Source organism: Rhineura floridana, chromosome 3 (genome assembly GCF_030035675.1).
Source record: "Rhineura floridana isolate rRhiFlo1 chromosome 3, rRhiFlo1.hap2, whole genome shotgun sequence".
NCBI classification, from domain to species: domain Eukaryota; kingdom Metazoa; phylum Chordata; class Lepidosauria; order Squamata; family Rhineuridae; genus Rhineura; species Rhineura floridana.
In genome coordinates this window covers 159300671-159424218 of record NC_084482.1, presented here as the reverse complement: position 1 = coordinate 159424218, position 123548 = coordinate 159300671, and the positions used below count along the sequence as shown (strand labels likewise).

The window sequence follows — 123548 nt, the reverse complement described above, 5'->3', positions numbered from 1 at the left end:
ACCTTGGTCCATCAGTGTTCATTTCCCTTTGGAAGGAGGGCTACCCATATGCTGATTGTGAGGCAGCTAGGGGATGTAGCCAGAACACATACTTGGTGTTTAATGGGCAAGGCTAGCCTGCTTGTGCATGAGACGCTATTCACACATTCATACGAAACTCTTGAAGAGGACTTCTGTGCAAAATAACATCATACAGGAATTGGTTCGTGTGTGTACATTCTTATCACTTGATGACTCGCAGCTAAAAAGCCCTGAGAGACCTCTGAACATAACAGGAGCTTCCATATCAAGGGGCAATGTACCTCTGAAAAACAGGTGCTAAGGACAAACAACAGGGGGAGGCCTGTTGCCTCCATACCCTTCATGGGGTGCTGGCCTGGATGGACCTTTGTCTAACCTATCAGGGTGTATGTACAAGCACACTCTGTGGAAATTTTTGGATTCGGACCAGAAATTGGTTTGTTAAGAGGAAAAATGTTACATTAAGGAAAACTAGAATAAATACTGTATCTATACTTCTTTAAGCATTTTTATGATTACCAATGGCTTATTTTGCACAGTATGTTCTGACATAGCAAGACAATTCTCCTTTGCAATACAAAGAACACTGTAGACTCAAGTTGCTGGCATAAGAAAATGCTATAGCCAGAATATAATTCATGTTTGGGCAAAACGTCTATTAAAAGCAGTAAGATTCATATTATTTATTCATTTCTTACGTGTATATCCAACCTGAGCTCAAGATACCATACAAGGTTCTAATCCCTACCTTGTATCTTCACGATGGTTCTGCAAAAGAGGATAGGCTGAGGGGTGGCTGGCCCAAGGTCACTGAAATGAGCTTCATGGATGAGGGGTTGGTGAACCTGGGTCTCCCTAGGCCTAGTCTGACACATTATATTGAATTGAAGTTTTGCTGTTTATCGTGGCAGGCAAAATTAGTCAGAGATGTGATTGCTCTAAATTTAAAATACATTTAGAACAGGTAAAATACTATACATATTGCTGGATTGCCTGGTTTGTAAATTTCTTAAGAACAGAATTCAGAATAAAATTAATCAGATTAATGCATGATTTTTCAGAAGTAAGTCCTACTGACATCAGTGGGATATATTCCCAGGTAAGCATTTACAGCCTAAATTGGCCAAAATCCTTAGTGGCTACAGAGACATATTTCAATCCTATGCATATTTAGGCACCCCTAATGGAACTTAAGCTCACCTAACTAAACACAGAATGGCAGCCATAAAAGAAAAACTGTAGATGCACAAAGTGAGGGGTAAGAAGCTGGAACAGAGAAACCCAAGCAGAGAAATAGAGTCAATGGACCCTGGCATAGGTGCCTGGAACCAGACATCCCGGACTGCTCTGATAGACTTAGTATTTCTGTTTTGTGTCATTGTGGCCTTTTGCTTCCCCAGCAAAACCACATTAATTACTTCCTAATGGTAGGAGTGTCAAAGGGAAGGGGGTATATGATAAAAATGTGGTGTATTGGTGGTTAGGTTTGTTGTTATTTTTGCTAGTAAGCTAATGTTATTGGTTCATAATAAAACTATTCACAACAATGTTTACTTTTTGGGGATAATAATGAAAATTTCTACTTGGAATATTTTGTAGCATATTTTATTTTTTATAAACAAAAAGCTTTTAAAACTCTGAACATAGCATATTTGCATTAATCATGCATTCTGCCCTTTTTGGCTTCAAGAATTTTGGATTGGGCAAAGGGAAAGTCTTACAGTGCAATCCTATACATTCATCTCATTAAGTTTAATTGGGCTTACTTCCAGGTAAATTTATATAAGCTTGCAGCCTGAATCATCGATGATAAAAACAATATGCAGCACTATAGCTTTCATTAACATGTTTTTTCTTTATGCTCCGTAATTCACCATTGTAATGTACACTGCACATTATTTGCTCCAATTGCCTAAGATTAACCATATATTTGAAATAAATTATTGAGAAAGGTTGTTCTGTGAATGTGATTCTTTTAATGGTCTAAGATGGTTGCTGTAGAAATTCTTCCTCTGCAATGATCAATGCAACATTTTATTTATTTCTTTATTATTTATTCATTTATTAAATTTATATCCTGCCCTTTCTCCCAGCAGGAGCCTAGGGCAGCAAACAAAAACACTAAAAACACCCTAAACATCTTAAAAACAGACTTTAAAATATACTAAAACAAAACATCTTGAAACCATGTTTTTAAAAAAGCTTTAAAAATACTTTAAAAGGAAATTGTGGTATATCTGTTTATTTGTTTTGGTTATACCCTGCTCTATCTTTCAAGACCCAAAGTGGTTTATAATATAGTGCCCAAAAAAATAAAATAACATTTATAAAACATAATCAGGAAAAAAACCCACCTTTATAACTCCACTCTGACAGCAATATAAGGCCCATAGCCTGAAGGAATAAAAATGCCTTAAGTCACCAAGGCCTAAGAGGACACAAACTTTTAGAGCAAGGAATTTCCATAGTTGGGGTACTGCTGTGGAGAAGGACATTGTATATTCATATTCTACACTAGATTTGGGGAACCTGTGACCCTCCAGATGCTGTAGCACTCCAGCTCCCATCATCCATGACTATTGACTGTGCTGCCTGGGGCTGATGGGAGTTGGAGTCCAACAGCATTCGGAGGGCCACAGGTTCTCCACCCCTGATCTACACAGTAGGCCCCTAGGTAGATGGTTTAGTTATCGGAGAGTTTCAGTGAAATTATGCTTTGGAGTGTAATAGTGGCTCACTCGCCACATAATAAAGACCCATTTAATGGCATGCAGATGTCTGGATGCTAGTAGCTTTTACAGTATGGAGAACAGAAGTAGCAGGATAGACTATTCTTCCTCTTTCTCCAGTTATGCTTTCAGTTAGCCAGAGAAATATGTCAAGAAAGAGTTGAGAACATGGAGCCCAATGTGTAAACTTTTAATTGGAGATTTCTGTAGCTTTTAAAAATAAGTAGTGCACTATGGTAGCTGAGAGACAACTATGATAGTGTGCAGTGCAATTCTATGCATATTTACTCAGAAGTAAAGTCCTACTCAATTCCACTGGACTTGTTTCTCATCGCAAATCAGCAAGGCCAGATTAAGGTGGATGGAGTCCTTGGTGCAGTTGCCCAAATAGGGGGCCCCTCCCCCTAAAAAGGAATGCATAAAATAAAATACCAGAAAATACATCTAGAAGTTTCTTGAAGATCAAACCCTTCCTTTTTCAACAAGCCATTTAAGATGCTTATCCCACTCTGCATTTGTATTGTAATTGTTTTTAAGATTTTTTCAAAGTTGTTTTAAATGTTTAAAAGACTTTAAAAAAAACATTTTAAAGATGTTTTGTTTTAAAGATTTTTAGTGTTTGTTGTTTCCTGCCTTGGGCTTCTTCTAGGAAGAAGGGTGGGATATAAAATAAGTAACAAATGTATTATTAGACAAGCTTTCATGGACTACAAAAAATACTCTGAGCATGTGCGCTTTCACAACTCATTTTGGCAACCTTACTAAACAAAAAGAAAATACTCTGAGCATGTGCAGTTTCATCTTCTAATCTCATTGTTTTCGCTCACTTCCTAACTTGGCTCAGTCAACAACTCTGTCAGCCTAACCTACTTCACATGCCTGTTGTGAAGATATAGAAGGAGGCATAAAATATCTGTAAAGGCATCAAATTCTGGTTCCTTTAACTAGAGCGATGTATCTTTGTACTAGAAAGGTCCATATTTTTCTGGGTACTCCACCCATGCATATTAGTACAGCTCCAAGGCTTCAACCGATCAATCCAGCATGATTATTGAATGTTTTATCAATACATTAAAAGGTAACAAAAACAGCAGCACTCAATAAAGATGTGGTGGATACAAGAACCTTCCAATCATAACACGTGTCATTAAAAGCATCAGTATTTAAAGAGCCGATTTAGAGAAAATGCTCATCAGCCAATTCAATGGCTGTTTGTACTAAAACCTAAAGGGAGGCAAATCACCTTCCACTGGTATCACTGATTCCCCAGGGTCAGCAGCCCTTGGCTCACCTACGGGGTGGGATGTGCCAGGGGATGGGGGAAGACTCAAACAGCCTGGAAGTAGGATACAAAGGCAGTAGTTGTTTTAAAAAGTTGAAAGTGCTCTGATCAAGTCATCTCATCTTCTGTCCAGTATCACCCATGATCAATTGTACAGCTTCTGATCTGTGTGTGTCTTACTGGCCATGAGGCGTTTCTCTTGCTGCCTTCAACGCTCTGAAATCTCTGGGTTAACTCCAAAGTAATCACATAGACTTTGACCATTTGTTGTTATATGCCCTCAAGTCGATTACGACTCTTATGGCGACCCTATGAATCAGTGACCTGCAATAGCATCTATTGTAAACCACCCTGTTCAGATCTTGTAAGTTCAGGTCTGTGGCTTCCTTTATGGAATCAATCCATCTCTTGTTTGGTCTTCCCCTTTTTCTACTCCCTTGTTTTTCCCAGTATTATTGTCTTTTCTAGTGAATCATGTCTCCTTATTAAGTGTCCAAAGTATGATAACCTCAGCTTCATCATTTTAGCTTCCAATTATAGTTCTGGTTTAATTTGTTCTAGACCCAATTATTTGTCTTTTTTGTAGCCCATGGTATGCACTAAGCTCTCCTCCAACATCACATTTCAAATGAGTTGATTTTTCTCTTTTTCACTGTCCAACTCTCACATCCATACGTAGAGACTGGGAATACCATGGTCTGAATGATCCTGTCTTTAGTGTTCAATGATGCATCTTTGCATTTGAGGACCTTTTCTAGTTCTCTCATACCTGCCCTCCCCAGCCTTCTTCTGATTACTTGACTTTGACCATACCACTCTGGAAAAAGTGGTTTGTAGCTTTTGTGGTTATCTGGAGATGAAACAAGTGCTCTTTGGGCATTATACTTAGATGCTCCCATATGAAGGCAGCCTTCCTCTCTGCCCAAGGAAAGATCAGACAAAGATAAAGCTCCCTTCCTTACGTTTGCACAGCACACGTGGGATGGGGGGGTGACTCAGCATGGCCTGCTGACATATAAGTAAATCACTTGTGGAACAACCAATAGAAACATCTAAAGGGATGAAGCTGGTGTACAGGTTTCCACGTGATCTTGAACCCCTTTAAAGGTGTAATTTATGCGGGGATGGCCTTATATGTGGTCTGGAAGCAGTAACAAGCACAGCTTACAGAAGCAGATTACTGGCAACATGTTACCCCACTGCTTAAAGAGCTGCACTGGTTGCCAATTTGCTACCAGGCTAGGTTCAAGTAGGGTTACCTTATTGCCTGGTTAGCTGAGTTTTACCTGAATTCTAGCCATGCTCCCCAGTACCCGTTTAGCCCATTAGGTGGCCCAGATGCCCATCTTTTATTTGGGGAAAAAAAAGTCTCTGGCTCTTGTGGATCCTGAGATACAAGGCAAAATATGAAGGCAGTTTTCTGCCCATTTTGTGAGAAATTTGTCTATTCCTGCCTCCATTGTTCTTAGCCAATGGGGGACACCACAGCTGTCCTGGGAAAATCAGGAATTTTAGTCTGCCTGCCTGATGCATATGCAACTTCTAGCAGTTTAGAAAACTGCACATGCTCGCTTGATCAACACATGCAGCTCCACACCTGATCCACAGACTTTCTGGTTGAGTCAGCAAGAAGAAGCAGCCTTCATCTCAATTGCCTCTGTGTCTCAGGGTGTCTTAAGTGGTGGATGCAATGGGAGTGTCTGCCTGCCAACATGGAGGATGGAATAAAGGGGTATGAATAACCAAACGCTCTCTCCCCTGAACAAATACAAGATATAAAAGCAAACCTCTCATACAATTTTCAGTGCAGGGGGGTATTATTTATTTATTTATTGTACATATACTGCCCCATAGCCAAAGCCCTCTGGGCGGTTTACAATAACTAAAAACATTAAAAACAAATATACAAATTTAAAAACACATCTTTTAAAAACAATTTAAAACACAATTTAAAACAGATGCTAAAATGCCTGGGAAAAGAGGAAAGTCTTGACCTGGCACCGAAAAGATAACAGTTATGTTATGTTACAGTTTATTTCTATGCCGCCTTTTGGCCAAAAAGACCTTCAAGGCGGCTAACAAAAAATAAACAAAAATAAAAAATACACATCAGAAAAGAACAATACAGTTTACAAAAATATTATTGTTAAAAAAGCAATAGCAACATCTTTCAATAACAATACAATAACAAATATCATATTGTCTCAGACGCAATGCTTCTTACTGGAGTTAGTTTGTATGTTCAGCTCCAAGGCATCCAGAGATGTACATGTATGTGTGAAACAGCCCCATGTGCCTTTGCTGGATCTCTTTGCAGGCGTGTAGCTCCTCTCCTTGAGTGGCAGTGCTTGCCCAAAGCAGCAAAAACAGAGAAAGCAAGAGAAGCGGCAGGCATCTCCGCCCGAGCTCAGCAGCACCAAGACACCACAAGCACCCAGAGACATGTTTGGAGTATGCCTTTTTAAAACGAGTCTCAAACCAGACAGTCATCTCATCTTCCTGCAGCTGATACAGTGTGGGCGCCAGGCACACCTTGTCAGAAAGATCATTCCATAATTTGGGGGCCACCACTCAGAAGGCTCTCTCCCTTGTTGCCAGACTCCCAGCTTCCCTCAGAGTAGGCACCCGGAGGAGGGCCTTGGCTGTTGAGCGTAGTGTATGGGTGGGTTCATATCGGGAGAGGCGTTCCATCAGGTATTGTGGTCCCAAGCAGTGTAAGGCTTTGTAGGTTAAAACCAGCACCTTGAATCGAGCTTGGAAACATACAGGCAGTCAATGCAAGCGGGCCAGAATCGGTTTTATACGTTTGGACCATCTGGTCCCTGTTACCAATCTGGCCGCTGCATTTTGCACAAGCTGCAGTTTCCGAACCATCTTCAAACGCAGCCCACGTAGAGTGCATTGCAGTAATCTAACTTGGAGGTTACCAGAGCATGGACAACTGAAGCTAGGTTACCTGAGCCTCAAGTGACAGAGATGGTTCTAGGAGAACCCCCAAGCTACGAACCTGCTCCTTCAGGGGGAGTGCAACCCCATCCAGGACAGGTTGGACATCCACCATCTGGTCAGAAGAACCACCCACTAACAGCATCTCAGTCTTGTCTGGATTAAGCCTCAGTTTATTAGCCCTCATCCAGTCCATTGTTGCAGCCAGGCACCGGTTCAGCACATTGACAGCCTCACCTGAAGATGAAAAGGAGAAATAGAGCTGCGTGTCATCAGCATACTGATGGCAACGTACTCCAAAGCTCCGGATGACTGCACCCAACGGTTTCATGTAGATGTTGAACAGCATGGGGGACAGAGTCCAGGATGCCGAGCAATGTTCCCCAAACACCACCTTCTGGAGACAACCTGCCAAGTAGGAGCGGAACCACCGCCATGCAGTACCTCCCACTCCCAACTCAGCCAGTCTTCCCAGGATACCATGGTCGATGGTATCGAAAGCTGCTGAAAGGTCAAGAAGAATCAACAGAGTCACACTCCCCGTCTCTCTTCCAACAAAGGTCGACCAAGGCTGTTTCCGTGCCAAAACCAGGCCTGAAACCCAACTGAAATGGATCCAGATAATCTGTCTCATCCAAGAGTGTCTGGAGCTGGCCCACAACCACTCGTTCAAGGACCTTGCCCAGGAATGGAACATTTGCCACCGGCCTATAGTTATTAAGATTTTCTGGGTCTAGGGAGGGTCTCTTCAGGAGTGGTCTCACTACCACCTTTCAGGCAGCCAGGGACCACCACCCCTCGCAGAGAGGCATTAATCTCTTCCCTGGCCCAGCCTGCTGTTCCATCCCTGCTAGCTTTTATTAGCCAAGAAGGGAAAGGATCCAGCACAGAAGTGGCTGCATGAACCTGTCCAAGCACCTTGTCAACGTCCTCAAGCTGTACCAACTGAAACCATTCCCCTCTTAAGGCCAATAGGAATGGCTTTTTCCCCATTAAGACCAATAGGAATGGAACAGCTGCCCTGTCTCACGCTGGCACAGCTTGCCAGATCTCTAGAATTCATTGCATTTTTTACTTTATTTTTTATAAAAGAGGTACCAGCACTCAAGTCTACAACAAGTTCTAGTCTTTATCATGGAATGCTGTGTTTCCCCTCTCCCTCATCTGGTATGTGAGAATCAGTGTACTAAATAAACTCATCACATCTTCAGACACTACATTCTTTAGATAAGGCCGACTCAACTGATAACATTGAAATCTTTATTTCTATCTGTGTTACAAGTTGTAGTGATTTGTTCATCTCACATTTCCTAATTGTTGGTACAGACCTCACAATGTTGCTTTTAATTTATGCTTTGCTGGCTTTTTATTTTATGTTGGATTTTTATACTGCTGCATTGACTTTGTTTTATGTTTGTTTCTTTTTTGTGTTTTATTGTTTTTATATTGATTATGTATTTTTATGGTTTTTATTATGTTTGTAAGCTGCCCTGAGCTTTGTTTTTAATAGTGGAAGGGCAGGATATAAATCCTCTTAATAAATAAATATTCCATAGTGTTAGAAAGTAGAGTCTTGGTATTTAAAGCTGAAACTTTAAGTGTTTTTTTTAAAGATACCTCACATTCTTCCTCAGTTTTTGGTGGTAATTACTAGGCACAAAACCAAAACTGGACAATGAAATCATTAATATGCTTAATTTGCATAATTTTCACAATATGTAAATTAGCCTGCCTGGACTTGTAGAACGGAAATATGGTAACCCTAGGTTCAAGGTACTTGTGTTAATTTACAAAGCCCTAAACAATTTTGGCCCAAGGTGTACCTTAAGGACCACCTGACTACCTATGTTCCATCCCAATCACTGAGATCTTCTGATGGGGCACTTCTTGGCCTCCACCAGGTAGGAGTGTTTAGCGTGGTAGGCCCTGCCTTGTGGAACTCCCTACCAATAGAAAGTCAATAGGAACCATCCCTCCTTTTTCTCAGGGGTCTTTTAAAAAACTGAACTTTTCTGATAGGCCTTTTAACATGATTCCCCCCTCCCATCAACGGTATTATTGATGCTTTTATAACTTTTTAAATTTTTTATTGTTTTTAACTTTTTTATGCCTTTGTATGTTGTCAGTTGTACTGATGTACTCCATGAAAAGTGCGCCCTATAAATACTTAAATAAATAAATAGTGGCTTCAGCCGAAGCCTCCTTCCTTATAATTGCGCTGCACAAGTAGAAGGGGGGGATACTAGTTGGCGCAGCCCACTCACGTATACATAAATCACCAGTGGAGACCCGATAGAAGCATTAGAAAGCAGGAGGCTAACGTACAATCTTATCTTGAACTTGTGTGGAAACCTGTACCCGGCGAGATCTTTCTCTGTGTGGTAGGAGGGGCTATTATTTGGGCCCGCCCCATCCTGTTATGCGAGACAAGAGGGTGCAATAGCATGTTTACTGGCTGATAAGAGGAGCCCCTGCTGGTGACTTGGAAGTCCTTCCTTAGGTTTACGCTCATTTTATCTGCCATTTGGCGTTTTTTGCAAATGTGTAATTTAATTGGTCTACAGTGATTTGATTGTTATAGGGCCTTTTAAGCCTTGCTTCGCCATAAAACTCCAGAAGAAGAAGCAGCAGCAATGGTGGGGTGCAGACAAGAAGCTCCTTGCAGACACAGGCCCTAGGCCTAGTGCATTTGCTCCATTTGTACAATTATGTTCCGGCCTTGTTAAAGCACAAGTCTCCAATTCAAACCTTGACTCTGCTATGAACTCCTTCAGCAAGACACTTACCAGTCAGCCACAATTCCCCATCTGCAAAAATACTGCTCTTCCTTGTGTGTATGTGAGCAAGAGAACCATCTTTCCGCACTTTGTTCTTTCTCACAGCCACCCAGGGAAACCCAGCTGTGGACCAGCGGCAGGATCTCAGCTTTTGACGGTACGCACAAATGTACACAATACCGCGGAATTGCGTGAGCGCCGCCCTTCCAGCCAACTTTTCCTTCCTGTTTTGGGCCTTTCTGTCACGTGGGTATCAGCCCGGTCCTTCTCTCTTTTTCTCACACAGGCACACACAATCCCCGCCCCGCGCCTCCTCCACCCAATCAGACAGCGACCCTTACTAGAGCCCCTCCACTTTTTCCCGGGGTTTGGGTGCCATCCCTAAAGCTTAGCGGAGATTACAGCGGCTGCGAGAGAGCCGGAGCGCGCGGCAGTGAGTAGCAAGAGGGGGCTATAACGGGCTACCAACTGCCATAGTTTGAAAAGCACTAGGAGGAAGCAGCGGGGGGCTGATGCTGGGGGGGGGTGCGCGCGGAGGAGTAGAGGAGGGTCTCATCTCTGAAGCAGCGTGGGATCAGCCAATGGCTGTCAGAGTTTGGCCATGAGGGAGGCCGCTTGTAGTTCCTGTGGGAGTTTTCTCCTCCTCTTCCTGGGCTCCCTGCCTCTCCTTCCTTTCCAGGAGTTAGGCGGGCTCTGAGTCCTGAAGGTGCCTTCCTGCCCCATCCCCTCTTCTTTCCACCCAAGGCAGGCTGGGAATTCTGGTCTTTTCTTCTCTGCGTGTTGTGGGTAATTTTTGCAAGAGGGAGGGAAAGAAGGAGGTTCTCTGAGGTGTGGCCAGGGAGTTGCTGGTGACATGGGTTGATCAGGTGCTTGCTCCCTTTGTATTTTTAGGTATATGCATAGGAATCTGACTTCTGTTGTACTAGCTTGTGTGCATGTGAGAAGCTGTGCGTGTGAAGCTTGGCTGTATGTTCTCCAGTCTTCTTTGTATAATATTTTTTAGCACATGCAAGATTAAAACATTGGTTTAATGTTTTAATACTGTTCTTCTACATTACAGAATGTGTTAAAACTCTGGCTTTCTCTCTTTTACTGTTCAGATAATCCAGCCTCAATGCAGCCAAACAGGAGACGTAAAATAGAGTGGGACAGCTCGTCTACTGGCTCACTTGCCAAATACTGCAAACTCACTAAAGAAGGGCTGCCACATCATTCCCATAACAGTAGTTTTGCTAGCAAGGCAGCTGCATTCGGAAAGGTTCAAACCTTGTACTCCCCAGTGTCGTCTTATAAAGAGTTTTCCAGAACATCGTTCACTGCAGAGGATTCTTCCTCTGATGAGTGTGAAACAGATGATGGAATCAACCGTGTGGTTAGAGAGAGCCCAGATCATTCCCTTTCAAGTAAAGTCTGCCTTGTAAAACATCCCACCTGTGATATGTCTAAAGAAAATGTGACATCTCAAGAATCCTTGAAACAAAAGGTATGTGATGATAAATATTGCAATATCAGGAAAAATTATTACAATAGTTGCAGACTGAAAGGGCTATAGTGTACTCAGATTTTTGTTTTATTATACTTTTTATTATTTATGGTAATAAAATTCTACCTTGGGAGTTTTTGTTGAAGGGAAGTATAGAAATAGTATAAATATAAATAGAAAACATTTAGGTTGCAATTTTATGGCCTCTAGGAGGATGTCCCAGAGACAATAGGTTTATTGGATCTTCCTCTTCATTGCCACAGAGAGAGATTTTCTGTCCAGTTGGACTGCCACAAAAACATTGTGGTCCTAGTCCTACCAATGTCACAGAGGCAAAAAGGAGATGTTGAGGTGATTTGGTGACATGTTAGGAGAGGACTGGGAAACATTCTGATTGCTTGGATTCAAAGTCTTCTCAGCAGCTTGACATGCTCCCAAACCAGGGAGAGAGTTATGCTAACTCAGGCTGGTGTAAATTGCTCTTATGAATTTTCCTCCCATTGTTTCCAATGAAAAATCTGGCCAAAGGGAATCAATGCCAGTGAGAATCCAACAGGGCTTTGGATATGGTGGTCAGAACCATACTTGATCTCCTACCACCACCACCCCAGGATTGCAGTCTTATGAGTATATATTTTGGTAGCTTTTCCTATTTTTTGAGAAAAGCTAAATTTTCAAAAATGTATTAATGTATGCTCAGTCACTTAAGGGTATTTTTTTTTGTTTTTTAGGTGAATTTCTCCATAACAAATACCATTTTTAAGAAGAAGGCATAATTGGGGAGTAACAGCAGAAGAGGGTTATTGCCCTCATGTACTGCTTTTGGGTTTCTCATGGACATCTGGTTGACCACAGTGGGAAACAGGATGTTGGATTAGATAGGCCTTTGGTCTAAACCAGTAGGTCTCTTTGTACCTGTGTCTGCACTGTAGCGTTAATGGGTATACGGGTCACTATTTCCATGTGGGCTTTTGTCTACATATGAGTGCTTTCAATTTTATGATTTGAAGTCTATCTCTATATTTCCTGTCCATGCTAGTGGGCAGTGCTTGATGGGATTTATTTGTGCTGTATGTTGTTCCTTCCCCTCAATTAATATTCTCCAACATATGTTCCAGAAACCTGAGGTCCTTTGTCAGCATATGCACAAGTATTTGTTTATAATTTTTTTAAAATATTATAAATTAAATAGATGTTTTGTGCAAATCTGGTAAATCAAAAGAGTATTCAGTTTTTTAAAAAGTGTTTTGCTTCAAGCCAGTCATGGATTTAGAGTCCCTGGCAGGAAAGGCTGTTTCTTCTTTGTTCTTATATGAGGATTTTGGCAAATTAATGGAGGATAAGCCTATCAGTGGCTACTAGCCATAATGGCTGTCCTCTGCCACCATAGTCAGTGGCAGCATGCTTCTGTAAAACAGTTGCCGGAAGCCACAGGAGGGGAGAGTGCTCTTGCACTCAGGTCCTGATTGTGGTCTTCCTGTGGGCATCTGGTTGGCCACTGTGAGAACAGGATACTGGACTAGATGGGCCTGATCCAACACCCTCTTGTTATGTTCTCCCTTTTTCCTTTCCCACCTCCTGTATTTATTAATTTATTTATTATTTGATTTATATCCCACCCTTCCTCCCAGCAGGATAAACAAAAGCACTAAAAACACTTTAAAACATCTTTAAAAACATTTTTTTTAAAAAAGCTTTCAAGACATCTTTTTTAAAAAAAGGTTAAAAACATATTTTTAAAAAAGGTTTAAAAACATATTAAAAAGCAATTCCAACACAGATGCAGACTGGGATAAGATCTCAACTTAAAAGGCTTGTTAAAAGAGGAAGGTCTTCAATAGGCACCGAAAAGATAACAGAGATGGTGCCTGTCTAATATGTAAGGGGAGGGAATTCCACAGGGTAGGTGCCGCCACACTAAAAGTCCATTTCCTATGTTGTGTGGAATGGACCTCCTGATAAGATGGTATCTGCAGGAGGCCCTCACCTGCAGAGCACAGTGATCCACTGGGTATATAAGGGAGAAGACCGTCTTTCAGGTATCCTGGTTCCAAGCTGTATTGTACACCAAAACTAGAACCTTGAACTTGGCCCAGCAGCAAATGGGCAGCCAGTACAACTTTCAGCAGCGGGATGACATGTTGGCAATACCCTGCCCCAGTGAGCAGTCTCGCCACCACATTTTGCACCAGCTGCAGCTTCCAGACCAACCTCAAGGGCACCCCTACATAGAGCGCATTACAGTAATCCAGCCTGGAGGCTACCAGTGCGTGGACAACAGTGGTCAGGCTATCCCGGTCCAGAAATGGCCATAGCTGTCTTACCAGCCGAAGCTGGTAAAAGGCACTCCTAGCCACTGAGGTCACCTGGCCCTCTAGCGACAAAGATGGATCCAGGAGCATCCCCAGACCACGGACCTGCTCTTTCAGAGGGAGTACGACCCCATCCAAAGCAGGCAACTGACCATAAGTCTCCGGGGGCTGACCATCTTAATCTGTCCACTGCCAGGGCAAATTTTATTTTTAATACAGGTGTTTTATGGAAGAGAAGTTATTTGCAAAAGAGCTGTTTCTTTAACTTGTAGAAACCAAAACATTGTTTTTGCAAACTATTGTACAGTTCTTTAGGTTGGCCTACTATTCCCTTTTTTGGTACATTTGTGGGTGAAAGGAATTGAGAGCTATCTAACTTACAATGTGTAGATATTATGTCTATGACTTGGATGCTAACTATGTTATATGCAGCTTACACTGTTGTTTGCTGTTTAGATTAAACAAGATGGCTGCAGTGATGCAGGCCCAAGCATCACAGCAAGTACAGAAGGAAAAGGTGCCTCAAAGGAAGCAAATGCTGAATGTGGCCAGAGGAGAGTGAAGGACCAGGACCAGGGATCTCGAGTAATATACCGCAAGGCTCTGCTCGGTATAATTGGGCAAGCATTACAAGCTAGAAGAGAGGTGGCATCTCCAAATGGAATTCATAAAGAAAGCCCTCATAGAAAAGAGGCATCTGGATCAGCTGGCAACCCGAGACATCTCTCGATAGAATCAAAACTTGGAGAACAGCAACGTGGAAAAGATTCAAATTGTCTGAAAACTATAGAAAAAGAGCAAATCAATATATCTATCAGGCAGGACAGAAAAGAATCTCATCAGTCATCTGGCAGCTCAAGATGTGTGTCTGTAGTTTCAAGGTCAGAAAGAGACAAAGTATTTAAACAGGAGTCCAACTTGCAGGAAGCTGCTACAAAAGAAGAAAATAAAAGCTCTAGACAAAGTGGAAAAGAAGCTTCCAGACCAGGGGGCAGTTCAAGGCATATTCATGCATTAAGCAGATTGGAAGATGAATCAGAAGTTAAACAGGAGTCCACCTTTCAGACAGCTCCTGCAAAAAATGAAAATAAAACCTCTGGGTGTAGTGGAAAAGAGGCTTCCAGACTAGTGGGCAGCTCAAGGCGTATTCATACATTAAGAAGATTGGAAGATGAATCAAAAGTTAAACAGGAGTCCACCTTTCAGAAAGCTCTTGCAAAAGATGAAAATAAAACCTCTGGGAGTAGTGGAAAAGAGGCTTCCAGACCAGTGGGCAACTCAAGGCATATGTCTGCATTATCACGATTTGAAAATGAACCAGAACTTACACAGGAGCCTAATGGCAAAACATTTACAGAGGACATCAATATTTCTGTTGGACAAAGTAAAAAAAAACTTTGCAGAGAGTCTTGCAGATCAGATGACAATTTTAAAAGCAAGTCTAACCTTTCACAAATTGGAGATGAAAAACATAAACAAGAGTTCACCAAACAGCCAAGTAAAAGCGATGAAGACAATGCTTGTGCCAGTCTATGTAAAAAGGAATCTGAGAGACCAGAAAACCAGTTGAGATGTGTCTCTGACATTTCAGGGTATAAAGATGAAGAATTGTTCAAGCAGGTTTGCAGTAGTCAGAAATCTACTACAAAAGAAGCAAGTACTTGCACAAAGCAGAAGACTGTGCCAAAAGAAAAATACATTGCCTCCAGTTCATGTGAGACACAGAGTGGTGCTAAAAAGGAGTTTGTGAATTTCGAGAGGACAGTTATTGTTGAATCTTCTCCAAAACTTGTGTTTGTAGATGAACCCAATTCAGCAGTGAATGAGAAGGTGAGGCATTCAGCTGTGGAATAAGGTTTTTAAAATGAAACCACAGCTAAACGTTCCTGTAGTGTCATTATTTTCACACAAATGAATAGCCAGTACCTAAACGCATCTAAAATTCAGTCTGGAAAATACCATTGTTTGAGAAATTTTTAAGATATCCTCAGGGATTTCCCATAACCCTTAAATTGGTAGAAAGAAAATTTAGCCCCAAGAGCTGTTTTAACACACAATCCTTTTGAATGGTCATAGAAATGTTTAGTACTGGCGCAATTGTGAGAGGTGAAGGCTGTAAGATGAAAGTTTCCCTAAGAGAAGTTACAAATGTGATCTTTGGTGTTGTGTGTGTTACTCATGATTAAGAGAAGTAACTTACTGAATTCTGTTAATTTAGAAATTGCCACGCAGAGATGCACAGAACTAATTTCCTCCTCTTTATGATGCCGTATAATCTTTTCTGGGTGACTTTCATAATAATAAATTTTGTCCCATATAGTAATGCTGATCATTACAGAAATCTTTAGTAATCTACAAATGTTTAAGTCAGAATGGACTAGCAAATTACCAAGAATAAGGTGATGTTAGTCTTGCAAGTTGTTATTCATAGAGGGCAAATAGGTGCTTGTTTAAATGTGTATTTTCTAGCAATTAGCTGAATGACTTGTTACATTTTTAATCATTATTTATTTATTGTTCCCTTAAATTGTACCAAAAAATTCTATATTTGTCTACTTCCTCCGTATTTTTTGCCTTCACTTCTTTATTCCCTTCTGATGGTGCAGAAATCTCCCTTTACTTTTGGTATAAACCAGTATTGGCATGACAAGCCTATCAGAGGTTAGCTAGAAATCCAGCTCTCTTTTTCTTTTTCAAACCTGCATATATTCTGTATGTCTTCTGTCCCTGTGCCTCGGCCATTTCCCCTTGCATATAATTTAAGCTGTGCAGTTAGCATTCCAATTAGGTGCAAGTTAACAGAGTTGAATTGTAATGTTCATTTTTTTCTTATTTTGCTTACTTCTTGATCTGCAGTTTATAGAGCAAAAAAGAGAGTTGTCAGTTGAAAGTGATTGGTCTGACATGGAGGATGAAGAACCCCTGGCTACTTTCTCCCAGGAGGATTCTGTCCCAAACCCTGATACATCAGAAAGAGCTGAGACTTCAGTGTTGGCAACAGAGTTGGTGATGTATCCGCCTCATCTGTACAGTCGCAGGATGAGTGAATACACAAAGTATTGGACTAGCAGCCCCAAGCCAACAGATTGTCCTCCTTTTTCATGTTCCTCTGAAGAGGCTTCATATGCCAACCATCTTTGTGATATTTCTTTAGATATCTCAGCTGGTTCCCCATCAAATATATCAAGGGATAAAGAACCTTGCATGCATCGTAGACCACAGTCACATGGTTCTCAGTTGGTCTGTGAGGAGAAAAACAGACGAAGGAGTATGGAAGTAGCATCCTGCGTTCCTATCTTCTCCACATCGCGCAAGTCGGACTCTTTTGTTAATCATTCTGTAAACCAGGATTTGCCTGGTGACCTACCTAAATATTTAGAAGAAGGGTTTATTGACACCCACTGCCATCTGGATATGTTATATTCAAAGATAGCTTTCAGGGGCACTTTTTCAAAGTTTAGAAAGACTTATGACAGTACCTTTCCTAAAGAATTTCAAGGCTGTATAGCTGACTTTTGTGACCCTTGTACCTTGAACAACAACTTATGGGAAGATTTATTAAAGGAAGACATGGTTTGGGGGGCATTTGGTTGTCATCCACACTTTGCACGTTACTACACGGACCTTCATGAAAGAAGTCTCTTAGAGGCAATGAGGCACCCCAAAGCTATTGCCTTTGGAGAAATGGGGCTGGATTATTCTTATAAATGTAGTACTGAAGTCCCGAAACAGCATAAGGTAAAGGAGACTGCTGATGGTTTTTGGGCTCATTGTCATTCACTTTGTAAGATATTTTTGGTCTGTAAAGTTGTGAAGCAGTTATACGATAAGCCCTAAATTGAGTTGAAAAATACTTGCCAGACTGCTACTCGGACTGTCCTGTAGCCAACAGGATAAGTGGATTGTTTGCTAAACAATTTTTATAGTACTGGTAAAAAAATACTCATGTGCAATGTTGACCTAGAACATTGGGGTGATATATAACTGAAATCGTTCAAGGTATGAATTTACACAGCACTTCTAGTATAGAATTACTCATAATAGCCTTTGATTTGGATACATTAGCAAAAGAGACAAATTCCAGTACTTGGATGTAAGCAGCGTATGATTTCTGCATCCAGAAGTATTGCAGTAGTAAACTAGATCAAATGACTTACTAGTAATAGCGTTTGCTCAATAGCTCAGGTAAGTGGTCAGAGCAAGAGAAACTCAAGAAACACATGTGCTGTCATATGTATCATCAATAGGTGAAAAAACCAATTCTCAATATTCTGCCTTGACTTCTCAAAACCTGTTTCTGTGAGCACAGGACTGTAGACTTAATAGATTGGATCCAGAGTTGCTGATTTTCCCCTGCAACCCCTAGTGTCACATTGTTCTGAATAGTTCTCCAGAACAGCATTTCAGGGGCCATGGTGCTGTCGGGAAAAGGAGGAACTGGTGAAAATTGCTTCCTGTTCTCCACTGGAGTGTCACATGAGTGGAACTCCATTGAGCATGTCAGGATCTATCTCAATTAGATCTGTTTATCCAGTGCTAAATTATTCAGTGTTAACTTTTTCTTATTTTCATTTCGTGTGTTGTGTTACCTAAATGCACAGGCAGCAGTGTCTGGGAAGTTCAGCCTGTGTGTGTGTGTCAAAAGAAAGCTGTGCTACTGAAGAGTTTCTCTTCCCCCCCCCCCGAAATGGACTGTGTGTTGATTAAAATTATGTGGTTATAAATGGTAGCAGTGGAAAATGATACTAGAACATTGTCCCTGTATCTTGCCTTTTGTTCTCAGGAAAGTTATAATTGCATTTGAAGATTTGCTGCTTTCTTCCTTGCTTCAGGTATTTGAAAGGCAACTGAATCTAGCTGTTTCCTTAAGGAAGCCATTGGTAATTCACTGCAGAGATGCTGATGATGACCTGTTGGAAATCATGAAAAAATGTGTACCAAAAGACTACAAAATACACAGGTAATGTCTACCCATCCTTAAAAACGTCTGAAGGTCAGAGGTCCTAAAATTCTGCATGAATGTGATTACAATTTGGAGTGTAGAATCCACAAATTCCAGAAGCTTAAAGGGAACCTCTCCTTCTCATAATCTTTGCTTCATTCATTGGTTTTAAAATCAGATTTCTGGTAATCTTGGTTGAAGAGAGAACTTTACTAAATATATTGAAGTCTTGGTGGGGAATTTTGTGGTCCTGGATGAACCATTGTATAACTGTAAGCCCCTGGATCTCAGATTATATTGCGTTGCCTTTATGAGTTATTTGCTGTCATCTGCCTTCTGCGTCTGGTGCCAACACTGTTATCTTTTCGGCGCCAGGTCAAGACTTTCCTCTTCTCCCAGGCATTTTAGCATGTGTTTAAAAACACATTGCTTTTTAAAAATGTGTTTTTAAATTTGTATATTTGTTTTTAATATTTTTAATTGTTGTAAACTGCCCAGAGAGCTTCGGCTATGGGGCGGTATACAAATGCAATCAATCAATCAGTCTCCCCTCTATTTCTAGTCCAAACAGTTGACCATCCAATTCTAAGTAAAATCCTAAATATTTCCAGTAAATGAGTTGTGTAACTATAGCATGTACATTTAATATTTGCTTACTTTTTCATTTTAATTATTTGTTACATTTTTCCTCCAAGCGGATGAACATAGTTTAATTGTTGTAAACCACCCAGAGAGCTTCTGCTATGGGGCGGTATACAAATGTAATAAATAATAATAATAATAATAGTTCTCTCTCCCCCAAAATGTTATTTTCACGACTCTAGTCTGAGGGTAATTGGCCTGCGGATACCCAGTGAGCTTCATGGCTAAATATAGATTTGAACCAATGTCTCCCTATTCTGATGCTAACTACTACTGGCTCTCAGCTTGAATTGCAAAGTTTGGGGACCCCTGGAAATAATTGGAATTACATTTCAGTAGCAGCAGCAGCATTAAAAAAATTCAGAGTAGTTAATGTGACTTACTACTTATTGGCTCTTGAACTATTGACTGCTTATTACACAGTTCTTCTGTATCTGTTTAGAGCTGTCTGTGTGCCCTGATCATAAGAAAAGTTTCTCAGATACCAGTGAAGCTTTATTTCCCCTCCACCCAATATACTCTGAAGTTTACTAGTTCAAGAATGTTATAATATTAGTATAATGTGGCACTAGGCAAATAAGGAAGTACAATTTTTTTTGCAGCATATCATTTTTGGAACTCATTGTCATTCCTATAGCATAGTTGGCTTTATGAATGAATTTGCTTAAAATTCTTTGAAGATGGGTTTCTCAGTGGATTTAGCCATGCCATTTAGAAATGAAACCTTTTTCTTCAAATTTGTTGTAGTTCTGATTACCAGATGCTGAGGACACACAGGTGGTTATTGTTACCGTGTTCTGCTTCTGAGGTTCCTGTTGGGCACAGAAGGCTGGGACTAGATAAGCATTTAGATAAAATGCAGTCTTTGTATTTTATTTATCCATAATTGTCATGGAAAATGGAAATGGATTATAAAAATACTTAAAAAATTATTTTTCCTAGCAGGTCTTGCAAGAAGCACTTTCCCTGAGGTCTATCAACTACTGCTATTACACATCCTTAGTGTTAGAGGATTTGACTTGCTATTGCCATGCATTTATTTATTTATTATTTATTTATTTATTGCACTTGTATACCACCCCATAGCTGAAGCTCTCTGGGCGGTTTACAGCAATCAAAAACATTAAAACAAATATACAATTTAAAACACATATTTACTGGTGGTGATACCATTCCTTCAAAGTTGTTGTTGCTGCTTTCATTGTATCCTATGCCTGCTGTTCTCAATGAGAAACATCAGTTTTCCTCTTTAAGAGTAAAGTAGCAGCACAGGGGATTGAATCCTATGCCATGCGAGCGGTCTTCCACATACTCAATATTATTTCCTCATCCTCTACTCCCTGCACTTCCTCAATTTGCTTTGGAGGATCCTCCAACTCTCTGGAGATTTTCAGGACACAGGGGGCTGCAGAGGGAGAAGACGATATCTCATTGTGTGAGTTCAACTCTGCTGTGCTCAAGCACTGACACAGTTGAAAACTACCTTCAGCTTTGAGGTACACTAAGCTGGGAGTTGACATCTTGCTGAGACACATATTCATTGGGTTTTATTCCATCATTCACTGGTTTCCATTCCATAAAAAATAAATTCCACAAATAATTGGCTTGAATTACTAGCCAGTTTCTATTTGTCATTGCCATAATCTCCTTCCCAACTGTCCTCTGTCACAAGAAGAGAGCTTGCAGGAGACATAGGAATTTCTCTTTTGTGATGGGGCATGCAGAAAGTTAGAAACAGTGGGGATGACTGTGTTCTACCTTTCCCAAACCACCTCTGTCTTGAGATGTGAGGATTTATCTCTTTTGCAGTGGTTTTGGGAAGGTATGAAACAGCAATACTTTCTCCAGGTGTTTTATCTCCTCCTTCAGGGGTCAGGATACTTGTCCTTGGTGAATGGATTTATGGACATCTGGGCAATGTCCTTATCTATATATTTAAAAAGTTCACACTTAATTTCATTGTTGGCAGATTTCTTTGAAACTAGATTCTGTAATTCCTTGTTTATAATGTCAAAATTGTGCTATGAAGCTCTCCAATCAATTTCAGCCAAAATCTTAACAATGTGGTTTTCAATGCAGAAAAAAATTAGCAATATAGCCGCTGCCATGTTATGTTCAACTTGCTGTGTGGTCTTTAGCATGGCTGCTGGTTGGCTGTCAGTATGTTGCAAAATGACCATTGCTTTGTCTCTTCTCTTAGGCATTGCTTTACTGGCAGATACAGTGCCATAGAACCATTACTGGACTATTTTCCAAATCTTACTGTTGGATTCACAGCATTGCTGACATATCCATCAGCCAATGAGGCTAGAGAGTCAGTTCGGAAAATCCCTTTAAGCAGAATAGTTGTAGAAACAGATGCACCATATTTCCTCCCTAGGCAGGTAAGGTGGTTTGGTTTTTTTGTAATCTGTTTTCCCTTGACTGCAGGGGTCACCAACTTTTTGAGCACACTTTAAATTTTGAAAAAGTGCTGTGGGCACTATTAAAAAAATGGCTGCCTTGAGACATGGCATAACACAAAATAGCTACTATGGGGGATGTGACATAAGACACCATGGCTGCCATGGAGGCATAGCATAATGCAAAACTAAAGTATAGTTGCTGCTCCCCCCATCCCTCTGGACAATCTCGGGCTTACCATGGGAACCTGCTGGGCCTGTTTGTGGAGATCCCACAATATTGATTTCTCACACTCACTCACTCACTGATAGCTGTTGCTATAACGGAGCATTTCCCAGTACCAGGGAAAATAATGCAGGATGGCCACACCACACTCGCTGTCTCATGCACACAGTCACTGCTCACATACAGATCAGACACACATGCATCTCTCACATATATACAGACACACATACACACACACATTTCATATACACATCTCTTTGCCAAAGTGCATCTTGCCCTCTCTTTCAGACTGCATAGTCATACATACATCTCTCTTTCTCACATATACACTACCTCTCCCCCCACACACTGACCACACTTGCATCTCTCCCCCAAGTGTATCTCTCTTTCACACCTATGGGCGGCTGTAGAATTTTTTCAGGGAGGAAAAGTAAAGGATAGAGCATACTAATTTCTCACAATAAGAATGGTGTTTGTGCATTTTGCCTTACATCTCAGGTTCCAAAAATGCTAGACACTTCTTTTTAAATAAAAGCTAGGAACCTGGGGGTTATGGTTCAGTCTGGAGACACCAAACAAGGACTTTGTGGGCGCTGGACTGGTGATCTCTGCTTTACTGTGTTTGTCTGGTTAATGCTGCATGAAAAGAATTTCCTTCAAAGGAAATGCATCTTTCCTTAAAATGCATTCATTTCCTTAAAATTTAAGTAGATACTATTTAATTCTGTATGAAAATTTGAGAATTGAAATACAGTACATGTAGTAATATAAAACAGAATGCATGTTTGTGAATTTTCATTTTTATGGCATGTTTTGAGCATTTGTATAATTGGGTCAAAAAAACTAAATGCTTGGAGAAGTCTCTAGACCAGGAGTGGGGAACTTGTGGCCCTGCAGATGTATTTGGACTCCAACTCACATCATCCCTGACTGTTGGCCTGCTGGCTGTGGCTGATGGAAGTTGTGGTCAGATGTCGTTGGACTCCAGGTTTCCCATCCTTACTCTAGACTAATACTATTTTCTGTGCAACTTCAGTGTTGTCAACTTCTACACACATTAGTGGGGAGTGCTGTTGCGCTCAGGTCCTGCTTGTGGGCTTCCCATAGGTTTGCTATTGTGAACAGGATGCTGGGCTAGAAGACCAATGCAGAACAGTATCAGAGCTCTAAATATTTACCCCAATTGACATGTTAACCCCTTAGAATTAAAATCATTTTTATTTATTATTATTTATTAAATTTATTAGTCGCCCGGCTGGTTGTCCAGCCACTCTGGGCGACATACAAAATAAAAAACATATAAATACATTAAAACATTAAAAATCTCAACAACAATAATAAAACCTAGCCCACCCCAAAAGCCTGCCTGAAGAGCCAGGTTTTCAAGGCCTGGCGGAAGCTCATCATAGAGGGGGCATGGCGGAGATCATTTGGGAGGGAATTCCACAAAGTGGGGGCCACAATTGAAAAAGCCCTCTCCCTACTAATGCCCATTCCCCACAAGTAAAGAAACCAGTAGCTGAGCACCAGCTATTGGAACATATTCTTCCAATGTGCCAGTAATGTTGATGGGCAATGAGGCACACTAGAGTGCTTTGGGGGAGGGGGCTTCTATGGGTATCAAAATGAAGAACAGCATTTCAGTTAGAATAAGGGGAACAGTCCCGGAGACTGTGGCGGATTCCTGTTTCCTGGGCTTGATGAGACTCTTTGGGCATATTTAATCTTGAGTGGAGGACATTGAGAGGTCAGGATGGCCATGAGGCTTTCTTGTTGGCAGAGAGATGTGGTTAACTCAGTGCTTTGGGTGAAATGAAACAGATCTGTTGAAGTGAGCCTAGTGTGAAAGAGCTACCAATTGTTTGGCAGTCTCTTGATAGCAGGCAGTGAAGAATATGGGATTTACATCCTTCCTCTCCCTATCCTAGCTGGGAAATGTGTTGGAGAGTGGGGTGGGGGAGACAATGAATAATCATCTTCCCTTGCAGACTCCCCACTTTATATCAAAGGCTTGGTGAAAATCTGCATCTGAATACAGTAGGGCCCCGTTCATGTGGCAGGTTCTGTTCTGGACCACTGCCGTAAAGCGAAATCCGCCGTAAAGTGGAACGCTTTCACTAACATTGTCTAAAATGGCACCCAACGCCCGAAAAATGCCGTAAAAGTGGGACAAGCACTGTAGGAGCGGGGCCTTTCTGCAATTGACAACCGCTGTATCGGTGGAACACTGCAAAGCGGAGTGCCGCAAAGCGGGGCCCTACTGTATATTCAGAGATGTTGCATTTGCTTATCGACAAATAATAAACAAGAGACAATGGGGGGAAATAGTTTTATCTAGTTGTCCTTAATCTTCTGAATGTCAAAAGCTGGGAGTAAATCAGGGGATTTGTAGGCCTGTCAGCAGTTGCCTCTTTTCTTACATATTGCCCCTAACATTCCCAGTATGGGATACCATGCTAGATGGATGGTCGGAAGTTATGTCTGTAGCACTGTCTCCTCAAAACTGCCAACAATATATCCAGTGCAAAGTATGACTATTCTTTATTACTTTAATTCTAAATCCTAGTTGTAGTTTACTGAGTAGAAATAGCATCTTCTCCTTAATCTCTACTTTTTTCCCAGGTTCCCAAAAGTGTATGCCAGTATTCACATCCAGGAGTAGCTCTGCACACAGTGAAAGAGATTGCCCGCCTCAAGGAAGTGCCATTGTCTGTCATGTTATCCATTCTGAGGCAAAACACCAACAGAATATATGAATTGTAGGGAGATGCAAAGGAGTGTGGGGAAACAGCTGATGAGGGAATCCTCCTGTATATAATTTTTAATGTAAATATAGATTTGGGGCTTGTACATTAATATTGACCAGCTTGGATATTGTGACATCTGGAAGCTTGGAAAATAGTAACAAGTGCTTAATTGAACCACAGTCCTTTAAAAGTTCACACCTTTTTCTGATTCCCCTCCCCCGTTGTTGCCTGCCATTTAAGGTGCCTTAGTGTTGATTTTATTCATAAGAGTGGCTTTCTTTTTTAATTGCTAATCCTCGTCTGCAGCAAAGAACAAATTGTTAACATTTTAATTTTTATTTGTATTTTATTGTGTCCCAATTGAGATATTACTGAGCATTTTTAGAAGGTCAGCTTCCACCATAAAGGAGAAACCCAGGTATCATTTAGTACAGGGGTAGTCAATGCTTTTGCTGGACTTCAACTTCCATGAGACCCAGCCAGCATGGCGAATGGCCAGGAATGATGGGAGTTGTGCCTCTTGGCTACCCCTGGTTTAATAAGTAGAGGCTTGGCCTAGAAAAATAAAGTGCTCTTAACTATCAATGCTATCTGATAATTTGTATTGGAGCATCAGTGTTCTTTATTAAAAATCTTTAATTTGGTGTAGAGTGAATGTATAGAAGTATCCTCAGAGAAGTAATGAAGTGCATTTCCTGTATATGATAGTACATTTTTTCAGTATGTATTGGCACAAAGGATCATCTAAAAAGGATGGCTGTAAAGTATAAACTATATGGCAAGTACTTGTTTTTAAACTGAGCTGAATTTGCATAATAATTTACAGATACTGTGAGGAGTTGGTAATGACATACTGTGAAACCTTCTCTAGTTCAACCTTCTCCAACCTGATGCACTCCAGATGTTGATGGACATCATCTGTGACTATGCTAGCTGGGGCCGATGGGGGTTGGAGTTCCAAATATCTGGAGGACACTTGGTTGGGAAAGATGATTCTAGCTGTACTGTGTTGTCATGAAAAAATCCAAACACATGCAGTGTAATTAAACAAAACAAGGGAGTTAAATTGGTTCTTAAGGTCATTTCATGGGAAACCATGACTTTTATTTTATTTTTTTCAATTAGACGACTTTTAACCTCTGCAATGATTTTCTTTTTAATAAGGAAAGGTGATTCCATGTTTCTATAATGTTCTGTTATGTATTTTTTGGACTTTAAATAGCTTATTTGTAAATAAATATTTTTATATAAATATTCATACATGTTGATTATATAATTGACTCTTATCATTGAGGCAAAAAAATAAAATTTTGTCGGTAACATTGAAAGCAAACATTGTAGTTCTCTATTCCTTTGCCTTTAAGTCAACAATGTGGCTTCATGTTGTATGCAAAGGTTCTTCTGTAGATACTTCTATTTGTGTTATTAAAAGTGTTCCCCAAAGTTTGTGAAAAAAGCCTCTTAAGTACCCTTATCTTCCACACACCTGTGAGATGTATGTATGTTTATATGCAGGAATAACAATAAAACCATGCGCTTCGCCTGAAGTCACAAAACAGCTGTAACTTCTTTATTTTTAAAACACCATCAGAACAAAAACATAGCTGTTTGACATCATGAAACTGTTAAGGGCTGGTTTGCACCTCACAGTAGGCTTATTGTGATCATGGGAATGTGCTTGGTCCCTGGCAAGGAGCAGAGTGGGTGCAAGCTTGCAAGAGCGGCTGGGGGGGGTCTGTGTTGCTTTCCCAACTTCCCAACACCATGTGTTGCCGTCCTGGGCACCTGCTGGGAGGAAGGGCGGGATATAAATCAAATAATAAATAAATGTGTTGCTGCTGGTTACTGAGGGGGAGGAGCATGGCAGTGGGAAGCTTTAGTGCAGGTGTTGAGCCAATCCCACACTCTCAACCCTGCACCCTTACCATGCTTCCTGCTCAGTAACCAGCTGGATAGACTAGAAAATTGGGCTGAAATTAATAAAATGACATTCAATAAAGTCAAATGCAGGATTCTGCATTTAGGCCACAAAAACAAAATGCACGGGTACAGGATGGGAAATACCCAGCTTAGCAGTAGTGCGTGTGAGAAGGACCTTGGAATTGTAGTGGATCGCAAGTTGAACATGACCCAGCAGTGTGATGCTGCGGCAAAAAAGGCAAACGCGATTTTGGGCTGCAAAAACAGAGCTATAGTTTCCAGGTCGAGGGAAGTAATAGTCCCACTATATTCTGCATTAGTCAGGCCTCATCTGGAATACTGCGTTCAGTTATGGGCGCCTCATTTTAAGAAAGATATAGACAAGTTAGAGCGGGTTCAGAAGAGGGTGACGAGGATGATAGCTGGTATGGAGAACAAGTCTTATGAGGAAAGGTTGAAGGAACTTGGCATGTTCAGTCTGGTGAAGAGAAGGCTGAGGGGTGACATGATTGCACTCTTTAAGTACCTGAAGGGCTGTCACATAGAGGAGGGTATAGATTTGTTCTCTGCTGCCCCAGAGGGTAGGACTAGGTCTAATGGTTTTAAGTTGCAGGAGCGTAGATTCAGATTGGACATTAGAAGGAACTTCTTGACAGTAAGGGCAGTTTGGCAATGGAACCGACTGCCTAGGGAGGTGGTGGGATCCCCTTCGCTGGATGTCTTCAAGCAGAGGCTGGACAGGTATCTGCGGGAGATGCTCTAGCTGTGGATTTCCTGCCGTGAGCAGGGGGTTGGACTCGATGGCCTACAAGGCCCCTTCCAACTCTATGATTCTATGTGTAGTGTTGGGAAGCTGGGAGAGCAGTGCAACCCAACCAGAGAGTACTGGGAGCTTGCACCCATTCTGCTCCTCCCCAGACTTTTTAGGTCAGAGCAGGATGCCAGCACTGTGTTGTCCAAACCCAGGATCATGGTTAAGGTGCCGCCTCCTGAATCATGATCTATACTAACCATAGGGCAAAGCTTGGCTACAGAGTGTGGTTAAGGAGGAAAGACCTTAACCACAATCCCAGGGTTGGACAACATGTTAAGCCAAACCTTGGTTTAGCTGCTGTGTTGTGCTGGCCTAAAAAGTCTAGGGAGAAGTAGAGTGGCTGTAATCTTTTCCTTGGAGCCAAGGAAGCCTTGTGGGGAGGAAGGGCGGGATATAAATCAAATAATAAATCAATGAATAAATAATGCTAACACAGTTTAATCGTCTTAAAGCAGAAGAGGCACTGAACTTTTATTTTTAGAAACGTACACAACCTATAAGCAAAATTCTGCCATTCTTCAGTTGCAGATTTATGCTTGTGATCTAGTCGATAGCTAATTAACAGGAAGCACTATATGTTTTTGTGGTAGCTATTGCACAGTGTCAACATAGTTCTTTGGTTGACAAAGATGCCTGTGTTTCTCACAACTTTATATACATACCTTGCATTTAATTCTGTTTTAGAAACTGATAAATGAACACAAGGTCATGTAACAAATGCAGGAGGCAGTTGATAGCATCCAGCTAACTTCATTCTAGACTTGCAGCTCTTTTTCCAGATGACAGTCCCCCCTGCCAAAATATTTGCATATCTTATTTTCTCTCTGTAAAAAGCTCTTTATCTTCTAATAAATTGCCAAACACAATTTTAATATTCTGGAATCAAAGCATTTATTAAGTATGTTCAACAGCATAAATCAAGATTTAAAGCAGTTTAATTCAAAGCATGAAATTTGTTATAAAGTAAGGTTGTTATGCTGACTCCAGCATCTTGATTGTCATCTGTTTTTTCACTGTGTTTCTGGGCTTTCTGAAAGGTCAACAGGGCAATAGTTAATATAAAAAAAAAAACTTCGTGCCTCTAGAGAAGTCTGTTAATGTAAACAACTTGCAAGGCTGTTTGTTAAAAATGCAAATAATATCTGAATGAGGGTAGACATGAGAAGCTATATATTTTTGTTAACATACATATAGTGCTTAACTTCATGGGATCTATAGCAATAATTGGGCTAGAGAACATACTTCAATAGAGAATTTTGTTCTGAAATCTGTTTTCTACTTGATTTTGTTTATTTTAAAATTTTCCTGGGCTAGGCAATGCCAGTCCAAAGTGACTTACAACAGTAAAAGCTATATTGTACAAATATTACAACAGAATAAGCCCCATCCAATTAAACGCAGTTGGAATATGAAGAAAAGCTTGATAAAGCACACTCTTGGCTACTGATGCCACCTGGGCTTCCCCAGTTAGCTCTGAGTCAAGGAGCACTCCCAAACTGCAGACATTGGGTTGTATCACTTGTGCTATAGAATTTCCTCTCCCTGCATAACCCATGTGCATCTCCCAGTCTGTTCTAGGGATTCTCTCAACCCTCTGGGGCAGATATTGGGAGGGGGCACACAGGGAAAGGAAGTCTTGTACATGTGGAAGTTCTTGTGCTAACAGGATGTCTTCATTGGACACAACCCTAGGTCTTTTAGAGGGAATGCTACCAGCTGGTATTAGATAGGTACTAGCTGGAGATCCGGCAACCCACAGCACCTCCGTCTTGCTTGGATTTAACATAAGTTTGTTTTTCCTTATCTGTATCAGAATTGATTCAAGGAATCAGTTTAGGGTTTCAATAGTCCCTTTGAGATCAGAAGATGAAAAAGGAAAATAAAACTGCATGTCATCAGCACACTCCAGCCCAAACTTTTGGATGACTTCTAGCAATTTCATGTAAATGTATTCATGAGGAATGTATTTTAGCAGGCTCCAAAATGTCTTAAGGCATAACCAGGAAACTTTAGGGAACAAAACAGTAGAAAGAAGCTTTGTTTTCCATGAATGTGGTGGATAACTCCATTTTACCACCCTGAGGTAAACCAAGATTACAAGTCCAAAACATAAACAATATGATAAAATCACAATACGGGTTTGAAAATCCATGATATTTACAAATACAGATGGTGCTCTTCTAATTATTCTGAACACACTATCCACAATCCTATCTAAGCAGATTTACTTGGAAGCACTGAATTCGGTGGGATGCTCTAGTATGTGTATTTAGACTTGGAGGTGTGCAACCAGATCCTAAGCATATTTATACAAATGCAAGTCCTGTTTGAGCTCTGATATGTACCAGAGTGCAACCTCAGTCTCTGATGATCTGGACTAGAAACAGCACTGAGATACTTATCAACTATATCGAAAGGAGCCTACAGCTTGTACAAAAGCAGGAAATATATGGAGTTGCCTATGCAGTTGATGTCATTGCTTTGTTGCTGCAATGATCTTTCACCTGCATGGACTGACGTGGTTAAGGGGAGGATGTTCAAAATGTATTAAATTATGCATATTAAAAAAAGTTTATCTCTATATACTTTGGATTGAATCTGGGTAAGTTCTTAGAACCCTGGTTCCTTGAAAGGCAGTATTACCTCGATTGTCTTCAACAAGTATGTCTTCCAGAAGTTTCTCCAATATTGGTCCATAGTCTTTGTACTGCTCTTCTGAGATTTTCATGCCAATTTCAAAGGGAACAGTAAACTAAGGAAAGTTACAGAGCATACAGGTAAGACTTCCTCTCCCCTCATTATTTATTGCATTAAGTAGGCTGTGTTTATTGTAAATGTTCAGTGTTTTGGGGAAATTAGAGCGGAGAATTACCAGAGTACTGGATTATATTGAGAACAGAGATTGAGGGGTGGTGGGGGTGGTGAGAGAGCTCCACTTGAGGGGGGGAAATGAGATGAAAGTGTGATCTCTGCTAAATTGTAGTGACAGTCAAAATATTAGCAGGTTTGCTATGGAGGAATACAAAGACAAAAGGTGTAATGATTAACAAGAAACACTATACTGTACGTTTGTTTGCTGATGATCTTATATTAATCTTGTCTAACCCATGGAAGTGACTTGCTTAGAGTAATGATTGGCGTTATTTCTGGCATAGAAGAATTTGCAGAGTTTGAAAAAAATAAGTAGGTCTAGAAATAAATTATGCTTCATCTAAAATTATGTGTCTTAAGCACTGTGCCTTGAAGAACAAAAACATTTTCAGAAGTTGTCAAATTTAATATCTCATCCAACTCCAACAAAGAAACTAATTACTTGGTAAAGCACCCAACAAGAATTACAGCCCTGGAAGTCTTTAAATTGCTTTTGCTTTGACAGCTATGAAGGTTATGATTCTTCCAAAATTTTATTTTCCAAACACTATCAAGTATTGGGTAGTATCCAATGGTGGCTTTCTGCTAGTGGAAGCGCAAGGCAAACCATTTTCAACAATCTCCCCTGCCAATTGCAGCCCTGTATGCCATATCCCATACAGTTCCAAAGGAGCCCTCAGAAGCTTTTATGGGGCACAGGAGGCTGCACTGGGTAGGAGGGGTTGGTAAAAATCAGGGGCTCAGCTTTGCGCAAGTGGGACAGTGTCCACTAGCCGAAAGCTGCCACTGGATACAAACCAATGTTCCCACCATATTACTTTCAGAAATGGCAGAAAATGCTAGAGGGTTTTTGAAGCAACAAAAGAGATGTAGCATTAGCAAAAGCACTCTATACAGGCAGACAAACGCAGGCGGGTTTTTACCTTCTGGGACTAGGATTCCTATACATTAAAGCAGTTGATCCATGTAATTTGAAAGGACCAGTTGATTCCATAGGTTTAATAGAATTCTCCTCTTGTGCTTTATACAAGAGCTGTGTAATTTTCACCTACCAAACTGTCTTCATTTGACAGAGGTCCACAATCAATTTCTGGGAATAACTTCATCTGGCGGAGACCCTGGGCCAAAAAACTGAAACCATTCACACCACATTTATTCTTCTGTTTCAACCACCTTCATTTTGCAAACTGAGATTGTTGTTAAGTGCCTTCAAGTCAATTACGACTTATGGCGACCCTATGAATCAATGACCTCCAATAGCATCTGTCATGGACCTCCCTGTTCAGATCTTGTAAGTTCAGGTCTGTGGCTTCTTTTATGGAATCAGTAACAATTCAACAACTGGGAAAATTCAGTATTTATAGAAGGGCGACCCACTATCTAAGGCTAAAATTGCCAGACAACTACACAGCTGCTTAGTTTATTTGGTTTTGGAAAAACCAGGTAAGAACATTCCCATGCAAATTACAAAACACTCCCCAGGCAGTTTGGTCATTAACACTTTTTGAGAATGAATGTGTACCACTGATTTCTAGACAGGGCTGGCCCAAGACATTGTGCTGCCCCAAATGTCTTTTAACATACTCTGCTGCACCTGAGGCAGGAGGTTAGTTTAAGGAGGCCAGTACAGTTCTCTGGCATACCCAGCTCTGTCTTCTAACAGAGGAAATGGTTTATGAGGAACAGCCAGGGGGCGGCTGCTGCCGTTGCCCTCCAATATCTGCAGCCTGTGTTGGTCACCTCATTTAGCCTAATGGTAGGGCTGGTCCTACTTCTAGAACAAAAAGCCTAGTTTCTATTACTTACAACTTGTTAAATTTGGAGTTTAGTGGTATAGGTTAGGGTTGAGAATTGTGTGGCTGACATAAAAGCCTAAATTTCAGAAGCTCGTTTGAAACAACTTCTAAGGATGACCTCAGCTGCACTGCATGAGTCCTACTCCTTCCTAAAGATTCTAGAGATGCTGCCTCACTCCTGCACAGCTTAATTGTGTTCCTTGTGCAGGAGAGAAAGAAAGAGGAAAGGAGAGGGGAAAAGGAGGTCCCTGCTTCACATGTGGTGGCCCTGCAATATTATCAGAACATTCTGGGAACAGATATTTGGGAATATCCAGGACATAGTATGAATTATGAACTGTACATATGGACCCCAATCTACCTCTTGTCTGTATTTACAGAGAGCTGCATAAACACCACAAGCACCCTTTTTATTTGCTTCAGCAGCAGCAGCAAGAGCAGGAAATGGCTAGGCAATTAAAAACCTCATCTGACTTCTCAATGCATACTTTGTTTTCAAGGATATTCCATTTAGCATTATCTGAAAAGTTGATATACCAAATTAAATGCAATGTATATTTTTATTTCATACATAAAACATAGTGGTTTCTGGGTCTCATCCCCCATTACTTCATTATTCTTTTTGGAAAGAAGGATCTTGATCAGGGCTATTCCTAGGTACTAAAAGGACTCCCGGCACAGACACATTACAAAATCTGCACAAATGTTTAGAGTGCCTCTCGGTAAATTAAGATAGGTGATAGCTGTGGCTTCATTGGCACTGTGCTGTAGCATACCAACTGCCCAGTAAGTAAAGTAAAATAATAACAGCAGTGATGATTATGATGGTAGGAAGGGGCAGGATATCTGAGGCCCAGCATAAAAGACCCACGGCTGAGGTCCTTTGGGTCATCCCTACCAATGTCCCTTATCCTGAGGGTATCCACATATATACATCGAACATAGGGAACAGAAGCTGCCTTATACAATGTCAGATCATTGGTCTTTCTATTGCCTGCACTGTTCATTATTGTCTACGCTGACTGGTAGTGGCTCTCCAGGATCTCAAGCCAGGGTCTCCCAACTCTAAATGGAAATGCCTTCGATCGTGGGCATGCAAGGGTGATCCTCTGCTGTGGTCCCTCCTCAATATGAGCTGATCTCTGGCCAGAATATTCTTTTAGGCGATGACTATTTGAAAATGTTCTATGGCTTATATTGTTTTGTTTCTTATGTTAACAGATTTTGTTTGTACCTGAACATCAGTAAACTGTTTTGGGAGGTGCAGAAAAGAAATTAAACTCTTAATTTGTATGGTATAAACTGACTGGAAGAAAAAGTTACCTTGATTTCTATTTTGTTGCTGTCTCTCTCAATCTCACTTCCATGGACATCCAAAAATGCTTCTGCATCTCGGCGATGGAACTTCGTGGTAGGTTTTGAAGGGACTTTTCGCTTTTAAAAAACAAGTTAGATGGAAGCTCAATAGGCAAATGATTAGGATAAAACACCCTTTAATAAAGTTCTAGTGTGGAGCAGTAGCCATACTTTTGGTATTTACCTGTGTTATTGGTTGTTCAGGACTTAAAAAGCTGGAGCCAGCTATAGTAGTCTCTATCCAGAGAGAACAGATAAGGAGCACTCCAACCATCATGGTTCTGGCAAACATAATTGTATTTAAAAGATGCCTACGATTCAGACTGTATCAACCTGTAAATAACACAGAGAAAGCTGGGACATTCTAAAGAAACTTATTTGTTTTAAATACCGAAAGATACAGCCAGTAAGCCAGTCATATAAGCCGTCCAAGTGTTAATTAGTTCTTAATTTTATAAAAATTGGCACATACAGCCAGGATCCCATACAGTAGGGCCCCACTCATACGGCGCGTTACATTCCAGACCCCCTCCTAGAAGCGAAACCTGCCAAAAAGCGGAACTCCGTCAATAAAATGGTGCCCGACGCCCGACAAATGTCGTAAAAGCAGAACAAGCGCTGTATGAGTGGGGCCTTACTCTAACTGAAAGCTGCCGTATTAGCGGAACGCCAAAAAGCGGGGCCTTACTGTATATTAATACACTCAGTATAATTTTTTAACTAGTATTCGTTTAAGTGGAAAAACAAAGCTAAGCAAGAGGTGGAAAAGTTTCTTACCTAATAGTTCCTGTATGTATGAACTAATGGAGGGGCAGTGTTGAAAGCTTTTATATAGTGATCTGTAATATTTGCTTTGTGTAAGTGGTACATGTGGCATCAGGCATCCCTTGGAAACATATTTCAATGACGTAAAAAATAAACAAAGGGAAATGTGTTTGATGCATTAGCTTCAAGAGGTGATTTTTGGGGGGAAATCTGCTAGAATTTTTCTAAGACGTTTTGTGTAGCAAGAGTAAAATAATATATCTTCAAAAATGGAAAGTTACATATAGAAATACAATGCAAATTAATATTGTGCTCCCAATGTCCTCCTACCTGAACTGGCAGCACTGACAGCTTTGAAAATCCAGGTAAACTGTTATATTTTAGAGGTCCCAATTAGTTGTTGGGCTAGAGAAAACTTTAGTCTGGATCCTTCTCACTTCCCCTTCCCCTGAGGCATCAAATGGAGGAAAGAGGAATAAAAATACACCAAGGCATTGACTGGTGGGTCTGGATCCACTACTGGTTCACAATATTTATTATTTATTTGTTTTATTTGTTACATGTATATACCGCCCCATAGCCGAAGCTCTCTGGGCAGTTTACAGCAATGTGATATAAGGTGGTTCACAACAGCAGCACTAACACTTTACAAATAAATGGGGGGAAATTAAGAAATGGGTTCCCAAATGCAAGTTTGGTGGGTCCTCCTAGGTCTGAAAAAGTTGAACACTACTTCACTAGAGTCATTTGTGGGGTGGGGAGGGGAGAAGGCTGTGCCATGTTGTCCTTGTGAGACCCATTTAGTCTAGTGCCAATCAAGTTCATTAAAGGATCTGTTGTATCCTTTCAAAGTGCTGCCTCTCATCTAGAAAACCTTAAATGGTGTGAGGCCAGGATAATTTAAAGCACTTCCATAAGATCTTGCCTGCCCATTGGGTTCAACATCAGAGGCCTGACTCTGCATCCAATCTCTTTCAGAGGTACAGCTGCTTGTGAAGTGACACAAGCGTCACATCCACACCATATGTTTAAAGCGCAACTCTGATACCCCTTTGTCATGGCTTGCTCCAAAGAATCCTGTGAACTGTAGTTTGTTAAGGAGGCTGGGAGTTATACATCTGTGAAGGGGTCTCCTAACAACTCTCAGCATCCTTAACAAATTACACTTTACAGGATTCTTTTGGGGATGCTGTGACTTTTCTGTTGCCATACCAAATTCCCTCCCTTTCAAGCCTTAGACACAGTTTTTAAAAAACAATCTAGCTTTTTCCTTGCTGATTGTGCTGTTGTTTTATTCTGTTATCATTTTTTATTGTATTTTTCTAGTGTTTTGGGGAGGAGTCTTTTTAGAGTCAAAAAGCAGCATATTAATAATACTGTGAATATATCTAAAATGTCTACAACATAATTAGCTGACAAATTTAAAGAAATAGATGTTTTTAGCTTGAGAGCACCTCTCTTGTTTTTATGAGAAACAGGGAAACTAAACTTCTACATAAATATTCCTCTTTCATTGTTGGTGTGATAGTTTCAGAGTGATTCAGTTGGTCCAAGCTTTATTAAAACTCAAGAAGTAGTTCTTGGCTTTTTCTATCTACTTCTTACAATTTGTATGTGATGCTAAGCTTACTTGTTGAAACTAAGTTCTTGTGAAGTAAATAAGGCTCAGTAAAAAAAAAAGACTGGATTGCAACTCTTGCTATCAATAGAAGGCGATAAATTATTTTTATGCGCCATAATGCTCAGGGAAAGTACCCTTAAACATTCATTCTATGTCACAGCACCCTGCTTTTTATTTATTTTCTATTATATTTCTAAACACAGTTTAATAATGGGGTACAACTGCAACATGCCCCTCCTTTCCACATTTGTGTGTTTTCCAGCAAGGTAGATTTCCCCTACTATTCTGTTTCTCAGACCTTAAAAAATACAGAGACATATGGCTAGGTAGACCAAATTCTGAGCTGATGATGGAAACTGTAGTCAAAAAGGTAACAAGTAAACATGACCTCTTGTGAAGGTTTTGCAATTAAACACAACATTCTCTTTGGACTGTGTTTCCTAGGGCAATGGGTAAAACTTATCAGCTGAAAGCATGTTCCTTTGCTATGGTATTGAAATAATGGCTTGATCTAGAAGTGTTCTAGGAAATACTGATATTGGATACCTTCATTCTTATATTTTTACCCCTGTTGAAACAGGAATGTTACACAGTTCTGTTAGTGTTTAACTTTAAGCCAACATCCAACTTTTTTTTCAACAGCTATAAAGATAGAAAACTGGTCAAATCTTTTGTTGTTATGTGCCTTCAAGTCGATTACAACTTATGGCAACCCTATGAATCAGTGACCTCCAAGAGCATCTGTCATGAACCACCCTGTTCAGATCTTGTAAGTTCAGGTCTGTGGCTTCCTTTATGGAATCAATCCATCTCTTGTTTGGCCTTCCTCTTTTTCTACTCCCTTCTGTTTTTCCCAGCATTATTGTCTTTTCTGGTGAATCGTGTCTTCTCATGATGTTTCCAAAGTATGATAAACTCAGTTTCATCATTTTAGCTTCTAGTGACAGTTCTGGTTTAATTTGTTCCAACACCCAATTTGCAGTCCAGAGTATGCACAAAGCTCTCCTCCAGCACATTTCAAACGAATTGATTTTTCTCTTATCCACCTTTTTCACTGTCCAACTTTCACATCCATACATAGAGACTGGGAATACCATGGTCTGAATGATCCTGGCTTTAGTGTTCAGTAATACATCTTTGCATTTGAGGACCTTTTCTAGTTCTCTCATAGCTGCCCTCCCCAGTCCTAGCCTTCTTCTGATTATTTTGCAGTGGCTATGCCTAGCCTGTTCTTTGATCTCCCATCAACCAGTGAAGGTCATCTGGTTTTAGGGAAGCCACCCTGCCACGGTGATTTTTCTGTTGCTGTTTTTATATTATTTTGCTTTTATTTGTTACTTATTGTGGTTTTATTTGCTTTTGTTATTGTTACTATTAGTATTGTTAGCGCAAAAAGAGGGATATAAAGGGTGTTCAAACATCTTTTTGTGCTAATGCTAGGGCTTGTTCTAGCACTACAGGGTTTCTACCCCTCCTCTCCCTAAGCCATCCCCAAATCTGTTCCAGAGAGTTGGGGAAACCTCCAGAAAAAAATTAAGGGGACTCACAAGGGGGAGATTGTTCCATCATGCAAGGAGAAATCTTTTTGCTGACAGAATGATTGCCTTAGCCCTCTGTTGAGTACATCCAAGACGAAAGTGGTCAAAACACATCATGCACATTCTATAAAAAACTCTTTACAGGAGCCCGTTATTAACATCATCATATTGAAGTTGCCTCAGAATGCAATCCTATGCTCACTTTCCTGGACGTCCCATTGCACATAATGGGACTTGCCCTTGTGTGAACGTGAATAGAATTGCATGTGTGTTCACAGCCAAGATAAGATTTGAACCAGTTCAAGCATGCAGCCGTGGGGGACCACTCCTCCAAAGACCTCAGTGATCAAGCAGGGATAAAATGAATCAGGCAGTCCTTGAGGAATCCTGAAGTTGTGAAGGGCCTTGTAAATTAATACAAGAAGCTTGAACCTCAGCTTGTAGCGTATGCACAGCCAGTGCAAGCTTTTGACCACCAGTTATGTACTGCCGAGAGTCTGTCCCCGTCAACTGTCTAACTGAAATGTTTTGCAATGGCTGGAACCTCCTCACTAGTTCAACCCTGTGCTGATACAGGAAATTCACTACTACTACATTCCTGATAGATGGCAATTCACCCTTTGCTTAAACCCATTGATTCAGGTCGTACCCTCTGGGGCATCTGAAAACAAATTTGCTCCATGTTCTATATGACAGACAATATATCATCTATACTGGAAGATGGTTATCACATCACATCTCTCTTCTCTAACTTGTTCAACCTTTCATTATAGGACTAGGTCACCATCTTTTGTTGCCCTTCTCTGTACACAATCCAGTTTTTGGTATCTTTCTTTAACTGCAATTACCCAGATCTGAACACTTTACTGCAGGTGACATCTGACCCTAAAAGAATAGAAAATTGAATAGAACTTCCTGATAACAGTCCTAACAAATTGTCAATGTCCTCAAATCTAGCTATTAACTTTTTTATTTACTGTGCCAGCATGTACTGCTTACTCCTTTCCTTCCTTGTCACAAGAACAGATTTTGCTCTTACTTCTTTAGTTACACAACACATTCTTACTGGTTCACTCTACTGATTTAGACATGAATGCAGTAACACTTTGGGCAAAAGGAAAAGCCAGCTTTGGACTACACACTTGAGGACACACATTTACAAGGGGAAACCCCCCCATAAAAGAACCACTGCAAAAAGTAGCCTTTCCCAACACTTGAGACAAGACTGTTTTAATTGGATTTTATTTAGTTTTCCTTTTAAACAAAAAGATGTACACACAAAGTGGGTTAAAGTTAATTAGTTTGATAGTACTTTGGAGGTCAAATTAAGTATTTGCAACCATACATATAAGGGCAAACTGTAAAACAAAAGTAACTTTGCATTTCTGGCTCCTCCACGTATAAACAGCAGCCTCCATCTCTCCCACTTATGCTCAAATTCTCTATCAAATGTTTGATGTATAGTTTCTTTTTGTTGAAAGAGAGAATGTTATCAGGCTTTAAATGATGAGAAAACTGTAGTAAGTAAAACAGGAGAGGTATTGATCTAAGGAAACGTAACGTCTCTTCCTAATGTAGGAGTTCATGGAAGGCTGGTCAGACGTTCTCCAGTAAATTAACAAAGAAATTTATTTATTAAAAAAATCTCACTGCAAGTAACATTACATTGAGCAATACCTTTTGGATGTACAGTTTGCCTTGAATTTTACAAAGGGTCAGTTTAAGGCAAAAAGCTAGGGTATATAGCTTTACCAAAAGCAGTTACAGTGTTACTTGTTCCAGAGGAAAGAAATCTGGTTTCGCAAGCAAAGTAGTAAAAATTGTGTCTATTTCCTTGCACTGATCATTTGGGACTACTGTTAATCCATTTGTCACTGTTCATTCTGCTGCCCTTCTGTAATAGCTGATACTGCTCCTTGGCCCTTATTAACATCGCTGATGCACGCCCATTGTCCATCTACAGATTCTTTCCATAAAGTTACCTGGAAAAGATAGTAATAAGAATGTTTCATTCTTGCCTAGGTTTTAGGATCTACTGCACACAGCAACATGGGTTTGTCCTGAAAAATGTCCTTTTGAATGCAGCACCTATTAGCAGCTACATAGCGGAAGAAGCTGCTCTTAAATAAGCACAATATTCCCACCCTAGACAGACTCAGTTCAATTCAATTCAAACAGACAAAATTTGCAACTTTCTTCAGCTTTCAATTTTACAAGGAAAACCAACACTGCTAAGTTACAATCAGCTAATACAACATGCTCACTGAATCTTAAACTGGAAGTCTCAGTGGCATTATCCTGTTTGTGCTGCATCACAATAAAACGAAGTAAAAGTTCCTACACTCCATACAGTACTAACTCAAGAACTAAGAATGCTGTATTCCTTTGAGAGAAGAAAATAAAAGCTGTATACTAGATGATGCTAACAGCAGATGAATAGGATGAGGAGGGGGTAATGTTAAAAATGTTTGGGGCCTCTTTTTCTAAGAGAATGACTGACGGGGTACGATAAGAGGTTTAAAAATTATGAAAGGTTATAAAAAAATTATGAAAGCGACACCTGCATTTGGCCACTTGATTGACAGAAAAAAGATTTAAGATTTGATACTCACTTTATTGTCTCCTCCAGACACTGCAAGAATATTTGCAGTAATGGACCAGCTAACGTGCCAGACTACATCATTGAACTTGTGTAGCAATTTTGGTGACCATGAATTTCCAGAGGCATCATCACACATCCAGATAAACACTCTGCCATCCTAGGGAAAAAGCAAACAAACTGTCAGGACAAGGGAAAGCTCCATTTCAGCACTATATACAGCAAGAAAACATGATGACATGGCCTCCCTATCAAGGGAATCCTATTGTCAGAACCACTTGTACAACATCCCTAAGGCACGTGGAGATTGTTGGCCCATAAGAATGCTGTATAAACTTCCAACAGGGACGTTTGCAGGCATGGCATGCTGAGATGAGTCAGAAATGGGGAATCTGTGGCCCTCTTTATGATGTTGCATTACAAATTGCATTATCCCTGACTATTGGCCCTGTGGGCTAGGGCTGGTGGGAGTTGCTATTAAACAACATCTGTAGGGCCAAGTTCCCTGGGATAGGTTTTACCTGGATTGTCCTGCTTCAGACTGCAGATCTGGGACTGTACAACTGAATGCCTCTCCCTGCATATGGAAAGGCTTCTCCATTTTACCATTTCGTTGTATGCCACCTTGATAAGACTATTTAAGGGCAGCCCAAAATTTTTTAAATAAACATATATCGATGAAAACTTTCTTAACATACTAGCTTTCCATATGTAGGGAGATTTCTACCTGGAGTATCAACTATGCAACTCCTACTCTTCTGTCCCTGGAAAACTGGAAAACTTCTGTCCCTGGAAAACTGGTAGAAAGTATGATTAAAGCTAGATTAACTAAGCACATAGAAGAACAAGCCTTGCTGAAGCAGAGCCAGCATGGCTTCTGCAAGGGAAAGTCCTGTCTCAGTAACCTATTAGAATTCTTTGAGAGTGTCAACAAGCATATAGATAGAGGTGATCCAGTGGACATAGCGTACTTAGACTTTCAAAAAGCGTTTGACAAGGTACCTCACCAAAGACTTCTGAGGAAGCTTAGCAGTCATGGAATAAGAGGAGAGGTCCTCTTGTGGATAAGGAATTGGTTAAGAAGCAGAAAGCAGAGAGTAGGAATAAACGGACAGTTCTCCCAATGGAGGGCTGTAGAAAGTGGAGTCCCTCAAGGATCGGTATTGGGACCTGTACTTTTCAACTTGTTCATTAATGACCTAGAATTAGGAGTGAGCAGTGAAGTGGCCAAGTTTGCTGACGACACTAAATTGTTCAGGGCTGTTAAATCAAATCTTTATTGATACAGTCATAGACCAAAAACATTTGTAGATAAAACTATGTACATTTATAACAGAAGGTTACAAAGATGCAGTCATGTAAGAACAATAAAACTATAAAACAACAAGGGAAACAGTTACAATAAGGTAGTGGAAGCTTCTGAAGGGATAAATGCCCTCCGTATTGATTGGGCCGTGGAAATGTATTCAGGGCTGTTAAAACAAAAAGGGATTGCGAAGAGCTCCAAAAAGACCTCTCCAAACTGAGTGAATGGGCGGAAAAATGGCAAATGCAATTCAATATAAACAAGTGTAAAATTATGCATATTGGAGCAAAAAATCTGAATTTCACATATACGCTCATGGGGTCTGAACTGGCGGTGACCGACCAGGAGAGAGACCTCGGGGTTGTAGTGGACAGCACGATGAAAATGTCCACCCAGTGTGCGGCAGCTGTGAAAAAGGCAAATTCCATGCTAGCGATAATTAGGAAAGGTATTGAAAATAAAACAGCCGATATCACAATGCCATTGTATAAATCTATGGTGCGGCCGCATTTGGAATACTGTGTACAGTTCTGGTCGCCTCATCTCAGAAAGGATATTATAGAGTTGGCAAAGGTTCAGAAGAGGGCAACCAGAATGATCAAGGGGATGGAGCGACTCCCTTACGAGGAAAGGTTGCAGCATTTGGGGCTTTTTAGTTTAGAGAAAAGGCGGGTCAGAGGAGACATGATAGAAGTGTATAAAATTATGCATGGCATTGAGAAAGTGGATAGAGAAAAGTTCTTCTCCCTCTCTCATAATACTAGAACTCGTGGACATTCAAAGAAGCTGAATGTTGGAAGATTCAGGACAGACAAAAGGAAGTACTTCTTTACTCAGCGCATAGTTAAGCTATGGAATTTGCTCCCACAAGATGCAGTAATGGCCGCCAGCTTGGATGGCTTTAAAAGAAGATTAGACAAATTCATGGAGGACAGGGCTATCAATGGCTACTAGCCATGATGGCTGTGCTCTGCCACCCTAGTCAGAGGCAGCATGCTTCTGAAAACCAGTTGCCGGAAGCCTCAGGAGGGGAGAGTGTTCTTGCACTCGGGTCCTGCTTGCGGGCTTCCCCCAGGCACCTGGTTGGCCACTGTGAGAACAGGATGCTGGACTAGATGGGCCACTGGCCTGATCCAGCAGGCTCTTCTTATGTTCTTATGTTCTTACTCTGAAGACTAAGGGGTACAGTCTGGAAAGGACCATGACATAAGAAATTTCCCCATGCTTGAATCAATATCCATGGCAGAGTACCCACGACTAGCCTGTTGAAAGTATATGCAGTGTACTAATGAATCAGCAATTACATGCTTTAAATTAGTTCTTTTTTAGATCAGCAAGGTATACATCTTTTACTAGATGAAATTAAAACAGATGAAATTTACTTTTAAATAAGTGGGTTGGATCCAGACTCCTTCCAACTGGTGAAGGGCCTGAGATCTAGTGGAGACTCCTGGAGGAGGCCGTTTTTGCTGATTTCCCCTCTCTCCTGTAGCCCGCTGCAGCACTTTGCATACTTGTTCTGATTTTGGGGAGGTACAATGGAAAGAGCTGGTGAAAAATCACACCTCCCCCACTCCCATGTCCAGGGATAGTGTTCCGTGAGCAACTCTGATCCAGCTACAGCTTTTAAGCAGAGGGTGTCAGTCTTAGGAGATCTAGTCTCCACTTCCTTGGCTATATTGGCTAAATGTTATGTCAAAAACAGTTGTATACGATTTATTTCCTTTCAGCCATTTGATCTCTACCTGTGAGCAGCTAGCAATGGTACTCGTTGGCAACCCTATGGACGGGGCCCAGGCTACATCTCTGACCCAGTCACTGTGAGCTTCTAGTTTTTGCTCTTCTTTCCACTGGCCATCTTCTTCTCTGGTAGGATTTGAGAGAGGAAGGTGCAAATTGAGAAAATGCAACAAAAATCAAAACATCTTATCAGTATTTCTTACACTGAAGCTTATTAAAGTTTATTAGAGTGTTGTGATAATGGAAATGGCAATCTTTTATAAAAAGCAGTCCAAACTAAAGGTAGCGTTGAAACTGCAATCCAGCCCTTCTCTCAAAACATAAAAAAACACTTATCTTCTGCCCGAGATACATAATGTTTCACAAAGCCTTACTCAGACAACCCACTTCAATCATAACTAAAGCCTTTTGCACATATAGCAAGACTTCCTGTTTTGAACAGCAACTCCCCAATGCCACATTTGAAGCTGCTTGTGAATGTCCAGTTACGTTTTGTAAGGCTGCTGTTTGAAACCCCAGGTAAATAAAGCTCAAGCTCCAAGCCAAGGAATTGCTCCCTGGCTTGAAACCTGAGTGATAATCATCACAGCACAACAGTGGAATGAATGTGTAGCTGTTTGTGGGGGGATAAAATAGTGATTGGGAGAAAACAGGGAGGCTTTTAAGCAATTTTAATACCTTGGAGGGGACGGGTGGGAGGAGGTTGAGAACAAAAAAGCTAAGGAAGGTCTTCATCTGTCATACAGCAAGCTTTTAAATTTGTCAGGACAACTTACTTCCAAATCTTGATAAGGTTATCGCAGCCACCTGAAGCAAAGCGTTTGATGTAGTTTGGTTTTTGGCTTGATGGCTGGTCTATAAGGCTTCCTGGAACAACCGCAGGTGCCCAACTAACAGCGTTGCAGCCAATCTATGCAAGACAACATATTTATGCAGTTTCTTCCTATTTGCAGCCACAACAAGCATCCAAATATCTCCTGAACACCTACTAACATAATAAGGGGATACTTACTGAAGGAGCATACTAAGCACTCCCGTTCTCATGCTGTTCTGAATGGTGCCGTGTGAAACACAACAGTATAATTTTGTAGAGAAATGAAGATTCTAATTCAATGCTAAAATATCCTGTGTTGAGCCCTCCTATTTTTAAACAAATTAGCTGTCATATTTGATCTTTAGAAGTCTTATATTCCATCACTATCTCATGACATCCCAGTTACTTTCTTTATATCTTTAATTCAGTACTTTACAGCGGGAAAACAGTCTGCAATAAAATTACTATTATTTATTAATTTATATACCACTTAATGGCAAAATAGTATACAAAGAATAAACCAGACATTAAAATATAAACATCCACAATTAAAATACACAATAAAAAAATCCCAATTAAATTGACTATATACTCACTGTATGTGCATTGCTGATTTTTTTCACTTCCCACTGTCCATCTCCAGTGCAGCTCAACAGAGAGATGGCTCCATCAGAGCTGCCACAAGCCAAGATCAATCCATAGTCTTGTGGTGCCCAACATACAGAATTCACTGCCAGAAAACATAACATTTGGCTCAATTATTACACAGATCAGTGAAAAGTCAAGGGGAAATCATGTATGTCTTGACTTAATTGATTTGTTAGCAATGACCATTCCAGTCACAGTAGCAGCCTATGCTTCTCAAGTGAGATAATGTTATGCTAGGCTAGTATTTGTTTTTAATTGGCAGCTATGAAGCTTTAGGAATTTAAGATGGCACCAATGAAGATTTCTCTGTGGTAGTACTTTAAGACAGAGTACAGTTTTGTTGATCCCCAGCACTGCTTTATCATAAGGAGCCAATTAGTACTGTGTCACATCTGCAAATGCTGGTGATGGCAGAGATTATTTTCAACTGCTGGGAAACACCACAGTTTTTTTTTATGCTTCATTCCAAGACCAAGATCCTTTTAAAGTGGCTCACAATGAAAATTATAACAAGTACAATAAAATGATGTTACCAATCCAGTCATTAAAACCACATCTTTGATTTTTAAAAAATCTAAATACTACCAGAGCAGTATCAAAACAAAAATACATATGATTACATGATTACAGCTTGCATAGGCAGACACCATTGTGCTAACAACAATAACAAGTTTAAAGCCACACTGGCTACCTAACCAAAGGCAGATTGAAAAGAAATGTCTTTAGGGCCCTGCCTTAAAGAAAGAAGGGGTGGAGTCAAATGCATCTCCAGGAAACTGACTTCCAGAAACAGGGGCCACATCAAAAAGGTCCTGCATCATGTTCCCACCAGCCTGATCATACCCAATGGTGAGTCTATGAGCAGAACTCTATAGCCAGTCTTAGGACCCAGGCAGGCTCATATGGGTGCAATGGCCCATCAAGTATCTGTGTCCCAATTTGTTTAGGACTTTAAAAGTCAAAAACAGGACTTTGAATTGGGCTCAGAAGCAAACAGACAACTGGTGCAACTTATATAATATTGGAGTAACATGTTACAAACATACAGGCAACCTGTTTTCATAATCAATTCATTTTACTCAGATTTACTGTTCATAAAAAAGCTGGCATCTCCCATCTTGGCAACCTGGTTCAGCTACTGCAGCCCATCTGAAGCATTTATTTACTTGCTCACTTCTTGTTAGGATTTGGATTTTTTTTTTAATGCAATACAGGAACTGAATGACATTCAAGAAGCTGAGTGATTTTGATGACAACTAAAAATGAGAAGCAGGAGTTCCTGAACCCAATGAATGAAAGCAGTGGCAAGGATTACTAACCCACATTTTTGTCTTGTAAGGAAAAAAAATCTTATCAGATACATGGCTTAACATTAATTTATGACAGTGCTGCCATTCATATCGGTCACAAAATGAAGAGGGAGAGGAAAGAGAAAGAAGTACGTATGGGTTCTGCTGAGGTAAAAGGTTCTTTGCTTCCCAAATAAGTATTTCATTTTCACTGTTTGTGAACTTCAGTTAACTTTAACAGAACATTACAGATAAAAGGACAATGGAGATGGCAACAGAAACTCAGTTTCCTCAGTTAAGGAATTATACAGCCATGAGAGTGGCTGTATACTATAGCCAGCGTGGATTTTTCACATTCTGCAAGGTTAAATTGAAAATACCCCCCATGACATTCTGATGCTTCCCATAAGATCAATTCAAAACAAAACCTTACAAAACTTATAGTCCTGAACTCAGAAACGCTTGCTTAACAACCCTCTCAATATTCATGGCGATACACAAAACAGTCAGAGAGAATAGAGAGTTCAAAGTCTAAAAAGAGAGAAAAAAAACCCAGACTCCCGTTGGACTTTTTTCTGTCAGAGTTCTCATAATCTGTTGAAATTAATTAAAAATCAGCCATGTTCACAGAGTACCTGAAATGCTATTACTGGCCTTGCCCAATACCCTGACTTTCATCTTCTGGGGTTTAAAAGTTAAAAAAAATGCCTGGCTGATTTTTAATTAATTTAAGAAAATTAGAACTGAACTCAATGATAGTGTTGGGCATGCTCAGTAAGAACCAACTGTCAGTGTTCTAAAAGCCAGACTCACAGCTGCTGGGCTTGCCTAAACAGGGGGCCACACCCACACCAGACACTTATTTCACTTCAGACAGTCATGGCTTCCCCCAAAGAATCCTGGGAAGTGTAGTTTGTGAAGGGAGTTGAGAGGAGACTCCTATTCCACTGACAGAGCTCCAGTGGCCAGAGTGGTTTAACAGTCAGCCACTCTGATTGAAGGTCTGTGAGGGGAACAGGGCGTCTCCTAGCAACTCTCAGCACCCTTCACTAACTACACTTCCCAGGATTCTTTGGGAGAAGCCATGACTGTCCAAAGTGAAATAAAGGCCTGGTGTGGATGTGCCCAGGGACAGCTTTGGTTTAAATTTGGGTGGGAGGCTACATGTGCCTGCTGTAGAATAAAAAGGTGGGGGAAACGCTGAAAAGCAATGATACTGTTCACAATGGTTTCCTTTTGGAAAGGGGCTTCCCCTCTGCCCAGTGCCCACCCACCCAATCTCCTCCCCTCCCCCTCCCCCTTCCCCGGGTCAGCGTTGGACTATGACTGGGAGACCAGGGTTCAAATCCCCACACAGTCATGAAGCTCATTGGGTGACCTTGGGCCAGTCACTGCCTGTCAGCCTCAGAGGTAAAACCACCTATGAATACTGTTTACCATGAAAACACTATTCATAGGGTCGCCATGAGTCGGGATTGACTTGAAGGCAGTCCATTGCCATTTTCCAACATAATTGCAATGAAATAAATCCCATTGTCCTCAAAAAGTATGCAAACGTTCAAACCCACCCTCCCTTCTCCTCCCTCCTATTCCCTTACCTCCCCTTCCTTTGCCCCCCCATCCCCTTCCAATCCCCTCCTTCCCCTCCCATTCCTCCCTATGGTCAGTTTTATCTATCTTAACTATGATTGCACAGGAGTAAATACCACTGAACTCTATAAGCATGTAAATGATCAAACCTGCCCTCCCCCTTCCTTTGGCCCTCTCCAATCTGCTCCTTCCCTTTCCCCTTTCCCCTTTCCCCTCCTTTTCCCCCATGGTCAGTTTTACCTATCCTAACCATGATTGCACAGGAGTAAATCCCATTAAACATAATAAGCATGCAAATGATTAGACCTGGCTTTCCCCTCTTTCTCTTCTCCTCTCCCTTCCTCCTCCCATCTCCTCTTCCTTTTTTCTCCTCCCCTGCCCACTCCAGCCCTCACTCCCTCCCTCCGGTCAGTTTTACCTATCCTAAGCATGACTGCACATGAGTAAATCCCACTGAACTCAATAAACATGCAAATGATCAAACCTGTCCTTCTCCTCCCCTCCTGCCTGCTCCCATCCCCTTCCTCCCCTCCCTATCCCCTGTGGTCAGTTTCACCTATCCTAAGCATGATTGCAGGGGAGTAAATCCCATTGAACTCAATCAGCATGCAAATGATCAGTCCATTCTTAGCAAATTTGCACAGGATCCCATTTCTTACCTCCCAGATTAAAAAGCAGAGAAATTCATTAATAGGCAAAAAACCCTTGTGGTTTAAGAACGTATCTATAGCCAACAGATATTTCTATCGAACTTTAAAAAGCAAGGAAATTGGGTAGCTATAGTGAATGTACCAGGGGAGCAGGAGACCTGAACTCCTCTCTGAGATATTGGACTGCCCTACAAATTTCAAAATGCAAAGACAATTTGGGTTGGTCTTTCACAGTCCAATCCACTTCCTGTGTAGCTTGGAAGAATTTGGTAACATGTGCCTCTGAGCATATGGTGAGTGGTGGCAACACCTGCAATCAGCCCAAAGAATAGAAAGAAGACATGTGCTGTGCTGATCTTATTTTAGCAAGGACGAAGCAACATTATTAAACAGTTGATATAGTTCAGATGGTCACTTTAAATAGGTCTGATTTACTTTGCATATTTAGTGAAGCTTCCTATAGGAAATCATTTTGTTTTGTTTCTATTTCTGTGAATATGCGAAGTACAGCAACACTTTGCAAAATTTACACTAAAACAACTCCAAACATAATTGTGGAATAATGGCACTGACTTCTGCAGAATAGTCTCCAGTGGACCTCAGGAGTGTCTCAATTTGCACAAGATAAAACAGTGCGAGGTGAAATATATTCTAGCAAAATTCTAGGTGTGCTCTATGTTTTTAACTGACTGTGCCCACCTTGCCTTAAATGAAGTGGTTTAAACATAGCAGGCTGAAAACATGCATCCCCTTTTTTCCAACAGCTAGTCATTGCTGAAGTAGCAACATATTGTGATCAGTCTGATTTTACATCAAACTGCGGTTTCAGATTCAAATGTTAATGAACCCAAAAGAGAAATAGAACATAACCTCCACTTTGAAACACAAAAGGCTGTCTTCACCATCATATGACATTGACCAATAAAAAGGCTTTGAAATTAATAAAAATAAATTTGACACAGATTTCTAGGATGAATAATGAGGGAAATAAAATTTTCTAGATTCGCTGTAGAAACATTAGTAACACAGGAAAGAAGCAAAGTAAGAAGAACACCAACAAACATACACAAATATAATTCGCCATCTTTGGAGATGGCAGGTGTTGCCACCACTCACCATATACTCAGAGGCACATGTTACCAAATTCTTCCAAGCTACACAGCAAGTGGATTGGACTGTGAAGGACCAACCCAAATTGTGTTTGCATTTTGACAACTTTGTAGGGCAGTACAATATCTCAGAGAGGAGGTCAGGTCTCCTGCTCCACTAGTGCATTCACTATAGCTGCCCATTTTCCCTGCTTTTTACAGTTTGATAGAAATATCCTTGGGCTATAGGTATGTTCTTAAACCACAAGGTTTTTTTGCCTATTAGTGAATATGAAACAAGTTCCGTGATCAGCATCAATAGCCTCTAATCAATGCATGTAAATTAAAACTGAAGCTATAGAGTAGTATTACACTCTTCTGCTCAGCTAGCCAGCAGGGGAACTTCTAGTACCTGATGAATCATGACCTGTGTTTTCATAGGTCTTTTCCCAGGTACCATTCTCCTCCTTCCAGATAATAACCTTCCTGTCATAGGAACAGGAAGCCAGGATGTTTCCATACATGGGATGAGCCCAGGCAACCTGCCACACAGGGCCTTCATGTCTATAAAAAGCAGAATGAATAGAAAGAAGACTATTAGTGTGCCAAGACTTTCATTCTTTGCTATTACATACTAAGAGCATTTTCAAGCCATTCAGCGTCATGCAAATATTTCAAGTTATTGATACATACCACCTCTAAAAATATTGAAGTGAAAAGTTAGGGAGGAAGATGGTAGATGAGTGTACATCTGTTCTCTGAAGAGACTGGTGGGGATATTTATTTGATTTATCAATCATCCCATCAAAGGGTTCTAAGCATAAAGTGGAAATCGCCATAAAGAGGAACCCATAGACTATGATGGGGCCGTCGCGCAAAAATGACGTGAAAATGTCACAAAATCGGCTTTAAAAAGGGGAATTTCCCACCACCGCATTAGTGGAACGCCGGAATACAAAGTGCTGGTAAGCGGGGCCCTACTGTACTTTTTTTTTTTAAAGGGAATGATAATGGAGTTTCTTAGAAAGAGTTTTACTGTCTAAATAAGACAAAGCATGGGATACAGGGACAAATGAAATGCTGGAAAAGTCAGCTCCCCCCAAAAATCCACAGAATCCTCTTCCTCTTTTAAAACCCCTCCCATCTATTTTAAATACATTTAAATTTTATTTTTAGAATATTAAGCAGTTTATACATTCTTCTAGAATAAGCAAAAACAAACAAACTTTTCAGCTGAGAGGGGGGGTATAACTTAAACAGACAGAGCAATAGAAGGCCAGAGATGGGGGAGGTCAGGGAAGAAGCCCTTTGCAATCTATCACTTCAGAGCTCTGGCAAGGAGAAGAAAAACAGGAAAAAGGCTAAAATGCTTAGAGCGATAGAAAGGGAGGGAAGCTCTTTGTAAGAGCAATCTGCCCCTCCCCCCAGCAGTGTGCTGGGTAAGGTGGAAGTGAGAGGGTGAGAGAAGGGGGTGTTAGAAAAAGAAAAAAGCAGGTAGCTCCACCCATTTCTGGCTGTGGCCCTGCCCATTGCTGGCACACAACCTCAACAGATACCCTTGACAGAAAAAGGTTCCTCACCCCTGTAGTAAATGGAAGTTTAAAAAGTCAGACTTATTAGCAATTTTAAGACTTATTCTATCCAATCAGAAGACATGCATTTCAAGAAGAACTTATATAAACAGTTTCAAAGGAACGCATCATCAAGTTAATTCAGCATCACATATGTAAACAAAGCACTTTAGGTTTTAACCACTCTGCCTAAAAAGTCAGTAATTGTGCCTACAACCAAAAGTTGAAAATGGAGAATAGATCACGGGATTGTGTTGTCTTTAACAGACTCACCCTCTTAAGTCAGCTATAAGAATTTGCCCTCCATTCCTTACATCAAATATTTTCACTGATCTGTCTGAAGAGCAGGTTGCCAACCGTATACCATAATAATCCATCTGAGCATCATGCTGGGAAAATAAAAAAAAGCTTTCATTGTCATCTCTCAACTGTAGTTTAATTAATACAACTAGTTTTTAAATCTTGAAGAAACAAATTCAAACATGTTGAAAGTCACCATGCAGTAGTAGAATTAAAAAAAACGTGTTTATACAGTATTTTCCTGGGAAAGAAGCTGTAGCTAATATAAAATCAAAAGCAGCCAATAGTGTACTAGACTGCCCACAAAGCATGAAAAAGTGATGAAAGCCAGGCAACAGACAAAATGGAGCTAATATCTCAGGAGGAAAGGAACTGCTTTAACCACCTTGGCTTCCAGTGGGAATAGGAAATATTTAAGGAGGGAGTGTGAAGTATTTTAGAATTATTGGGAAGGCCATGCTAATTGTATGCCACAACATCAGATGCAATTTTGGGACAATATGGAGCTTACTTCACAGTAGACATGTACTAGATTGCAGCCTTAAATTGGTAGGAGCAGGAGCAGCTTGTTACTCACTACTCATGCAGAAAGTATCTGTTATTTGCCCTGAATAAGTGGCTTGTAGAAAGACTACCATTAACAGCTTTTCACGTCAGATATATGCAACACTAATTCCTGATGGATGCAAATGGGTATTGTGACAGAGCACAGTTCTTGAACAAATCCCATTTACTGAAGTGTAGACATTCCTGATGGGCTGTGCCTTCTTGTGCTTCATGTTTACCCACCCTGAAACTCCTACAACAATGCATTTTTTAAAAAACCATTTGCTGCTTATTATCACAGCTGTCAGAAAACATAATAGGTAACAAGCATCTTATCACTCATCTCCATGTACATGCTTCAGTTGTATTAAATAAAAATGTCACTAAGGAAGACGTTTCCTGAACATGACTATTTAGAGTATAGTGCAGTAGAATGTAAATGCATTAGAACCCAAAGGGAACTTATCCAGAGCATGCTCATCAACTCATGTCTCTCTTCCTGGAATCAACTATACCATTTCACCTTGCCCCCAAACAAGACACCTATCGATACCATCACTGCTTCCCCTCTTCTCTCACAAATGAAAGGAGTGGCCAGTAAATAGCTGATCCCTTTAAGTCTGTTGCATAGGACAAATGCCCTTTCCCGTGCTTCATCATACCAATTTCCCTCTTTTCTGAAAGGAGGGATATTCTGAAAAAAAGAAGCAAATACTTACTATCATGTCCTCATGAGAAGTGTCCACTGTATTAATTACAGACACCTAGAAGGAAAACACACAGGTTTAAGATACGTTCCAAACCTAGATTTTTTACTCAATGATTGAAACATGTCATATTTTGTTTCACCTTTTCACACAAGGTTTGACTGCATTGTTTAGTGGGTACCCATAAAGTTGAAGCTGATTTAACCCTCAGGTGACTTTGCAGCATCCCTACGTGCTGACCCTATGATCGGCAGGCAAGGCATTGTTGTTGGTGCCGCCACCAAGTGCTGCCCGGTTGGCGCTGAACCGTGATAAGGCCATGGGTGGTGGCTCCCCATTTGTGGAATGACCTCCCCAGTGAGATAGGTCTGTCTCCCTCACTACTGACTTTCAGGAGGAATTAGAAGGCATTCCTGTTTACCAGGCATTTGATGGCTGAAGGGGACTGTTGTTGGCAACCCAAAGATCACTGATGAAAATGTTTTTAACTCTGTTTTAGAATGTTTTTAACTGTAATGGTGTTTTGGAATGTTTCAGCTGTTTTTAGTATGCTTTTCCTTTTCTTGTTAAATTGCTCATGTTTGCTGTCTTGGGCTCCTTCAGGAGGGAGGACAGGATACAAATTAAATAAATAAATATGTGCACAATCGCTTCTTGACATCAGCTATTCTGTGGAACCTCACGGACATCATATTTAGATCAGCATAGGTACAGTGTGACACAGCAAATTAAAAAGTGCACCTTTGACAAGAGGGAGCTCCCCTAGTTTGGTGTACTGCACTCTTAATATATATAGAACCCTGCTGGATCAACCACAGGCCTGTCTAGTCCAGATTTCTATTCTCATGGTGGCCACAAGAAAGATACGAGCACAACAGAACTCCTGCTCATGACCCTCGGCAACTGATAATCAGAGATAAACTGCCTCAGATGCAGTTAGCTATGTAGCCATAACAACTAGTAAACTTTGATAGCCTTATCCTCCTTGAATTTGTCTGATATCCTTATAAAGCTGTTCAAGTTAGTGTCTATTACTACATCTTGGGATAGCAAAGTTTAACTGTGAGAAGATGTATTTCCTTTTCTGCAACTTACTCACAGGGAATGCTGTTTAGGACTGCAGCCCAAGGCTTTCAACCATCCCATTTATGATTAGTAATTAATTATAGGAGTGAAAAAATGTCCAAAGTCCTTCTTGTGATCTTAGGTATCTACTCCAGAAATTTACAGTAGGAATCCATGTTTTTTCATAAACATTGTTTGTGCTCCTTCCATTTTTAAGTCTTAATACATTTGTCAAATTTGTCTACTCTGACATTTCTATAATAGCTCTAATTTACTTGGACTATCTAGAGCAGCCTTTCCCAACTAGTGGGCCACCAGATGTTGTTGGACCACAACTCCCATCAGCCTCAGACAGCATTGCCAATGGTCAAGAAAGATGGGAATTGTGGTCCAACAACATCTGGTGGCCCACTAGTTGGGAAAGGCTGATCTAGAGTTTTCCATCTTGCTGCTTCTGTAGGTATGATACTTAATTCCAGATCTTCCTCACCTGCCATACCTTTTATAGAATAATACTAATATGGTTCTAAAGGGAATTCATTTTCTGATATGTCTACTTAGTATATCAAGCCATCAAGATGTACAGTGCCTTGCAAAAGTACTCAGACCCCTGACCAAGGCTCTCATATTACTGAATCACAAGTGGTACACTGTAATTTCGTTCTGTATGATATTTTATTTTGAAACACTGAAACTCAGAATCAATTATTGTAAGGTGACATTGGTTTTATGTTGGGAAATGTCTGTAAGATACATAAAGAACTGAAACAAGTTGTTTGCATAAGTATTCCAAAATACTTCTTGGCCAAAACTCAAAGCGCTATGTGTGGCACAGGCCTAACACCACCCATGCCTCAAGACACGCCATCCCTACAGTGAAGTATGGTGGTGGCAGCGTCATGTATCTTTTGTAATTCATTAATATGAGAGCATTGGGTCAGGAGTCTGATTACTTTTGCAAGGCACTGTATATGCTGGTTTCTATGAGGCACATTTCTATGGCCAAGTCTGGTCATTCCACTTCTAAAAGGATGTCACAAAGGTAGACAATACAGAAAAGAGAACCAAAATGACGAAGGGATTGGAACGCCTTCTCTACAAAGAAGGGCCAAAGAATGTAGAGTTTAAGCTCTGTTAATGTAAATGGATCTACTCTAAGTACAACTTATTTTGAATCAATCTATAGAGTCATTCGGATTAGGAAAAAAGACAACTAAAAGAGAACATTATAAGAGATTAATAAAATTAAGCACGTTGTCAAAAGAGAGAGAGGTTTCTTCTTTTGTAACTGTAGAACTCAGGGCTGTCGAAAAATTGACTGGTAGAAGTTTAAGGCAGACAAGAGAAAATACTTCTTCACACACTCTATGCATATTTCACTAATAGAAAAAACCTTGCAGTTTAAGAATGTAACTATAGCCAACAGACATTTCTATCAAACTTTAAAAAGCAGGGAAATTGGGCAGCTATAGCGAATGCACCAGGGGAACAGGAGACCTGGCCTCCTCTCTGAGATATTGTACTGCCCTACAAATTTGTCAAAATGCAAACACAATTTAGGTTGGTCTTTCACAGGCCAATCCACTTCCTGTGTAGCTTGGAAGAATTTGATAACTGCAAGGTTTTTTGCCTATTAATGAATTTCTCTGTTTTTTAATCTGGGAGGTAAGAAATGGGGTCCTGTGCAAGTTTGCTGAGAATGGTTTGATCATTTGCATACTTATTGAGTTCAGTGGGATTTACTCCCCTGCAATTATGCTTAGGATAAGTGAAACTGACCACAGGGGTGGGGAGGGGAGGAGGGGGATAGGAGCAGGCAGAAGGGGGAGGAGGAGGGCTGGTTTTATCATTTGCATGTTTACTGAGTTCAGACGGATTTACTCTCATGCAATCATGCTTAGGATATGTAAAACTGACCGGGGGGGGGGAGGCCTGAAGTGGGCAGGGAAGGAGGAAAAAGAAGGGAGGAGGAAGGGAGAGGAGAGGGGAAGAAAGGGAAAGGCAGGTCTGATCATTTGCATGCTTATTGAGTTCAGTGGGATCTACTCCCATGCAGTCATGGCTAGGATATGTAAAACTGACCATGGGGGAGGAGGAGGGGGACGAGAGAGTACAGGGAAAGAGGAAGGGGGGAGAGGGGAGCAGAAGGAGGGGGAGGGGAAAGGAAAGGATTGGAAGGGAAGGGGGAAGGAGGGAATTGGAAGGGGGAGGGAAGGGGCAAAAAGAAGGTGATGGGAGCAGGAAGGAGGGGAGGGCGGGTTTGATCATTTGCATGCTTATTGAGTTCAATGGGATTTACTCCCATGCAATCATGCTTAGGATAGGTAAAACTGACCATGGGGGAAGAGGAGGGAAAGGGGGAAGGAGAAGACTGGAAGGGGAAGGTGCAAGAGGGAGGGGATAGCAGGAAGGAGACAGTAGGTTTGATCATTTGCATGCTTTTTGAGTTTAGTGGGATTTACTCCTGTGCAACCATGCTTAGGATAGGTGTAAATGACCCGGGGGAGGAAGGGGGAGAGGAGGAGGAGGGCAGGAAGGGGAGGGGAGGAGATTGGATGAGTGGGCACTAGGCAGATGGGAAGCCCCTTTCCTTTTTAAAAGGAAAACATTGTGAACAGTATCATTCCTTTTGAGCGTTTCCCCCATCTTTTTATTCTACAGCAGGCACATGTAGCCTCCCACCCAGATTTAAACCACAGCTGTCCCTGGCCACATCCACACTAGACCTTTATTTCACTTTAGGCAGTCATGGCTTCTCCCAAAGAATCCTGGGAAGTGTAGTTAGTGAAGGGCGCTGAGAGTTGCTACGAGATGCCCTGTTTCCCTCACAGAGCATCAGTCAGAGCAGCTGACTGTTAAACCACTCTGGCCACTGGAACTCTGTCAGTGGAATAGGAGTCTCCTCTCAACTCCCTTCACATCTACATTTCCCAGGATTCTTTGGGGGAAGCCATGACTGTCTAAAGAGGAATAAAGGTCTGTTGTGGGTGTTGCCCTCTGATTAGGCAAGCCCAGCAAATGTGAGTCTGGCTTTTAGAACACTGACAGTTGGTTCTTACTGAGCATGCCCGACCTTATCATTGAGTTCAATTCTAAATTTCTTATATTTCTTAAAAATCAGCCAGGCATTTTTTTAACTTTTAAACTGCAGAAGATGAAAGTCAGAATATGGAGCAAGGTCAGTAAAAGCATTACAGGTACTCTGTGAACATGGCTGATTTTTAATTAATTTCAACAAATTATGAGAACTCTGAGAGAAAAAAGTCCAAAAGGGTCTGGTTTTTCCTCTCTCTTTTTACACTTTGAACTGTCGATTCTCTCTGACTGTTTTGTGGATCGCCATGAAAATTGAGAGGGTTATTAAGCAAGCATTTCTGAGTTCAGGACTATAAGTTTTGTAAGGTTTTGTTTTGAAATGATCTTATGGGAAGCATCAGAATGTCATGGGGGTATTTTCAATTTAACATTGCGAAATGCGAAAAATCCATGTTGGCTACAGTATACAGCCACTCTTGTGGCTGCATAATTTACAACAAGTGGTAAAGGCCATTATATTAGATTAAGATGGCTAACTGTTTTGGGCTCAAAGACCATATTCACCCTTGACCAACCCTCTGGGTGCCTCATGAGCCTGGCTTAAAAGCTGAGCTTGGCCTAAAATGGATGCAGCTACCCCACACTCCCATGACACACACAGACAGACAGCCCTCTATCCCCGCTAACCTCTCTGCTCATCCAATGATTGATCTAATTACAACACAGGGGATAATGGGCATCCCTAGCAGAGCCTTGGGCTCCATCTATCCCAGCACTTACTTTATTTTTCCTTTTGCAGCTGCGGGGGGGGGGGGGAGCAGAATATTGGAGAGCTGGATCAGGCCCCAATCTGGGAGTTAGTCACCCCTGACTTAGATAACTTAACGGGGAATTAGGGAGAATCATGGAGAATACATCCATTAGCAGCTATTGACAATGACTGCTAAATGGAACCTTCCGATTTAGAGATAGTATGTTAATATCTATGATGGGGGGGGCAATGGTGAGTATTATTGCCTTCATGTCCTGCCTGTGGGCTTCCCTGAAGAGTCTGGTTGACCACTGGTGAATAGCGAATGTGGCCCTTGAGCCCAAATCGGACCTTTGATACAATTTGTTTTTGGCAGATTTTTTTTTGTTTTTGTCAGTACAGCTATTGCAAATTAAATGCATGCAGCAAGCAAATAAAAGCCTTCAGCAATGGATAACCGGAGCAAGGGAGGGGCACACTCAGTGATCCCTAGTATGGGAACAAGGGTGTAGCAAGTACACAAGAGTGGCCCTATCAGCACTATTGCCAATTTAGTGATTTTCCCACTAAATCTAGTGTTGTTAGGTGCATGACTGGTGGCGAATTTTCTTGTCTAGTGGCTAGTAGGAAATCTAGTGGATGTCAAACATTTTATTGTCAGAATGTGCTGGTTTTTACAAATATTTCTTTTTTTTCTCTGTTTATGAAACTGTCTAGCCAAGATCTAACCTTTTAAACAATTTTCTACTTTCTGACATTTTCTTATATTTTTCATAGTTCCATTTCTGCTCCTATGTACCGTCTCTAAAGTGCTACTTGACTATTGTGTCATTTCTCCTGTAAGTCATGGCTAGTTAGCTACCCCTGTGACTGAAAGAATACCAGAGTCATGTACCCAACACCACACAATGAGCCAGGCACAGAGAAAAGGATTTAAGTCTCCAGATCCTCTGGTGTGCTTGTTTTTTTAAAGGTATAAAAACAAGGAGGTTGTTGCCAATTGGCTTACTGAAAAGGAAAATGTGCAGGCAGTATTCTACGCAATCAAAGTGTGATGCAGCCTAGGCACCACCATCAGGGCTGCTGCTGGCCCTTGGGTCTCCCCGCTGTGTGTGTGAGCATGCACACACACATTTAAATACATCCAGTTGTAACACCTTGTGCACAGGTGATGACAGACATGTGCACTGACACACAAGAAGCAATCAAGCATATATAAGTGCCTGCTGGCTGCATATGTATGTGGGGATGAAGGTGGCTGAGAGAGCAGAGCACCTGGTTGCGGCCTTGTGATCTGATGCTGATGGGGATCACGGAGAGGAAACTCCACTCTCCCAGCTGCAGGGGTCCTCAGCTAGTGCCAGGCCTGACCACCATCTGCTCCTCGCAAATCACAGCCAGCTCCCATAGAGTTGAGCAAAGGAGACAAGATGATTAGGAAGGAACTATAAGCCTCAGAAATAAATGGCATGAGCATGCAGAGTGCACTTGTCTCATTTAATAAGGTGATTCCACAACAGGTATCATCTGTATAAAAATCAATTATTGTAAGGTGACATTGGTTTTATGTTGGGAAATGTTTGTAAGAAACAAAAAACTGAAACATGTCAAACCACACACATTGATATTTGGTAGAGCCACCTTTCACTGCAATAACAGCTTTAAGTGTTTTGGGGTAGGTATGTACCAGCTTTACACAGTGTCGGAGGGATTTTGGCCAATTCTTCTTCGCAGATTCACTCCAGGTCGTTCAGGTTGACTGGACGTCACATGTGGACTGCAATTTTCAAAGAGCGCCACAGATTCTCAATGGGATCAGGACTTTGAGCGGGCCACTGTAGGACATTCACCTTTTTGTTCTAGAGCCACTCCAATGTTGCTTTGGCCTTGTGCTTGGGATCATTGCCCTGCTGAAAAGTGAATTTTCTCCCAAGCTTCAGTTTTTTAGTGGACTGAAGCAGGTTCTCTTGCAGTGTTTTCTTGTGTTTTGCTCCATCCATTCTTACTTCAATTTTAACAAGATGTCCAGTTCCTGCTGATGAGAAACATCCCCCCCATACTTCATTGTAGGGATGGTGTGTCTTGAGGAATGGGCAGTGTTAGGTGTGTGCCACACAAAGGGCTTTGAGTTTTGGCCAAAAAGTTCTATCCTGGTCTCATCTGACCACAAAACCTTTTCCCACATTGCAGCTGGGGCACTCTCATGCTTTCTGGCAAACTCCAGATGTGCTTTCAGGTGGTACTTTTTGAGTCACTTCTTTCTTGCCACCCTCCCATACAGGCCAGTGTTATGCAGAGCTCTTGATATGGTTGACTGATGCACCATTACTCCACTCCCAGCCACTGAGCTCTGCAGCTCCTTCAAAGTGATTTTTGGCCTCTCCGTGGCTTCTCTCACAAGTCTCCTTCTTGTTCGAGTGATGAGTTTTGAGGGACAGCCTTTTCTTGGCAGTGCCTGGGTAGTGTAGTGCAGCTTCCACTTTCTGATTAATGATCCAACTGTGCTCACTGGGATATCCAAACACTTGGATATTATTTTGTACCCCTTTCCTATTCTATGCATTTGTATTACATTAGGTCTCACTTCTGCAGAACGCTGTTTGGTCTTCATTTTCCTTCAGATCCACAGCCTGACCCATGAGCCTTCAACAGTGGGGTTTTCATCCTGACAATGTGACAGCAGCTTTAATGGTTCACAGGCAGAGGCCAATGGTTAGGTAACTGTGTCCTTGATAGGGCAATGTCTTTCATCTGTCTTCCACAGCACGGGTTGAATACTTATGCAAGCAACATGTTTCAGTTTTTTTATGTTTCTTACAAACGTTTCCCAACATAAAACCAATGTCACCTTACAATAATTGTTTTTGAGTTTCAGTGTTTCAAAATAAAATATCACACAGAATGAAATTACAGTGCACCACTTGTAATTCAGTAATATGACAGCCTTGGTCAGGAGTCTGATTACTTTTGCAAGACACTGTAGATATGGCCGGGTTAGAAGAGGGGCTGGGTGTGGGCGATAGCGGCTTGCTTTGCTCCAGCCGATAGCTCTCCGTGAGATTGGATAGGTGATCAGGATGTCCCTGGGAAAGTGGGTGTGAAAGCACTTAACTGCCAGGGGCAACCCCTCCAGTATCAGGCGAACGGTCTTCCCCACCGCCTGCCCTTGACACCTAAGGCACCGACTGGACAACCCCGGTCTGGAACCAGAAGCTCGGCCCGAACAGCCCCGAGCGAAAGGTGGGAATCTGAAGAACGCTCCCTCCGTATCTCTCTCAAAGCAAACTCTCACCATGGTGACGATCTCCGCGGGGCCGACCCCAGTTGCACAAGCTGCTCTCGCTCGTTCTCTCGCTGTCTGCCGTTCACAGACGTGGCAAATCTCCGCGGAGATGTGCGTACGACGACAAAGCTCTCCCGGCCAGAAAAATAGTCTTCCTGCCAAGTGCACAAAGGTTCCGCTTGCCGCTGCTCATTTCGTCTTCCTCCTTCTCACGGATAAAGGCGGCAATCGCGGGCCGTGATGCCTTTCCCCTGCCTAGTCTCTGTCCTCCCTCGTCTAGTCACAGGCAAATGAATTCTCTCTTTAGTTCAGCCACTGGCACCTGGGAGTGATGTAGTCATACTGGCTGATATTGGGAGGCTTCAAGGTGAAATCCCACCTCAAGCAATGCTACCATTCTCGCTCAACTTCAATTCCCACTTTGTAAAATTATAATGTTTCGTTATCGAATTACTGTCCCACCATTCCTCCATCAGGGTGATGTACCTGGAATAATCCCTCCCCTACGACCTCCCTGTGAGGTAGGCTAGGTCAAAACTTACTTGCCCAAAGTCAGTGAGTTCTTGGCGGAAAGCAGTATCCATTGCACTACACTAACTTTCAAAAACAACAGTGACTTGCCTCATAACTGCTGTTACAAGGCTTCCCAGGCCTGGCAACCAAGAGGTCTTCTGTATCTTTAAAAGTTGTGCAGGGTCAAGGGGGAATTCCACCTTGTGGTTTTGCCCATTACAGTGTTGCAAGAACACCTGCACTTGACTGACTTTCTCTTCTCCTAAAGATACAGGATCAGTCTCAGGCCCTGAGCGTCGCAACCCTATTTTCAGTTCACTAATGAATGCACAGCATACCTAGGGCAGTTCCACACCATTCATTTAAAGAACAGTCAACACACATTTGAAGCACATGAATCACACCATAGAATCATGGGAACTGTAGTTTGTTAAAGGTGGTGGGAACAATAACTGTGAGGAGGAAACTACACTTCCAAGGATTCTTTAGGGAAAGTCATGCACTTTAAATGCGAGTTGGATGTGCTTCAAATGTATTGTGTGGATCAACTTCATTAACTTTCCCTGCATATAAATAGTTTTAATTAATTTTTAAAATGGAAATGAGCTATAAAGTTTACTGGGTGACCATTGGCTACTCACCATCTCTCAGCCTAATCTGCCCTTCAGGATGAAAACAACAGAAGAGAACCATGACTATTCCAAGAAAGAAGAGCACACTTAAAATGCAGAGGAAACAGCCATAGTGTTAAATCAGATATTTACCGGAACATAGTATAAAGAAATAGTTGTATAAGCATGACTATAAAATAAGTTTATTATTTACAGAATCTGTAAAGATATTTATAGTGCAATCCTATGCATGTTTACTCAGAAGCAACTCCCAATGTATTCAATGGGGCTTACTCAAACAGGAAAGCATGCACAGAACTGTAACGATGCCCAACCTAAAATTCAGAATCATGCCACTTTAAGATTTTTGCAACTGTTTTATACTTGTTTTTATGGTTATTGGATTTTAAAGGGATTTATTTCTTGCTGTGAGCTGCCTTGGATTCCAATCAGCAACCCTACCTCATAGGGATGTTGGAAAAACTCCATATACACACACACACACACTGGAGATGTAAAATACATACATCCTATATAATTGTTTATTGTCAAAACCAGTTGGTCACTGCAGAGCTTAAAAAAATTAGTTTCCTACGTAATAAAAGCAGTGACATCTAAATAAGCCCTGACTAATTGCTTTAAAAAATAGGATTGGAGAGGGAGAGAAAGATTTATAGCACAAACATAATCCTTTGCTATGTTCACTCAAAAGTCCCATTAATTTACAGCACAATCCTAACCATCTCTGCTCAAAAGTAAATCCTACTGAATTGAATGGGTTTACTCCCGGTATGTGGGATTAGCATTGCAGCTTTACTCCCAGAAAAGCTAGAATAGGATTAAAGTTTCATATTGGGAAGATTTTTTAAAACACTACCCTCTTCAACAGCCCAGGAAAATTTAAACTTAATTAGAAAAGCATAACACATTGCAATGGCATTAAGATCTCCTGCACACAAGAGAGAATTTTGTTTGCTATTGATGAAAGCTGTAAACTTACTGAGATTTTCAAACAGGAAAAAAAAGTTTTCTGGTCTTGCAATGGGTTCTGGCTATTGTCTGGAGACCAGCAAATCCCTTGTCAATCACAACTCTGACTTCCCTTATTGGCTACAAACCTGAAAGTGTGGGGTTAGAGCAGCCAGCTACAAGTTCATTTAGCAGAAGTTGCGAGGTGGGGGAGGCTGATGTTTTGGTGTATATCTCTTGAACCAGACCACCTAGAAACTTTTTTTTAAAATGAAAGCTGCAAGTCCGTAGATCGAGGAGACTCACCCGGGGATGACCCCAAAAATTCAGAGTCTCCAGGCGAAAACCAGAGACCTGGTAACCCTAGATGTTACTGAACTACAACTCTCATTACCCCTGGCCATTGGTCTGCTTGCTAGGGCTGATGGGAATTGTAGTTCAGCAACATCTGGAGGGCCACAGGTTCCCCACCCTGATGTATGGGTTGTGTCCAATGCTACTCAAGTAGACCCATTGCAAGTAATGAATATGACTAACTTAAGCACATTACTTTCAATGGATCTATTCTGAGTAGGACGAGCATTTCATACAATTCTATGTCTTTGCACCTCTAGGGTTATTATCTTCATAGCTAGATCATTTTTCATGGTGGATAATTACTTCACAAATTGAGCTGCTATTCTTGGCACCTTTATAAGAATAACTCATAATAGTTTATGATAGAGGTAAATAAGGTGACAAAAGATTTTGTACTAAGCAAAGGTGATTTGGCAGTTTCTTTAATACTTCCAGCTTCATTAGTAATAGCAGTGGTTTTGCTTTTGTTTGATTTTTTAAATTGTGAACTAACGTGTTCTGATGATTATAGAGGATCATCATAAACTATCTTTCCAAAGTTAGCAATGTTTTCCAATTTCATATTAAATACATTTTTACTGAGATTGTTTCCCATGGAAATCGAAATGTTTCCTAGCAAGATTTTAGTTTTACTCCTCCAAAAATCAAACCTTGTACTAAACACTTTTGTGTAGTGTAAGCTGTTGGTCCTGTTGTATGTGGAGACCTGAGTCCATAAATCAGAAATCAAGCAGCTGTTTCTTAAATGTCATTTCAGGGTGGTTTTCACTGGTCATTTGCAATCATTAAATATTTCTAATTTATAAATTGCAATGAGAACAACTGTCTAAAGTGCTGGAAAAGTGGGCAGGGGCTATGTACATGATCTGACACCAGATAAGTAGGAGCTAGATAAGTAGGAGCTGGATACATGTTAAATCAGTCACAGAGCTCATGAGATCTGGCACTAGAAAATCTAATTGTGGCTACAATCCTATATACACTTACTTAGGAGTAAGTCCCTTTGCACTCAGTGGGGCTGACTTCTGAGTAGACACGTATGGGCTTGTGCTGGGGTCCTTCCTCTATCATGGACTCATTATGTGGCCTTGGAAAATTTATTCAACTTCTGTTCCACATCTGTACAAGAGGAATAATAATGACTTCACCAGGCAAGGTTGTGGATGTGGGCAAGAGGACCCAGCAGCATTTCCCAATTGAAGTCTGTATTGACAGTCTAACCCTATATAAAATTCAGTACACAAAAGCCAATTAATTTAAGTGAACTTACCCATGCCAAACTTTTCATGGGATTGGGTTGTAAAATACTTTCAAAACAAGCCTCTTTCATAGGAACATAGGAAGCTGCCATATACTGAGTCAGACAATTCATCTAGATCAGTACAGTTCATACTGACTGGCAGTGGCTCTTTGGGGTTTCAGGTAGGGAACATACCGAGCTGTAGTAGGAGTTTCCAGGGACTGAACTTGGGCCCTCTGAAGTTCAATGGTAGATAAAGTTACCAGGTTCATGGCTTGAGACTGATCCTGTATCTTTAGAAGAAGAGAAAGTCAGCCAAGTGAAGGTGTTCTTGCAACTCTGTAATGGGAGAAACCACAAGGTGGAACTCTCCCTTCCCCCTGCACAACTTTTAAAGATACAAAAGACATCTTGGAGTCCGGGCCTGGCAACCAAGAGGTCTTCTGTATCCTTAAAAGTTGTGCAGGGGGAAGGGAGAATTCCACCTTGTGGTTTTTCCCATTACAGAGTTGCAAGAACACCTGCACTTGGCTGACTTTCTCTTCTCCTAAAGACACAGGGTCAGTCTCAGGCCATGAACCTGGCAACCCTAATGGGAGAGCATCTGCCTTGCATGTAAAAGGTCCTGGGTTAATTCCTGATGTCTCTAGGTAGGAATGGGAGAGACTCCCTGTCTGAGCCCCTGGAGAGTCACTGCAGACATTCATTTCATTCATTTGCTATTGCTCGTGGCCAAGTAAGATTGTCTTCCAAGGTAAAGTCTTTAACAGTGTGTCCGTGAGTGACTGTGGAGGCCAATTCTGGATCCACACAGCCTCCCACAGTGAAGACATAGGTTTCCAGGTAGAAGATGGTCGCAATGAGGATTTGTTTGACGTGCCGCTTAGCTCGTTTGTCCCATTTGTCCTGTATTCGAGCTTCTTCAAAGTCCATAGCACCTTTGATAATAGCTGACCTCCATTTGGGATGTTCATGGGCCAAAGCTTCCCAGTTCTCAATGTTCATGTTACATTTTTTAAGATTCGCTTTAAGAACATCTTTAAAACATTTTAACCCACCCACCCCCGCAGACAATACTTAGCTAGATGAACCAGTGGGTCTGACGCATATAAGGCAGCTGCCTATGTTTCTATGTTCAAAACCTGAGCTGTGAGCCTTCCCCTTTTCCATAGAAGTATACACTTTCGCTGAATGAAAGTTAGATTTCTCTTTGCCGAGATCTCAGCATGTACGTAGCTGTTTTTTGAAGTAATGCTGTACTTCAATTCTTTTCCAGTGTAGAAAGGGCTGTGCAGGCCAGGCAACGAGTAGTTGCACCTGTTCTTTCATTCGGGGGAATTTCTGATTAATGTCTAGCGAGAAGTTGCTATTGAAGGCAAGCACCCCTCCTCTGTGTTTACTATTAATTTTAGCTGACCCCATCCCACTCTGGGAAGCCAATTTATCGCTGGCGCCTCTTTCATTGCTAGATGATTGCCTCTCGATTGCAGGGTGTTAGCAAACACCGGCAATTCTAAGGCGGCGATAGCAGAGCAGCCTCTGGAACGGGGCGACAAAAAGAGGAGCAGCAGCTGCTTCCTTCTCTTTTCCCTTTCCTGTAACTTGAGAGGCTGCAGATATCTGTCAGTAGGTGGCGCCCTTCCCTCAGCCGTACCTTTGAGTATAGGCTATATATATCCTATGATAACCGTGCAGGGGCTCAGCTTTTCCAGCGACTTCTAACCAGAGAAGGGGGCAGGGGAGAGAGAAAAGAAAGGAAAAACACTGCCCTGGTCTTACAGGGTCCCTTTTGTCGCCATATTCTCCATGTAGATCTCCAACAGACGGGATCCTATCTTAGGGTAGCGAGAAACGTCAATTGCTGGTATATAGATATATATATAGCAGGCTATATAGAAGGGATCATCTTCCAAGGCCAGCTGTCCAAGATGACGAACATATCCTATCACATCTCCAACCTTTTGGAGAAGATGACATCTACTGACAAAGATTTTAGGTAGGTCCCAAGCTTCGGTAGGGTTGGGTGTAGATCTGTGTGCGAATTGTAAAGCCGCGTTTTGAGGTTTGCTCACTGCGTGTGTAAATCTCGCCTTGAATTACACACGTGTGTATGTTTGCAAATCTTCTAAAAAGAGGAGGGTTGTGGAAGGGAGGGGGGAGATGTTTTTAATAACTGCTCCTAGGAAAGGAAACCCTTATAAAGAAGAAGAATTGAATGTTAACTAACTAACTCTTTATAAAGAAGAAAAAGAGGATGTTAACTAAGGAGGGTAGCTAGCTAGCTGTAGTTAATGCAACATCGCCCCTCCCCCTATCCTGGGGCCTGTAGTATGAGTTGTATCTACAGACTGGGCTAATAAAACATATGAAATGTACTGCAGGCTTCCAGGTTGGAGGTGAATACTAGGTCTTAGAATTTCTTATGCGGTCGTTAGTAGCTAATATTATGATAACCTTTTATGTCCCGAGAGGGAGGTAGAGAATCACTGCTAAGCAGCTGCAGTGGGGTGGGGGTGGGGGTGGGAAAACTTCTTAATCAGCTGTTACCATCCGGGAGATGATTGGCTGCCCTGACTGTGTTGTTTAAGAAAAACAAATCCGATCCTATTGCTCCTAGTGAATCACAAAGCTGGGGAGTGAGGATCAGTCCGGTTTGCTAGTGTGTTTGAAGTAAACCAAACTGGAGTTGCGTTACAACTGAAAGAAAGATGCCTTTAAACACACATCTCAGGAGTAACATGAGGTGCGGATTTGGGTTGTATATGATGTCTATTTGAAGGAATTACTATATGACTAAATGGGGGGGGGATCGGCCACCAAATCTGTTAAAGAGAGTTTGTAGCTTCATCTCCAAACATGTAAACCGGAGTATGGAGCTAATAGAGTCCAAGATGTTAACTGGAGGGAAATTCCTTTGATTTCAATGGAGTGTATGGCCTAAATTGGCTTAAATCCAAGTACTGTGATTCTGGTTTATCCTGTTTGTGCACTGGCCTGTTACAAAATCACTTACCTTACTTGAGGGATGCAAAAACAATGTTTTGTGTTAAAAAATGTTTTCAGAAATTGGGGAATTGTGTGTTAGATACGTCAACAGTATCAGCCTGGCATGGTGCCCCTTCACCTTCTGATACCAGTGGGATTTATACTGGAATATGCATGAATAGAACTTTATTATTGGAAGCGATGTTGAGATATGTTTACATTGCAGTGTGATGATGTCTTAGAAAATAAATGGAGTTGTTTATACACTGCATTGTCTTACCGTGCATATAATATAGTGTTAGAAATAAAGCTGCAGTCCTGTAAACTCTTACCTGGGAGTAAGTCTTACTGAATGCAGTAGGGCTTCTGAGCCTTCTGGGAGAAAGGGTGGGATATAAATTTAGTAATAGAATAAATTAAACTGTAAAATTATCAAAGGTCCTGTGCCACTGAAATAAGTTCTATTAGTGTTTTATGGTGTCTCAGTTGTGTATCTTGAATTAGCTATTGTAAAAACTTATTAGAGACAGGTGCTTTATTTTTAACCTTGTACAATATGGTTTTCCTCCTGGTGATAACTTATAGCTCAGAACTGAACAATTTTGGGATTCTTGCTTTGTGCAAAAGACTTTTTTTAAGTCTTCAGAGACAATAGTTAAGTGTTAAACATTTTAAATAAAATCTTAATGGGATAATTAACTCCAAAGAAGTTTTTTTAAAACTTCAATGGATTTCAATGCACCTTGCTTCCAGGTACATGTGCCTAGGAGGCAGCCATAAGGCAGAATCCTATGAGGTTCTGTCATTAGTCAATATGTGGTCAAGAGGAAGAGTAATGACTATGACATTGGTAGAACATCCCAGTCTGTGGCATTGGAAGTAGGCCAAAGACATCACCTTGGCACAGCAGAGAGGGTTGCTGTGTTGAATGATCCTATCATTGTGAGATGTGGAGTTACTACATATTCAGATGAGGTGTGGAACTAGGTATAAAGTAGCTGTATATCATCCTATAAGGTTCTCAACAATGGCAGAGACAGGTGTTTTGATGCTAACTTACATTCAATCCTATCTGTGTCTATTCAGAAGTAAATCCAATTGAGTACAGTGGAACTTACTCACAGGTCAGTGTGTGTAGGATTGCAGCTTTATATAATTTATTTATTTTATTTATTATTACATTTATGTCCCACTTTTTCTCAAGGAGCTCAAGGTGGCATATATGGTTCTCCTCCCACTCTGTTTTATCCTCACAACAACCCTGTGAGATAGGTTAGGCTGAGTGACTATGACTGGCCCAAGATCACCCAGCAAGCTTCTCGGCCCAGTGAGGATTTGAACCCTGATTCCCCAGGGCCTAGTCCAACCCTCTAATAATTGCACCACACTGGCAGAGTGTAATACTGTGGTCAGTGACTAGTTTTCATGGTGGTGCAGCTGCAGAACCAACTTTGGGGCAATGTGCCAAGTACATTCATGTTTCCACATATACTATGTGTTGCCTGCACACCTCCTTAGCTCTGCCTGTTCTCTCCATGAAATATGCGTGGGAAGAGCTCTTCTGGTTTTGTCTTTCTTTCCTTCCTCCCCCCGCCCACCTTTTAATGTTTCCTCAACAGCAGCAAAGGAGGAGAGCTCTAGGGAGGAGATACTGATTGGGTGCTTAGTAATGACTCCACACTTTTCATATTACATTTCAAATAACTCAGAGCCGGCAAGGAAGCCTTCCTATATGTTGCTTTCCATTTATCCCACCTCTTGCCCTCAAAGTGAATATAGACATGAAAGAGAACAAGAAAAGGAGAGAAGGCAGCAGGGAGAGAGGAAGGAAGGTTTAGACAGTGTAGGTTGGGGTGGCACAGAGCAGCTATTGGGAATTGACAACCCAGGTTTGGCCCATGCTTACCGGTGTGGTGAGGATCAGCTTCACCTGCCTTTCCTGGGATGCCACAGATCGTTGTGGGTGCAACTGAAAGTATGCAAATCTTTCAGTTTGGTGTACCTGGTCCTGCTCCCTGTGTACTACTAGTTCACTTTTTTACAATATACATGGAGCATTCTCAAACGATGCCTTTCTCTGACCCCCCCAAATCCTGTCACAACTCCTAAGACTAATCCCTGACTGAAAGCTTTAAAGTCCTTTATATCTAAATTTGCCAGATATGAACAGCTTCCCCTGGCCTGTCCAAATCATAATGATAAGCTAAGATAAACAGTACATAAAAACTGCTATTTGGATGTATAAAAATCCTTCTTGGGCTAGAGATTATGCAGTATTGGGAATAGTGAAGTCTGTGATTCTGGGGGGAAATTCTTTTGGGGTTCGGTATTGATATCTCTAGAGAGGTGCCGATAATAAACCCTGAGGTGTGGACCAAGTTTTGTTTCTGCATAGTAGTGTCTCCTCCAAGACCTGTTGATAAGTGTTGGCTCTGGGTCGGGCATAGCATTTCTGCAAATGTTGGCACCATTAGTATTTTCTTAATGACGAAAATTACTTAACATTCTCCTACCGTAAACGTAGCACCCTAAAATACATGGGAAGATAAATGTAACTATTCAGGCTAGTGAAGGCTCTCAGTGGTGCTTCACACTTTTCTGCAACAGGCTGAGTATGCCAGTGTCCCACTGGTGTTTTGCTGTTGTAAACATTTAAATCATTGAAGAGGATGCACATCTCTCCAGTTATGCAGTATATGCAAAATTCAGTGTGGTTTCTTTAGGGAAGATTGAGTTATTTTTTAAAAAATGTTTTAAGCTAAGGAAGTCCTTTGCTTCCAAATGCCTTTTATTATCTGTAGTTAAGGGGATTCTGTTTGTTAATTTAACAGTTCTTTCTTGCATTCCTGGTTTATGGATTTTTATATGTTATGCTGTCACTTTCCCTTTTAAATTGGATCTGTTTCTATCAGTCAGACAACCTGTTGCTGATCTTTCTTTCTTACTTGCTTTCAGGTTTATGGCTACCAATGACCTAATGATGGAACTGCAGAAAGATTCCATAAAGCTAGATGAAGATAGTGAGAAAAAAGTTGTGAAAATGCTTCTAAAATTACTTGAGGACAAAAATGGGGAGGTGCAAAATCTGGCTGTCAAATGGTAAGACCGCTCTACGTCAGTCTCAACTGTGCTTGGGATCCAACATAAAACTGCTAAGGTAGCCCAAAGAGGATTTGACAGGTTTTACATCTGCTTTGTCTTCTTGTACATTGCTTTCTTTCTTATGAACTTTTCTGTTTCAAACAATGCAGGTTCAGTTTCCGGTTTGTGACTTTGCATCCTGGCCCTGCCCTTGAGGGGGTTATGGCTGATGTGTGTGCATATTTGCTTGCCTATATGTGCGTGCACAGCTGAGCTGGGCCTTTGTCCTTGGTATATAGAGGCAGCAAGGATCCCACTTAGAGTGTCAAGGGAGAGAAATAAATATGATTTATTATAAAATTTCTTAGAGACACCCCTCAGTTCTGAAGATTCACTCCTCCATAGCTCTCTCCAGTTAAAAGATTGCCTAGCAGGGATGAGGCAACAGAAAGTGCATGGGGTGTACGCTTTTCCCTAGATTTGCCATCTCCCAATGTTGTCTTGTAAAGGATGTCCCTCACCTAAGAGGTGAGGCTTCTGAATTTGGGGTAGGGCTGTAGCTGTAGAGCACATGCTGAGCATACATATAGTCCCAGACAGGGCTGGCAAAGACTCCTGCTTCAAAGCTCTGGAGAGCTGCTGTCAGTAAGTGTCAACAATGCTGAGCCAGATGAACCAGTGTTTGATTTAACATAAGCTCATAAGAAGAGCCTGCTGGATCAGGCCAATGGTCCATCTAGTCCAGCATCTTGTTCTCGCAGTGGCCAACCAGTTGCCCATGGGAAACCCGCAAGCAGGACCTGACTGCAAAGAGCACTCTCCCCTCCTGCGGTTTCCAGCATACTGCTTATGGAGGCACGGAATAGCCTTCATGGCTAGTAGCCACTGATTGCCTTTTCCTCTATGAATTTGTGTAATCCTCTTCCAAATCCATTCAAGTTGGTGGCCATCACTGCCTCTTGGTATAAGACAGCCTCCTGTGTTTGTTCCTATGAATATTTTCTTCATAGTTGCTGTATCCCAAGCCCTGTCAGGGTAAGATTTTTTTTAAAAATGTGTGATTTCTGTCCCCTGTCCCATTTGCAGTTTGGGCCCTTTGGTGAGTAAAGTGAAAGAGTATCAGGTGGAAACTATTGTTGATACACTGTGTACGAACATGCTATCAGATAAGGAACAGCTCCGGGACATCTCCAGTATTGGGCTGAAGACAGTTATTTCTGAGCTGCCTTCTCCATCTACAGGTAAAGCACAGACATGCAAAAACCCCGACCCTATTTACATAATGAGACTGGTTCTTACCATGTCTTGTGTAGGATGGTAAAAACGGAACACATGTAGCTTTTCAGAAACTCCTTTTCCAAATGTTGGAAGGCATTAAAAATACCAAGATATTTTATGTCCTAAGTGGGAAAAGTTTGTCTTACTTTTAAAGCTAGAAGTGAAATGGTTAAGAATTACACTGGGACTTAATGCAAATATCATCACTCCCTGGTGTAATCAAAATAGGTGCAGTTTAAGGGAAATCCAAATCTTGCAAATAATTTTGACGTGCCTCCAAAGAATAAGCTGTGATGAATTGGCTTACAAATGGTACAGTTAATTGGTTTACAAATGATACAGTTAATGTTTGAAAGAACCTTTTACAGTTTTAGGGCAGGTGTCATTGCCAGGCTTCTCTGTTTCGCCAAAATGGTATGCCCTGTTGCCATCTGCTGTAAATCTACAACTGAACCAGTGCCTGCTAAATTGGCTCATTCTTCGCTAAAACCTTTATCCTGATCTTCTCCCCACCGTGGTAGGTTCCACCATGACAGCCAATGTATGCAAAAAAATCACAGCCCAACTGACTGGAGCCATTGGAAAGCAAGAAGATGTGTCTGTGCAGCTTGAGGCTCTTGACATCTTGTCAGATATTTTGAGCAGGTATAAAGAAAGTTTGTTTGAAGCAATTGTGTAGTAGGTTGCATTTGCAAATTTCTAAGCAAAGCTTTAAGGACTGTGTAGCAGAATCCTGTACATAGCTTCTCAGAAGTAAGTACCACTGAGTTCAATGAGGGTTACTCTCATATAAGTAGGTGTAGGATTGCAGCTTAAAAAGTGATTAAACAGTGTAATCCTTAGCCCTGTTTATCTAGAAGTAAGTCCCCCTAAGTTCAGTGGACATGTTCTTTAGTAAGTGTGTTAATAATTGCGATTTAAGTGTTGTTGAACTAAATGGACTACTATATTAGAATGAGGGGAAACTCCGCTTCTAATTACTACCCTGTGGATTCCACAAAGCATATTGGATGACCTTAGTCATGATGCTGGGTGGAATCCAACATTGCTGCTTGTGCATCACAACATGAGCGTCCTCTTCCTGCCCCGTGCACTCCTAAAGTCTGCTTCATAGGGTCTTCCAACCTTCCAGAGCAGATTATGGGGGTATGTAAAAGACTACAAGGGGAAGAAGGAAAGGTGAAGTCCCATTGTGCAAGTGGTAGTCTGTTCCTCTCACACATGGAGAGCATGGACACAACTCCAACTCTTTTGTCTGGTAGGTTAGATGTGGGGATGAATGAACCAATGATCTTTCTGTAGCCAACCTGAGCTTTGAGGTAGAGTTGAAAAAGAGCATTAATAGAAAATGTAGCTTTTGTTTTGTGGCAAGTGTTATGCAGTAGAAAGTGTATTATTTCTGCTGCACCAAGGTGAAATAAATATTTAAAAAAATCATATCAGCTCAGGCACTATTCATAACTTGGTTTTAATAAACTTGTTCTTAAAAACTGTATTGATAGAAAATAGTAAAGTTCTGTTCTTCATATCATTGTAGAAAGGTGCAGAGAAGTGCTAGCAGGTGACTTTCTTCTTCATGATTTTACGGTAGACTGCAGCAAAGCATCCTCTCCATTTGGAGAGGAGTTATGTTGACCTAAGTCTCTTGTGTTTCTTGCTCACGACTGCAGGTTAGGGGGGACTCTGTACTCCTTCCATTCCTCAATCCTGAACTGCCTCCTTCCTCAGCTCACAAGTCCCAGGTTGGCCGTGCGGAAAAGGGCCATCATTGCCCTAGGTCACCTGGTCTTGACTTGCAATGGGAACATCTTTGGAGAGCTTATGGAGCACCTGTTAGCAGAGCTGAAGAGAAACAACTCCACTTCTACCACAAGAACATATATCCAATGTATTGCTGGAATCAGCAGGCAGGCTGGGCACCGGATAGGTAAGTCTTGCTTGGATTCTTCCTTTGCAAAGGCTCACCATGTATTTTTTGAACTTATGACTGTTGTCATCAAAGGTGATTTCTATGCCAATCTCTTATCCCAAGTTCTGAGATCTCCACCCAGCTCTGTTTTATTTCTTTTAGTTGGATTTTTGTCTGATGCTATCTCTATCTTGTAAATTGCTCAGAGGTTTTCTACAATCAAGTGGTATATTAATTTTGTTTTTTAAAAAAGTAACTCCTGCATGCTTGAAAGACAGCATCTTTGTGATCTAGTTGCACTACTGTGTCTTATGGTGTAAGCAGGAGCTAAAGGTAGCTTTTATTGCTTAGGTAAGCTAAGAATCTTTTACAGAATCAATGGGGCTGGAAGAGGCCCAGATGTATGAGAGCCCAGCTTGCTGGCCTAAGATAAAATTCTGATGGGCCACAACAAACAATAGGAGTGAAGAATGTATTCCTTATCAAAGATATCTGCATAGTAGATGGATCCACGTGGCTCTAGCAAATCAGCCCATCTAGAAGCAGCAAGGAAAATCTTCATATGGATAATTGTAACAATCAAAAACTTGAATAGATGATTTAAAGTAAGGATGAAGGTGGTTTTCTCTCTGTAGCTGCTACTATTTTCTTGGGTCTGTGTAGTCCTGGGGCTTGTGATATCTAAGGTGCAAACTCTCACAGCACTTCTCTGTCTGGCTGTGGGCTCCTTTTTATATTGTAAAGATGAAGTCACACATGATCATATTTCTGAAAAATATTTGATATTCCAGATTCTTCTTCCAGCTCTGCTTTGTGGTTTCTAAAGAAATGAAGGGGGGGGGATGAATATATATTTTGTATACATGTTCCGTTTAAACCTCTGGAATATCTTGAAGGCATGTTAACTGATGCTTGACTCAACCAAATAACCCTAAGTGGGAAGAATGTCCCTTTTAAAAATAATTGTATACTATACAAAATTTGTAATTTGATAAGTTTTAATATCTGGTTTTTAGTTTGTTAGTTATATTTCATTTTTACTATATATGTTGTACACCAGTTGGACACATTTATTGGGAAGCAGTTTATAAATCCTCAGATAAACAAAAAATAAGTAAACTATTCCACTCTTACATGGGGTTTCTAGTGGTCTCATTTCTAAGCAGCTGATCAGGACCACACCTGCTTAACTCAGCAGTCACACTATTGATAACTCCCAGATTGCTCACTGGGCCTGGGGAAAGATTTCTGTTAATGGTTCACTCTGTCACCCTCTTCTAGGAGACTATCTGGAGAAGATGATCCCATTAATAGTTCAGTACTGCAATGTAGAGGATGATGAGCTGAGAGAATATTGCTTCCAGGCCTTTGAGTCTTTTGTGAGAAGGTTTGTGTGTTTTTATCATAGTCTTCTTTTCTGTGATTGGCAAAGTGTAGCATGCAATGCTGCTTTGCTTTTTTTAAGGGGTATGTGTCTACTCTCCCATAAGCTGCTGCCCATGTCAGGAACAGAAATCTGAGCTGTCTGCTCTGATCTGTTCATAGTTATGGGAAATGCAGGAATCCAAATCAAAGCATTCCCGACAGATGGCTGTCCAGCTGCTTCTTGAATGCCTCCAGTGTCGGAGAGCCCACTACCTCTCTAGGTAATTGGTTCCATTGTCATATGGCTCTAACAGTTAGGAAGTTTTTCCTGATGTCCAGTCGAAATCTGGCTTCCTGCAACTTGAGCCCATTATTCCGTGTCCTGCACTCTGGGACGATCGAGAAGAGATCCCGGCCCTCCTCTATGTGACAACCTTTCATGTACTTGAAGAGTGCTATCATATCTCCCCTCAGTCTTCTCTTCTCCAGGCTAAACATGCCCAGTTCTTTCAGTCTCTCCTCATAGGGCTTTGTTTCCAGTCTCCTAATCATCTTTGTTGCCCTCCTCTGAACCTGTTCCAGTTTGTCTGCATCCTTCTTGACTTGTAGAGACCAGAACTGGACGCAGTATTCAAGATGAGGCTTAACCAGTGCTGAATTGGGCAATGTGGGAAGATATCCAGTGTTTTGAATAGTTATTAATCAGGGAGAAATACGACACACTGAGCCTCTCCTATGATGATGCTTAGAGTGGTCCTTTTATGCTGTGTGGAATCTGTTATTTGGCCCAGATTTCAGACAAACATCAGTTTTCAGATGTATTTCAGTAAAAGAACCCAGATTGCATATATATTCCTTTGTACACATGGATCTGACCCTTTCATTGAAATGAATAGGAAGCTGTGGGAGATGATCATGTGTGCATTTGAGACCTCATGCTTGTAATCAGTCATATTTAATGTATTAAGAAGTATGCTGAAATAAGTTTTTGAGATGGATGTAAGGTGTGCAGAGCCTTGGCATTGCCAGGGGCAGTTACACATTGATTGTTTTGAAAACACTATTTATGGAATTAGGTATTTTATTCCATGTTAATTTGAGCTTCTCTTGCTCTTTCTAAAGGTGTCCAAAAGAAATTGGCCCTCACCTTCCTAGTGTGACGGGATTGTGCCTGAAGTATATAACTTATGACCCAAACTACAACTATGACAATGAGGAGGAGGATGAAGAAGAAATGATGGAAACTGAAAATGGGGAAGATGAGGAACAAGGTTCTGTGGGCTTAGGATTCTGATGATGATATATTCGGAGAAGCCATGACTCTTCTGCCAGTAGCCTGAACAGTCATTTCAAACCTCTCTTTTCTGAGTTATTCAGCCGAAAGGCTGGCATGGAGACTCTTTCTTTTCCCTAGCCAGTATAACATGAAAATGATGTGCTCATTACTATTGAAATAACTGTAAATTAAGCTTTTGGCTCTCCAAGAATGTTCCCAAGATGAATCTTGGAGCATCCACAGGATGGGTTTAAATGGATCAACTAAACCAAATGATTTCCTTACTTAAACGGGGGGCAGTGAGACCCTGCTTGCTTATGATCAGCTGCCACTTGGCTCCCCTTTTCCCAGAAAATTGGCCACCAGTGTATATTTATCCTGCAGTTGTTTTGAATGAGAACTAGACATAGCTAGCTTATTCTATTGTGTTGGCTAAGACAAACTATATCTCAGCTGTGTGCTCTCTCATAGCAGGTTCCACCAAGGGGCCAGTCTACTCAGCAGCTAGCAGAAGGAAAGAGAAAGTGATGGCCCCCCCTCTCTGTTTTGACTGGGACATGGAATCAACTTTGGCTTCTCTCCTTTTGCATTTTTTTAATATTGAAGTATGTCCGACTTGGCCCTCCATCCCTTTTCCTCCTACATCTCACTGGACCAAAAACTATATGAAAACCCTATTGTAATTATGTGGAGATTGGATTATATATCATGTTGTATTTTTTGTTTGAAAAAGAAAAATGGGATGCAAACCAGTTACATCTTCAAGCCTTCGGCCCCTATTTTTCCACTTTCCTAACGTCTGGTTTTTGCCCTTTCCTCCTTAGAAAGTGATGATGAGTATAGTGATGATGACGACATTAGCTGGAAAGTTCGCAGGGCTGCGGCCAAGTGCCTCGAGGCTATTGTCAGTACTAGGCATGACCTTCTGCAGGATTTCTACAAAACCCTGTCGCCAGCTTTAATAAGCAGGTTCAAGGAAAGAGAGGAGAATGTTAAAGCAGACATCTTCTGTGCTTATATATCTTTGTTGAAGCAAACACTGCCCATTCAGAGCTGGCTGCATGCTTCAGATGAGGCAAGCAAGGAAGATATACCTCTCACCATGCTTCAGAATCAGGTGAGTGATGGAGCAATGAGCTGGTGTCCTGAAGACATTATGCTGCTTAGCACAAAGATGGGGAACGTGTGGTCCTCCAGATGACATTGGGTTCCTATTATACCTGACCATGGAACCTGCTGGCTGGGAGTGAGTCCTACCTACGGAGGGCTGTATGCTGTCCATCCCTGGTCTAACAGATAGGTGGTTTTAACACACTGAACTCATGTTAACTTGCTGGCTTGATCCAAATGGAGCTCTGTTGCCCTTAAGACCTCAGAAGGGGAACACGTTTACTTTGATGTATGGTGGTCTGGATCTGTAAGTCTATAGTCAGCAACAGTGGAAGGTCACAGCCTACTATTCTTTTTTTTTTTACAATAATTTTTATTCAAATTTTCATAAAACATAGAAAACAAAATCATAAAACATTCAAAGACAAAAAACAAAACAAAACAAAAATGATTAAACAAAAAAAAAAATGTTGACTTCCCATTTGTCACATATCAAATCAGTTATAGGTCTACAATATATAACAATCCTGTCTCTTAAATCATATTATAAAATCACTTTCCTCCAGTAGTTATCTTAATTAATCATCAAATCTCATAAACATTACTTTATTCTTTCCACAAAAAGTCAAAGAGAGGTTTCAATTCTTTAAGAAATATATCTATCAATTTTTCTCCAAATAAACATGTCAATTAATCCATCTCGTTAATAATTATAATAATCTTATTGTCATAATCATAGTCCAAATAAACATTTCGATTAATCCATCTCATCAGAATCTGTTAGGTCCAATAATTTCAATAGCCATTATTCCATTATCCCTATTAGTTCCATCTTCCATCTTCAATAGTCCTGTTAAGTCCAGTAATTTCAGTGTCCAATCTTCCATTATCAGTATTCCATAATAATCTTGCTGTGGTAGCCATAGTCATATAATAAGAGTCTGATGGGAATTTCCTCTATCCCAAATATTTTCTTGCCATCCATTCTGAATAAGTTGCTGAAACATTGTTGTAAATTCATATCTGTGTTCTTCTTTTTTAGAAAATGCACTGGCTCATCTCTTAAGAGTTTTTCCATTGTCACATGACTGCAGTTAATTCCATAGATTTTCTCTATATCACAGCCTACTATTCTGTGGAGGAGCTCCTCCCCTCTGCAGATGTTTCAGGGGAAGGGTACTAGTCTTTTCAGCAGTATGGTAAATAGTGTCACAAAGCATTCAAATAATCAACCCTTCTGTTGACTTATGAAAATGAGGCATACTGTAAAAATGGAATAAGAAAATAACCATTGTTGGTGACTATTGGACTGTATTCAAAATAATGTGGTCCCTCTAGCAGTACCAGCAGCAAAGCAGCTAGGTTTTTTGAAGTAAGCAAAATGAGAGGCACCATTTAAAAAGTAGTGTTTCATTTTCTGAATTTATATTCCAACTTAATGTCAATCAGTTGTGGGTTTTTATGTAACAGTATGCTATGTGGTGATTTGACAGTCTGTAAAAATTGGTTATGCTCTGATTCAGAATGTGCTTCCAAGACTGGGGAGTATATACAATGGTGAGAAAAAGTTGTGAACCCCTTACGATTGTCACATATTTCCAACCTAAAATGTTAGATCTTAATCTAACCCCATAATCCTAGATAAAGAACAATAGATAAACTGATCAAACGAACGACACACAAACATGATGCGTTTTCAACATTTTATGTATCCACAACTGATTCAACAGTCAATATACATGTGAGAAAAAGTGTGTGAACCTTTAGATTCAGTACCTGGTGGCACCCCCTTGCTCCCTCAGTGACATTTGAGGGCTTCAGCTCGCTTCAGGTTCTGCCACAACATTTTGATGGGGTTTAGGTCTGGACTTTGAGTAGGCCAGCCTTTCCCAACTAGTGGGCCACCAGATGTTGTTGGACCACAATTCCCATCTTTCCTGACCATTGGCAATGCTGGCTGAGGCTGATGGGAGTTGTGGTCCAACAACATCTGGTGGCCCATGTGACGATCCCACCAGCTAGCTCTACCTGTGATACTCCCACCAGGGCCACCACCTGTCAGGATCTGAGTTTTTACACTCTAGTACAGATCTCACAAGATCCCACTGCTAGGCAGCACCACCAGCCACTCCCTATAAACAATACTGCTAGAGACTTCGCCTTAGTCTCCCTATGGCTTCTTGTTACTATGTGTCTGAGTGCCCTTGCCATCCACAACCCCCTTGTATCTTTGTCTATAAAGCATACAATTCTGGGTTGCTCTGGATACTTGATGATGTTACAATATCTCGCTTCACCGCTGCCACCATTTATTTGATACTGTTTCCATCCAGCCTTGGTAATTACCCTGCCCTCCCTTCTGGTCTGTGTATCCCCAGCCAAGGATCAGGCTTTTGGTAAACCAATAAAAGTATTTATTTGATAACACCAGGAAATAACAAGATTACTTTAGGAATGTTCAACAAGCGTATGGTTTCATATAGTGTCTCTATGTTTCCAGTTTTATATATTCTGCCTAAATACCAGCAAAATATAATCCAAACCTCCCTCAGAACTCTGCGAATCTCTCCTCTCCAACAACTCCCCCCGAACTCAACTGTCATCCTCTCATTTATACCTTCAGCCGTTCAAACACTCAGCCAATCATCATCTAACATTCTCCAGCATTCTAGCCCATGTACTTCCCCCTCTTACTCAGTCACTTACCATATATCACTTAATAAACCCGCACTTGCCATATTTACAGATATTAAAATACAGGGACATCACAGCCCACTAGTTGGGAAAGGCTGGACTAGGCCATTCTAAAACATGGGATTTCTTCTTCCGCAGCCATTCTTTGGTAGATCTGCTTGTATGTTTAGGAACATTGTTGTGTTGCATGACCCACTTTTGGTTCAGTTTCAGTTCTTGGACAGATGGCCTGATATTCTCCTCTAGAATCTTCTGATTGTGATTCATGGTTGTGTCAATGATGGCAAGCCGTCCAGAGGCACATGTTACCAAATTCTTCCAAGCTACACAGGAAGTGGATTGGACTGTGAAAGACCAACCCAAATTGTGTTTGCATTTTGACAAATTTGTAGAGCAGTACAATATCTCAGAGAGGAGGTCAGGTCTCCTGCTCCCCTGGTGCATTCACTATAGCTGCCCAATTTCTTCAAACAGAGCAGCTGACTGTTAAACTACTCTGGCCACTGGAACTCTGTCGGGAATAGGAGTCTCCTCTCAGCACTTCCCAAGATTCTTTGGGAGAAGCCATGACTGTCTAAACTGAAATAAATTTTTTGTGTGGGTGTGGCTCTCTGATTAGCCAAGCCAAGCAGCTGTGAGTCTGGCTTTTAGAACACTAATTGGTTCTTATTGAGCATGCCCAGGCTTATCATTTAATATTAAATTTCTTAAATTAATTAAAAATCAGCCAGGCATTTTTTAAAACTTTTAAACTGTAGAAGATGAAGGTCAGAGTATGGGGCAAGGTCAGTAATAGGATTACAGGTACTCCATGAATATGGCTGATTTTTAATTAATTTCAACAAATTAATTTGGGAGAAGCCATGACACTGACAGAAAAAAGTCCAACAGGGTTTTTTCCCCTCGTTTACACTTTGAACTTTTGATTCTCTCTGATTATTTTGGGTATCACCATGAAAATTGTGAGGGTTGTTAAGCAAGCATTTCTGAGTTCAGGACTATAAGTTTTGTAAGGTTTTGTTTTGAAATGATCCTATGGGAAGTATCAGAATGGCATGGGGGGTATTTTCAATTTAACATTGCAGAATGTGAAAAATCCATGCTGGCTATAGTATACAGCCACTCTCGTGTCTGTATAATTAGGGTTCACAAGCTTTTTTTTGCCACTGTAAACTCAAATCAATAATGGTGTTCTTAATTGATTCATCCATCAGTGTGGATTTAGAGGGACATTATGACTCATCTGAAATATTAAAAATTGGTTCCTGCTCAAAGGTTTGGACACAAAGCACAATTTTTTTTTTAAATGTCCTTTTAAAAGAATAGTTTGCTTGAAGAATGTTTTATCTGAAAAGAATCAGATGTTTTTACTTCCCCCCTTTCTAGGAAAGCTCACCCATGTCCACATAGATAAATACTACAAAGAAACAATCCATAGCTGCAACCCTTCCCATATAACAGAAACCATTTGCCAATTGGATCACATTCCCACCACATACTAAATTATTAATACCCAATCTTAGACTTGGGTCATTTGCTATTTTAGCTTCGTGTTACTAATGAATTTCTTTCTAACCTTACAGGTTCCAAATATTATCAAGGCCTTGCACAAGCAGCTCAAAGAGAAGAGTGTCAAGTCAAGACAGGGATGCTTCACTCTCCTGACAGAACTGGCTAATGTTCTTCCTGGTTGCCTTTCAGATCACATACCTGCATTAGTACCCGGTAAAGATTGTCTGTTGACATCGGAGTGCGGGGGGAGGAATAGCAGGGCAATAAGTTTTCAGTATAGAATATTTTTCATTCTTGAATGTGATGCATCTAAACAATATGGCAGTGGCTTCTATACATACAAAGCTGATTTTCTCCTTCGGTCCAAGTCAATGGCTATCTTGCCACTGGCTTTACTGAGGCTTGGTACTGAGCATCATGGGTTTGTGGTGGACTTTGTTCATGCACTGCCTTTCTTCCCACCATTCTGATAGCTGAGACACACAATCGTGGAGGCATGCATCACTTTCCCCCAGAGCATGCTCAGAGCAGTCTTTCACTCACACAAATGGCAAGTGACCAGTTCTGCAGAGAGCTTCTTCTAGCATACCTTTGTTTTAGGTGCGATTGGATCATACAGTCACTTCCAGTGTGCAGAGAGAGCAGAGTTGTCTGACCCCCAAGGAGCTACTCAGTAGGGGAATGACCATTTTAAGCTATTATAAGGCACCTGCACAGATTTGTATGCAAAACAAATTGTGCGGAAAATGCAAAATACTAAAGAATGCAAATGTATCCATTAATTAATCCCCACCCTGCCAATTCTCTTTTGCATTAGTTTCAATCTATTTGAAGATACAAAAATAGGACCAAGCTGACTAATATTTTCTCTAAACAGGTATTGTATTCTCCTTGACTGACAAATCCAGCTCCTCCAACATGAAGATAGATACACTGTCTTTCCTTCATGTTGTGCTTTGCAACCATTCCCGGGAAGTGTTCCACCTGCATGTTAAGGCGCTGTTACGACCGGTTGTGATTTGCATAGGGGATCCATTTTACAAAATAATGTCTGAAGCTCTGCTAGTTACGCAGCAGCTGGTGAAAATCATCCGGCCGCTGGATGTGCCTTGTACATTTGATGCCAAACCCCATGTGAGAGATCTCTTCTCAGCTACTCTGAAGAGGCTGAAAGCTGCTGACATTGATCAGGAGGTGAAAGAACGGGCTATCTCTTGCATGGGACAGATTGTTTGCAATCTTGGAGACTACCTAAGCAGCGATCTCCAGCCAACCTTGAAGATTTTTCTAGAGAGGCTGAAAAATGAAATAACTAGACTGACCACAGTCAAAGCACTAACTTTAATTGCTAGCTCTCAGCTCAAAATAGACTTAAGGCCTATTCTTGCAGAAGGATTTCCCATTTTAGCTTCCTTCTTGCGAAAGAATCAGCGTGCCTTAAAACTGAGTACTTTGACAGCCCTCGACATCTTGATCAAGAACTACAGTGATAGCCTCAAGCCAGCCATGATTGAATGTGTTCTAATGGAGCTTCCTGATTTAATTAGTGAGAACGATATGCATGTTTCTCAGGTGGCTATCATATTCCTTACTACCTTAGCTAAGGTTTATCCTTCTTCCTTGTCCAAGATCAGTGGTACAGTTCTGTCTGAACTCTTTCAGCTTGTTTACTCACCTTTGATGCAAGGGGGCGCCCTGAATGCCATCGTGGACTTCTTTCAAGCATTGGTTGTAACCAAGACAGTCAACATGAGTTATGCTGAACTGATGAAGCAACTAACTGGTCCTATATACACCTCAAGCCCTGGGGGGGTATCCGTAAGTTTACACAAGCAAGCCTATCACTCTGTGGCAAGATGTGTCGCAGCTCTTTCTTCCGTATGTCCAAGAGAATCCCCGGGGGTAGTAAACCAGTTTATTCAGGATGTGAAGAATCCCAGGTCCGCTGCTGCTGTTAAAATGTTGGCCTTCCTTTCGCTGGCAGAAATAGGACGCACCACAAACCTCAGTGCTCAGAAGGAGCTCAAAGCTGTGATATTGGATGCATTTGCTTCACCCAATGAAGAGGTGAAATCGGCAGCTTCTTACGCTCTGGGCAACATCAGTGTTGGCAGCCTTAAAGAGTACCTTCCCTTCATGCTGAAAGAGATTGGAGGCCAGCCTAAGCGGCAATACTTGCTGCTCCACTCCTTGAAGGAAGTCATCAGCTCATCCCCAGCAGAAAGCCTGAAACCCTACGTTGAGGATATCTGGGCCCTGCTTTTCAAACACTGTGAATGCACAGAGGAAGGGACGCGCAATGTAGTTGCTGAATGCCTGGGGAAACTGACGGTAGTAAATCCTTATCAGCTGCTGCCCAGGTTGAAAAAACAACTGTCTTCAGGTAATAAAAAGGCCAGGCGTAGAGTGTCTCTAGGGCAGCCTTTCCCAACCAGTGTGCCTCCAGATGTTGTTGGACCACAACTCCCATCAGCCTCAGCCATTGGCAATGCTGGCTGAGGCTGATGGGAGTTGTGGTCCAACAACATCTGGAGGCACACTGGTTGGAAAAGGCTGCTCTAGGGCTATGAGAGATGCTGTCAGCACTAAGGCCCCCAGTGCCTTCCCTGATGGCCCTTCAGTGTGGAATGCTGCCCTTCCTACTATTCATCTTTGTTTCCCCTTATTTATCTTTAAGAAGTACTTGCAAGTGGTTCTCTGAATGCTATTATGTATTAACATAAACTGCCAACAATCAGCCTTACTAATATAAATAATTGTTCTTGTAGTTTTCAGTGTGTCATTTTTCTTGTTTTTTTTTTCCCTTTCTGGAAAAATAGTTTTAAAACATTTAATTTTACTTATTTTTAAAATTTATATCCCTTTGCCCTAAGAGACCTAGAACAGATTATAATACATACATAATGCAGTGAAGATCAAAAGAAAAAAAGTAACAATACATTAAAATAGAAACAGTGTGTCAGTTCCTGAGATCTGGGCATCCCTCTGCACTAAAAAGCCTGACAGAAAAGACAGGTTTTCAGCTGGCACTTAGAAGAGTACAGATGCCAGCTGAACTTCTAGGGGGAGTGTGTTCCATAACTGTGGTGGTGTTTCTGAGGAGGTCCTCCAGCAAGTCATTAAACCTCAGGCTTCCCTTAAAGGAGGATTATTGGCAGGGCCTCCCTTCCTAGTAGATAATGTGATTTTGGTTTATTTTATTTAGGACGATTTATAAACCTCTTAATCAAAGAGCTGTCTAAGTGGTGTACATAATAAAATTGTAGATAAAACTTGGCTGAAATCCACAAAATTCATTTGTGGGTTCATTCATTTTTATTGGAGGGAGGAGTAGCTTGATGGGTGGAGTAAGTTGTACTTTTTGTTGACATTTGTTGGTTTCATTGATGCATTGTATATGTAGCTTTGGAGGAAAAAAGGCAAGCAAGAGATGCTAAAAAGTAAAGAGACAGAGCTTCCAACTGAGAGAGGGAACAATAATAGGGAAGAGTATTCCTGGATTAAGAGGACAGTATGAAGAAAACATTACTTTTCAAGGGCAAATTTGGGCATATGATGTTATATAAGATGGCAAATTCTTGTTCTGTTCTACAAAGTAGAACAACAAAATAGATTATTCCGTAGTGTGTGAATAAAGTACATTTTATTCAGATGCCTTAAACAAGGGTGTGTCAAATATAATGGGCAGGTCTGGATTAACCGCTTCTCCCAAGTATTCTGTAGAAGAGAGCTCTAATCACACTGAGGCTTGCTGTTCTGGAGAAATGATCTAAATGCAACTCTGTGGATGGCTGTCCCCTTTATATAATTGGGGGGCAGTGCTTATATTCCCAGATTTGAGGGACTTCATCTGTGGAGAAATTGCTGTACTATAGAAAATGGGTGGAAGCTTTTATCACTGTGACAAATGCAGAGGGAGAGATTAAGCAGTAATCATAGAGGTGTCGGCTTCCAGAATTCAGTTAAATAGAGCCCTTCTGTTCTTTACACCAGTGTTGATGGTGAGAAATAAAAGCACTGAAAATGTTTTTAAAATCCAAGTTAGGCTGTGTTACTTGGTCAGGCTAAATGTTCTCAGTACAATTCTGTTCATACCATTAAACATTTATTTTTATTTATTTCATTTATACCCTGCCTTTCCTTTCAGAATACAAACCCAAGGCTGCTTACATATGGTTCCCAGGTAGTCTCCCATCCAGACCTGACCCTGTTTAGCTTCAGTAGGGTGCTGGCCTCATGTACCTTCAGACCATAGCCTGTAATTTAGTCTGATTTGGTCACTTTACCCTATCTTCTTCTGACTGTCTGCAGCAGCTGCAAATTTGCATGAAAATCTGACTTTAGTAGGCTGTTAGATGACCATTCTGCTTAAGCTTTCCTGGCAGATAACTGCAGTTTAAGTATGGAGAGTAGTAATACAGCGTCATGTAAAGTTAAATGTGCACTTCTAGCTCTCCAGCCACTTGAGTACCAGAAAAGGTCTGTCATCCACACTTGCTACTACACTGTTTGCTGGCGCAGGTTTTCTTTCTCTGCTATTGTGTATGTTTTTTTGGGAAATCGGAATTAACAAAATGAAGTTTAATATTTATGTTCCTTCTTAGGTCAATAATTCTTTCCTGTGTTCTCATTGTAGGTTCTTCATATGCTCGAAGCACAGTAGTAACTGCAATCAAATTCACCATTTCAGATCATCCACAACCCATTGATCCCCTTCTTAAAGGATGCATAGGTACATCTTTGGTTTGTACAGAAAGCTTCTTGTGCTTCCCCCCCTCCCCATTCCTTTGCCACTAGCTGTGACACAGAGATACTCCTTGGGCAAGAACCTGTTTCTTCACATGGCTTGGTTATCCACAGATTAAGGGTCTGTTAATTTAATAGTATTTTGGAGCCTCCTCATGTGCGTCAACGAAAGAAAGAGAATGGAATCCAGTGTTGTGCAAGTGGACTTCTGCTCTCTTCACTCTCTTCTGTGTATCTCTACAATCTGCTCTGGATAGTCCCCAACCCTCCAGAGCAGATTTTGAGGGCATGTGAGGGCCTACAGGGGAGAATAAGAAGGTGAAGTCCTTGTTCCTATGGTGCAAGCAGAAGTCTGTTCCAGTCATGCCTAGGCAGCTTTGGATAAGATCTGAGATTTTGATCTGTAGTTTAGTTTATGTTAATTTTTAGTGTTGATTGATTAGGGTTGTCAAAAAGAAATGGATTGACGCTATACACGCTGTCATTTCTGTCATACAAGTAAGGCCTGTTTCTTCCAGTCTGAATTTTCAGAGGGAGAAAGGAAGAGCAAAATGGTTTGAATAACTGATGAAGCTAGACCAGTCCCTGCAGCTTTCACCGACCCAGTCCCCTCCAGATATTTTGGACTGCCAACTCCCATTAACCCCATGCTGGCTAGGGCTAATTGGAGTTGTAGTCCAAAACATCTGCAGGGCTAGTGTATTCAAGATTTCTTTATACTTCCTTTAATAACAAATCTACATTGTTGCATTGATTATTTCATTATTACATTTGTATCCCAAGGTGGCATACAGGGTTCTCCTTTCTCTAATTTACCCTCACAATAATCCTGTGAGGTAGGCTTGACTGAGCCATAGTGACTGACCCAAGGCCACCCAGTGAGCTTCATGGCTAAGTGGGGATTTGAACTCTGGTCACTCAAGCCCTAGTCCAACACTGTAACCATTATGCCACACTGACTCTGTATATCACTTTGGAAGTTAAATGGGGCATAGGAACAAGAAATCTAGAGTAACTCATCCCTTTGTTTGGATAGACAACTTCAGGGTTCACATTAAATGCTAAAAATAGGAATGACTGTCTTTGTTTTTGCAAGGGGGTGAGATATACTGCTCTCCAGTCACAGCTACCCTTCAATCCTGGATTTTTCTCCATTGTTTTCTATGGCTCGTTCTTGCTTCCTGCTCAGTGAAGCAAAATAAAAAGGGCTGTAAGGGAACTGGAGACCTGCCTTGCCATGTGACTCTAGCAATGGAATCAATCATCGAGGGCATTTGAACCGTGGAATGTTGAAGGTGTCAGTTGAGGGTGAGGTGTTGGGGGAAGGGAAAGAGGGTATTAGGCTGTCCAACCCTTACCTGAGGACTGGGTAACCTGGGCCCCTCCATCAATCCCAGCCAACATGTGGAAGGCCAGACATTCCTTGTCCCTGTGCTAGGCAAAATAATTAGGGAATATTCCCATCAAATGTGCATAAAATTGGCTTCTTTCTGCATCACCAGCACCTGCCTTCACAGTTTCCATATGTCTGACTTAATGGGGTGTGAGATAGCATTGATACCACATTTTATGGTGGTTCTCTCATGTTAACGAAAGGTCAGCGTGCTGGATCTTGTGAGAATATTTTCTTCCACATCTGTGATAGATTAGGACAGCCTTTCCCAACTAGTGGGCCACCAGATGTTGTTGGACCACAATTCCCATCTTTCCTGACCATTGGCAATGCTGGCTGAGGCTGATGGAAGTTGTGGTCCAACAACACCTGGTGGCCCACTAGTTGGGAAAGGCTGGGCTAGGATGACCAATTCCTGTTTCCGATTTAGTTACCATTTTTTCCCCTTCTAATTTGTTCCTTCTGCATTTTGACAATCATTGTGTGAGTTTTGGGATGTATAGTAGGTTAGTGGAGTACTGCTGTTAAAACAAAAGTTGCTTTTTGTACTATTATCACACAGGTGACTTCTTAAAAACAGTTCAGGATCCTGACTTGAATGTTCGACGTGTTGCTTTAGCTATGTTTAATTCTGCTGCTCACAACAAACCTTCTCTGATCAGAGATCAGCTCAGCACAGTTCTGCCCCATCTATACAATGAAACCAAGATTAGAAGGGAACTGATACGGGAGGTATGGACCTGGATGATACTTCAGTTTTATCTTGCAGGGGAAATTATGTTGTAGACATATTGTGATCCCGCCTTTTTTCTGTGAATAGACATATATACAGTGGCGAGAATAAGTTTGTGAAGCCCTTAGGATTGTCGCATATTTCCAACCTAAAATGTTAATAGATGTTAATCTAACCCCATAATCATAGATAAAGAACAACAGATAAACTGATTAAACAAATGATGCACAAACATGATGCATTTTCAACATTTATGTATCCACAACTGATTCAATAGTCAATATCCATGTGTGAAAAAGTATGTGAACCTTTAGATGCAGTAACTGGTGGCACCCTCTTCAGCAGCAATAGCTTCAAGTAAGCGTTTCTGGTAACATCTGTTTTGAGGAATTCTGGCCCATTCCTCCTTACAGAACTGTTCCAATTCAGTGACATTTGATTGAGGGCTTCCTTGCATGAACAGCTCACTTCAGGTTCTGGTACAACTTGGTGGGGTTTATGTCTGGGCTTTGAGTGGGCTATTCTAAAATGGAATTTCTTCTTCCGCAGTCATTCTTTGGTAGATCTGCTTGTATGTTTAAGATTGTTGTTGTGTTGCATGACACACTTTCAGTTCAGCTTCAGTTCTCAGACCTGATACACTGCAGAATTCATGGTTGTGTCAATGATGGAAAGTCCAGGTCGTGAGGCAGCAAAGCAGGCTCTAACCATCACATTCCCACCACCATTCTTGACCAGTGGGCTGAGGTTCTTCTATTTCAATCCAGTGTTTGTTTTTCGGCAAACATAATGTTCCTTATTGAGGCCAAAAAGTTCTACCTTTGACTCATCTGTCCAGAGAACATTATTCCTGAAGTCTTAGGATCATCTATGTGATCTTTAGTGAACTTCAGACGGGTAGCAATGTTCTTTTAAGAGAGTAGTGGTTACCTCCTGGATGTCCTCCCACGAACACCATTCTTGTTCAGTCTTTTCCTGATTGCTGTGTCATGAACACTCACAGTAGCCAAGGCACGAGTGGCTTGCAGATCCTTGGATGTTAGTTCTTTGCGACTTCCTGGATGATGCGCTGGTTTGTTCTTGGAGAGTTTGGTAGGACGACACCTCTTGGGTAGTGACTGTGGTCTTGTACCTTCTCCATTTGTAGCCTGTCTGACAATGGATTGGTGGAGCCTCAAATCCTTAGAAATGGTTTGTCACCTTTTCTAGGCTGATGAGCAGTAATAACTGCTTTTCTGAGGTCCTCAGAGATATCTTTTGATCATGGCATGATGTGCTTCCACACAACCTTATGATGAAGACCAAATTCACAAAGTTTCTGATCCTTTTATAGGGTGGGGCCTTCCAAACATACCCTTGTAGACCTGTCTGGTTACTTAAGCACCTGATTCTAATTATTTCTTTTAATTGACCTGATGCAACTAGAGGTTCACTTACTTTTGCACCTACCCTAACTCTTATGTATTGTTTGCCTAATTTACACATCATGTTATTTCACAAGACATGACATTGGTTAAGATAAACCCTATTGGATATTTAGAAAAGGACTGGTTTTAATTCATGAAGGCTATCCTAGTAAAGCTATGGATTTTCCATAATTATAATAAGGGTTCACAGGCTTTCTCGCTGTTGCATCTGTAGTGTGTGGCTTTATCTGGATCTGTTCTGTAGAATCTCCACTCCTATAGTATGTGTATACTGCATAAACAAAATACAAGGATGAGCATTTGGTTTAACAATTTCACTGTATATCTGTAAAAAAATGTGTAAAAAAAAAAGCAGATTTGGCTTCTAGATCTGAAAACTGATGGACCCTCTAATTTCTAAATGAAGTGACACATACTGTATTTTGCTGGTTAAAACTGAGTTCATACCCCAGCAAGCCCACACATTTTACAATTGTCTGCAAATAATTTGTATAGCAGGGGAGTGCAGACATTTGTGATTATCGCCAACTGGGTGGAAAAGTCTAACAGCACATGTAGGCTCTAATAGAAGTTAGCTCTGCTGGTTTCACCATATATATTACTGGCATCCCTTCTAGTGATCCATAAAATGCAAGAAATGACACTGTCCACTTATAGCACAACTGGTTTTGTTAGTTTTACATTTTTAACTTTATGCATATTTACTTTGATAGGTCCCACTGTGTTCAATTGAACTTACTGCCTAGCATGTGCTGAGGATTTCAATCTTAGTGGCAACTATGCGGTATTGTCTGCTGTCCAATATGGGGACCACATCTATTCTAGGGAATGTTTGCAGGGATATAGAAAAGAGGTTGTGCATGTTGTCCATGCTCGTGGAGAGGGGTGTCCTGTATATATTGCTGACAGGAAAGCTATTCCTCTCTATGAATGACAAGGTATAATAGCCTTTTATACTTCCCTGGGCTCCTACTGGGAGAAAGGGCAGAAATAAAATAAATAAGTAAATAAAATATATATTTATTTTTTTAGGTAGAAATGGGGCCCTTCAAGCACACAGTAGATGACGGCCTTGATGTAAGGAAAGCTGCTTTTGAGTGCATGTACACGCTTTTGGAAAGCTGCCTTGACCGACTAGACATTTATGAGTACTTGAATCATGTGGAGGATGGCTTGAAAGATCATTATGACATCAGGGTAACTACCTCCTTTTCCTCAGCATCAGAGCTTCTAGTTTTGTCTTTTAATGTGTCACTGAGGGTGCCTTGGTGGTTACTGTCCTCCCCACCCCATGTAGAGAGGACAAGGTTGTTTTCTACCTCCTCATGCACAAGGGATTGCCTAAACTGGGTGGTCATTTTTTGAATATGGGCTCTTCCATAACCTTGCATATCGATTTCCCCCCCAAAGGTCATTTTGAAACTCGGATTAAAGGTTTCACATTCACTCCTATATAGGATGAGGAGGAAGTGTTGCAGGCCTGGGACTCACTGCTAATCTTGTTGTGTGTTTGGCCACAGGTGGGGCTAATGTGGGAAACAGATGAACAATGTCATTTGCTTTCCTGGTATATATCAGAAAAACCCATCCTTTTGAAATGTGAAGAAAACTATGCTGTAGAGATCCACTTGAAGCTGATGATTGCTTGAACCTATTATGTGATCGTGACCATGAGTTGCTGGAAATGAATTGCTAGTAATGTTCTTTGGGGGGAAAATAATTATAGCAAACTTCTTTCTCTCCAATGTATTCTTTAGATGCTGACTTTCATTATGCTGGCTCGTCTATCAACACTCTGTCCTAATGCAGTCCTACAAAGACTAGAACGGCTAGTTGAACCCCTGCGAGCAACTTGCTCTACTAAGGTAATATACTAGGAAAGCTCACGTTCTTTCCTTGAACCACTTACTTCCATGTCTTTTTTCCTCCAATACCCTCCATTCTCAGGTTAGATCAGGTACCTACCTTTCCTTGTTGGAAGCCAGAGATGGCTAACCTTTGTCTCTCCAGAGGTTACAGGACCACAACTTCCATAATCACTGATCATTGGCCATCCTGGCTGGGGCTAATGAGAGTTGGAGTCTAACAATATCTGCTGGGCCACAGGTTTGTCACCCATGTAATCCATTTTAAGACCTTTGGCCTGTATCCAGTTGTTGCTGCACTTATGCAGTCAGATTAGATTACTCCTCGTCCTTCTTCTTCTCTTCCTCATTATTATCAAGGTTTCCCATTCCTGCTCCAGATGGAGGCTACCCATAAGAGACTGTATCAGTTAACTTCAACCTTTTCAGACACAGGACCGCATGTGTCATAGGATCTGCTTCTAATTTTCACACCCCTTCGGGATTATTCAGATGCAAGGGAAGACAGTCTTTAGTAGTTGTTAAAAAAAAGTACCGGTCCCCTTATTTAGTTCTGCTAACAAGCTACAGCTGCCACAATTACTCTTCCAATTATAAAAGATACAAGTTCTGTCCTCTTCCTGGCTTTCCCTTTTAAAAAAATAAACCCAAAATATAAATGGAGGTTGTTCTGGTGGGACCGATATAGGTCAAGGTGAGACCCATTTTGAGTGTGTGCACGCACAAATACACACAAAGTGAGGAGGCCTACACAAGTTTTTTTAACTTTGCAAAGTATATTCTACTTGGAAACATAGAGGGCAGAAAAGTGTTGTCCTTTTACTGGTGGAAATATCATTTGGCTTCCTCCCTTTTTCCACCTTTGAAATAGCATGTGGGCATTGCTTTAGTGACTTCAAGACTACATTCACTTAAATAATAATGCAAAATGCTGCATTTGTTTTGAAATTACAGAATGCAGATCATTTTGCTTTTGATCGCCTGAATGGGAAAGTTACAGAATGGCTGAACATGAAATTGAATTTAGGTTTTTAACTATACCCATGCATACCCTAAAGTAAATGCTGTTTCTACTGTGAGCAAAGGCCAGCTTGTGAATGTTTGGTTTTCATGGATGGATATGGTGTTTGCTCCCCTTTTTTACAACTACCGTGTAAATAAGACTCTATCTCTAGAATGTAGCTTTGAAGTGACATTAATAGAAACTGTGATCAACTGGGCTGTTCAGAGGGTGGCTATCAAAGAAATTTATTTAAACTGACTACTATACTATTTAATAATGATTAACCCAGAGAAATAAGTGAGATGAGGCAGTTGAGAAGTATGGTTAGGAATTTGAACTTGTACAGATTGTTTATCAGTCCATTTGAGGTTGTTTTAAGTATGATTTGTAGCCTCCCTTGAGCTTTCTTTACTATGATAAAGATTTAATGGGAATAACCAGTAGATTTCCACTACCTGCTTTGTATTTTTATTCCAATGTGAGAGCTCAAACCTTGCCCAGTTAGTATTAACAGTTTTGTTCTGCCTGAAGGTAGTCTGTAAAACAGCTTATTTTTCATAAATCTTCTTAAATCTATTTTTTTAAGGTAAAAGCTGGTTCTGTGAAACAGGAATTTGAGAAGCAAGATGAACTGAAACGCTCAGCAATGAGGGCAGTAGCCGCCCTACTGACCATTCCTGACGTAGATAAAAGCCCTGTGATGGCTGAATTTTCTTCCCAGATCAGAGCTAATCCTGAAATGTCTTCACTTTTTGAAAGCATTCAGAAGGATTCTACTTCACTGGCTACTACAGAATTAATGGATTTGAGTTAGAACTCCAACACTATTCTTATTCCTGGCACTTCACTATGCTGAGGGTGAACAATCATATTCAAGTTGATTTTAGATGCAGATGTCATTTTAAAAATGGCAACTTCGTATTGAGACAGACAGATCTAAGAGTGATGGCAACAGAGTAATGCCACTTTAATTTCTTAAATATACAATCACGAATTTTTGCCAAAAGTTATAACTGACAATGATATCTGCTATCTCCTATCACTGAAGAGGTGGCACTGTCATAGAATTTTTTAAAGCAGTGATTATAGATGAAATTGTTATACCCAAGAACTAGGCAGTAGCTAAGAAGATTCTACAATTGCCTCAGTTAAATAGTGGCTTTCATGTGTGCTGATTTTACACTGACTTGAGTGACTTTTCATAGTAGCAAGTGAGTTAAAGCTCCAACCTATGGAAGTGACCAATTGTCTTCCATGATGGAATGCCTTATGCTTAATTAATTCATCTGCTACTACATGCCTCTTAAACACAGCAGTTGCTTCCTGTAGACAGCAGCTGGGTACAGTTTACTGTTTCTCCCCACCAGATGAGCTGATACCAAAGCACTGATTTAAAGTTAAAAAAAAGAGTTAGCATGTTACTCCCAAGAGCCATTCATTTGGTATGAAGTATGTAATAATGAAATGGCACCATCTGGTTATAAAATGCAAATGCCAGTGCACTGCTGTTTAATGTTACTGTTCAGCAGAAAAAATGTTGATTTCTTGCAACCATGGATTACTAAACTTCATTTCATTGAATCAGTCTGTGAATCACTTAAGTGCTCTATTTATAAAACAGGGTGTCTCTTTTGTTCTTCATGATATAAATTGGAAGAAAATGAAGTTCATGAATACATCAGCGCTAGTATTGATTGAGCTGCAGCCAACTTTTCTACCTCTCAAGTTAGCTTGTGTAGGGATAGAGAGAACTCTGTTTCTGGTTGCTTCAATAGTTCAGGAAGATCCCTGCTCATTGCTGTACTGGTATGGAAGTTCTAAGATATTTATTATTCCTGGCCACCCAGCAATCACGATCTAAACCTGCTTAAGAATTGTCTCACCAAAAGCTGCCTCTGTGCTCTCTGCTTGTATAGAACAAAAAGTAAGGTTGAAATCATTTATGTTCCCAATTTTAAGAGTCTTCTGCTTTCTTCAAGTGAGGATACAGGAAAGTAAACAACACTGATATACAAGGAAAAGACAGACCCAGGTTCTGAGCTGTAGCATAAAATAAATGGCATATTTAGAATGCCTTCATCAGTAGTAAGTCCAAACTCATGCTTGACACTTGACTCTTCCATGAAATAGTAACTTATCAGGTGATTTCCATTAAGAGAAGGCAAGCTTAAACATTAATGCTTGGCAATTACCCTTTTTGACAACTGATCATCTTCTGAAATTAAGAGGATTACAGAGACACTAGCCAGTTCTGCTCATATCAAACACAATTTTCCAACCATTTTTTTGATATTTTTATTAAATACAGTTGTACAACAGCAACTATTTATTCATTTTCCTCACTGCGCAGTCTGGCATTTGGATTGGTGACTTTAATAGCAAGCTGAGCTGCTCGCTCCACAATTATCTTCCGATTCTTGGATGAAACGTTGTGAGCAATCTCTGCACAATAGGACCTAGTAAAATATATTGACATTGTGTCATAAACATGTTAGATCTGCTTCCAGGGAAGACTCTCTCACAGCTAGTCACCACTGGTGGAAGTTTGTAGTAGGTGGCCTGTATCACCATACCCTAATTTCTGTTAGCACAACCTAGCCATTTTTCAGGTGGCAAAAACAATATGGGGGGTGCCTCTTTTCCACCAAAGTTGAAAATCCAAGAACCCAGTTGGGAGAAACTATTCTCTCAAGTTCTCAACATTGTGGAGGTTCACTTTGACCGTAATTGCAGTACACGTACCTGCACTTTATCATTTTAGTCCAGAGATCTTGCACAAGACCCCTACCACAATATCTGTCTTGCACAAGACCTGTATTAAAAAATAAAAAGCCTAACAGAAATGGATGCTGCACTCCCTTCCCCAAAAGAGCACAAGCCTTGATTGTGTCACGTGTTAATGACAGGCTAGTAATGTTTGCTCTTATCCACTCCTGGGGTGCGTGGCAGTGTGGAATTTTTGAGGGGCAGGACCACAACTGGTGTAGATGGAAAAAACAGCAGCACAGCTATGAAAAACACCATGACTGGAACTGTGTGCATGTGAACCCTTGAGTGCCAACTACATCCAAAGAATCTGAAGCAACCCTACTTGACACAGCTCAGCGAAGGCACTACTGGTTGTTTAATGTAATGCCCAGAGTGCCCATTTTGATTAGGCCAGGTGATAACAGCTGCTCAAGCTGTTATTCTCCATTTGAGTGTGTTGCACAGGGAGAAATTGGAGAGTCAATAGGACATCATTATTATTCTAAGGCACTTCAAAGTTGAAGCCTATCTTTGCTGTCTCTTCATTAGCTCTAGGAAAACTAGTTACAGTGTTGTTTCTAGCAAAATTCTCACATGTTATTTCCCAGCCCCTGAAAATGCCAAAACAAAAGCTGAAATAGCACAAATGTGAATATGTTAAGTTTGCATGGCAGAAACTATTATTACTTCTATGTTTGTATCTCACCATCTCTCAAAGAGCTCAGTGCGGCATTTTAGCCTATTAATTCTGTGGTGGAGATTATAGAGAAGAACTTATCCAAGACTGCCTAACGGGAATCTGAACCAGGATTTTCTTACTTCTAATCTCAACAGTCCCATAATTGCTAGAGAAATACTTCCAAGGCACAGATACTGAAAAGAGTACCAATTAATACTCTGTACTTTCAAGCATCCAAAGCAAAGCAATGACCCTGCCAAATCTTCTTCCTACCCCCCACCCCGTATTCAGATTTTAAGAGAATTTTGCAATAGTAAAGTATCCAGCAGTGATAAACTGAGTTCTAATCCTAGGCAGGGAGGGCAGATGATCCACAGAAAAGGCACAACAGAAGAAACAGGCTTAGGGAAGGAAAGCCAAGGATAGTATCCTCAGAAGAAAAGGAAAAGAGAAAGAATGAAGGAAAAGCAGATGTAAAAGAAAACTCAAGTTCACATACTGATTTAACCAGCCCAATCATGCCTGTACTTTAACTGGATGGTTAAGGGTCATGAAAAATGAATCCTGGGTGGCTGACTTCGTATATGTTATAGAATTATCTAAGGCTACTAAAAACTACCTTGAGCAAAAACTTGTAACCGGGGGGGGGGGGGGGAGAGAATCCTTTTACATGCAATGCCTACTGTTCCTGCGACAAAATGACAACATGCAAGCTATTTTCCAACTCACTTGTTGCTCATCATCAGCACCTCCAGCTCTTTGACATTGTGGACAAGGAACTTTCTGAATCCTGAAGGCAACATGTGCTTTGTCTTCTTATTGCTACCATACCCAATGTTGGGCATCAAAATTTGGCCCTTGAACCTTCTGCGAACTCTGTTGTCAATACCTCTTGGCTTGCGCCAGTTACGCTACAGAAATTCAGAGAGACAGAGCATTAAATCCTGAACATTTGTATCATCCTTTGAGAGATCCAACACATTACAATGCCAGTGCTGAAAGAGTTAACCACAAGTTGTTGTTGTTGTTGCCACTATTAAATTTATTATACCAGCAGGTCCCAGGGTGGGTTACAATTGCAAATTCAGTATTTAAAACAGTTGAAACAAAGTCAAAAGAATAGGGTCAGTCCTGAAAACACTGATCCCAAAGGCCAGGGTAAAGAGGCGTGTCTTTAGCATTTGTCAAACTGTATAGGGAAGGTGGCAGGCACCTCTGAGGGTAGGGACAACATAGGGCCACAAAAAAATGCCCTCTCCAAGGCCCCCTCCGCTAATCTTACTCATTGTTGTCCAAAAGGGGGTGTGGCTGGAAATAGGCACTCCTACCCACCAAGGCCTCAAGTGCACTGCTGGATCCAGAAGAACACCCAAGATATGAATCTGCTCCTTCCAGGTCAGTACAACTCCAACAAGCAGTCTCCTTGCTTCCCAGACACAAGAACTTGGAACACACAACACCTGTCTTTTCAATTTGTTGGTCACATCTAGCCCATCACTGCCTCCAAACAGCCACCTCTCCTGACTCAGATGGAAGAGAGTGCTGGGTGTTGGATATTGGTAACGTTTCACTCCAAAACTCCTGATGACAGCTTCCCAGTGGCTTCAATACATGTTAAATAACATATGGGACAAGAGGAAACCCTGCAGGACACCACAGAAAGCTCCCAGGGCATCCAGCAGTGCCCTCTCCCATAACCTTGCTGCCCTGGGCTCCTTCTGGGAGAAAGGCAAGATATAAATTCAATAAACAAACAAATTCCTTCCTGGAAACAGCCCTGGAGATGGGAGTAAAATGTAAATGTACTGCCTTCAAGTCGATTCTGGCTTATGGCAACCCTATGAATAGGGTTTTCATGAGGCTGAGAGGCAGTGACTGGCCCAAGGACACCCAGTGAGCTTCATGGCTATGTGGGGATTCGAACCCTGCTCTCCCAGGTCGTAGTCCAACACCTTAACCACTACGCCACACTGAACCACTGAAATACAGTGCCCCCACCTCCCTGAGCCACTCCAAAAGGATACCGTGATCAATGGTATCAAAAGCCACCAAAAGAGCAAAGGGAACAAGCAGGGTTGCACTCCCCATCTCTTTCCTGACAAATGTCATCGACCAGGGCAAGCAAGGCAGTTCTGGTGTCATGACCAGGCCTAAAGCCAGACTGCAATGGATCCAGATATTCACTCTCCTCCAAGCATACCCGGACTGCCATCACCCCCTCAAGCACCTTGCCCCAAAATGGGATATTGTGTCACCTGGCAATAGTTATTTAACACTTTTGGGTCCAGGGAAGTCCTCTTGAGGGGATGCACCACTGCCTCCTTCAAGGGGCATGGTACTTCTCCTTCCTCCAATGAAGCAATGCTCACTCCCTGAACCCACCCAATGAATCCACTATGGCACTGTAAAAAGTATTTTAAATGTATCTGGAGATGCACCTGCTCATTACAAGGACACATACCTTAATTTTGACATAGCGATCAGATTGATGACGGATGAATTTCTTGGTCCTCTTCTTGATGATCTTAGGCTTGATGAGAGGCCTGAGAGCCGGCATGTCTAAGAAGAACAGACCATACATAAGAAACCAACACACAACAGGCAAGAGATGAATCTCCAAACTTGTCGCAGAGTATCTTCCACTCACTAGCCTATTGCAGAGCCAACAATGGAATGGGTATTTTTCTGCAGCTTCTCTACCTCCCGTGTCCAAAGCTGAAAGAGTATGGAAAGCTCTCCCGATGCGATCCTGGGATGTCAACAATTTAAGAGCTGAACCTCTGTATTATTTTCTTCCACATCTATTTAGTGCAGAGGGACCTTAATTGCCCATAACGTCCTATGTCTAAAATATATAAATTGTTCTTGGGTTTTGTTTGTACAACATGGGCTGCAAATAAGCACATTATCAGTGTGGAGTGGAAGTCCCCCCCCCAATGTCCTATTTTTTCCAGGGAAAAAAAAAGCTATTTCTTAAACCATTTCATAAAATTAGTAAGAGTGAGTGAACCTAATTATAATTATTCTTTTCAGATAACTATAGTCCTCATTGTTCAATGCACACATTCCATCAACTCATAAGATGTGGGATTGCAGCAGCTACACAGCCGCTGTCTGTGCTGCTGATCACTGTGCATCCACTGGCCCTACATGCTCAGCAGGAAGCTAAGAACAGGCTGGCTACACATGGCCACTGCAATTAGGAACCTGGTGCGACTGGGACTCTCAACTGTGTATGCATTTGTAGAAATGTAGACCCCCCCTCTCATCTTCTGCCAAGTACAGGCATACCCCGCTTAACGTCGCTTCACTTAACGTCGCATCGCTATAACGTACATGCTCCATACATCCCCATACCCCGCTTAACGTTCGCACGCTTTGCAATAACATACACTTTATTGGCATGACGCTGCTGCCATCTAGTGGTGATTGCGTGCAGTACAAGTGAAGACAATTGCTTCACTTACAAGTTTATTTTCGCTTAAAGTATACTCTCCAGTCCCATTGCGAACATTAAAGCGGGGTATGCCTGTAGGTGGAGGTTGGGGGCAGGGCCAGTGAATGCAATCCTACTTCACATGAAGGTGGATGATACAAAAGATGAGCGTTTATACCCAAGAAATACATTTCTAATTTCGTTCTTTGGCCATGCTGTAATTAGTACATTAACAATTTTCATAGTCAATTGAAAGGGACTGTATGTGGAACTGTTGTCTTCACAGATTTGACATTTCCAATAAATATGAATTCCAAGTAAAGCCTTGAGTATAAACATTAAAAAAACATTAAATGTGATTTATTGAATTTCCCCCGGTATATTTTAATTCAATACATTCTGATGTTGGGAAAGCTTTTAAGATTTATACAGCATAAAAAATCAACACAGCATTTTCTTTAGTTTTGTTTACTAATGTAAGTGAAATATGCTATTAAGATCCCAATAAATTTAGGGCACTGGGAAATTTCCATGGAAGTGTTCTGGAAAACCTGTATCACTGCCCAATACTGTCTTGCTCTCTGACTTTACTCGTTTTTACACTAACACTTATTTCAAGAAAAACTACCTAATGAGGACTTGAATTCATGTTTCTGGACCTTCTAGATTTACAGAACGCTAACTGAAGTCCTGACCATTTCTTATGTTATTTCAAACAGCAATAAAAATAATGACCGTTTCCCAGATATTAGCTAACAGTATGTAACAGTTGGGAGTTACTACCTGTAGTTTCAAAAATTCATTAGTGCTCTTACAACCCAATCCTATTTAAAAAAGAAGAGCAGATGCCAACCGAAATTCAATGGTGTGAGATGCATTAACTATATCAGATTGGGCCGCTGGTTTCCAAGCGTTCACAATCCCAAACCAGAGACTCTTCCAGTTGAAAATATATGGGGCAAGAGAACTTTCTGTAAAAGAGCCCTGACAAGCCCTGCATAGGAATATGAACATGAGGAAGATAGGAAGACTGTGGCCTCTGGCTCACTTCCACTCCCGCCCCCATTCCTAAGAACAGAGCCAATGTATGAGCAGAGCCAAAAAATGGGACCTTTTGCTGAAGAGTAATAAATCTAATAACGATAATGTATAATAATAATAATAATGCAACTGCGATCACAATGAAAGAGTGTCTGCCCACCTATACACGTACATAGGCTTTCTTCAGACACTTGCAGTAATGCCTGGAGATCGGGGTGAGACCAGTGGGCACAATGCCACTTTCTCCTTTCAAGTGTTCACATCCTTAGAGGCGAGTTATGAACATGGCTACATTTTAACTCAAACGCTGCCAACTAGAATATATAAAGAAAATGCTTTATAAAGTAATAATCATGCCCAAAGAAAGCACTTGCATGCCTGCAAAATACACCTCCACGCACAGCTTGGCTACTCATCCCAACTGCTTCAAGTATCAGAGCAGCTCCTCACTCCCCCAAACAGTACAAACATATATTCTTTCAGGGATTTAAAAAAAACACACACATTGGTTTCCTCTCAACAACTGGAGGGCAAGGAGCTCTAAAAGCCTAACCCTGCAACATTACTTTTAATTCAGTACAAGAAACCGGAGCTTCTTTTGAAAATTCCTACCGCCAAACACAAAAACTGCAATTCTTTGCTCTGAAACAATGGCGCCGCAGTCAACCATTTGTTCAGGGACACGGCCGGACTCAACCTCACGTTTCGTACACCTTCGTACATGATGGGAAATTGTCCCCATAAGATCATCCTGTTCACATGCTTTCCAGAGAGACAACACATACAAATCTCCTTTCCGCCAAGATAATCAGCGGCTTAAGTAACATGTTCATAGCTAGCCTGGATTGTAACCTTATGCGCAGTTGGCTGGGGGTGAGCCACACGGAACACGAGACTTACTTCGGATTAAACAAGCATTGAGACTGTGCTAACTGTCGTGCTGGTAAAACGGACCTATCAAACCGAATTATCAAAGCTGAAAGAGACTCTGGTATAAAGGAATTCAAGGCGGTATACAGGAGGATCTGGAACGGTCTCGTTTGTAGCCACTGACCAGATCTAGACCTCCTTAGTTAGTAAGGCGGCTGCACTGAGCGCCTTGAGGCTCGCTCTCCGTCCTAGGCCGGCTCAACAAGAGAAACCAGTCCCCACAACACCGCCTGTCTAGAGAGCGCCTCCAAACCCTCCGTTCCGCAGCGCGCATGAAAATAGCGGTCGGCACCAACGGGGAAAATCTCCAAGCTGCCCTGGGAAGCAGCAGCGCTCTTTTAGGGGTCTCACCCGGCCAGGATGGCAACAGATCCCCGGACTTACCAGCTGGAAAACGGGCACCCGCTCAAACAAGGAGCGCGGAGAGAAAGAGCGGGGAAGGAAACCGCAAGGATTGATGGGATGTCGCTGTAGGGTTCTGGCAGATCAGATTAGATCCAGTCGGAGGACGCGGATGATCAGGAAGCGGTGTCACTCAGCCTTTTGAGTCTCATTAACAGAAGTCGAAAAAAATAAAACATGTATTTTATTACCGAAGATGACTTCTTAAATTATTTCAGAATATAATCGTAATTTTAGCTTTTGTACTTTTTTAAAAGGAATATTCAGGACCTGTAGACGTCACTTCCGCCAAATTGTGCGAAATAATTGTGAGGCAAAGAAGGCCAGAAATAAGAAAAAGGTAGAAAAGCCTATATAATTATCTGAATGGGGAACTTCCGGGTTTACATGAAAGCCTTATGTGGTGTGTTCCCCATCCCAAAAAGTGTCGAAGGAAAAAAAGATTTTTTTGGGGGGGGGTGGACTCCTGGGAGTGAACAGCATCATGTCCCTCCAGAAACAAAAAGTTGCAGTTTCTTCTTTCTAACATGCATGTGTGTAGTTTCTTTTTTCAACTGAAAAATAAAAATGTCCACTGTAACTATGCTATATACAGCATATAAAACACCTTTCAAGATTTCAGGAAATGTCATTTTAATATTAACTTAATTTTACCCATCATAATCTCCCCAGTGCAAAGCCAGCACTCAGTTGCATGCAGAAGCCTTATATTCCACTGAAGAGCGTGCAGTCCCAACCTGCGCTTTAAAATGTTTAGAAACTCAAAAGTATTATTTTCCCCCAAGCGAAATAAAGCCTCAATTAGAAAAATAATAACACTAATTGGCCATCACATTTCTGGGGCCGCATGCTGCTGCCCAAACATATGCTAAAATAGGGACACCCCCCCCACACGACTCTTACAGCCGGCTCTCATTTCTGCGGAAGACAAGGGGAGAGATGAGAAGGAGGAAAGTCTGCAAATATCGGAAGTGAAATCCTGTGTGTGACTGTCAGCATAGCGTCCGCTCACACATTACATATATTTAAAAGCATATTATTTTCCCCCAAAGAATCCTGGGAACGGTAGTTTTAGTGTTTACAGAGCCACGATTCCCAGCACCCTTAAAAAACTACATTTCCCAATATTCTTTTTTTTGGGGGGGGGGCTTTAACCATAGCCAGTGTCTATGCGAAGGAATCAACGATGCGGGAAGGGAGTTTGGAGGCGCTTGAGCAGGTGCTGCTGGCACAGGGACGCCTGGTGGTAAGACTTGGATACCGCAGGCCGAGTCTCTCTTCTGTAACGGCTTTGGCTGGTTCTGGCTGCTTCGTGTATAATCGGTTTTTTCTGCACTACCTGGCTGGGAGTCCAGAGTCTATGAGTTCAAATCCCCTCTCGTGTCTCCTGGGCTTCAAGGGCCAGCTAAAGATCACCCCACAGTGAGTGGCTCAGGGGTTACCACCTGTGCAGCCGTAGGCAAGCTGCATAGTCCCAAGGAGCCCAGTTGCCCCCCAGCTGGCAGTCATGGACAAGGAAGGGGCTGGCTTATGCAGCTGTGGCAAGCTGAGCAGGCCCTAGGCAGCTGGGGAGGACTAGCCTCAGAGGGAGGCAATGGGAAACCCCCTCTGAATACCGCTTACCATGAACACCCTATTCATAGGGTCGCCAGAAGTCAGGTTTGATTTGAAGGCAGTCCGTTTCCATTTTTCCACCTTCTAGTAATTAAAAGACTCAGGTGTGTTTTCGTCTTCCATAAAAAACGCTTTGATGACAACTGGTGTGTTTTAAAACATATTATTACACAGTCTGTAGTAGATTTATAACATAATCTTATACAAGTCTACTTGTATAAACTCAGTGAGATTTATTGCCGGGTGTGTACAGGGCACAGGTGTCTCTAACACATCCCAGTGTTTTTGGCATCAATTTCTTTTATAAAGGGCCTGTTCCGGCCTGTTCCTTTCTGGCTTTTACACCGTCCCCTTGTGCCCTGTACGCACCTGGCAATAATCTCACTTTTGGTTGTTAAAGGGTTTATAAAAAAATCCTTTCGGAATGGTTTTTGTTCCTAAATGTTGTTCTTAAGTGTCTCTAACACACCCCAGTGTTTTTGGCATCAATTTCTTTTATAAAGGGCCCATTCCGGCCTGTTCCGTTCCGGCTTTTACACCATCCCAGGAACAAGTTCTATATAACTATGATCCTCATTACTGGGACATCTTGGAACATGCAATCTAATTATAGTTAAATGCTATCCTGATTCAAAATTTCTTAGTGATCCCTGCCCATGGGAGTTCATATTAAAAATCAAGGACTGTCGTAAGGCAGATACTCATGAAATTCCTATGGCATAAATTAATTGGACTTCATTAGCTCCCTTGTTACTGTGTGGTGTGCAACAAACATCCTAGCTTGAACACTTCTTTATGAAAATAGTGGAGTGTTAAATGTAATTGCAGAGCCTACATTTAAAGATGTAAGATAAGCTTGGTGGATACTACGATGGATTTCCCACCCTGAATCCAGAACCAAGACTTTGGAAAGGGAAATAATGGGTTCATCACTATAATCCATCCGAATCATACACATTTTAAAAGAGTTGCAGTCAGTGCCTGAAAGCACATAAATTAGTCTTGCAAACTAATTTAAGATATCAGTTGATAAAAGGTGCTTCCAGACTTTATATCACAAACAGATCTGAATTTTGTGTGCACATTTGGCATACAACCATCCAGGCATTGCATTTTTTACTATTAAGGTTTTTCATTGGTAGTCAGCTGTTTCCCATCCATACCAGTTGGCAGTCATTGACAATATTTCCATGATGATTTCTGGCCCTTCCTATCAAACACACCTCCTCTCTCCACTGTCTGCAGGTTTTTTTTAATAAGGTATTTTTACCACAGGAAGTGTGCAAGAGCAAATGTTAAGAGCCTCTAGTCAGCATGTTTCACTATGGGCAAGATGTTCTTTTTGAGGTGGGTGCGCTGAGCATTGGTATTTTAATTTTTTTAAATAGACTTCTTCACCAAGAGTGGTATTTAACTGTACTGAAATGCTGATAAACAGATCTTGCAGAAAACCTTTGAATTACATTTATAGCACCCAATGTACGTACTGCAATTATAGTCTCCAAGGTAAATCTCCGTGTGTTGAGCTCCTGAAAAGAGAGCTCCTCTGAACTGGGTTGCTGAAACTCCAACGTGCCTTCAGCATGTGGCAACTGGAGGAAATAGGCAATCTCATATTGGGTGCCAGGAACAAAATGGCTACGTTGTGTTCAAGTGAAACGCAAATGGAAAGAGGGGTGTGGCAATAGGGATTGCACCATGAAACATCACTATACACTTGACAAATAGCCCACCAGGGGAAAAAAAGTGCTAACAAATTTCCACACGAGCAGCAAGTGCAGGTGTATAACCAGGGCTGTGGAGTCGGTACACCAAACCTTCGACTCCGACTCCTCTATTTTTCTAGTGTCCGACTCTGACGCCACCCAAAATTGTTTCCAACTCCACAGCTCTGGAAAGTGCTGTAAATGTCTTTTTAAATTGGAAGCTTCTCATAGGAGCATTTTTATCGCTGCCTGAATATGCGCTATCTTGGCATCACAGCATTTGTCTTCATCTGGGTCCTGTGTCATACACTGACACACAAAATGTTTTCCATCTTGAGTTATGGTGAAATGCTCAACTACAGCTGACTTCATGGGAAGCTTCTTTGACATTTTGAATTTATATTTTAAAAAATTTGTCAATCAAAATTTATATTGAAGCCAGAGTTGGAACATTTCTACCGACTCCAACTCCACCCAAAATTGCTTCCGACCCCGACTCCAAGACTCCGACCCCACAGCCCTGTGTATAATGCTTTATTTTTTCTTAACTGATTCACCGTGGTAAGGGGAAAGCCAGAGTAAATGTAAAAAAAGTTATGGGCTGGCATTTTGATGTCATGTGGACAGTGCAAAAAGCTTACATGCATGAGCAGCACCAGTTACACAATAAACAGTGCCATGAAATCATGTGCTTTTAAATTGCTTTTTTAAAATGTGTTTTTAAATTTGTATATTTGTTTTTAATGTTTTTAATTGTAAACTGCCCAGAGAGCTTCGGCTATGGGGCGGTATACAAATGCAATAAATAAATAAATAAATAACGAAGCACCCAATGGCACTTACAGCCTTGAAGGCTATGGATTTAAGCCTCTCACTGAATGGGTGGCTGCTCCTCCCACACTCTGAAAATAGTCATAGCTCATAGTGATTGGTGATGATGTTGGCCACATTCTGTGATGCACAGTAGGTAAGGGAACCTACATAGCTCTTCTTTACATACTGCTCTGTTCAGTGCTTGTTCACCATTGTATGCAGCACATCCAAGTTTTTGATGTTTAGCCACCAGCAACCTTACTTGGAATTAGCACACTTCTTTCATTTGGACATCATTAACCTAAACTTTATTATTAGAAAAATGTGCTGATTTACTCCTAATTCATATTTCATGGTACCTTGCATCCTACACATGTTTAGGCACTCTCAAGGTGTTGGGATATTAGCAGTTGTTTAATTGTATAATTTAGCTCTTAAAAACAAACACATCTTACAACCTTTCCAGATGATCCAGCTATGAATACAATTTATTATAGAGATAAATAATTTATTTTAAGGGGTTTCAAGCACTTTATTGGGGGATACTGCAGTTTGGTAACACTCTACCACAGTAACTGTTTTCCAGCAAAAATGTTTCTTTATGCAGAAACAGTTGTCATTGTTCATACCCATTAGACAGTATCTGGCACAATAATTAGCATCTGACACATACCAATACCATTGTTACTCACACAATTGTTTTTTTTTAAAAAAAAAACCCTGCAGGACTAGTGTTCCCTTACTTCACAGCTCTGTTCCAAATGCCATTATTGTGCACAAAATGTGACTGTTAGCCTTACCCTAAGACAGACCATGGTTGGTTCTCCCAAGTTCTCAGGAAGGTCTTTCTTCACCAGATTATTTAGGATGGTGAAAACCCATGCAGACAGTAAAGAACTACAGACAGATCTACCAAAACTGAATGGGCAACAAGATTCAATATAAACAAGTGTAAAGAGATGCGCAACTGGGCAAAAGCCACTAACTTTATAATGCCCCAATTTACAGGCAACACTATGCCAAACTATGGCATAGCGTGAATGAACAAACGTGCTGGTTCCTGGAGCGAGGATCATGGCTGCTGGGCTGTTCTCCCAGTCCTGCTGCTGCCACCATTTGGCTTAGTGTTACATCTGAGCCTGGGTTCTGGTTTGTCTTGCTCCAGATAAACCATGAACAATAGCCAAGCATTGTCGAGGAGACTGTGGCTTAGCTCTGGGCAGTGTGGCAGCTGGAGGACTGGTAGCAGGAGCAAAGCAGCCACAATTATTGCTGTGAGTACTGTGACGTCCTTCCCTGGTTCTCCCTGTCAGGTTCCCACCTGCTTGTGGCTACTGCCTTTCACTAGGCACCACCGGGGATACCACCAGTCCGGACCGTCCTTTATATGGTTTCTCACTCCGCTCTAGCACAGATCTCACTAGATCCCCCTGCTAGGCAGCACCACCAGTCACGTCCTATAACCAATACTCCCAGAGACTTTGCCTGAGTCTCTCTCTAGCTGGTTACTTTTGTGACTGCGTGCTTATGCTGTTCCCAACCCCCTTGTATCTTTATAGATAACGCATACAACTCTGGGTTGCTCTGGATACTTGAATTGTTATTATTCCTCCCTTCACCGCTGCCACCATTAGATACTGTTTCTGCTCAGCCTTGGTAATTACCTTGCCCTCCCTTCTGGTATGTATATCCCCCAGCCAAGGATCAGGCCTTTGGTAAACCAAATAAGTATTTATTAAATATCAGAAATAACAAGATTAGTTTTAGAATGTTTCACAAGCGTATGGTTTCATCTATTCCTGTTTTGTACTTGACTTATTATTAATCAGAACTCCAACTCCCTCTTTCTCCACACTCCTGACCTCCACCCTCAAACACCTTTCTCCACACTCCCAACATCCACCACAGATTCAACTGTCATTCTTCCATTTATACTCCCAGCCATTCAAACGCTCAGCCAATCATCCAGCATTCTACTGCTCATGTACTCTCCCCCCTCCTCTTTCCATATGTCTTCTATATAAACAGCACTTACCATATTTACACTATAAGCAGGAACATCACAAGTACCTGCACACTCATGCATACAAGTTTAGCCATGGTTTGGCTTAGAGTTACGTGCTAACTTGGCAAAATCTAAACTGGCAGTTACTAACAAGGAAAGAGATCTCAGGATCAGCTCAATGAAAAATCAACAGTGAGTAGCTGCTGTAAAAAAAAGACAAATTCTGTGCAAGAGATTATTAGGAAAGGGAGTGGAAAAAAATCCCAGCATTATGAAGCCTTTATATAGATCTATAACATAACTGCTTTTTGAATACTACATGCATTTCTGGTTGCCCATCTCAAAAAGGAACATGTACATAATTTTACTTTTAATCCCTCTTTAATCCAAGGATTCCCACAGTGGCTAACAATTAAAAAAAATAAAATAAAATCAGGAAACAGCAGCAAAAAACTTGTAGGAAAAAAGTAAGACCAATAAAAGCATAGTTAAAAATCAACATGAAGGTCTGGGAAAATAACAAGGGAAGCACCAAAAGTATATAGACATGATGTCAGGAAAGCTCCTTGGGGGAGGGAATTTAAAATATAGGATCCCACCATAGAAAGGGCCCTGTCACCCACCTCACCTCAGACAGTAGGGAACTTCTAGGGCAGATCTTAATCTGGTGGCATGTGGAAGATGATCCTTAAAGCAGGAGTGTGCAGAAGGAACATGAAGATCTACTGACAGACCTCTGGGTGCTTTACAGTAGATTGGCAAAGGCCTCTAATTGATTATAGCAACAACTGAAAGACTCCCCTTGCCCAAACCCCAAGCTAAGGTGCTAAAATAAAGGAAGATTGTGGAGTGTACCAGGAGTGACAGGATTGTGAGTCAAGTTCTGGTGCTGAAAACAAATTCATGGAATGCACATGTGCTCAGAGGCCCTCTGTTTCTTAATTTTTAAGTGTATGTCTTCCCTCAAGCTACTATTTCACACCTGGCTCCAGTTGGTGAAACACAGAGAACTGCCTTATATAAAATATGATCATTGGCCCATCTAGCTACTACCTACACTGACCGACAGTGCCTTTCCAGGGTTTAAGACAGGAGCCTTTCTTAGTCCTATCTGGAGATGGCACGGAATGGACTTGGCACCTTTGGCATGCAAAGCAGGTGGTCTATGTGATGTTCCTGTATTAATGTATATATGGTAAGTGCTGTTTGTATAGAAGATATGTGGTAAGTGGAATGAAAGAGGAGGGGGGAGTAAATGAGCAGTAGAATGCTGGGTGATTGGCTGAGTGTTAGAATGGCTGAGCGTATAAAAGGAAGAATGACAGTTGAATCTGGGTGGACGTTAGTGGGTTGTTTGAGAGGTGTTTGGTGCGGTTTTTGAGAGGAGATTGTGTGGAGAGTTGGTGGATGTGGGGAGAGTGTGGAGTTTGGATTAATACTAAGACAAGTATCACAGGAATAGATGAAACCATATGCTTATGTGCCTTTATAAAGTAATCTTGTTATTTCTAATATTAAATAAACACTATTTTGGTTTACCGGAGGCCTGATCCTTGGCTGGGGAATATACAGACCAGAGGGGAGGGCAAGGTACTTACCAAGGCTGAAGGGAAACTGTAACAATTGGTGGCATCGGTGAAGGGAAGAATATAACACCCCAAGTATCCAGAGCAACCCAGAATTATATGCATTCTATATAGATCAAAGGGATTGGGACAGCTTAAGCACGCAGTCACAGAGGTAACCTGATTGAGAGAGACTCAGGCAGAGTCTCTGGGAATACTGGTTATAGGACGTGACTGGTGGTGCTGCCTACCAGGGGGATCTGGTGAGGTCTGTGCTAGAGCGGAGAGAGAAACCATAAAAAAGGACAGTCCGGACTGGTGGAGTCCCTGGTGGTGCCTAGTGACAGGCAGTAGCCACGAGCAGGTAGGAACCTGACAGGGAGAGCCAGGGAAGGGCGTCACAGTCTACCATGGAGCTACAGCCCTTTCCCAAAAATAGACCCCGTCAGGCTGAAGTCTGACCACGCTGCTTTAAGATACCTGGATCCTGAGCCATTTAGGAATTTAAAGTTTATTTATTTATTTATTGAATTTATATCCCACCCCTCCTCCCAGTAGGAGCCCAGTGCGACAATACCACTTCGCATCATGCTTAGAAACTGAGCAGGAGCTCAGTCTAGGACACGAGAGTGCTGGAAAATGTATAGAAAAGGGGAATTCAAATGACCGAGTGGTCAGACCATCTTCCCTACGAGAAAAGGCTAAAGTCTTTGGAGCTTTTGCCTTTGTTTGGGAGGAGGGGGGAAGAAGGTAACTAAGAGAATACTTGATTGAGGTTTATAAAATTCTGAACAGCATGAAGAGAGTAAGTAAAGAGAATTTCCTACTCCCCCACAAACACTTAAGAATGGGCAATCTGTGGCATTCCAGATGTTGTTGGATTACAACTCTTATCATTCCTGACCACTGGCCATGCTGACAGAACTTGGAGTCAAACATCTGGAGGGCCACAGCTTAGCGACCCCTGTACTAGAACTTGGGACTAGCCTTTGTGATTGCTTGGTCGTAGATTCAGGACACATGTGAACAGTTCTTCACACTTAACTTACAGAATGTGTTGGCACAAGACAAGGTGCTGGCCATGGAAATCTGCAAAGATGGCTTTAAAAGACGATGCAGACGAACAGATAAAAGGACAGGTGTATCAGCTATTAGCTGTGACAGCCCAATGCATTTTCAAGAGGGGTAGCCATGTTAGTTGTGTTGGAAGTGGGGTAACAGCAATTCCTGTTCTGTTCTTTTGTTTATGTTCCAGAACGGAGATAGAGTTAGGGTCCTCCAGATGGCTAGGCTTGACTACCTTTACCTGTGATGCTCTGACTGACTTCCTTCCGTTGTTAGACTGATATGTCTTAAGGGAAGCTTATCTGCCCCTCCTCCTTCTGCCTTTTCCTCTTCTCCGACTGTCCAAGAGAGAGGAGACCCCTTTGTCTCTGCTCTCTCGCTCCTAGCCACGAGGGCAACTCCCAAGCCTGGGTGTTGTGCCTCCAACTTAGTTAGAACTAGGTATGCCTTTCTATCTACTATGTATTTCTATAAATAAAGTAGCCTTTCTTATTTTACTAAGTCTTAAGTCTCAGTGATCTCAATGCAGGGTAAAAGCCTGCTGTCTTAGGTAAATGCACACATGCATTTCAGACCGCTGTTATACTCTGCTTAAGAAATATACAAATTTACACAACAAGTTGGTTGCAGCCAAGACAATAAAGAGTAATGTGGTACCATGAAGGCTAACAAATTATGGCATAATCTTTCATGGGCTATAGATTGTAGTCCATAAAAGCTGATGCCATAATAAATGCATTAGTCTTCAAGGTGCCACAAGACTCCTCGTTGTTTTAGCTAAACACATGCGCCACTTGAATATTAGTCCTTTAGTCTGATTATGTACAAAGATCCATTTAAGTGGGATCTTCAGCAAACAAAGCATAGCCTCTACCACTGACCTATGGTCCCTCCCGCAAGCTCTGTTAGCTGGGCATCCACTACAGGAATCTTTCCCTATACTTCTTCTATTCCTTTAAGGGGAACAGCAACATAAGGCTGTTCCTGCAGTCCCATAAAGTATAGAGTAGGTATCACACCACTGTGGAATTCTGGCATGAGGCATCTTCACACATTACAAATGGAGCAAAGCAAGCACAGGAGGGGAAGTACTGGGAAAATGCACACTACCTTCACCCCACCCCGTTCCCTTCCAACCCATGGAAGGTAACTGTCTGAAGTGGGGAGCCTTCTGTATCTGTGGAGGCTCCCCATGCATTTTAGCACCCTGATTCTCCAGCTTCAGTCACCTTTCATAGGTTGGAAAATGACAAAATATCAGTGAATGGAGAGTGAGGGGCTTGGAGCTAGCAAACATGTCCTCCAAACCCACCTCACATATTTACTTTCTGACATTCGTAACACTTAAAGTCACAACATACGTTTGGGGCATGTGTTTACTGATGGTCTAGAAAAGCCCCTTTTGCCAAACGAGACCCTTGTCACAAATCTTCTTACCATGTCCTCGTTCGTTTTGCTTAGAATACTGGCTTTTTGTAGCCAATCCCCTGGAGGAGCCAACTTGTCATGAAATGTCGGTATTGTGGAATATTTTGAAACACTGTCAGATATAATAATTATGCTTTCGGGATTCTGGATCTCCATAGGACACATATCTCTGGTCACTGATTGGCCAGCTGCGGTGAGGATTGTAACGAGCAGGATAGACTGGGCGTGTGCGAGAAACATGGCTGAATATAGCATTCCCTTCATCACGAGCCTCCCCGGGTAGAAAGAGACGCAGTTTATCAAGAAGGTGTCCTGGCCAGAAACTATTGGGGTCAGTCAAGGGATTCAGAAAGCTAAACATTTTCCTCAGCTCTCTGTAAACAAAATCCAGGAAAATAAATACTGTAAGTGTGAAAACACACACACACAAATACAACAATATCAAGAAGGACTCATGTGGCGGCTGGATGAAATTATGGTTCTTAATGGCAAACACAATATGAAAATATGCAGGTCTATGAAAAATTGAAAAGAGGTCTGGCTTTGGAATAAAGTCACCATAATGACAAGGAATGCCCCTTCATCAAAAGAAATAGACAAAAATATCTCTAATACTAAAATACACATTTCAATGAAAAAAATCCAGACCAATCATTTCAACCCTAAACAGCTTGGGACCAGATTATCCAAAGGAGCACTTCCTTTTCGATGAATCAGCTCATGTGCTGGGTTCAACCCCTGAGGTCATGCTTGGTGTTGTACCACCTTCAGCAGCGCACTTGGTAGGGTATGAAATAAAGGCCTTCTCAGCAGCGGAACTCCCTCCTGAAAGAGGCTTGGTTGGCTTCCTCTCTCTTGAATTTTAAGAGGGAGGCAAAGACTTTTGTATTCTACTGTGCTTTTAATCTGTTTTAAGTTCCTGAGGCCGCAATGAATTTCTAAAACAGCCCAGGGCATTTGCACCCCTCTCATGCTGCTGTTTTAATAATTTAATTGATCCATTGCATTTGTATTTATCTCATCATTTTAATTGTAAATTTAAATTACAATTAATGTTCCTCGGGACTGTAGCTGGGTAGGGATTAACCCTCTCCTCTCCACATGAAGACATCCTGACAAAAATCCCCTATGTGTGGCAATTAGGCTTTGGCCCACTGGCCCCAAAGAGAGCTTTTTTGTAAGCCTAATTGCTGCGTGCAGAGGGAAGACAGATTTTACTCAGGATGACAGCTGGGGAGGAAAGGGGGAAAAGAAAGAAGGCAAAGAGAGAGAGAGAGAGACAGTAGGAGAGAAAAGGGAGAGGGGAAAAAAGAGGGGAGAGAAAGAGGCAGAAAATGTGCTGGCAGACAGAGAGAGAGAGGAGTGATCCCACCTACAGCTAGCTATGGCCCTACTCATTTGTTGCTTGTCTTATCTACCACCAACTCTCACTCTGCCCAGCCTGATGCACCCCCTGGAAGATTACCATCACCAGTTAGGGAATGCTGTCATCAACAGAAAAAAAGCTTCCCTAGCCCAACACAGACAGGGCTGGGAAACCTGTGGTCCTCCACATTTTTTTTTGGTAGGACTCCAACTCGCATCAGCCCCAGCCAGTATGGCTAATGATCAGGGATGATGGGAGTTGTAGTCCAGATCACAGGTTCCCTATGCCTCTCAGAGAAGGTAAGTTTACTAATAGCTATAAACCTTGACAGCTGAATGGAAGATCCCCAGAATGTAACTGGGGATTATGAGTGGGAAAATGCCATAGGGTTCAAGTCCTGTGGGCTTCCCTACAGCATCTAGTTAGCCAATGGGAGAATACAGGACTAGATAGGCCATTGGTCTGATCCAGCACAGCTCTTGTATTCTCAGGGCCCTCTGGTGGAGAAGTCTTGATTCACATTGGATTTCATTTCTGAATTAACAGCTGCTAGGGGACAAACAGGGGAGGGCTGTTGTCTTGATGCCCTGCTTACAAACGACTCAGAAGCATCCAGTTGGCCATTGTGGGAAACAGAACGCTGGACTAGATGGACCTCCAGTATGATCCAGCAGCGTTCTTCTTAGACAGAGCATCGTTAGCATTTTTTTTTTTAAGTGTGGCAGTAAGACTTACATGTCACGCGCAGTATAACAACAATAAATGCTGGTTATTATAGCTCAACATGCTTGTGGACTGAGTTGTACGTGTCCTTTTGTTACTTGTCAGGGTGAAGGAAAATCAAGTCCTCACTATTTATTATTGATACAATTGCCTAATATGCACCAGGTGACATACAAAAAGAGAAAACACAAGTCCCAGCCCAGTGGCTTACAATCTTAGAGAAAGCTGATCCAAAGATGTGGGGAATTTGGTAGAATGCATGCAAGTGGGGAGAGAATAAAAGAGAATGAAATAAAATAATAATTAACCTAGGAATGGGACGAAACCAATGTGAAATAGTACATCAAGAAGAGAAAAAATATGAGTTTTTAATCATTTCTTAAGAAGAGGCAGCCAGCCACACCTTTGGGGGCAGAAATCCTGCATAAGGAAACCTTTACAGGTATGAGAGTATAAAAAGGTATTATAATTCCACTAAAGCAAAAAGAGAAAAAAAGAAAAATGTGTACCATACCTTTCCATATATTGTTGGTCAAGTTCATCTGGTGAGTCTACTAAGGCTAATTCAAATACAGTCCAAAAATTCATTGGAGGAACCAATCTTTTTGAGCGGCTTCTGTAAAGAGCAATGCATTGCAAACTTAGAAATAGCCATAATCTGTTGAAATTAATTAAGAATCAGCCATGTTCACAGAGTACCTGTAATCCTATTACTGACCTTGCCCAATACTCTGACCTTCATCTTCTGCAGTTTAAAAGTTTAAAAAAAATGCCTGGCTGATTTTTAATTAATTTAAGAAATTTAGCATTGAACTCAGTGATAAGGCTGGGCATGCTCAGTAAGAACCAACTGTCAGTGTTCTAAAAGCCAGACTCACCACTGCTTGGCTTGCCTAATCAGGGGGCCACACCCATGCCAGACATTCATTCCACTTTAGACAGTCACGGCTTCCCCCAAAGGATCCTGGGAAGTGTAGTTTGTGAAGGGTGCTGAGAGGAGACTCTTATTCCCCTGACAGCTGCAGTGGCCACAGTGGTTTGACAGCTGCTCTGATTGAAGGTCTGTGAGGGGAACAGGGCACCTCCTAGCAACTCTCAGCACCCTTCACTAACTACACTTGGGAGAAGCCATGACTGTCTAAAGTGCAATAAAGGTCTGGCGTAGATGTGGCCAGGGACAGCTGTGGTTTAAATTTGGGTGGGAGGCTACATTTGCCTGCTGTAGAATAAAAAGGTGGGGGAAACCCTGAAAAAAGAATGATATTATTCACAGTGTTTTCCTTTTGGAAAGGAAAGGGGCTTTCCCACTGCCCAGTTCCCACTGATCCAATCTCCTCCCCTCCCATCCCTGACCTCCTCCTCCCCTCCCCCAGGTCAGTTTCACCTATCATAAGCATGATTGCACAGGAGTAAATCCTACTGAACTAAAAAGCATGCAAATGATCAAAGCTGCTATTCCCTTACCTCCCCCCGCCAATCTCCCCTTCCACTCTCCCTCCCCCATGGTCAGTTTTACCTGTCTTAAGCATGATTGCATGGGAGTAAATCCCACTGAACTCAATAAGCATGCAAATGATCAATCCATTCTCAGCAAACTTGGACAGGATCCCATTAATTTTTAATCCCGGATTAAAAATCAGAGAAATTCACTAGTAGGCAAAAAACCTTGTGGTTTAAGAACATACCTATACCCAACAGATATTTCTACCAAACTTTAAAAAGCAGAGAAATTGGGCAGCTATAGTGAATGCACCAGGAGAGCAGATCTGACCTCCTCTCTGAGATATTGTACCGCCCTACAAATATAGAATAGAATATATTTATTTATACCCCGCCTCAAGGCGGCTTACAAAGAAAAATAAACACAAATATAAAAATACATCAATAAAAGCAATACCATTTACAAAAATTAAACTAAATAACAAATAACGTTATTAAGAAAAAAATGTCCTTTTTGTTCTATGCAAGCCTCACAAGGGTCTGTCTTATCCTTTTGACCCTCCACCAAGAGTTTGTTGCCACATTCCAAAGTGGGTGAAGTTGACTTGGCATCTGGACTTCTTGATCATGGAACATCCACTTGCCCAGGATGTATTCCACGTTGTTGTGTACTGTGTTGTCGTCATGCCCCTGGTATGGCTAGATATGAAAATCGACCTTGACAGCATATCTCTTCGCTCTGGGCTCACTGCTCGGCGGCGGCTGCTGCGGCTTCCCCTCCGGCTCCTGCTCCTCCTCTGCCTTCCCCTGCCCTGGTGGGGGCGGCTTGGGCAGGTCCGGTGTGGGCCTCGAGGGCCTCGCAGAACTGATGGCATATTTCCCGCGGTCCAGGCGGGCCTCCAGCCAGCATACCAGGGCGTCATGCTGCTGGGAGAGGAGCGGCTCAGCCGGGGGCGCTTCGTGCAGGCGGGCTGCCTCCTCCTCCCACAACCTGGCCTGGCCCAGCAGTATCGGCGCCGGAGGTGATAAGTGTTTTGGAGAACTCAGGAAACATACACTTCTCGAGAAGAAGGCAGACAACGTAAGAGCAGATCTAGGGTTACCTTTTGGGGGTGCGGGACCTAATCACCCCAAATACCTGGATCTCTGGCTTTCCAGACGCCCGCCCAGCCGTGACACATATGCAAAGGCTCTGGCCAGCCTTTCCCTGCTTGCTGGGAATATGTAAAAATGCAAAACACAATTTGGGTTGGTCTTTCATAGTCCAATCCACTTCCTGTGTAACTTGGAAGAATTTGGTAACGTGCCTCTGAGCATATGGTGAGTGGTGGCAACACCTGCAATCAGCCCAAATAATAGGAACAAGACATGTGCTGTGCTGGACTTGTTGTAGCAGGAAGGAAGCAACAATATTAAAACAGTTGATATAGTTCACTTTAAATATGTTTGATTTACTTTCCAATTTTAGTGAAGTCTCCTATAGTAAATCATTCTCTTTTGCTTCTGTTTCTGGGAATATGTGAAGTACAGCAACACTTTGCAACACTAAAATTTGCAACTACCAAATTCTTCCAAGCTACACAGCAAGTGGATTGGACTGTGAAAGACCAACCCAAATTGTGTTTGCATTTTGACAACTTTGTAGGGCAGTACAATATCTCAGAGAGGAGGTCAGGTCTCCTGCTCCCCTGGTGCATTCACTATAGCTGCCCAATTTCCCTGCTTTTTAAAGTTTGGTAGAAATATCTGTGGGCTATAGGTACATTCTTAAACCGCAAGGTTTTTTGCATATTAGTGAATTGAATCCAAATCATAGTTGCAAACAGATGACTTCAAAGTGGCTTGCTGATCAGCCAGTCAGTGAGCCCTGCTTGCCAAGGAACAATTGGGAGCGCACTTTACATTTCTGATGGTTCCTTTGCAGCTACTGTATGTCTTTACCTGCTCCATACCCAACATCACATAATTAGACCCATAGGCTGGACATTCTCCACCAATGACATAAAAGCATAGGTGGAGTCAAGGATGACTGGATTGAATAAAAAGGGGCAACCAAAATGGAAGAGGTAGTGCCTCCACTTTTATATGAGCTACACATTTGCCTTGGAGGACAGCACTGTGTTGTTCAGATCTCAAACTGATGTTTAGCTTTAAAGTTATGAACTTATGAAGCTGTCTTATATGGAGTCAGACAGATTGGTCTACCTAGCCTTATACTGTTTCCTCTGACTGAGAGTGGCTCCTAAAAATCCTAGGGAAGCAGGGGTCCACAATGTTTTGGCTTGCCTTGGAAAATAATGCCAAAATGGTGATTGCTAAAAACTTGTACCTTCCCTTGTCACTGACTTCACACTGTGCTTCCATACAAGGTCAAGAACAATTCCATGCTGCCCTCTCCAGCTTCACATCTAGGGATCATCCCTAACAGTTGCACTTGGCTTTGGAAACCCAACAACAGCAGCAAAGGGAGAAAAAGGCCAGACCATCTACCCAGGTAGAGAGTGAGTAGTGCACTTTAATATCTATGGCCAGCTGTCTCTACCAGTTGGGCTCTGTAATAGAGTGTGGCTTCCTACATGGGCCAGCTAGGCCAACTCAGCAGTTCCTGTTTGCAAGCACCTGTGTCTGCCTTTACCAGCTGCTCCACTGAGGTCTATAAGGAACACTGTTTGGGCCCTGGTCTGTTAGCACCCACCTACCTCTATAGCTACAATTCCCAGAATTCCCTGGGAAGAAGGGTTGATTGTTAAACCACTCTGGGAATAGCTGCTATGTGGGTGAAACAGGAATCTTTCAGTTGTCAACTACAGTTCCCAGGATTCGTTGTGGGAAGCCATAACTGTTTAAAGTGATGCTTTAAATAGAGGTGATCCAGTGCACATAGTGTACTTAGACTTTCAAAAAGCGTTTGACAAGGTACCTCACCAAAGACTTCTGAGGAAGCTTAGCAGTCATGGAATAAGAGGAGAGGTCCTCTTGTGGATAAGGAATTGGTTAAGAAGCAGAAAGCAGAGAGTAGGAATAAATGGACAGTTCTCCCAATGGAGGGCTGTAGAAAGTGGAGTCCCTCAAGGATCGGTATTGGGACCTGTACTTTTCAACTTGTTCATTAATGACCTAGAATTAGGAGTGAGCAGTGAAGTGGCCAAGTTTGCTGACGACACTAAATTGTTCAGGGTTGTTAAAACAAAAAGGGATTGTGAAGAGCTCCAAAAAGATCTCTCCAAACTCAGTGAATGGGCGGAAAAATGGCAAATGCAATTCAATATAAACAAGTGTAAAATTATGCATATTGGAGCAAAAAATCTGAATTTCACATATACGCTCATGGGGTCTGAACTGGCGGTGACCGACCAGGAGAGAGACCTCGGGGTTGTAGTGGACAGCACGATGAAAATGTCGACCCAGTGTGCGGCAGCTGTGAAAAAGGCAAATTCCATGCTAGCGATAATTAGGAAAGGTATTGAAAATAAAACAGCCGATATCATCATGCCGTTGTATAAATCTATGGTGCGGCTGCATTTGGAATACTGTGTACAGTTCTGGTCGCCTCATCTCAAAAAGGATATTATAGAGTTGGAAAAGGTTCAGAAGAGGGCAACCAGAATGATCAAGGGAATGGAGCGACTCCCTTACGAGGAAAGGTTGCAGCATTTGGGGCTTTTTAGTTTAGAGAAAAGGCGGGTCAGAGGAGACATGATAGAAGTGTATAAAATGATGCATGGCATTGAGAAAGTGGATAGAGAAAAGTTCTTCTCCCTCTCTCATAATACTAGAACTCGTGGACATTCAAAGAAGCTGAATGTTGGAAGATTCAGGACAGACAAAAGGAAGTACTTCTTTACTCAGCGCATAGTTAAACTATGGAATTTGCTCCCACAAGATGCAGTAATGGCCACCAGCTTGGACAGCTTTAAAAGAAGATTAGACAAATTCATGGAGGACAGGGCTATCAATGGCTACTAGCCGTGATGGCTGTGCTGTGCCACCCTAGTCAGAGGCAGCATGCTTCTGAAAACCAGTTGCCGGAAGCCTCAGGAGGGGAGAGTGTTCTTGCACTCGGGTCCTGCTTGCGGGCTTCCCCCAGGCACCTGGTTGGCCACTGTGAGAACAGGATGGTGGACTAGATGGGCCACTGGCCTGATCCAGCAGGCTCTTCTTATGTTCTTAATGCAGATGGGCCCTTGTCCTTGCTAAGGTTAAACCCCAGTCAGCTTTTGAGGAATGACCAGATCAAGTTCAATAGGAAGAATCAACAAGACCATGATGGAATAAGGTTGCATTCCTAACCTCACTTACCTGGGAGTAAGCCCCCTTGAATTCAACAGGACTTACTTCTGAGTAGACATGATTAGGATTGCAGTCTTAAGTGGCCAAACTCAAGAGCTCTGTATTGCAAAACACTGAGAAGATCTGGGATCACGACCCAGCGAATGAACACATACCCCATTAGTCTCTTAAATTCTGCAAATGACTCCCAGCGGCAGTTGTGGGTCTTTGCTTTTTTGATCTGCTTCTTCTTAGCCTTTGCCTCTGGCTTTCTACAGGAGAAGGAAAAACAAGTGTTTGTTTAGAGACAGACATCAAGAGGGAGAGAGAGAAGAGCAGAAAACGCTTGGAATGAAGTTTGTCTGTCTGCAGGTCTCTAATATTTACACAGCAACAAATGAGCTAAAATAAGAAAAGAGTGGTTTTTTAAAATGCTGCTGAGGAAATTATTTGAAGCCTGCTGCACAGTATTGGAGCATATAAGCAGCCAGCAAGGGCCTTGCTGAGGAGCAGGGGCATGCATGTAACGTGTGTTCTAAGAACATCAGGATTCTAGATTGTATCCAATGGGGCCTTTGCACGAATAGAAAGTGCTTCCACTCTTATAAGACACAGATATAAGATACAGAAGACATCTTTAAAAGTTGTGCAGGGGGAAGGGAGAATTGCACCTTGTGGTTTTTCCCATTACAGAGTTGCAAGAACACCTGCACTTGGCTGACTTTCTCTTCTCCTAAAGACACAGGGTCAGTCTCAGGCCAAGAACCTGGCAACCCTAATGCTGAGGTGCTTGCTGAGGCCTGATCAGTTTACAAGTTCTTGCTACAGTTTAAATAAATATAATGTCTTTATTTTTAAAAAAATATACAATAGATTATACATGCAATGAAGGGAAAAGCAAAAAGAACAAAAAGTGCTTTGTTTGACATTACAGAGCAGCAGGATCAAAAGCAAACTTCTTCTAGATCTGTGTCCAACCAAACTACTAAGTTATATAGATGCTTAAATTAGAGTGTTAGCGTAGAAGGCTGTTAAGACACTGTTTTCTGTAAGAGGATGGAACTCTAAACAATTTCTCTAGCATCTTGGAGTGCAATCCTAATTGTAGGCGCTACCCAGCAGGGCTTCATGGAGCAGCACAGACACCATGGCATCCACAGATCTACAGCACAAGGCAGCCAGGACGTTAGGTGGGGGAGAGGCAGGCAGATCACTGTGTTAGCCTGACAGCATGGGGCCAGCTTGGGATTCAATGGGCCCCAGGCTGGCTCAGCCCCTCCCCTCCCTCAGAACACCCCATTTGGCAGAAGGAAGATTATAAGTTCTTGTTAGAGTTTAACAATTGGCTCTGTGCCAACGGAGTGACACTGGCTTCACTCCATAGGACAGCCTTTCCCAACCGGTGTGCCTCCAGATGTTGTTGGACCACAACTCCCATCAGCCTCAGCCATTGGCAATGCTGGCTGAGGCTTATGGGAGTTGTGGTCCAACAACATCTGGAGGCACACTGGTTGGGAAAGGCTGCCATAGACAGTGGCTGGTGGGAAGGCAGCCAAGGTCAGCAGAGCTGGGCACTAGGACACCTCTCTCCAATCCAGCCATCCCTCCAAGAGGGTTTGGATTGCTCTTGTAGTCTTGGATCTTATCTATCAGGAAATTAACTACTGGCTAAAGAAGTAAAATACACATTTCTTCATCTATATTAGGAGTGCCAAAACACCAGTCCGACAAGCCCTTTTTACTGGTCCACCAGCCCCTGAAGAAATTTGCCAGTAGTGACAGTGGACCAATAAAGTGCCTCTCCTTTACCCATCACTAATGAGAACAGGCTGGAGGGCTCCAGGAACAGGAAAGAGCGCTGTCATCTGCTCCAATGTTTCTGGAGCACTCAAGAAATATCAAAGCAGACTGGAGGGCTTGTTCCTGTTTCTGGAGTATTCCAGCCTGTTCCCAGTGGCAGAGAAGAGAGGCACTTCCACTGCCAGTAAATTGGGTAGGGGACTGGTGGGTAACATCACCAGTTAGGTGGTTTAAACCAGAGCTTGGCAAAGTTACTTTTTTGAACTACAACTCCTATCAGCCCCAGCCAGCATGGCCACTGGATTGGGCTGATGGGAGTTGTAGTTCAAAAAAAATAACTTTTCCAAGCTCTGGTTTAAACATCTCTGCCGAGCTCAGCACTACAATAGGAAGAAAAATTGCACCCTCACCACTTTTCAGATTGAAGCCACATCTACCACTGGCACTCAGACCACAGGGGGTTGCAATGGGGCAATGTGACCCTTGAGTTGAAAAAAGGTTAGCAATGTGTGGTCTACATAACCAAGAACAGTACAAAAAATAGTGCATGCACCTAGGTCTTCAAAGTGCTTAATGACCAAGTTTGGCTTTGGTTGTAGCAATGAAATTCCTGCCCAAGAACCTGCTGGGACTTCTGTGCTAGCTGTATTGGGACAGGTATATAATCTTGAAATTTTTACAAACCTTTTTTGATCCCCAGAAGAGCTACTTGGCTGTTCTCTTGAAGGTGATCCTCGTTGGACAGTAGAAGAAAGATCATAATAACCCCCTGGTTGTCTCATCTTCTGGAAGCTGTTTCCCTCTCTGACGATTCTATCTCCAGGGTAGAGCAGAGCTAACAGTACAGAAAGCAAATTTAAAGAGAGAGAATTGTGGCATTACACAAAGCCTAAGTACAACATTTCTACCTGTCTGGCCTTAGCTATCCAAATAATCCAAAGTTGTTGATTTTCCCCCAAGTCACTTGTGTAGTAATAATCTAGAGGAATTAGGTTGTCAGAGCCAGACATGCAATGGTTCATACCGCCACCATCACTTTACTCCAGATTTTGCATCCGAATCAGGTGAGTGTTACTAATGTGACTTTATATCAGGACAACATCTCAGGCAAATTTCCTTCCTCCTTTTCTGCTCTTACAGAACTTTATCAGGCATTGTCCATTCTCTAAAGCCTGCCTTCGCAATCAAAAGGGCTAAGAACTTAGACAAGATAGTATACCCATGGAGTACTGGTACATAAATCACAGACACAGAATACAGTTGGTCTGTGTTAAGTTATGTAGCATAACCCTACACATCTTTACTTGGAACTAAGTCCCACAAAGTTCAGTAGAACTTACTCGCTAGTAAGTGAGTTCAGAAGCGCAAACTTAGTCAGCTGTACACCTTCCAGACCCACCACCCATCAAACCTTATAAATGCAAAAGAGTATTATTCTGCCTACATTTTTTTTGTCAGCTAATGACTTCCATTCTGAACTTATGTCAGATCCCACTGTTTTGATATATAGCATTCCCTTTCACTCCGTTGTTTTACTATACCCTTTTTCAGCAGCTTTTCAGTAAGTGGAACCCCATATTTTTCACAGAGCTTGAGACATTGCGTGTAGACCAGGTGGCAAGCCAGGCGATGCTGGTCCACCAGCTCTCCCATTTCACCCTGGATGGTGCTTGGGCAGCAGTGGCCATCCACAACCAGGTCTCCAGATCTCACCAGTCGACATTGTTCTGCATACTCTAAGGGGCTGGTCTTTCTCTGCAACAGTAAGACAAATCCCTCTTTTGTCATAAAATTTATTTATTTATTTATTTATATTTTATTTTATTTATTTTGTTGCATTTATATACCGCCCATAGCAAGTAGCTCTCAGGGCGGTAAACAGAATAGGATAAAATACATCCATCATAATAATAAAATCGCAAAACATATAAGACACAATGAAAACAATATTTGTTTATTTTATAAATTTATAAAACATCTGAATGCTGTTGTGCAGTATTATTTAGCTGTGTCAAAAAATTGTAGCATAGTGAGAAGGCTTTTTCCATCTGGAAATGAAAGGACCTAATGCAGGGAAAGGCAAAACTGTGGCCCTCCAGGTGTTATTGGATTCCGATTCCTAATGATCCTAGCCGAAAGGACCAGTGGCCAGGGATGATGAAAGCTGTAGTTCAGTATCTGGAAGACCACAAGTTCCTCATTCCTGACCAAATGTCCATTCCTTTCTAATCTTATCTACTGCCCTACCCTCTATGTAAAGGTGCCTGAGAGTGGTCTG

The 123548-nt window shown here is 41.6% G+C and overlaps 6 protein-coding genes across 18 annotated transcripts in view; 2 read left to right on the top strand and 4 right to left on the bottom strand.

Moving 5' to 3' along the window:
• Window positions 1-9494: 9494 nt before the first annotated feature.
• Window positions 9495-26051, top strand: TATDN2 (TatD DNase domain containing 2). Of its 7 annotated transcripts, none has more exons than XM_061618504.1 (7): window positions 9495-9912; window positions 10856-11238; window positions 14007-15380; window positions 16407-17288; window positions 18383-18510; window positions 21335-21518; window positions 24385-26051. In XM_061618504.1, the coding sequence occupies exons 2-7, from the start codon at window positions 10870-10872 to the stop codon at window positions 24523-24525; spliced, it is 3078 nt and encodes a 1025-aa protein (XP_061474488.1). In that variant the 5' UTR covers window positions 9495-9912; window positions 10856-10869; the 3' UTR covers window positions 24526-26051. The 7 variants fall into 7 exon arrangements, with proteins under 7 accessions (XP_061474488.1, XP_061474485.1, XP_061474489.1 ...); XM_061618501.1 differs by lacking the exon at window positions 9495-9912 and adding an exon at window positions 10042-10188; XM_061618505.1 differs by lacking the exon at window positions 9495-9912 and adding an exon at window positions 10369-10461.
• Window positions 26052-27924: 1873 nt separating this feature from the next.
• Window positions 27925-37113, bottom strand: GHRL (ghrelin and obestatin prepropeptide). Of its 2 annotated transcripts, none has more exons than XM_061622039.1 (4): window positions 33451-37113; window positions 33234-33344; window positions 29887-29995; window positions 27925-28035 (listed from the first exon to the last, which is right to left on the bottom strand). In XM_061622039.1, the coding sequence occupies exons 1-4, from the start codon at window positions 33556-33558 to the stop codon at window positions 27950-27952; spliced, it is 414 nt and encodes a 137-aa protein (XP_061478023.1). In that variant the 5' UTR covers window positions 33559-37113; the 3' UTR covers window positions 27925-27949. The 2 variants fall into 2 exon arrangements, with proteins under 2 accessions (XP_061478023.1, XP_061478024.1); XM_061622040.1 differs by lacking the exon at window positions 27925-28035 and adding an exon at window positions 28185-28273.
• A 1303-nt stretch (window positions 37114-38416) lies between these two features.
• SEC13 (SEC13 homolog, nuclear pore and COPII coat complex component) lies at window positions 38417-60456 on the bottom strand. Of its 2 annotated transcripts, none has more exons than XM_061618498.1 (9): window positions 60183-60456; window positions 52051-52095; window positions 50759-50874; window positions 49327-49478; window positions 44246-44379; window positions 43612-43745; window positions 42841-42961; window positions 39803-39949; window positions 38417-39172 (listed from the first exon to the last, which is right to left on the bottom strand). In XM_061618498.1, the coding sequence occupies exons 1-9, from the start codon at window positions 60183-60185 to the stop codon at window positions 39062-39064; spliced, it is 963 nt and encodes a 320-aa protein (XP_061474482.1). In that variant the 5' UTR covers window positions 60186-60456; the 3' UTR covers window positions 38417-39061. The 2 variants fall into 2 exon arrangements, with proteins under 2 accessions (XP_061474482.1, XP_061474484.1); XM_061618500.1 differs by lacking the exon at window positions 60183-60456 and adding an exon at window positions 58166-58250.
• Window positions 60457-65472: 5016 nt separating this feature from the next.
• Window positions 65473-94834, top strand: LOC133380699 (cullin-associated NEDD8-dissociated protein 1-like). 4 transcript variants are annotated; one of them, XM_061618493.1, is made up of 15 exons: window positions 65475-65859; window positions 69804-69947; window positions 71016-71170; window positions 71729-71852; window positions 72878-73134; window positions 74398-74503; window positions 75604-75752; window positions 76582-76874; window positions 81145-81286; window positions 81951-83456; window positions 85710-85805; window positions 87775-87944; window positions 90405-90569; window positions 91130-91237; window positions 92827-94834. In XM_061618493.1, the coding sequence occupies exons 1-15, from the start codon at window positions 65792-65794 to the stop codon at window positions 93052-93054; spliced, it is 3711 nt and encodes a 1236-aa protein (XP_061474477.1). In that variant the 5' UTR covers window positions 65475-65791; the 3' UTR covers window positions 93055-94834. The 4 variants fall into 4 exon arrangements, with proteins under 4 accessions (XP_061474480.1, XP_061474477.1, XP_061474479.1 ...); XM_061618495.1 differs by lacking the exon at window positions 65475-65859 and adding an exon at window positions 66063-66259; XM_061618494.1 differs by lacking the exon at window positions 65475-65859 and adding an exon at window positions 66444-66606.
• On the bottom strand, window positions 94526-101569 carry RPL32 (ribosomal protein L32). Its single transcript, XM_061618497.1, has 4 exons — window positions 101459-101569; window positions 98129-98226; window positions 96397-96578; window positions 94526-94696 (listed from the first exon to the last, which is right to left on the bottom strand). Exons 2-4 carry the CDS (start codon window positions 98222-98224, stop codon window positions 94567-94569), a joined length of 408 nt encoding a protein of 135 aa, XP_061474481.1. The 5' UTR covers window positions 98225-98226; window positions 101459-101569; the 3' UTR covers window positions 94526-94566.
• A 7958-nt stretch (window positions 101570-109527) lies between these two features.
• EFCAB12 (EF-hand calcium binding domain 12) overlaps window positions 109528-123548 on the bottom strand; it is a 31165-nt gene continuing 17144 nt past the window's right edge. Inside the window, exons 6-10 of one of the 2 annotated variants that reach the window (XM_061622037.1) lie at window positions 122812-123025; window positions 121955-122105; window positions 119647-119742; window positions 114276-114377; window positions 109528-112046 (exon numbers count right to left, since the gene is read on the bottom strand). In XM_061622037.1, coding sequence (XP_061478021.1) covers window positions 111788-112046; window positions 114276-114377; window positions 119647-119742; window positions 121955-122105; window positions 122812-123025 — 822 coding nt within the window. In that variant the 3' untranslated portion in view covers window positions 109528-111787. Of the gene's footprint in view, window positions 112047-114275; window positions 114378-119646; window positions 119743-121954; window positions 122106-122811; window positions 123026-123548 lie in introns of those variants that run through there. The other variant, XM_061622038.1, reaches the window with a different exon arrangement.

What these genes read in the sequence shown, in the direction of transcription:
- TATDN2 (XM_061618504.1), top strand. Translation starts at nt 10,870, where the DNA reads ATGCAGCCAAACAGGAGACGTAAAATAGAGTGGGACAGCTCGTCTACT. An exon ending in ATTCAGCAGTGAATGAGAAG is followed by an intron (nt 15,381 to 16,406) that starts GTGAGGCATTCA and finishes CTTGATCTGCAG; the next exon opens with TTTATAGAGCAAAAAAGAGA. An exon ending in CATATTTCCTCCCTAGGCAG is followed by an intron (nt 21,519 to 24,384) that starts GTAAGGTGGTTT and finishes CTTTTTTCCCAG; the next exon opens with GTTCCCAAAAGTGTATGCCA.
- GHRL (XM_061622039.1), bottom strand. Translation starts at nt 33,558, where the DNA reads ATGTTTGCCAGAACCATGATGGTTGGAGTGCTCCTTATCTGTTCTCTC. An exon ending in GCAACAAAATAGAAATCAAG is followed by an intron (nt 29,996 to 33,233) that starts GTAACTTTTTCT and finishes AACTTTCCTTAG; the next exon opens with TTTACTGTTCCCTTTGAAAT. An exon ending in ACTTGTTGAAGACAATCGAG is followed by an intron (nt 28,036 to 29,886) that starts GTAATACTGCCT and finishes ATATTTTGGCAG; the next exon opens with GGGGGACTGTCATCTGGAAA.
- SEC13 (XM_061618498.1), bottom strand. An exon ending in CTTCTCATGAGGACATGATA is followed by an intron (nt 50,875 to 52,050) that starts GTAAGTATTTGC and finishes TTATTTTCCCAG; the next exon opens with CATGATGCTCAGATGGATTA. An exon ending in CTTATAGCTGACTTAAGAGG is followed by an intron (nt 49,479 to 50,758) that starts GTGAGTCTGTTA and finishes TGCTTTTTATAG; the next exon opens with ACATGAAGGCCCTGTGTGGC.
- LOC133380699 (XM_061618493.1), top strand. Translation starts at nt 65,792, where the DNA reads ATGACGAACATATCCTATCACATCTCCAACCTTTTGGAGAAGATGACA. An exon ending in TTGTCAGATATTTTGAGCAG is followed by an intron (nt 71,853 to 72,877) that starts GTATAAAGAAAG and finishes TCACGACTGCAG; the next exon opens with GTTAGGGGGGACTCTGTACT. An exon ending in GAAAAAACAACTGTCTTCAG is followed by an intron (nt 83,457 to 85,709) that starts GTAATAAAAAGG and finishes TTCTCATTGTAG; the next exon opens with GTTCTTCATATGCTCGAAGC.
- RPL32 (XM_061618497.1), bottom strand. Translation starts at nt 98,224, where the DNA reads ATGCCGGCTCTCAGGCCTCTCATCAAGCCTAAGATCATCAAGAAGAGG. An exon ending in ATCGCTATGTCAAAATTAAG is followed by an intron (nt 96,579 to 98,128) that starts GTATGTGTCCTT and finishes GAATTTCTGTAG; the next exon opens with CGTAACTGGCGCAAGCCAAG. An exon ending in GTGCTGATGATGAGCAACAA is followed by an intron (nt 94,697 to 96,396) that starts GTGAGTTGGAAA and finishes ATATTTTACTAG; the next exon opens with GTCCTATTGTGCAGAGATTG.